The 142,260-nt window shown below is 40.9% G+C and overlaps 12 protein-coding genes, 1 long non-coding RNA gene and 2 pseudogenes across 15 annotated transcripts; 8 read left to right on the top strand and 7 right to left on the bottom strand.

The window, feature by feature from the left end:
- Nucleotides 1–16,726: 16,726 nt before the first annotated feature.
- LOC104424884 (protein EPIDERMAL PATTERNING FACTOR 1) lies at nucleotides 16,727–18,512 on the bottom strand. The gene is made up of 2 exons (XM_010037414.3): nucleotides 17,636–18,512; nucleotides 16,727–17,225 (listed from the first exon to the last, which is right to left on the bottom strand). The coding sequence occupies exons 1-2, from the start codon at nucleotides 17,733–17,735 to the stop codon at nucleotides 16,945–16,947; spliced, it is 381 nt and encodes a 126-aa protein (XP_010035716.1). The 5' UTR covers nucleotides 17,736–18,512; the 3' UTR covers nucleotides 16,727–16,944.
- A 6,370-nt stretch (nucleotides 18,513–24,882) lies between these two features.
- Nucleotides 24,883–25,830, bottom strand: LOC104424885. Its single transcript, XR_721551.3, has 2 exons — nucleotides 25,322–25,830; nucleotides 24,883–25,242 (listed from the first exon to the last, which is right to left on the bottom strand). It is a non-coding gene; the product is annotated as an uncharacterized LOC104424885 (long non-coding RNA).
- A 990-nt stretch (nucleotides 25,831–26,820) lies between these two features.
- On the top strand, nucleotides 26,821–30,300 carry LOC104424886. The gene is made up of 6 exons (XM_010037415.3): nucleotides 26,821–27,061; nucleotides 27,182–27,314; nucleotides 27,950–28,053; nucleotides 28,191–28,362; nucleotides 28,450–28,581; nucleotides 28,654–30,300. Exons 1-6 carry the CDS (start codon nucleotides 27,021–27,023, stop codon nucleotides 30,112–30,114), a joined length of 2,043 nt encoding a protein of 680 aa, XP_010035717.2. The 5' UTR covers nucleotides 26,821–27,020; the 3' UTR covers nucleotides 30,115–30,300.
- Nucleotides 30,301–41,129: 10,829 nt separating this feature from the next.
- LOC104424887 (ethylene-responsive transcription factor ERF054) lies at nucleotides 41,130–43,871 on the top strand. The gene has a single exon (XM_010037416.3). It carries the CDS (start codon nucleotides 41,668–41,670, stop codon nucleotides 43,096–43,098), a length of 1,431 nt encoding a protein of 476 aa, XP_010035718.2. The 5' UTR covers nucleotides 41,130–41,667; the 3' UTR covers nucleotides 43,099–43,871.
- A 1,437-nt stretch (nucleotides 43,872–45,308) lies between these two features.
- On the bottom strand, nucleotides 45,309–53,031 carry LOC104424888 (protein STABILIZED1). The gene is given in 4 exon segments (XM_010037417.3): nucleotides 45,309–45,944; nucleotides 49,873–52,654; nucleotides 52,657–52,860; nucleotides 52,863–53,031. Coding segments are annotated over 3 exon segments (3,093 nt in total). The 5' UTR covers nucleotides 52,975–53,031; the 3' UTR covers nucleotides 45,309–45,944; nucleotides 49,873–49,877.
- Nucleotides 53,032–59,302: 6,271 nt separating this feature from the next.
- Nucleotides 59,303–62,527, top strand: LOC104424890 (probable polyol transporter 4). Its single transcript, XM_010037418.3, has 2 exons — nucleotides 59,303–59,788; nucleotides 60,763–62,527. Exons 1-2 carry the CDS (start codon nucleotides 59,569–59,571, stop codon nucleotides 62,127–62,129), a joined length of 1,587 nt encoding a protein of 528 aa, XP_010035720.2. The 5' UTR covers nucleotides 59,303–59,568; the 3' UTR covers nucleotides 62,130–62,527.
- Nucleotides 62,528–63,349: 822 nt separating this feature from the next.
- Nucleotides 63,350–65,631, top strand: LOC104427220 (annotated as a pseudogene).
- Nucleotides 65,632–67,863: 2,232 nt separating this feature from the next.
- Nucleotides 67,864–70,542, top strand: LOC104424891 (probable polyol transporter 4). The gene is made up of 2 exons (XM_039301307.1): nucleotides 67,864–68,226; nucleotides 68,827–70,542. The coding sequence occupies exons 1-2, from the start codon at nucleotides 68,016–68,018 to the stop codon at nucleotides 70,194–70,196; spliced, it is 1,581 nt and encodes a 526-aa protein (XP_039157241.1). The 5' UTR covers nucleotides 67,864–68,015; the 3' UTR covers nucleotides 70,197–70,542.
- A 3,159-nt stretch (nucleotides 70,543–73,701) lies between these two features.
- Nucleotides 73,702–76,370, top strand: LOC104424892 (probable polyol transporter 4). The gene is made up of 2 exons (XM_010037419.3): nucleotides 73,702–74,012; nucleotides 74,577–76,370. Exons 1-2 carry the CDS (start codon nucleotides 73,802–73,804, stop codon nucleotides 75,944–75,946), a joined length of 1,581 nt encoding a protein of 526 aa, XP_010035721.2. The 5' UTR covers nucleotides 73,702–73,801; the 3' UTR covers nucleotides 75,947–76,370.
- A 2,459-nt stretch (nucleotides 76,371–78,829) lies between these two features.
- Nucleotides 78,830–81,389, bottom strand: LOC104424893 (probable polyol transporter 4). The gene is made up of 2 exons (XM_010037421.3): nucleotides 81,053–81,389; nucleotides 78,830–80,425 (listed from the first exon to the last, which is right to left on the bottom strand). Exons 1-2 carry the CDS (start codon nucleotides 81,261–81,263, stop codon nucleotides 79,059–79,061), a joined length of 1,578 nt encoding a protein of 525 aa, XP_010035723.2. The 5' UTR covers nucleotides 81,264–81,389; the 3' UTR covers nucleotides 78,830–79,058.
- A 3,186-nt stretch (nucleotides 81,390–84,575) lies between these two features.
- On the bottom strand, nucleotides 84,576–87,353 carry LOC104424894 (annotated as a pseudogene).
- A 2,328-nt stretch (nucleotides 87,354–89,681) lies between these two features.
- LOC104427221 (probable polyol transporter 4) lies at nucleotides 89,682–92,767 on the bottom strand. The gene is given in 3 exon segments (XM_010040342.3): nucleotides 89,682–89,749; nucleotides 89,752–91,059; nucleotides 92,602–92,767. Coding segments are annotated over 3 exon segments (1,542 nt in total).
- A 2,239-nt stretch (nucleotides 92,768–95,006) lies between these two features.
- LOC104427222 (clathrin light chain 1) lies at nucleotides 95,007–97,180 on the top strand. The gene is made up of 3 exons (XM_010040343.3): nucleotides 95,007–95,632; nucleotides 96,162–96,315; nucleotides 96,455–97,180. The coding sequence occupies exons 1-3, from the start codon at nucleotides 95,328–95,330 to the stop codon at nucleotides 96,968–96,970; spliced, it is 975 nt and encodes a 324-aa protein (XP_010038645.2). The 5' UTR covers nucleotides 95,007–95,327; the 3' UTR covers nucleotides 96,971–97,180.
- A 14,639-nt stretch (nucleotides 97,181–111,819) lies between these two features.
- Nucleotides 111,820–114,435, bottom strand: LOC104427223 (protein ACCELERATED CELL DEATH 6). The gene is made up of 3 exons (XM_010040344.3): nucleotides 113,445–114,435; nucleotides 112,626–113,221; nucleotides 111,820–112,533 (listed from the first exon to the last, which is right to left on the bottom strand). Exons 1-3 carry the CDS (start codon nucleotides 114,328–114,330, stop codon nucleotides 111,820–111,822), a joined length of 2,196 nt encoding a protein of 731 aa, XP_010038646.2. The 5' UTR covers nucleotides 114,331–114,435.
- A 12,391-nt stretch (nucleotides 114,436–126,826) lies between these two features.
- Nucleotides 126,827–128,106, top strand: LOC120288317 (kinesin-like protein KIN-14B). 3 transcript variants are annotated; one of them, XM_039302221.1, is made up of 3 exons: nucleotides 126,827–127,663; nucleotides 127,812–127,935; nucleotides 128,025–128,105. In XM_039302221.1, exons 1-3 carry the CDS (start codon nucleotides 127,394–127,396, stop codon nucleotides 128,087–128,089), a joined length of 459 nt encoding a protein of 152 aa, XP_039158155.1. In that variant the 5' UTR covers nucleotides 126,827–127,393; the 3' UTR covers nucleotides 128,090–128,105. The 3 variants fall into 3 exon arrangements, with proteins under 3 accessions (XP_039158155.1, XP_039158153.1, XP_039158154.1); XM_039302219.1 differs by having other exon boundaries at nucleotides 126,828–127,663; nucleotides 128,000–128,099; XM_039302220.1 differs by having other exon boundaries at nucleotides 126,831–127,663; nucleotides 128,019–128,106.
- Nucleotides 128,107–142,260: the final 14,154 nt, after the last annotated feature.

Here is a 142,260-nt window from a genome sequence, read left to right as displayed (position 1 = left end):
TGTGACCCATAAAACAATTAAGTAGTTAAAGCTATTTTTATGATAAGCTAGGATCCAAGCACACGTCGGGCACAAAAATATCAGGTGGTGAAGTTACAAGGTATTAGCTTAGTATGTTTCCATGGATTACAGATAACTTTATTACTTTACAAGGGAAAATTTGGAGAGAGAGATAGAGAAATGTCAAATAACTTGTTTAACTCGTTAGGTATAACAATATCATTTTATGAAGCAAATATTTTCTCTTTCATCATAATTCAGAAGCACAAGCTTGGAGACCTACCTACTTAGAAGCCCATGAAACATCTTCTCAGTCTCATGAACCAATTGAGTCTAAGTTTTTGCCATGTGCAGGTAGCCCTAAGGAAGAGCAATCTGCACATAATCAGTAGAACTAATATTAGCCTAACTATTATCTTTCTGTTAGTTACAAATATCATTACTTTTGAAGGGAAAATTTGGAGAAATAATAGATGTGTCAAAATCATTGTACATCAGTTTTTTTTTTGGGGGGAGCAAAACCGCAAAATGGAGGTTGAAGCATCGTCGGATCATGTGTTTTGCTTTTTCATTTGTGCTTAGTCTTAAATACAACAAATAAAGGGAAAGTTTTACATGAGGGTATAGATTTCATTGAAAAATTTCAATTTATAAGTAAAATTCACAGCCAATTATTGTAATTAATAGAAAGATATATGAACATATTCATAAGAAAATTGAAGATGATTTAACATGCACAAGTGTTTAAAGCTAAAGCAAGTTTGAGCATGCAGAGTACTCACGAAGCCGAGCTTAAGCTCAAGCTTAAGAATCAAATGTATCATAGGCTAATGTCACATCTTGATTCCTAAGTGCAATTTTGGGCAATGGATTTCATCAAATTAACTTAGCTTGATTGTACCCTCATATTCTAAAAAAGTGATTAAATGTTTTCGGAAATAAGTATGACCTTATCCATTTGATTGAATCTAATCATGCATTCAAAGTACCACTATTTTCTTCGCATGTGTCTTGATTTACGGGGTTGAAAAACCTAATTGGACCGATGCTAAGTCCACTAAACGATAAGATTCGATCATGTAAAATTAATAAAGAAGGGACTTTCTCCCTTCTAAGCACCCACAGAAAAGTAATTAAACGCAAAAGTCGAGATCAAAGGTCACATCTGATAAGCAGTAGAAATAATGTCGCATTAAGAGGAAAGCAAACATTCCTACCTAATCTTCATCGGAAAAAAAAAAAAAAAGGCATCCCTACCTAATTCTTAAAAAACGTTTAGACTTTTGACTTTCCCAACAAATTGCAATTATCATGATTCGATTGGAATATCCTCTCTTTTTTTATTAAAAAAACTCATCCATTTATCATAATCAAACAAGAAAGAATAGTAAGAAGCTACCGAGCAATGAAATTTTCAAAATCGCTGAAAAATACAACAAAACCTAAAAATTAAAAGAATATAATTTGTAATTTTAAGCACACTCTAATACCAAAAAATAATCGGTGTCCAATCATAAAAACCATTAATAATGGGCAAATGTCGAGATTTTCGAATCCAAAAACTCCTCTCGATTTTTACGCTTATATTTAATGATGATGCGGTGCAATCTCACTGAATGTATGAACAAGTTGAGTATCTCGGCTGCTTTGGATGGTTCTACATCTCCATGAGCATGAAATTGAAGAGACAAGCTTAAAAAATCAAAAACTGTAGTAAATAACGCTTGATTTCGTCATGCAGAAGTTGCTAATCATCTACGAATGTTCCCAAGTATCACGATATTAAGTAATTAACTAGACTAATTAACATTTTCCGCAATGTATGAGGTTAAGTGCTCGATGGTTTTTAACTTCGGCGAGTGAATATGGAGCTGATGCGCAGCTGACGTTGAAACCAATGGGACAGTATCCTTGTCTCGCGTGGTGTTGATGTCGAACTATTCATTAGGTGACATGTGGCACCGATGATCAACACGAAGCAGGCAAGGTGATGGCATGCGAAACAAGGCTGGGATCGCAGGTCGTTTGTGCTTCGAAGCGCAGTCGACGTCTCGATTGCTGGCGGATGGAGATTCGCTTGGGAACGCATGCTTGGCGGGGCTAGGGCTTGGATTGTCTCGACTAGGTAACCGGGTCGTGGTCGATGATGTTGCTTAGCTCATTTCTAAATTTGGTGGCCGACCCATTGCCATCGCCGTCGAGGGTCATTCGTGTCGTGAACGGAGCATTGTCGGCGGGTGGTGGGGCTCGAAGCACTTTAGGGGGGAAAGGTACCAAAATAGTCATAAACCTTTTGTATTGATACCAATTTAGTCCTAAACTTTTTAATTTGACCAATTTAGTCCTAAACATTTTCACATTGGTACCAATTCAGTACATCCAGCTAATTTAAGCCGGAAAATGCTGACGTAGCTGCCGACGGTCTTATGTGGCGCCATGTGAACAAAATTTTTATTTTTTTAATTTTTTTTCAGATTTTTTAAATTATTTTTTCTTTTTTTTTTTTTTTTTTCTTTTTTTTTTTTTTTCTCCTTACCTTTGGCCGGCGAGGTCGCCGGCCACAAGCTGGTCGGGCGAGGGGCCCCGCACCCTCGTCGGCCACTGGCGAGGGCCGCCGCGCCCTCGCTGGCCACAAGCGAGGGCACGGCAGCAGGGCGTCTCGTCTCCTCCAGTTGCGAAGCATCTCTTCCTTCTTCTCTCAATCAAGCTCAACGGTACTCTCTCTCTCTCTCCCGCCCACACGCACGCTTCCTTCCGCAAGCGGTTGCATCTTACACGAGACATGTTTGTGGGAATGCCGACACGAGCCCTGACCACCACCGCTTCCTTCGCTAATAGCTACAAGGCTTGAAACCGCAGAGGGCTGTGCCCTCGCCTGGATCTGGGTGAGGGCCGCCGCACCCTCACCCGCCACGAGCGAGGGCTGCCGCACCCTCACCTATGGCCGATGAGGGCGCATAGGCCCTCGCCGGCCAAGGGGCGAGAGTTTCAGCCTCGCCTGGATTTGGGCGGGGGCTGACGCTCGCCTATAGCTAGCAAGGGTGCGACGGCCCTTGCCAGTGGATGCTCCTTGGGAATTTGTTCTCCCAACTGTCAAATCTATGTTCGTTTAATTTATTTTGGTTGTCTCCATACGCTGATGGTGCAAAGGAAGTCAAAGTGCGCACCACTAACTGGCAACGCCCTATTTACTAGAGAATAAATTTTTGACATGTTTTCATGACTAACGAAGATACAAAATACGATGATCAACTGTCGATTATTTTGCTTGATAGATATGTTTTTATAGAATTAGCGAGTGCTCAACCTGCTAATGCCATGTGGATGCTCCTTGTTTTCTAGATTTAATTTCGTTTTGCAGTATCATGGGCTTGGTTATCCGTGAATATTCTTTGCTATGAACTTTATGTACTTCTCTTATATCCTTTTTGAGTAATGAATACAATTTTCTTTCGAAAAAAAAAATTACATATTCAAAAACAAAAGTGTTTAACCTCGAGATGAATATGTCCTTACCCAATTAACCTGATCTTGCATTCAAAGCAACATCATCAATTTGGAAAAATGAATCGTGACGTTCGATACTCGGTGATTGGCCTAGATGATTAGAAACGTCATGCTATTTGAAGATGTCGAGAAAAATTCTCAATCCTTTATCACACAAATGACCTTGTGAATCAAATATGTGCTAGCTCGAGAAAAGAACACCTAGAGTGCCAAAACTTGACATGGGATGACACTTAATTACTAAAAGTTACGAAAGTGACACTTAAGTATCAAAATCAAAACAAAATTGATCAGTTAATTGCCCAAGATAAGAAAATCTGACCAAAATGTTTATGTGACGATTTTTGGGCGAGACAAGTTCAAAACGACGTCGTTATGCTCGCTGATGTGGCTAGACAGGTGCAAAAACGTTGTTTTGGTGACGTGGCCAAATAATTAATATAAATATTAATTTAATTAAATTTAAAACCAAATGTATTTATATATTATTTTTATAAAAAAAAAAAAAAGGGAAGAAGACTAAGATTGCAGGCGGCTGAGGGCTGAGCCCTCGTCATCGCCTCCTTCTTTTCTTTTTCTTTTTAATTTTTTTGTAAATATAAATATTTTAATTTAATTAATATTTATATTAAAATTCATAAAAAGACAAAACAATATTGTTTTGATTTTTCGTCGCTGACTCAATTCTCCGATGTGTCACATAAGTGAGTTATATTATTAAAAAATTGTCACGTAAGATTTCTGCCCATCTTCACTAGACTTGATATTCACGTGTTCCATTTTCAAAAAAAAAAAAAAAAAGCATTTATGTGTTATTTACATAACTTTTAACACTTAAGTGTCTCACACTCGTGCTAGCTCCGTTAGTACAATGTCAAAAGCATACAGTGATGGGTCGCTTTTCCTATGCTTTCGCATCACGTCTTTTGGAATGTAAGGATGCGGAGTTGAATTAGTCGTGCATGTTGTCGGCTGTGAGGTTGATAAAGAAAGAAAGTGATTTCCCCCTCGCGGACGTAAATGGATGGACTAATCTGAAGATTTCGATATCGACAGCAAACCGGACATGGTCTCCTTTGCATTGTTTGCATAAGAACTTTGTCTGAATTCCGGAGCTTTATATTCACTAGTGACGTCATACATGACATGATTTCACTGAATTTATGAACAAATTAAGTATTTTGGTTGCATTAGCATTAGGTGGTTCTGCAGTTCCCGGGGGCATAAAATACAAGGGATAAAAATCAGCGGCTTAAAATTATAGTCGTGTAAAGATTACTACTAATTACAGATGCATCGAACAACTTCGTTATGCAAAAGCTATTAATCATGTGTAATTGTTGATAAATATCAAGTACTTAGTTATACTGATTTTAATATTTTCTCGATGTTATATTAACTTTTCATATTTGAAAAGTAATTACACACCAATCCTGCTAGGAAAAAAACTTTTCAACATCTAGAAATTGGTAAATTTATCCACATGGTTAATAACTTCTTATTTTTTACCTAATAGTAAGTGTAAAATATATGCTTATCAAATATTTTCATTAGTTTCTTCTCTTTTTGGGAATAACTGGAATTTTCTTTTTCGTGAAACTTCTAAACTTCCAGGAGACAACGTAAAATTTAAATTTTCTGGATATTAACAGTCTCTACAATTGATTAGTAAAGTATCACGTAGATTATAATTTTCCATGTAAAATTATCGAGTAACTTTTTTGACGTGCTTACTGAATTCTCATAGCAACGTAAGTGCTTTTTGATCGGTAGCAACGTTTACATGCTTATAATATCCATCAAAGTTATTTTTTGACATCTTATCAGTATATTGTAACTTTTCACGAAGCCCATTTAGAAAATCGCTCGTTGATTGGCAAAACCAGTAATTGAATTTTTTTTTTTTTTTTTGGCCTAATATGATTTATCGATGCATATTCCCTCATTCAAATCGAAGATCCCCAATGACCATGGATGGATTTTCATTTTTCGGCTTACTGGAGTATAGAAAGGAGAATTGCATGGAGATACACTAAGTTTTAGATCTAAGAAGTTGAACTCTCTTGATCTAGTTCAACATCATTGTTTTGCAGTTTTCTGGGTTTTGTTGTGCTTCAATATTCTTTATTATTAACACTATGTACTTGTCATGTATTCTTTTGAGTAATGAATATGATTTTCTTTCAACCAAAGAAAAAGAAAAAATTTCAACTGGATTGTATCCTTTATTTTTGTTTGACCCCTAAATCACATATCCTAAAACAAAAAGTGTTGAAATATTCTCCAAGACGAATTTGTCCTATGCATCTAATCTAATTCTGCATTCAAAGCAATGTTGTCATCAGTTTGGGAAAATGAATCGTGATATTCGATGCTAAGTGATTGGCCTGGATGAATGGAGAAGTCATCCTATTTGGAAACACCCAAAAATTTCTCAGTCCTTTGACGACCTTGTGAATTAGTACAGTGTCAAAAGAATATAGTAATGGGTCGCTTTTCCTATGCTTGCGCATCACGTCTTTTGAAATCTTGGATTCGAAGTTTAAAGTTATTGCGCATGTTGCTAATTGTGAGGTTAAGGAAATTAAGGAAACTTGCTATCGACGCTAAGTCTACCAAAAGATAAAATTTAATGAAGAAAGAAAGAGAGAGAGAAGAGAAGCGAAGAGATTTCCCCTCACTGACGTAAATGGATGGACTAATCCGAAGAGTTTGATATCGATAGCAGCCGGACATGATCTCCTTTTTCATTGGTTGCAAGAGAACTTTGTCCTTTGTATTCACTAATGATGTCATACGTGGCATGATTTCACTGAATTTATGAACAAATTAAATATTTTGGTTGCATTAGCATTAGGTGGTTCTACATTTCCATGGGCATGAAATACAAGGCGGCTTAGATTATAGTCGTGTAAAGATTACTAGTAACTACAAATGCACTGAGCAACTTTGTTATGCAGAAGCTATTAATCATGCATAAATTTCAACAAATATCAAGATATCAAGTAATTGGTTATACTGATTTTAATATTATCTCGATGGTTTATTAACTTTTCGTATTCAAAAAGTATATAAGTACCAATCCTGCGTGGAAAATTAACTTTTCAAAATTTTGAGAATTAGTAAATTTATCCACATGGCTAATAACTTCTTCTTTTAGTGTAAAATTTTTGAGTAGTTATATCTATATATTATTTTCAAATATTTTGATTAGTTTCTCCTCTTTTTGGGAATAACTAGAATTTTCTTTTTCACGTGACTTCCAAAATTCCATGAGAAAACATAAAATTTCAATTTACTGGAAATTAATAATTTGTGCGCTCGATTAGTAACATATCACATAGAATTATAAGTTTCCATGTAAGTATTTATACCGAGTAACTTTTTCAATGTGCTAACTAAATTTTCATAAGAACGCAATTGCTTTTTGATCGGTAGCGAATAATTTTTTTGTGCTCACAGTATCCATCTAAGTAATTTTCGTCATCTTATTAGTATATCGTAACCTTTTACGAAACCCATTTAGAAAATCACTCGTTGCTCGGCAAAACTAGTAATTGATTTATTTATTTTTTGGGCTATTACGATTTGCCAATGCATATTCTCTCATCAAAATCGAAGGGTCCCCAATGACCATGGATGGATTTTCATTTTTTGGCTCACTGGAGTATAGAAAGGAATGTTGCATGGAGATACCCTAATTTAGTTTTAGATCTAAGAAATTGGACTCTCTTAATCTAATTCTACATATAAGAGTTATTCTCTCCCGATCCAAATTTAAAAATTTAAATTTATCTTTGGAGATTTGATGCACCAATAGTTTGTCAATAGACAAGTCCTTCACCTTCAACTTCAATAGTAATCACAGGAGCTTCCCACTAAATTTGTTATCCTAAATGTCAACTTTATGTTTGTTCAACTTGTTTTAATTGTTTCTATATAGTGATGGTGCAAAGAAAGTCGAACTTAGACACACACAACCAACTGGCAACGTCCTAGAAATTTTCAGTGTATGCTCATAATTGATGAAGATATGAGATATAGTAATCGGTTACCAATAATATTGCTTGATAGATCCTTTTTTTGTTAAACTAGCGCTTGCTTAACCTTTGAAGATTTGTTGATATTTATTGTTTTTTAGATTTGACTTTGTTTTGCAGTATTTTGGACTTTGCTATGCTTCAATATTCTTTACTATGAACTCTATGTACTTCTTATGTATCTTTTTGATTAATGAATATGATTTTTCTGGACAAAAAAAAAATCAGCTGGATTGTATCGTTCGTTTTCGTTTGACCCCTTATCTGTGTATTCTAAGACAAAAGTATTTAAATATTCCTCCAAGACAATTATGTCACATCCATCTAATCTAATTATGCATTCAATGCCACATCATCAGTTGGGAAAAATGAATCATGACATTTGTGATTGACCTGAATGAACGGAGACGTGGTGAGTGCCCAAAAATTTCTCGATCCTTTGACCACCTTGTGAATTAGTATCATGTCTCAAACATACAGTGATGCATCGCTTTTCTTATGCTTGTGCATCACGTCTTTTGGAATGTAGGATACGATATTGAAGTAATTCTGCATGTCGTGATGTGCGAAGGTAAAAAAACTGAGGTAACTTGCGATCGACGCTAAGTCCACCAAAAGATTTTTTAAAAAAAAATCAATAAAGAAAGAAAGAAAGGGAGGGGATTTCCCCTCGCTGACATAAATGGAGAGACTAATCTAAAGAGTTTGGGATTGATAACAACCGGTCATGATCTCCTTTGTTATTCGTCGCAAGAGAACTTTGTCCTTTATATTCACTAGTGACGTCTTACGTGGCACGATTTCACTGAATTTATACACAAATTAAGTATTTGTTGAGGCAAGGGCAATCGCCCATTAAGATTGAGACGTCAGATCAATGGTGACCTCAGGTCGCGACGAAGGAGACTGTGAGGCAGAGAGAGAGAGAGAGAGAGAGAGAGAGACATTGATGGAGGGCTTTGAAGAGGAGTGTTGTTGGGACGTGACAGATTGATGGCGGGTGATTTGCTGATGCCATGCAAAGAAGAATGGGGGGGAAGAGCGAGAAGAGGGAGGAGATGTGGGCCAATTTGTAGGGCTTAGGGTCGCGTTTTTGACGTTTTTAAGGATTTTTTTATGCTAAGATTTTTTTTTGGTCGGAAAATAATTGGTATCATTCACTTAACCAAGTTCTGTGAATACACGTCAAAAGCATCATAACATAATAAATCGAAAAGAATAGGTGGGGAATTTGCAACCCAATTACAAGAATAGCAATTCATCCATTGAGCTTTGCCATCCAGTCTGTAATTTTATTTGTTTCCCTGCTGCAATGGATCAAAGTAAGGCCCGAAGATTTCCCCAACATGGTCTTGGCTCGGTCCACAAGCGGTTGTATTTCCCAACTCAGAAGTGAGAACACTCATCACAAGTACAGCGCAATCAGTTTCCACGTGCATCTATGGGCGTGGGAAAGCCTAGGGTTTCCACGAGTGCTATGGCCTCCGCTTGTGCCGCCGAGTTAACTTCCACCGATTTGGAAAATGCGTCGACCAATCTACCATAGGAGACTCAGCAGACACAAGCAATCGCTCCTGTCATCGTGGTGGTTGCAAAAGAGGTGTCGATGTTTATCTTCAACATCCCAGAGTCCGAAGGTATCCATTTTTGAGGTGAGGCTCCACATCCCGCTTTTCCCTTCGATTCCCAGTCCAAGCCGCAAAAAATTCATGCAAAGCAATAGCCCTGTTCACGGTTTGTTTCGGATCTAGGGGTTATTTTTTGAAGATGAAATGGTTGCGGGCTTTTCATATGCATCGAAGGGTCGTTGCAATAAATTCGAATCTTAGAAAGCTTTGTGGATCTTCTTTCAATTTAACCAGACACTCATCAAATCGAGTTAATCCCATTCTTTTTCTGCTGATTTGCAGAGTTTCCTCACGCCACATCTTGGATGTCCTAGCAACAAGGTGTGCTTGATCATTTCCGCTTCCTTTTTGTGTAATAAGCATACGTGTTCAGGTACTACCTCCCATATAGATTGTTCAGTGTAGACAGGGCATTTTGGCATGCACTCCATAAGAAAATTTTAATTTTGGGGGTTGTTTCGACTGCCAAATATTGCTCCATAAGAAAAGTTTCATTTTAGCCTATTTATTGGAATGTATTTTCTCCAACTAGTCTTTTGGTAGTTGGATTAAAAAAAGGACATCCCCACAACTATATTTAGGTAAGTTTGTCAGTATGTGAAATTAATGTTTGTAATCCATCAATTACAGCTCCAGTTTGAGGAACTTTTTTTTTTTTTTAGGTAAAGGGTAAGATATATAGCTTAAACCAACAATTACAAAAGATCCGGCACCACAAAACTTACACTCAACAAGACAACAGGTCAGTCAAAGTGGGTGGAAGGGGGCCGAATGCAAAAGAGGACCACAAGAGCGGGCCTGAGGAAGTAGAAATAGCCAAAACAAAGGCGAAAGGAAAAGGAAAGCAACGGGAGGCCACAGAAGGCCAGATGAACCACAATCTACACCCACATCAGCCAACGACAAAAGTGAAGAGCCATCAAGGAAGCACCCACGCAGAGGAAGAGTATCTAGACAACAAACACCAAGCTAGGGCCCTGCCGAAGTAGAAGACTCCCCAGCTGAAAAAATAATCAGATCAATACCCCAGCTACGCTGCAATCTCCAGTTTCTATAAGTATCATCCACACTCCTAAAGGTGGTGGCCTTGTCTCTGACGACCTTGATGAGTTGATTCTTCACCGCTGGAATGGATAAGCGCCGCTCTCTAAAGAGGATGCCGTTACTGTGCTTCCAAATGAAATAACAAAGAGCACCAAAAGAGAAGCGAGCAATGCACTTGTAAAAGTCTTTGCCCGCAAGGTAGGAGACGGCCCAGTTGGGGTTCTCGGCCCACAAGCCGTTCCGCCATGGCAGATTGCATCTGGAGGCCCAAAAGAAGGCGATGCTAGCAGAGATGCGGCATCAAAAAAATAGGTGGTCTATGGAATCCGATACCTCATTGCAGAAGGGACACAAGGCATTATCTAACCTACCATAAGATTATAATAGAGCTTGGGTAGGAAACTTGCCTTTGGCAATAAACCAAAGGTTTAGTTGGTACCTTGGAGTGATCGAGTTGTTCCATATGAGCGTGTGCCAGGAGACCCGAGTCTTCCTCCTCCTAGTCAAATCCCAAGCCAAGGCCACTGTGAACACGTGAGAAGTGTTTCCCTTCCAACCAAAACAATCGGAGAGGTGAGAAAGGGTGGGAAGAGATTCTGCCCAAGAGTCCAAGACTAACTTGGTCAAAGCTCCACGGTCAGTGAATAAGTCCGACACCATCACTTGCCTAGAGAGGCCAGATGTATAGATGGTTGAGTCCAGAAAATACAAGTTCAGAGGACCCTTGGGGTGCCAGTTATCATACCAGAGGGACACCAAGCAACCATCCCCGATTCTCTAATAAAAGGAGCTTCGAAACTCAATCCTAAGTTGGAGAATCTTCTTCCAAGCCCACGAACAACAGGTCAGCTTTTTGGGCACCCAGAAATTCGACCTTTTTAAGAAGGTCAAGTGAATCCATTTGCACCATAAAAATTCCTTACCGGCAAACAAGATCCATATATGTTTTAACATGGCAGCCTTGTTATACTCCCAAAGCCTACGGATGCCAAGGCCCCCCTCTTCTTTTGGACAACACACGTCCTCCCAGGGGACCTTTGCACCCCCTCTTCCCAACTCCGGGCCTTTCCATAGGAATTGTCTTTGAATTCTTTCAATTTGATTCAAGACCGTTGCAAGTAAAATAAATACACTAGCCCAGTATGCTTGGATGACATAAAGGACTGACCTGATCAATTGTAGCCGACCGGCGAAGGATAGGAAGTGATGAGTCCAAGATTGTACCTTCGTTGTGATACGGTTGACTAACACGCAACAATCCACCTTACTGATCCTGGAAGTGATGATGGGAACCCTGAGCTAGCGAGCCGATAGGCTTCCTTCATGGAAACTAAGGGTAAGGAGGATTTGGTTCCTTAAGGAGAGAATAGAAAAAAAAAAAAATTAACGCCGCTAAGTTTATATAGAAACTTTTGAGATCCCATCAATTAAAAGACTAATCAAACAAAATTCTCTCCGATTGGAAATGGAGAAAAATAATGACTTTTTTAATTGAAAAACAAGATAAGCTGCCCTACCAAACTTGTATGGCTTTTAAAAAGTGTAGTGCTAGTTTGAAGTTACACAACTTACTTACCGACGAAATAAATGATATATGAATAGTCATGAGATTCAAGATATATTTAACGAGTATATTTAGAACATGGCTAAAACTTCAGGATACCACAATATATATAATGTATTTTTACTTGATTGAACGGATAATGTTTTCCTATAAACTTGATTCCCCATGAATAAGACGAGAACGCCTATGAGACATCAGATTAGGTGTATTTTGGCCTGTCAGATAGATAAATGAGTAGTTACAAGTGACTAAACTCATTCTACATGATTGGTCAAATGCGAATTCAAAACAAAAAGGTGTGCATATCAAAATGAAAAAATACATATTGACCGGAAAAATTACTGTGTGGTTTATAAATCATGTGGATTGATTACATGAGTTTTATTATGAGACATATATGATTAAGAATCTAGATAGGCTTTGTTAGACACGGAAAACGCACAATCCCACTATCTACATAGCTAGAACAAGAATATATATAATCGAATATAAAGATATGCACATAATTTGGAATCCATTGTTCTTAATGCGGAAGTGCCAAAGTAGCATAAACGTTGAAAAAGAAAACGTTAGTACATAAATAAACTCGTGGAATGGATATTGCGTTCAACAATACTTGCTTCAGTAAGTTCCTATAGCATACAAGTAACAACTAGCCTTATCAATGTTACGAGGAAGCAAACACAGCTAGCTCTAGTCTAGCCTTGAATGACATTCAGCACTTCCATTAACGTGATTTTCCACAAAAAGTGTTTCAGCCAGCTGTAAAAGCAGAGTGAAGCGAGGGCTGCTAGTCCACTTGCCAGTATCAGAATGGTAGAAGGGTGTGGATCATTTAAAGGTGGTCAACTGACCAAAGTATTCCGGTTTCCTACTAGCTCAGGACAGAGCTACGGCATATGGAGGTATTCTTATTGCAATTGTCGATATGTTACAGAAATCGCGGGATCACGTACCAGACTCCGCTTAGAGACCAAGAAGTCCGATAGGTATAGCCACAACATTCTTATCAAGTCTATAGGGACTGGTTTATTTTCTGATAGAGCAACTGAAGCAACCTATTGGCATGAGACTGACAGAAGCAACCAGCTGTCGAAAAGGGCAATCTCCCTTGAGTTGACATACCATCTGCTGCAGTGGTCTAAAATTTCAAGGAGCTTTCCGTCAATTCTCCTATCTATCCAACAAGATGGAAGAGAAGTGCTTCTGTCTCCATTGAAGGCATGGTGACAAGTCAATCGGTCGAGAGAATTTACTACTCTGCCTTCACTGTCCTCAAAGCTTGAGATTGAGTACTTCAATTAGACCATTCAAATAATTTAACTTATGCTCAAAAACGACTTCACATGAAGTCAACGTACTCAAGACTAACTTGATTTAATTATCGTGAAGTTGCCACTTGCATTTGAGATCAAAGACCACATGACAGGACGCAAATTCACAATTTCAATCAAGCTCATCAGTAGCTCAAAACCACAACAGCAAAGCTCAATCTAACTGCAGACCGGTTTCTCAGATTATCTCCGCTGGAATTAGTATCGCCTTTCTCATGTAAAACCGGTTAGCAAAGCTAGAGGTTCTATTTCAAGAGCCTCGCTCATCCATCCAACACAAATTGAACGCGAGAAATACACCAGCAGCCAAAGTCCGAGGCAATCAATCACATCAAAACGATGCTCCCGAGTCCCAATCGCGATCTCCTCATCATCAATCTCCACCGCTCCAGATCCGAACATGATCAACCGACTCGCCAATCCATACGAACACCGACTTAAAACCGAAGTCAGCGCGTAACACAACTTCCACGAATCCAACAACGCAAGCTAAATTCTGCGCGATATTTACTCTCGGTATTGCGACTCTTATCAGGATTCAGACATCGGAGACAGAGGACATGAGATCGAATCGAATCGAACCAATTGATCGAGCGAGGAAAAAAACAGAAGGAGGAAACGAAGGAGGAGGGGGAGGAGAGGACCTTGAGGCCGTCGACGGAGAGGAGGCCAGAGAGGATGCACTCCTTGAGGACAAGGATTCCAAATTTAAATTCAGAAATTAAGCAAAACCTTAATTAAAATAAACAATCAATTAATTAAGGCTAAACATGCTGTATTAAACACAAACCACAATTAATTAAAAAAAGCAAGATTAAGCTAAGATAATCTTAACCATCTATCTAACCACCTATCTTAGGGCTAATACAACTTAATTAAACCCCTTAACTAGAATTAACTCTAACTAAACCAACCCTAAGCAAGTTTAGGCACTTAACGAAGGATTAGGGACTAAACTCACCCGTTAAGCGAGCCGGAGACACAGACACGGCGGTGATGACGAAGGCGACGCATGGGGACCTCAACCATGACGATCCAAGCCGGTCCCAAGGCTAAAACAGCAACAACAAACTCTGCCTCTCACTGCAACTCTGGAAATCGAACTGCAGAGGCAGAAAAGGAGCTAGGCCGACTGGCCGGAGCTCCGGCGAGCGGCTGGCCGGCGACCGGCGGCACTTGGGGGTCAAGGGGGACTTGCTGGTGGCTGGGCTGGGCAGAGATTGGGTCGAAATAGGAGGAAAAAGGCTGAAAAGGCAAAGCAGTGCAGGCTAGGTGGGATGCCCGACAGTGGCTTTTGGCCGACAGTGGCTTTTGGCCGGCTGGCAGGTCAGTCGGCGGCTCCGACCAGCGAGCGGCCACCACGATCCGTACGGACACGGTGGTGGGTGACACAGGCGGTGATTCTCACGGGAATGCAATAAATAACTCAGGTTTTTTGAGAAATGTCTGTAGGAGAAGAAAAAGAAGAAGGAAGAAGAGAAAACAAGGGGAGAGAGAGGGCTACGAATTCTTGGGCTAAAGAGGAAGAGAGAGAGTGATGTAAGGGCTGGCTGCACACCTCCATTAAGGCCATTCAATGCTTGGTTCAACTCCCCATGCAAGTGACACCATCTTCTCTATCTTCTTTTAACTTTTCCTCACAACAACTAAGAGCAAAATGGTCATTTCCACCTTGCACATTTCCCAATCTGCCCATGGGCTGAAAATGAGGGGCGGGCCTAAGAAATGGGCTAGGAAATGAATAGGAACGGGCTCGGAAATTGGTTGGGCTTGATACGGCTCAAAGTTAGATAATGGGCTCGAAAGGTAAAATGCCAATGGGCTCACTTGCTTGCTTTAGGCTCACCATGGTGGCTATCCCACCCTGGGCTTGAGGCCTACACTGGCATCGCTCAACCCACGTCCTCATAGGCTCGCTTCCTCAGTCTGTAAATCCTTTCTCCAAATACTTGGCTTAATGGCATTGTTGATTGTCGAAGTAGCATCGTCCAAAAGTCCGTCCCAGACACTCCCGAAAATTCGAAGTCCAATCTCGGATTCTCATATCATGTCAATTTCGCCCAAATGCCATTTTGATAAAACTCATACTGACAGGCGGCTTTGAGGATTCACGCGTAACCAACTCGTGTCAAACCACGTTCAGGACATCTCGACACATGGACATCCTTGATTATATGAAATTGCCAAGAATAGATTCTTATTTCAAAGTACACGATTACCGAGAATTGACATAGGGTCGTTCGCGGGCTCGATAACAATAAACGGAATCACCCGTCGTCCCATTATGTTCTGTCCGCGAATCAACTTCTAGTCATCCCTGAAATCAGCCTGCCTATCTACAAGATTGTCGTCACGCAAGTCTCACGGTTAAGTCATTTTCCCAGGTCAAGTTCTTTAGTCTCACAAACTCTGTTTTCATTAGTCTTTCCCCTTAAGATCAATATATTGGGAGTGATCAATTCCAAGTGAGTTCAACCAACAATGCATTGACGAAATTCACGTTCATTCATCCCTCAAAGGTTTCGAATTTCAGGACGTCACATCACTAGGCCACAACGAGGCTCGGCGTTGCCTAGATCTGCGAGATCGAGGTCGTGGTGGTCAAGCAAGCCTCTAGCAAGCTCATCGGATGTCACCAAGTTGGTCGTAAGAAGGAGGAAGAAGAAAAGAAAAGCAAAAAAAAAAAAAAAAAAAAAGAGAGAGAGAGAGAGAGAGAGAGAGAGAGAGAGAGAGAGAAATATAATAAAATTATTAAAAATTAAAAGAAAACAAAAAAAATTAATAGTCCCACCAAATATATTATTAGTTTGGGAATAAAAATTTTGAACAGTTATCAAGCGTTTTTAAAAACTCAAAAATTATTCTCAGAAACAAAATAATAATAAAAAAATCATTTCTGAGGTAAAATTATTCCTAAAAACGAAATGATTATCAAACGTGTCCTAAACTTCTATGGGAAAAGGTAAAATGCCAATTACTTGGAAATTAACAATTTTTACACTTGATTAGTAAGTTTTCACCTAGCATTGCAGATTTCCATATAAGTAATTGTACTGAGTGACTTTTTCAATGTCCTTACTTAATTCTCAGTAGCTATTTTTTTCATGTTTTTATAACTTTTTAGAAAAAAATTAATTTCGACATCTTATTTGTAGATCCTAAAAAGATTACTTTCCCAAAAACAAACTCGTACGCTGACCTGCAAAACAAATAATGACGACCTTGGGTGGATTTTCATTTTCTGCTAACCGGAGGATAGTTGCATGGAGAAACCCTAATTTAAGTTCTTAGTCAACCACTTTACTTATGGATCCTATTTCGACGGGATCTTGATGAGTTGATCTGCCTACACATCTTGCTTTCGCTGCTATCAATAAAATTTCTCCACATCCCCAAGGTTAGTTCCTGACAATTTGTGTGAGATTCTTGCTTTCTTTGAGCTCTTATTTTTTTTTCTTTTTTATTATTATTTGGCCGGCCTTTAAATTGGAAAGATACTAAGATAGGTAAAAGGTACGATGTCTCATGCGCACCATCGTTGGTTCAACTTGACACATGAAACGAGATCTTTCGCATGCTCTTTTCCATATGAAATTGAACGAATGCTAATGATGAGGCTCTCGAATGATCGACCAAAGAGAAGGACACCCACCCATTACAATCCAAAAACCGTGATGGCCTAACAAGACCTTCCTTTTATTCTTTGGATGCCTAGAAAAGAAAATTTTCTGGGAAAAAAGTGCCCAAAGAAAATGTCGTTGTCACAGGATCATTATGTTACATTGTCTTAGGAACAAGAAGGGTTGGTGATGTTGGTCGATCGAAGGTCATGGGACGGGATAAGACTTGTTGTTGCACATGCACTTGTAACCCATCGGGCACGTCTCTGCCTCCTGTACCGATGCGCACACAAAGCTGACCATGACCAGCCTACACGGCGAGCACGAGCCACAGGCGTGCGAACAGTCCGGCAAGCTCGACCCAGCAATTTGGACCGTGTCCGCCCTCCTCCCTGGTTTCGTCAGTGGCCTTCTCTCCCAGTAGACGTTCGGTTTTGCTTGGAGCTCAGCCTTCACCTTAGGCCGCATCAAGCGTCGGTGACCATGATCTGAAACGCCCATGTTATGGCTTTATAAGATGAAGACTGAGAGATAATTATCAGAGCTCTATCGAATGAATTAACCCCATATCATTTTCTTCTACGGTAACTGAAGCACACATGAGTATGTAGAAGCGGAGTAACTTAAATCCAGAAATAAGTCATGGTAAGATTTACACACATTTCTGTAGAAGCATAGTAATATTAGCCCTGCAAAAAAAATTGTATGAGACTCCACATATTATGACAAATGGTGCCATAAATTAAGTCTACCACCTTAGCAGTTTAAACAGTACTCAAAGTACTTTCGAAAACAAAAACAAAAGAACTCTCACCAAATACTTCTGTAAAATCAGTCTATAAATAATCTTTCCCCGAAAAACTTATAAAAGAAGTATCTGACACAGAAAGTCTCATACTCGAGCTCGGTCGGCCAATGCGCCTTGCGGAGACGGTAGAAAAAGGAACAAGAAGGAGAAGGATGAGGAGCGAAGCAACAAGAAGCGCAGAACCCTTCATCGCTTTTTGCAGAGTGCAGTATTCTGGCTCTTCTTTCTCTCAATCTCTTTTCTTGAATCTCTCTCCCTCGACAGTAATATCAAACCCGGAAAGACGTGAACCTTCGTCAGATTTACTCGCCGAAAGCGTGCCGCAAGATGGACGACTCAGGCCACGTTTATATATTCACGAGCGCAACAGCAGATCGGAAATTGAAGCAGATCACAGGCGAGAGTGCGTATGCAAAACCCCAGGAGGGAGGTCACATGAAAGACGATGCGCCCGCAGAGAGAGCTCACATGCAACAGCACCGGAAGCTTATTGTGATCGTCTGATGGAAGGAAGCTTCATGGGTTTGATGATGGTCGAAGAAAGTGCGGAAGTTGCTCTTCCTCCGTGAGTCCGGACAATAAATGAAACGCGAGCTCGTTGGCTTTGTGTTTTCCTCGCTTTCCCTATCCTCATGTGTTGAAGTTAAAGAAAGCTCGGGACATTGCAATGGGTGGTCAATTATGTGACCGCCATTAATGTCGGCCAACGACCTCCATTGATGAGCTTGAGCTTTTCCATTAACTCTTATTCCTCTGGACCACTCGCCACTCAAGGACACTCGAAATCGTCGACCGGGCTGGCGTCACTAGCTTTTGGGTTTGAGTTCCTCAAGGCCTATTCGCGGACGATTCAACGCTTGCACTTCGGTCAGCAGGTTCTTCAGCAGTGATCGAAAGCCTGAAAGCTCAGAGCATTGAAACCAAAACCATTACTGCTTTGATGTCACCGGACAGGTGCTCCCATCCGATTGGGAAGATACATGGTCTAAGTGCGATACGGTGTTCAGTTGAAACAGTGCCGCGTCGTTCAATAGGGAGATCTCAACCTGAGTACGGGCCGGCTCGGGCCAAACGGGCTTGAAGGCTATTTTGGGAGGGCTTGGAATAGGTCTTTCAGAGACAAAGCCCGTCAAGTTACGGAAATGGTGTAAACTTCTTGCGTAATTACCTTAAAAAAATCATAAACTGATACGCGTGTATTATATTTACCCAAAATTAATTTTCATGTCATGCAAAATCCCAACGCTGGACATATGCCACATTTATTCGATACTAATTTTTTATGTCACAAAAAATCTCAAGCTTGTACACAAGTCATATTTACCCAAACTAATCTTCATGTCACAACAAGTTATGCATTTTAATTGATTTTCCAAACTTGAGGGACCTCTTGGTAAAAATTTGGCAAGTTTTCCAATTTAAGATTTTTGTTTGGTGACACAATTAGATTTTGGAACATGTGGCACCAGTGTACTATTTTGAGATTTTGGTGACATGGAAATTAGTTCACGGTAAATGTGGCGTGAGTGTACTAATTTGAAATATGTTATATGACACAAAAATTAATTTGAGGTAAATGTAATAGGGGATAATTCATCAATTTAATTTTAAACCTTTTGACAATTTCTCTATTAAGTCCTTCCGGTCAATTATGATTGGAAACTGCTATATGGACATTAGCCGTATTACGTGACACGGTTAACATTAACGCGGATAGTTTTTATTTTTATTTTTATTTTTATTTTTATTTTTCATTTCTTTTTTTCTTTGTTTTTTCATCTTGAGGACAAGGCCCTCAAGGGCACGATAGCCTTGGCTACGGCCTTCACAGCCCTGCTAGCCATGGGTTGCTAGATTTGAGCGATGGCCACCTCGCTCACAATTAGCATCGATCGCTAATGAGGCATTCATGGCTGGTGAGGGCCTAGCGGGTGCCATAGGTGACCCTTGCTGGCCATAATGAAAGGAAAAGGCAAGGCCACAAAAGAAAAGAAAATTAAAAAATAATAATAATTTTTTAAATTGAAAAATTATCACATCAATATTTGTTATATCATATAGAACAATTGGCGTTCATATAAACATTTTGGCTAAAATTGGTCAAAAAGACTCAATTGACAAATTGTCTTAAATTAACCAAATTAAAATATTTATGACTAAATCGGTATCAATATAACAAGTTCAAAACTTCTTGGGTAATTTTGCACGAGTGTACTAGTGACATGAAATTAGTTTAAAGTAAATGTAGCACGCATTCACCAATTTGAGATTTTTGTATGGTATTATCCTAAACAATTTTACTATTGACGGGTAGGCCTAAGCGACATCTTACATTTTACCTGAAGATAGAAAAGCAAAGAATCAGTCCATTTGACAAACGTAAGACAAAACATCGTTAGGTTTGATGCAGGAAGCATTATCTTATGAAACCGTGTTTCACATGTCGTCGAATGGTTCTAGTAATTAACCATGCTATTCACATTAGAGAACGAACTAACTCGTGACGACGATGCTTGGCCGGATTCTGAAAGCTGCCATAAACGGAGCAGGACAGTCCCTCCCCAAGTTCTGCGATCTTTCCCCGGGGGGGCGGGAGTTGACCTGCACGTCTTAGTAGAGCTTTTCTCCCTCCATTCACCTTCCGTTGACTTGGCCTCTTCTCTGGTCAAACGTCAACTTTGTAGAGCCCAGGAAATATGGTTTATGTAAGATTGAAACGGCGAGGGATTATCCATCTGATCAACATTGACGCGGTTGGACTGTGCCCTTTTGGTTGTCAAGCTTTTTGCCTTTTTGTGTGGCGTTTTTCTTGAATTGACTTTGACCCCGTGAAGTCAATCGCGGTTCCAGAGACCGTACGCGCCCGCCAATGAGGGAACGTTTTTGGGCATCTGTTTAGACTACTAGATTCAATTCTTGTCACTATATAAGAACGGAATGAACTTGCCATGTTTACCAGATCATACCTTGGTGTTACAGTATAGTTTTCATCTCTTTCAGCCATGAGCGCTATGGTCAGAAACACCCCCTTCCGGTTGAGCCCAGCTAATTTCCTCTGGTCGAGCCCAGCTATATCCCATGACTACGAGCTCTTGAACCGCGATTCCGGAGCGACGGACGATGAGAGCAGTGATCCATGGAGTCGCATTACGCGCAATGAGAGGTCGAGGCACCGGCAAGTGTTCTTGAGAACGTACAAGCTGGCATCTGCGGACAGCTTAGGGAAGAGGAGGAAGGGAAGGACCATCAGGTATAAGAAGTTGAGGAAGATTGTGGTCAAGGTGAAGAGACTCGTGGTTGCGATGGTTTCATTTGCCCGGCCGAGGCCTTGCGATTGCAGGTCAGTGATGAATGTGTCCTGTCCGCGGCCGATAACAAGATGTTTCTGAGATGATTCTTTGGTTGAGTTTCAAGAACTGATCTGGTGAATCAAATTATATAGCTTGGGGCATAAGTTCATTCTTTTCTTTTGAGTCATTTGTATAAATTTTACGGTGAAGCTCTATGATTAATGGAAGATTTCATTCTACTTTGTGCTGAGTCATGACGTATTCTCTTTAGACGTACCAGATTTGTAGGTTGGATGAATCATTGGGATAGAAAGCAATCTGCAATTTGCTTATTTGGCACTGAACTATGTATCATTTATTAGATTTGCCCATCGAGAAGAACATTTTATCAACCAATTTCAACAAAGATTACGAAGTTCATTTCACATATTTGACAGGAAGAAAATGTCAGGTTCTAGAAAGAGGGGGGGAGAGAGGAATACAATAGAATGTCAGTTGAATCCCACAAAGTTCGGCAGTTACCAAAAAGCTCAGGCCATCCTTTAGAGCATCTCTACGTCCACACACATGTAACAATGCCCTTGATCAGTGGACGATCCTAAAACCATCCCAGTTTTCTCCATCCACCTCATGCCCTTGTTTTGGAATTGAGAAAGAAGGAAGAAGAAACTGAAAAGAAAAAATTAAAAAAACGATCTTTCTTCTTCTCCTCCTCCCAGAATTCTATGGACCATGCCCACAAAAGGGTCTATCCCGTGGACGCCAACCCCTCGACCGGCATGGAACCCCCACCGCCCTACCCACCAAAATACGTGATGCTCCAGGACAGCCAGGGTAGCATCCGCCCGCCCCCTTACCGCCGCAACATTCCCCGGTACCACTCGAACCACCACAAGTCCGGTGGCGGGAGTTGTTGCATGAGGTGCATTTGCTGCTTCTGTTGCTCCCTCTTCATCCTGATCTTCGTCGTCGCCACCCTTGCCTTCTATTTCTATGCCGTGTTCCAGCCGCGGGTCCCATCCTACACTGTTGACAGCTTTGCGACCAATGCATTCAACATGCAGCCGGACTTCAGCCTCTATACCGAGTTTGTGGTGACCGTGAAGGCCGACAATCCTAATTCGAACATAGGGTTTAATTATGGCAAGGACAGCTCGGTCATGGTCGCTTATCAGGATTCAACGCTGTGTAATGGCCAGCTCCCGGCTTTCCACCAAGGCCACAAGAACATAACCATGATAAAAGTCGTTTTGAAAGGAAAGAGTGAATTTGGGTCGGGACTTCAGGAAGCTTTGATGGAGAACCGGCACACCGGGAGGATTCCATTGAATGTAATTGTTAAGGTACCGGTTGGCATTGTTATCGGGACCTTCCCACTGCGGCGGTTCACAGTTCGCGTCATCTGCGCTTTGGTTGTGGATAACTTGTCGCCAAATAAGAAGACGCAAATTGTATCGAACTCCTGCGTCCCCTATATCCAACTATGAGATTGGCCAAAATGTATGGACAAGAATGGACAATCAGGAGCATTTAACGCGTTTGCATTTTTCCGAGAAATTGAATGATCAGAGGCTTTCGCCGAGCTTGTAGTACTGTAATCATTCAATTGTTTATCAAGGAAGTAACATATGTTACAGAGCTATATATCCACAGGTGTAGAGTGCATAGTACTGGCTTTTGTTGGACTTGGAACCAATTCGTTCTCACATTTTCTGTCCGAGAATGCTGACCCAAAATGCATTCCCTCAAGCCTCTAAAGGTGAAATGGAAGTGCTGAAGAACCGGAAGATCCGGTTGAAAGAGTCAACAATAATAAGCCAGAGGTACATTGTGTTCTTGTTTTTTCATGAATATGGATACTTGATTTGCCTGTTGAAAGGAGGATCCTAAATAACAATTAGAAGAAGAAATGATCTAAAACAGCGAAAACGTCTCCCTCTGTGAGAGAGATAGTGCTGAGATTCCTCTGTGTATTGCTTTCTAAACACGAGAAAGTATTTTGAAGTGATTTCCCTGTTCCATTAGCAATTGAGGTTATAGCAATTAAACATATGATAACGCATTACAAGGATAGATTTCTATATTTGAAATCTGGAATTCCCAACCAAGTCGACTTCTACTTCTGCCAAGCAATGGCTGTGGCCTGTGGGCACTGCCTGCATTCATAGTTCCATTGCCACAATGCCACTAGCAAAAGATAGGCTCAGAACATTAGAGATTGTGGCTATGGACTTCAAGGTGGGGGTTTTGAATCCATACTCATCCACAACCAGCCCAATCTTTTCTGTGGAATTTTTACCCAATATTGATGCGCATGGAGTGCCTGCTTTATTTCTTGCAACTTTGAATTAAAGACTAATAACTATCTGTCAGTTAGGTGATATCCTAAAAATGACGGAATGCTTGATGCAGAGTATACTAGGGACAGGTACGCAGAACCAAGCATACGTCTTGCCAAGTATTTGGTCATTTCCAGTTTTCTGCTCATATGTCACTGGTAGGAATTTGAAAAGAAAAGAAAAAATGAACACATAAACGTAACCGAGCAATAAAAAGAAGGAAACATAAATAGTTGAAAGGGTTGAAGATTCTAGTGAGGCTATGCCATTTCAGAAGTGACAACTCGATGGGTCTTCCATATTGTGGACTTGTTAAGCAAGACATTGTTTGATACACTTGTATACGCAGCAGTTTGAGAAGGGAACCCAATTTATACGTGCAAAGCAAATTTCAGTTCAGATACCCAAGAAGGCTCAGAAATTTTGTCATTCCTTTGCAGGGCTTCTTACTAGGAAGTCCGTATATGCAACATAATAAGGGAAAAATCATGAAAGCAACTTTTACTACGGGTTCACACAATGCTCCAAGCATCCTGAAACTGTTGCCCATAGGTCCAGCAGGTACCATGCAAATCTTCTAAAGTCCTCTCAAAATGCTTAAAACTTTGTAAGGCAGAAGTCCTCATAATATCCAAGCATCTTTCATTCTCAAGCAGACAAGTTCACAGTTTTATTTACTAGGCATGTCTATGCAGCAATAACATAACTTCCTCATCTACAACTTCAAATAAATTGCTGATGCTAACAGAATGGCATAAAAGTTACTGGAGTTCTGATTGATGAGTCAGTGAAGATGTCTTTGTGCTATAAATCATTCTCTTTAGGTACTCAAAAAAGTTTTGCCATGGGTTGTTGGTTCTTTTAGGCTTATAATTTAAAATCGCTTTGAGGTATGACGGGACAAATCTCAAGTTGGTAAATCATATATAAAAATATGAAATGTCAGGTATATCAGAATTTCTAAAGCTGAGAGAAGTATTCATTTCTTTTCTTTTCTTTCATGTTACAAAGTATTTCTCAGCTTGTGTGATAGATCTGTAAGTTCCTGTTCAATGTGAAGGCTTTGCTCTATAGAACAGAATCCATGATTCTTTTTTTCCTTTCATTTACTTGATCATGTGTGGAGACCAAGTATTAGGTAATCGTAAGCAAGACCTAACAGCAACTACAGACGCTATTGTTTTTCTGACACAGACATGTGATTAATCAAACAACTGACGTTTGGTTGGGCACCTAACCAAATCCACATAAACTTTGACAGCTCCTTATGCCAATGCCAAAGGGTTTGCTACAGACCCATCTTATTGGTCCTCCAAGGTCAAGCGTCAAAAGTTCAAATCCACAGTATCCTACTAGAAAAACCTCTACCTCGTGCATTTCTGATTACTGGCACTGCCAGTTTACCACATCTATCAATGCTCAATTTATCGCTTCTGCATAGATGCACCCATGGAATTTCGTGCACAGTTTCTTCAGACACAAAAGTGATGGTTTGACCATCACCCAATGATCATCCAAGCTCTTTCCTTGAATCGGAAAGAAACCACATGGACTGAAACCAACAAGTGAACTGACTTCTCCGCAAGAAAGAAAGAAGAAAAGTAAGAAACAAGAGGGTTTGGTTGGGCACCTAACCAAATCCATATGACTAGGAAACAGCACCATTTAACTGGACTACCTAATCTGAAAGACAATGCTATGAACCCACTTAACCAATCCTCGAAGCTAGAGGACTAGGAGAAATTCAACCACATAATAAGATACATTCCACAGAAAGTCACAATCAATGCACTCCTGTCAAGCATTACAACAAGCACCTGAGCTGCCATGTTCATCTCCATTTGTAGCTCAAGTCCCAATACATTTTCACATGTAGCATGCAAAGTCGGGTCATTTCGCTTAATGATTAAGCCATTCCAGTTTTTGTTAATCAAGAAAAAACTATATTGTAATGACCTGGCCCCTCGGAAGTGTGTCTCTGGTCGCAATCATGAGCAGCTCGAGCTCACCCTCCATGCGTAAGCAACGACCCCACTTCAGAGCCGCGCCGCACTTTACATGCCGTGCCCTAAAGTTTGGTCACCAGCCCAAACAGACATCACGTGAGCGCGTGACCCAGAGAGAGAGAGATGGGGTTAGATGATCACCTTTGACTGCGCTAACGAGCACGCAGCCTTTGGCCGGGGGGGCATAAAAGAATTCGTTCACATGGGGATGCGGTGTCGGAGCGTGTAGGTTAAGGATCCCAGGAATGTCTTCTTGCTTCTCTAAATGCATCATCACCACCATCATCATCATCCGCTGATGATGCTTTTCTTATTTCCAGCAAAATGTACAAGCTTTCGCAACCAGTCCGTTTTCTTTATCCAAACCCACCACACCACACCATGCCAGAGTACAGCAGAAAGTTCTAATCCTGCCCTGCTTGACTTCCGGTTAACCAATCCACAATCTTTGCTGAAAAAAAAAAGGGTTTAGCAGATTTACCAAATTTATTGGGGGGGAAACTATAGAAGCTTGCACGCTACTTTGTAGTTAGTAAATTCTCAGTGGTTGTGCGAAAAATAATATCTAATTCTCGCACTAAATCAATTCCTTAGTGCTATAGTTCTGTTTATCCGAGCCACTATGGAGCTCTTTAAGAAAAGTTGAGGAATCAAATTCTGGTCTTTATGCTTCAAGATCCGCTTTTTAATATGGATCTTTTTGAGCCAATCTTTGCTTTATCTAAACGAAGGAAGGTGGCCACGGTGATCTTTAGTGGATAGGAATCAATCCTATCTTTTCCTTTTCTTTTGTTAAAGTAATTTAATGAGGTGCTTTAGCATTGGACATCGATTTTTTTCTTTAATCTTTTTGGAATAATTAAGGAAAGACATGTTGGTTTTAACTTAATCCAACATGACCAATCGTCAAGAACATATCCATTAGATGTTGAGATTGAAAACTCCACAATCTTTTAAAAACAAAACGAAAGATAAATGTTAGGGTTAATATCATAAAAATACCTATACATTGGAACATGTGTGATAAATACACCTCAAATTAATTTTTTCAACACCAAAAATCATAACTACATATACTTGTAACAAATTTATTTTAAACTATTTTTTTATCATAAAAAATCTCAAACTAGTATTTTTGTGACAAATGACCTCTCTTTAATTTCCATTAAATTGGATTAATATCATAAAAATCACAAATTAGCACACATATGATAAATGGATGGTAAAATCTCAAATCGGTTTACTTGTCAACTTACGCAGCATTATCTAATTCAGCAATTTAATGATAAAATTTAATAAAAATTAATATATGATAAATTTATTACCAGCGCACTAGTTTGAGATTTTTCATGGTATTTATAATAAATGTTACAGCCTAAAGAAAAGAAAGAGGATGAGGATTAATATGAACCAGCAACAAGTGGGAAAGAAAATAGCTTGGTGGGTTCGTGACACGTGTCCCTCTATCGTAGTGGAGCGGTTTTCCGGAGCAAGCGAGAACCGTCTGTTTGTGTTTTTTCAAGCCCACTCTTCCTGAATATAACGCCCCATGACGCGACCGAGAACTGCAAATTTCACACTCAAAACTGGAAAAAAGAGAGAGAAATGGCAAGAAACTGTCATCGCTAGTTTCAGTTTGATCCTCTCTCTCTCCCACCAACCATACCTTCAGTTTTCAATCAGCTGGCAAGCTAACTTGTTTTCAGCTTCTATGCTTCGTCTCCCTATTTGGGTTTGCACTTTGCAGCTGACCGGCATGCTAGGCCTGCTGATTCAAGACTCGGTGTTCTCTTGAACCCTGCAAGGCTCGAGAAGAAGCTGCTTCGGAAACATCTCGGCCATGTTCGACATCCTGTTCGGGTGGCGAAAAGCTTCCAAATGGTAGTCTCGCGTGATGTTTTTTCCCGTCAATCATGTCTTTTGCATCGTTCCTTTTATCTTGAAGCCGATGGAGACGTCTCGGACATGGTAGTGATGGTAATATACGCCCTTGTGTTGCAGCAAGAGGGTGATCAGAAGAGTGCAGTGCCGGCTGAAGCTGCTGAAGAACAAGAGGAGTTCGATCGTGAGGCAGTTGCGCGAGGACGTCGCTCAGCTCATCAAGAATGGCCACGAAGACGTGGCGATCGAGCGGGTGCGTAGTGATCGCCTGAACCTTACCAATTCATGCTTTTAGTGTATGGTGCTGCTGGGGCTTAAGCCATTCCCCTGTTGCTTCCTCTGTTTTATGCTTCTTTCTTACAAGAATTGCTTGAGGGTGAAGGTCGTCTATTTCTTGCCGGTTTCGTTTTCTTGTTAAATGTTGACAGTCGACACATACTCATAGCAGTTTCGTCAATTGGAGTGTTCGAGCAACTCTTGGAAAATGTATTATCCAGTTTCTGGATAAAGAGAATCAATCCTCCCAATTTAGGAACCAAGCACAACTCCTTAATTTTGTCCTCTGAGATGCAAACTAGAAGAGAACTAGTTGAATCTTAGCTATATGATTGAAAAATTGCTTCATCATAGCCAAATAAGTTCTTATCGTCTTAAGAAGCTCGTTTGAAATATTTAGCTCTAGCTTCTTAGGAGTGTCAAAGCATTATATGCGCTTTGAGGAAAAAAGAGGAAAAATTTTAAGAGAGAAACAGGCAACAGTGATTCTCGGGGTAATTTTGGGGCTCAGATGAGTAACGATGAAGGATGTTTAACCAAGTTCATTGAGCTGTAGCACCTGCGAAAGGGAGATTCGATATCTGCTTAGTGACTGCCTGTCTATTTTCTCAGGCTGAGCAGCTATTCAAAGATGAAAGCATCATCGCTGTCTACAATTTGCTCGATCAATTCTGCGAATTTGTTATCTCCAACTTGTCGTACATTCGCAGGAACAGGTACTTAACGCTTCTGCTAGGTTTTCAGAAAGCATAATTTCTGCTAATATCAACCTTTGAATATTGTCACTTAGCAATTCTAGCCTGCGGCTTTTCTCATCTGCAAAGACTCTCCGCTTGTAAATTAATTGTCTCAGGGACTGTCCAAATGATATCAATGAAGCGGTTTCAAGCCTCATATTTGCCTCTGCGAGATGCGGGGACTTACCTGAGCTTCGCGTGATCCGGAAGCTGTTTGGAGAACGTTATGGCAATAGATTTGCTGCGACTGCCGTAGAATTATTCCCTGGAAATCTTGTGAACCGTCAGGTTGGAGTGATTACAACAGTCATTTGATGAGTATCAAATTATTTATACAAATTCATTGATGTAGTTAATGGCATTATAAAAATGCAGATTAGAGATCAACTCTCCATCAAATCAGTGCCCAATGATACGAAGCACAGATTAGTGGACGAAATTACCAGGGAATGCTGCCGTAAGCCCGAGATCTTGGCGATTGAATTTTCTTCAGAACTGCAAAGACAGGTAACACCATTGTATGGAAAGATGGGCATATCTTCTTTTGAAGCTGACGAGTTTTTTTCCTGGAAAATACAGGTGAAAGAAAATATGGAACAGAAACGGATGAATAAGGAATCTACAATTAGCCATGTAAGTATCGAAGAATCTAAAGTGCAAGTTTCGAGTACTAGAGAGATTGGAACTGAAGCCATAATACACGTCGACTCGGAAGCAGCTGCACATGAACTTCAGTCTACACCATCTCAATCTCATCCTAAACTACATCAAAATACAGCAGATACTTTGGTACTTTCTTCTATTGTTTCTTGGCCTTCCAACAATCTATCGGACTCCTCACTTTCGCCAAGCAATCTCACATTGACTGTTCCTGAAGAAATTGAGAACGCCACTTCCATTCAAGAAGCTTCAGAACCGAAGGAAGATATAATAATCACCTCATCCTCTTCAAGCAATTCACCTCAATTTCCTGAAGGAAAGGTAGTCTATCTCGACGATGTCGAGGAATTTCAGTCACTCCCCAAAGTGAATGAAAATGGCCAAGACCAGAGGCTATTCAAGTTCAAACCTTTGCTCGGCTTTCAAAAAGGTACACCTGAAGTAAAACTTGATCAGGGTTACATTGAAGAACATGAATCATCAGATGAGAAGAAGTCGACTCCAAGGAGCACCAGGAAAAGTGAGGCACCAGCTGGAAAGAGGTCAAGGAGGAGATCACTGTCCCGAGACAACCAAAGCGTCAGGGATTGTGAATTTGTGGTCTACTACAACAAGCCTGGAAAGAACTCAACTCACAGGCTCAGCCATAACCGCGAGGGGAAGCATCTGAAGATGAACCATGCCGAAGAAAATGATCAGCTCTTTTCTTTGAGGCAGAAAACAGGCCAAAGTTTCAGTCCAGACTTGGGGAGTCATTCTAGCTCGTGCAGGCTTAACTATGTTTCGGCGAAGTCATGCCGTGACTCCTGCTCTAACTGCAAAATAAATAAATGTAGTTTGGAAAATCCATGTTACCATTGTTCCCGTGACCAGAGCCATCTCACGCCACTTCAAACCCATCATTACAAAGAGGAGACTTCGATTGAAGGCTTTTGCAACTGTCCAGGTCATAGGAATGAGAAACTCGATGTCAAGTCTTCTCCAGTACCACTTCGACAAAAAGGAAACAGTTTTGAAAACGGCTCTGCTGTATATAACGTTTTCACCTACAGGAATCACAAGGTTGATGAGGAGAGCATGAACAAGGAAAGTATGGTCCAGGGATCCAATTCTTCGGGAAGTGATACTACTATTGTAATCGACAGTGTTGAGGATGCAGTTCTCTCCCCCTACTTGAGAGCCATGACAATGCCCCCAGAACGGCACAAAGATGGGTTCAAGGAGAAAGTCCCCCGCTCGAATTCATTTCCAATTCAATGCCCGACCCATGTCCATCCCAGGTTGCCCGACTATGATGATCTGACAGCCAAATTTGCGGCTCTCAAGCAAGAGTACTTGCAAAAAACCAGGCCTCCTGGTTGGAAACAAGAGGCGAGATAGAGCGCAGAGACTTGGCACGTCGGTAGCTTTTCCATTCAGAATATTTCCATTTGTTGACATATTTCGTGTGACTAGGTGTTCTTGATTATCCACTTCGTAGCGTCTTTCATTTGGAGAATCGATTCTTTGTACAGATTTGGGAAGTCCTGCATTATTAGATTGGTTTGCATTTTGTTTCTCTCTCAAGTTTGGTTAAGAGGGCAGACTTCTTGTCTCTTCTAATAAGCTCGAACGTTTGACTTCACAAATGACAATCTGCTCAACCAACGACCACGAGCAAGTCGCTCAGCACCTCATTGACATGAATCGAGAAGGGATGGACGGTGGAGCTTCCGACTTTAAAACGCAAGTGAAAGTGATGCGAAAGGTCGGCCCTCAAGTGGAAGAAAAACAAGGCAAATGATGGGCCTAGAGAAGATTTTGAACTTCTGTCTATTTTCTCATTTGGGCATGGGCAAATACTATTTTACGACTAGTCTCTTTCGAACACATATTGTGGATACTAGCTAGAAATAATTAGAGGTGGCAAAATGGTGGGTGGAGCCAAGTTCGGAGTAGGTGGACTCATGTTCCATTAGTTTCTCAACGTAGACGACCGCATTTTCTAGATTCTTGGATACATATAAGTTGGGTTCCTATCATTTCAATGTCGAATGGTTTCGCTTCATCCTAATATACGTCATTTGGGTTTTTGATAATATAGGATCAGTTCTTCCTTAGTTTTAACTCCGGTGTCAACCTCATATACTTCAGCTTGTCGAACCTTCTTTTTCGGCTTTTCACAATGTTAAATGTACTGATTTATCATTATGTAGTATCCTTTGATCTTTATGCTATAATTACCTTCTGGTAAGTGCTTGTACCAACTTAGAAATGGTGGCCCGAAAATGTATCAGAGAGAGAGGACCATATAGCACTCAAAATGTCTCCGGCCCAATTCATAAATACCGAAACGTTTGAGGGCTAAAATGGATAAATGCGACAAGTCCAGAGTCAAAATTGGTAATTTAAACCTCTAAGATTGAAGGTATAGTTCACGTGGTCACTCACAAGGGCATAAAACAGACTCAGCATGTAATATTTAGGCCTAATTAAGAAAATAAGAGCCCAAAGCTCTCAGCCCACAACACTCTCAGCCCAAATGAATCTGGGAATGCGGAGGGAGGGTGGGAGGGAGGCAGAGAGAATTTTCGATATTAGGGCATAAATACAGATGTATGTCAATTCTGAGTTGCCGCATTCAATTTAGGAATTGTTAAGCTGTAAAATTAAGAGGAAATGAAAGTTCAGGGTGTTACGGAATCGTGCGACTTGATGGAATTTTTTTGAAATTATGGATTGATCGAAATGAATTTTTGAAGTTCTGTGTGTTGCCGGATCTAATTACAAATTTCTATTTTCAACGACCATTTTGGCCTTTTTTTTGAGGTAGTGAAGCTTAGGACGTTTTAATGCTTCAAAAGGGGACAGTATCATCAATTTAATCGGAGTTTTATGGAAAAAGTTGTGGCACAAACTACACATAGTAAACAACAATGAGTGTCCGCTATGGGTGAGATTTTTATTGGTACATAGGAGTTGTTTAGTCAATGAATTAGCATAGTTTAGTCAAATTGCTAGTCAAAATAATGTCTTACTTGGTTTTGATATCATTTCTTGCTTTATTGATAAAATTATGAGTTTGTCAGCTCGAGTAGCTTACATTGTCTGATTTTGCAACTTAGGTGAGTAGTCTTATTTCTTTTTTTGGTTTTGTAAAACTCACATCTCATAGGAACTAGATATATCATGAGTATAAGAGGCATCGCATGGTTCGATATTCCTTAAAAAGGAAAAAGTGATGCTTAGTATATGGTGAATGTTTAAAATTGGACTGGGCATTTACTACCGTTTTCTTTATTGCAAATGGCAAAGTATTTTTACAACTTTTTTGGTAACTTTTTCCATGGGCATATACCATCTTTCTCACAGTTGGAGGTCCAAAGACAAATGGTGAGAGCTTTAAAGGCAACAATGACGGCTTGGCGAGGTCGGCAGAAGTGCGAGATTGGACATCGTTGGGGGTGGCAATGTCATGGACAGATAGAGATTATGTTATATTTTAATTGTACTATGTTTTGGTGAAAGTTTTTTGGTTTAAAACCTCTAGAGAAAATTCACCCGTCAAGCCTCGGTGATGGAAGAAAACATAGCCTATGTTGCAATTACACTTTGATTTTGAATGAAATGTCGCATCAACTTGTCTATACCCATTACCTTACCAAAAAAAAAAAAAAAAAAACTTTGTCTATACCCATTCCAACGTAATGCCCCTTAAAGAAATGTAATGGGCAAAAATATTTTATCCATATGGATAAGAAAATGTGCTTCAAATCAAGATATCTCTGATTTGATCGTGGATCTGACCCAAAACTTATTATATTTTGCAAACTATGCTTCACGTGATTTCTATAAGTCCATGCTATAAAAATAAGTCACGATTATTTTTCGGATCTTATTTCGCAGTTCAATAGTTCCACATTCTCAATTTCACAAATATGAAGCGGATAGAATTGCCTTTAAAGGCGGCTAAATTCTCTTTTCTTGCGCTTATCACCTGACAGAAACGTGTGGACCTTAACTCCACATGAAACCTTTGACAAAACTACATACCCGAAAGGCTGTTCCTAAATTTAACAATATCATCAAAATGGGGCAATGCGGATGAGTGAAGATAATCATGTTGTCATCCCACTCTAAAACCTTATTATATTCACATTATATTTCGTATCTTTCCAATGCTCTATCCTGATTGGATTTTGAAGAAACCTATGTTTGCTAAGCCAATGGGGGGTCGATACATCACAGCTTTCTCAATCAATGGCAATTGACGAGAACCTTCGTAATCCATAGATTAGTGGAGTGACTAATGACGAAATCGCACCGACGAATTAAAGTCGCATTTTGACTTTGGTTTATAATAATAATTTTTGGAAAAAGATTTCAAGGCACGAAAGGAGAATTGCTTTCCGGGGTCTCCTTCTGAGTTCCAAGCTAATCGTATCTTGCCACAAGGCGTGAATTCCAAGCAATGTTTTCTTCGGATTCAACACTGAATTTTTTATTCTTTTTTCCTTTTAAATATATTTTATCACTTTCTTTATTGACTTTTTTTAGTGCAAAAAGTTGTAAAATAGAACACCCACAAATACCACAAAAATCTCACATTATATCCACTACGACACAAATATCCTAAACTTCCTAACTTGCTTGCATTTTATTTCAGTTACATCCATGGTATATTTGTCACACTCATATAAGTTCGGGTCTTTTTATAATACAAAGAAAAAAGGTGTCTTATTTATGTCACAATAGACAAGTTTAGAGTTTTTATCAACATAACAAAAAATTTAAAATATTTATATAATAGTGGACATAATTTGAATTTTTTTTTTTTTGTGATATTAACCTTAAAATAAATCATCTTTATGGTTTGTCAATGGCTCATCTTTATTTAAAGATTCTCCAGTACTACACTACTAAATTTTATTGCATTATACATCACGAATTTATATGAAACAAGTAGAAGATACCAATGCTTCAACGTGCTTATACCCATATGAACTCTAGAGATCTTCCAACAATTGATGCCACATTTTCCTCCAACAATCTAACTTTTTTTTTATTGAATTCAATATGAACTCTAGAAATCTTTTATATCATTTGTATAGTTAGCAGTGGACTCATCAAATCTCATACAATAACATAGTCAATGATATTCCTTTCTCGAATGTGGTTCTCACCTCATTTATCAAAATTTTACATTTCGCGATCAAAATTTCACCGACTGCTCATAATTTTGTCTGCACATGAAAAGGGGTATTAAAATATTGTCTCACATCACTTGATAATGTGTCATAAATGCTTAGGGTCACCTTAAACTTTTAGAATAGTTAAGTTAGCAGTAGTCCTACTAAATCTTACACCTCCATCATATAGCTTCACCTTGACATACTAGGTATTTAGGGTCACCTTTCACTCGCCTAATCGTCATTTGCTTTCAAGGCTAGGTCCATTCAAGATTCAAACAAAGTTTGAGATCATTTAGGTCTAGCTCAAGAAGTGAACCAAGTGAAATTCTTGATTTTGAGACTTCACATTTATTGTATGCATTGAAACACCTATACTTAGGCTTTTGGGCTTACTTTATACTCAAGATTAAATTCATCATCGACTTATCTATCCATGCTAGTTTTACACATATCTTGTATGGCATGTGGTTAAAAAATGAGAAACTATTCGGTGCAACTCTAGTGTCACGTCACTTTTACAATAATTCATAGATGGAGGCGTGGTACATTGGACTAGAGTGAGTAGAGTTAGGTCATGAGTCGGGAAGGGCGCGGAGAGAGAAAGAGAGAGAGAGAGAAGAGCAGACCGTCGTCAGGGAGAAAGAGAGCAGAGTGTCATCACTTGGTAGACGACACGCATCGCTCAGTCAATGGACTATTGCAAATGTGATGCGTTCTGCACACAATGTTTTCTCCTTAAAAATGACTCACAAAGAACCATTTAACCATAAGAGTTCATGCCACATGGTAACTCAATCTGCCAATCAATCTAGAAAACTATAAACGAGAGACTGAGATCCAAAGAACCTTGCATGGCATTGGCTCTCCAGTTGAAGGTCATGCATGAGCTACCTTTCTCCTTCTAACCTATCCACTCTCGGTGATGTGAGTTCTCGACTCAAATATTTTACCCCTAATCATACAGAAAACATCATCTCAAGATAACCGACTTTGGACGCTACATGACAACTTATGCAGTACTAATCAGATATTTAAATTAAGCAGCTGATTAATCTAAGCAATCAGGGTGTATTATGCGAATTCGACAGGGGTAGAAAGGTCTTGATCATGCGAGACTTAACTTTCTTAAATTACAGCTAACTCGTCGTCGTCCTAAAGTCATTAGAATATGGAATCGGACGGCTGAAAGGGATGCTTCAAAGCCTGCTTTAACTGACAGATGGGTGGATTTCAATCGAGACGGATACTAAAATAATCATTTGAAATCATGCGTGCGACATATTCCCATGAAATCTTCACTTTCAAGCTTGCAAATGAATTTCCTCATAGATGCGCATGCCAGATATGGCATGCTTGGCCGGTTGCCCAAACTTTCTTTCCCCTCGCCCACGAAGAAGGTAAAGAATTATAGACTACAAGATTAAACTATTAAGTCGAAGAGAGTATACATATGATTTTGATGTCTCTTCTATCTGAAGTTCATAGCGTACGAGAAAATTTTGATTTTTATTGCATGTGTTGACGTCATATATGCAGAATTATGATCCATGTTAGACTTGGTTATTAAATGGGATCCTGTCGCATGGTGATTCCTGTCATTGGATCATTAGATGATATCTTAGTACTCGCTAAGAAAAGGGGTTAGTAACTATGTCGCGAGGATATTAGCATCGACTCCACTATTAAAAGTGAAGAGTGGACCAGGTTTAGAGCTCTGAACCCATCAAGTCAAAACTTTCTACATCATCCCAATAGATGGTAGGAGACCCGGGATCCTACCATTTATATAAAGTTAACTTTGTAGAGATCGCACACCGACCAGGCCATCGCCATATGAGCTTTCCAAGCATGCCCTGAAATCAATCCGTAGATGTAAACCTCTGCAGACGAACTTGGGCATATATATGATAAATTATTATAGAGTGTTCATGCATAAATATCTTGCTTATCTCTGGTTAGAAATTCGAGCTTTATAGACGCACGCATGTCGTTTCTAAAGCTACTTTGTCCATGGGTTCAGAAGGGAAAGCAGCGCCTCTTTCTGCTGCTCCTTCGAACTCATCGACAAAAAAGCAAAATGATAATAATTTTCTATCATTGATGGGAGAAGATATTTCTGGAAAATGCATATAATATAATCCTCTTTTTCGGCAGGATGGATTGAACGCCCTAAAGTTGTCAAAGACGATAAACATGCGTGGCAGCATCATAAATCATAGCATCGATGGATCTTACGATTCACGTGATATCAGATTCAATGTCGAGCACATGAACCAATCGGACCAAATGATTTAAGGACAGACGTGGTTGCCTCCTTGTCAGAGCGAAACAAGAGTAAACTTTCATTTTTCTCGCCGTATTATTTAACTACATCCTTGTCTTATGCAATTAGTCCGTTTAAACACCCAATTGATAGTATGATCTTGCATTTTTATAAATTGTAGATGATTAGATAGTCTGAGACCATGAACTTACGCTTGTATAAGAGAGGTATAAGTTCTTGTGGACGTCTATCTTAATATCACTCGGCTTTTCAAGTAAATGAGCAAAACACACACAAATTATTAATACTCATTTGTATTTACACTAAGTAGGGCAATCGGTTTCAAGGAGGATAAGTTCCCATTTGAAATTGGGAACCTGCCAGTTAAGGTCGATTCCCGCTTTTGGGAATCAGGACCTGATCCTGTGGATCATGAAACCAACCTTGCCGGTTCTAGGGTAAATTGAAGAACTTGTTTTTTTTTTAATGGGTTTCATTTTAATTTTAATTTTTTGGTTCATCTATTGAAAGATATCAAAAATTTCTCTTTTTCTTCCAACCTAGCATAAAGATGAGACCATCATAGTGTAACTCTTTGAATCAACAAAATAACCATAACAACCCAAGAAAAAGAGAGAACTTGGGGTTAGTCTCGATTCAATACCGGTTCAATCTTGATTTAAACAAAGCCCGTTTTAGGGTAGAACCCAGGTTTAAGACCCTGAATGGACTGATTTCACACCCTTAACACTAAGTGCATCTAGCTAGGTTTTAATTTTATCCATATCACAAATCGTAATAGACGTCATCAATAACTCAAGATCCATAAGAAAAACAGTTTTTTCTATACAACTTTTCTATCAGAAACCCTAAGTTTTTCCAATTATAAAATCAAAGTATACAGATTGTTACCAAGTGTGGATCAATCTAATACCCATCCATGATCCGTCGCATTGATTTCGCACATCAATCTTAATAAATCTAACCGTGCCATTACTAAAATATCTTTGGGGAGATGGTAAGCATTGGGTCCCCCCAAACGAGAGAGAGAGAGAGAGAGAGGGACTCCAACATTTTTCTTCTTTTTTATGGGTCAGAAGGGACTCCGACTTTGTCCCTATGTTATTGAATGGTTCTAAAAGTTCAAATCTTAGAGAGAGAGAAGCGGGATGGCGACCGGCGCGTCCCCCACTGGTCAAAGAAAACAATCGAATAGTCTCCAAGAAATAGATCCTCCCTCTCTCTCTCTCTCTCTCTCTCTCGGACAGATATTTGTTGCGAACTACGAAGCATAAGGTGGCGACACGTGCCCCCCCGGTCCCGTCAACCCTTGCCCAGGCTTCGAAGCAAAGAATGGGAGCTTTGATTTTTTTATTTCTTTTTTATGGCACATTTTCTCCTTTGTTTAATACGGACAGAGGGGAATCCCGCAAGAAAACAAATGATTAGGAGGGAAGCAAATGATGTTCGGACCACCGACACGTGCCGATTCCCACCGACTTTTTTGTGGGACACCGTTATGGTTGTTGACTTTTTTTCTTTTCTTTTTTTCTCTCTCTCCTTTTGGGGTTGCTCGACCATTTTTTCAGCGTCCATGCACCGAAAGTGAAGCCTCCCCCTCCCCCCTTGTGGATCCACTTATCTCAGCACCAAAGCCCTATTGACAAGACCCCCCCCTTTCAATTAGAATTGAAAGATTTCTGCATCTTAAGAATCGAGAGAGGTCTCAAATTTTACTTTTCACTCAACCCCCCAATTTTCCTTAGAGCCGAGACGAATTGGAAAGACGTTTGTGCCCTTAAACGAGGCGACTTTGATGTGACCTTTTTGATTGGAGTAAAGTAAAATTGATCGAAACATTTTTCACGTGAATCTAAAGATTATACATGATATGCTGATAGTGATAGAAATGAGTGATTGACAACTTTTATTGCTTAAAAGATCAATTTTACTCATTGATAGATCGATTTTCTTTGTCCATATCGAGAAACGTCAAAGACGATATAATTAAGATTGACGGTACGATCTTTTATCCGTTCTACGTACACACTATGACATTCTCGATCTGACTTGATAATTCCGAAGCGAATCATATAACACGTTGCTCTCTCGACCTTTCTTGACGATTCAACGAAAATAAAAATCACTTTTGACTCTGTTCATAGGCAACACTTTTCAACCTTGGAGTTCATCAAACCTCCTATGATAATCCTTTCCTTAAATAGGCTTCTTTATTGAAAAAGGGCTAGGAAGAGAAGATCGCCCATGGCACTTTTGAAAGAACAGGTGCTATTATTGGAGAGCAACCAAACCGACCTCCTTCATCATTTGGGACACCTCACCACGAATGGGAATCGCATTCCCGGTCGAGCGGGCGAGATGCCCGTTTCAGGAATCTTTTGATGGTCTCTAGGTGCCTACCGCCACGAATGCTAAGCCTTCAGCACGTTTACAGTATCTAAAAACTCGATTCGTGATGATCTGTACTGTCGTTCCTGTCGTCGTCGTTTGTTGTTGTGCCCACGAAATGGTCTCGAAGTGGAGGAGAGGCCTCTTCCCTCCCCCCCCCTCTTCGAATTTGACCAGAGGCACCGGCCATTTGACGAGTCGGATCCTGCCAGATGGTCGTACATTTTGCACAGACCAGCCGATCTTTTCCTTTTTTCCCCTCCTCTTTTTCTCGAGCCCTTTTGCCGTACCGTGCGTTGGCGCGATGTCATCCGTTTATTGAGGGATTTAGACACGTGCGAGAAGACCTTCCAAGCAAAGCCAAAAGCCGTGTGATATGTGCTGTTGAAAGGGTGTTAGAAAGAAAAGGAAAAGAAGAAGGAGAAAACCAGATGTCGGAAGGGTTTATGGTCTTCGAAAAGCTTTTTGGCGCTCTTTCAAGAAATAGTCCGAGTAATGCTAACTATATTGAAAAGAGACTTATCCATAAAGTCGGTTTATCAGGTGATTAATTCTTTCCTAAGTGAATACTTAATAATCCATCTGATTAATTAATATACAAACTCTATAGAATGCATTTTTTAATATATAATCGGGATTGCTTGTATATTTCAAGTACTTTGAGCCTAATTCAATAATATGAATAAGTAGAAGATATATCATATTATGATGCGTGACGTGCAAATATGATATTATCATATAAATCCCATTTTATAAGCTTCTAGAGTATATGCCTTGTCAATATTTGATATATGTAATAGACAAGGATATATTATCAAGTAAGGGCATATAACATGATTGTTATACAATATGTATTATATAATATGTCGAAAAGGAGCTTATATTGCTCAAATATTTTTGGTGCTTTAAAATCTATCATGATCATTCATGTCATTGTTCTTATGAGTATCGTACTTTTTTGGACTTTAACTGGCGTCTTGCTTAATTTGTAAGATTAGCAGGTTAGTTCAGGAGCAAACTTACCTAACTGAGGCAGATTTATTTGTCATAAGAGGTATTTAATTATTCAAGCGTAAGTTCATAATTTGCTTGGGAGATAAAGGAAGAGACAGGGACGAAGGGAGAAGAGGCTAATTATGGTCTGTTTGGTTCGGGATAATATTTTTAATTTCAGTTTTCTGTGAAAGTATAAATGAAATCTACTTCCTGCTTTCTAACTTCTTGGTGTTTTCTGAAATAAAGGATGTTGAAGTTGTTCTGCTTTAATGTCTTTTTTGGTTTTTTTTTTCGAACATTCTTTGTGGTAGATGAAGAGAGTTTCTCGAGAAAACGAAAAATTATGGCGGATGTTTTAATTATTAATGTATGGATTAATTATCTGTTGTCCATTAAAATAATTTATGTAAATCAACATCACTGATTTAGAAAAAGTGACAAACATCTCAACAATAATATATACCAGAACAAAATTATGTCTTGATCTAAAAAGATATAATGCTAATACCATTTCTTTCATTTGGAAATTACTTCTTAAATACATTGAAGTTGGATTTTTCCCTTTTATTTCTCGAATTATTTACTTTCCCTTTTCACTATTTCTTCTCTTTTTTGCTTTGGCAAACTCATCACCTAAAAGAATCCCAATTTTAGATTTAGGCCCAATTTTACTCCAAAGTTTTTTATCTCAAAAAACCCCAAAATTTAGATCAAGTCCTAAATCTACACCAATTTTTTTTTTATTGTCTTAGAGAAAATCGCCAATTTGTACTCTAATCCCAAATCCGTCCCATTAGACCTACGTCCAAAAATCGTTGTTAGTCATCCATAATTTTCATATCCTAGAATAGTTTTATTTGAAGATAATTTTCCATATCATCTTGCTAATGTGGATTCGTTATCGATATAGAACATGAGATAGATTTGATAATAAATTGAAAGTTTGTGAATCTTTATAGACAAAACAAAGTTCATGGTAGATTTGGGATTGAATATAAAATTAAGGGTTTTTTTTTAGATAATAATTATAAAAAAATTCAGGACAAATTTGAGACGAGACTTCAAATTGAAGATTTTTTCCAAAATAAAAATTAGGGTTTAATTGAGACTAGTGTTAATGTTAAGGGTTTTTTATAATGAATTAGGCATAACCTGCCATTCAGACTCTTTTTGCCTATTGCCTATGCTATCTATTTTGGTTTCCTTGTCAAGGTCAAACCTTTGTATCGACTACCGGCAACTTGCAGTTATCGCCCATCCTCGACCTGACATCCCCACGGATGGCGGCCGCCGGTTTAAGCTCAGAACTATTAACTAGAACTTATTTTTTATAGCTCAAATTATTGAAGAAACACTCTAATTTCACGTGGTTTTCCCGATTGAGAAAGAGAAACCCCCAAAACGGGGCCGCTTAAAGTCGAAGTAACGAAAAGGAAAGACTGTTGCGCGTGGGGCCCGAACCATCGCCAACCAACCAGAAGATATTTTGGGCACACCCCTCTGCTCTCCAAATCCTATAAACCCCCCTCCCTCCCTCCCCTGCTTTTCCGCATCACACTCCAAAGCCTCCCCTGTTTTTTCCAGGCTCCCTCTCGCCCACCGTCTCCCAAGAAACTCCGTCTTCCCACGCCATCGCTCGCACGCCTGCACGCCCGCAGCATCAGCGCCCGATCTCGTTGCTCTTCTTCCGCCAGCCTTCGCCGCTCTCTCTCTCTCTCTCTCTCTCTCTCTCTCTCTCTCTCTCTCTGTGTCTTTGGAATTTGTGATGGGTCATTGTTATTCTAGAAGCGACGCTCATGGAATCCGATTCTGTTTTTTGGGTTGATCGGATTTGCCACTGAAATCCAATCCAAGATTCCGAATTTCGGTCTCCGTTTTTGTTCTTGACCAAATTTCGGATCTGGGTTTCGGTTTCCTCTCGATTCTCTTCCCCGCTCTGATTTCGACGTACATTTGATCCGAATCTTTCTTCTTTTCACCTTTTCTCGACCCGTCTGTACAAAGGAGGAATCCTTTTGCCTTTTTTTCCAAGCTTTACTTCGTTTCCTTAAGCTCGAGAGAGAGAGCGGAGCTGGTGATTCGATCGGGTTAGCGATGGCTGCGGCGAAGAACACCGGGAAATCGAGAAGGGGCGTTGATGAGAGCCAGAAGATGACGGAGTTGGAGACGGGCAAGGGAGACTATGAGTTCAGCTTGGAGAACCAGCAGTGGAGGCCTGTGTTTGGAGAAGCTTCCATGTCGGGTAGGCCTCTCAAGAAGATCCGGAGCCCGGAGAGGCAAGCGAGCTTCCAGTTATCATCGTCTTCTTCCACGCATCAGAATCAAACACCTTTCGCCATGCCTTCCTCTGTTCCTCCTACCTCAGCCTCGTCGGTCGGTCACTCTCCCATGGCTCCTTCGTCTTCGCACAACTCTCCGAGATTGATCTTTCCTTTTGCTCTGGAGGGAGCCCAACATCACGGGCAGTTCCAGCAACAGCTCGGGACCGTGCCGTATCACGCGTTTCGGCCGGCGCTCCAGCTCCAACCTCCGCAAAACCAGGGGCAGCAGCAGCAGCAGCAGCAGATGATATCTTTCACCTCGCAACAGCAGCAGCAGCAGCAGCAGCAGCTAAGCCTTAATCAGCCGCTGTATAATTTCGCAGGTGACTTGTCCCCATTGCAGCACCCCCAGCAGAGGCTGCTGCAGTACTGGAGTGACGCGCTGAATCTCAGCCCGAGGGGGAGGATGATGATGATGAATCGGTTGGGGCCCGACGGCAGGCCGATCTTCCGGCCTCCGCAGCCGATAAACACCACGAAGCTCTATCGTGGAGTGAGGCAGCGGCATTGGGGCAAGTGGGTTGCAGAGATTCGCTTGCCGAGGAACCGAACCCGACTCTGGCTCGGAACCTTCGACACAGCCGAGGATGCAGCCCTGGCCTATGACCGCGAGGCGTTCAAGCTACGAGGGGAGAATGCCAGGCTCAATTTCCCCGAGCTTTTCCTCAACAAGGACAAGGCTGAGGAATCCGCTGGTCCAAGCTCGTCATCTTCGTCACCCCCCAAGGATGAAAACGTGATCACTCGCCAATACATGAAGACTTCTCCGCAAGCTTCAGAAGATCCCACCCAGCAGGACTCGTCCATGGAGCTGATGACCTCGCCGCCTCAGGAAACCAATCCCGATGGGGATTCGGGAATAGGATCGAGCGAGGCCACGGCAAGTGAAGCGGTTCAAGGGGTGGCAGGAAGTAGCATTGCAGGGGAAGGAGGCTCGGTCTCGCAGGAGATGGTGTGGAGGGAAATGGCGGAGGCTTGGTGCAATGCGATGCCGGCCGGCTGGGGACCGGGCAGTCCAGTATGGGATGATTTGGATGCAAGCAGCAATATTCTGCTGCCATCACACCTTCCTTTCGGCCATGGGAACGAGCAGGAGTTCGACGAGAATAATGTCCGGAGGCAGCAGGAAAATTTCTGTGCCGCTTCATCATCGTCGTCAAGCTCTTGCCCTATGAAACCCTTCTTTTGGAAGGATCAAGATTGAGGTTTCATCAGCATTTCCACAAGAATCTCTGTCTCTGTCTCTGTCTCTGTCTCTCTCTCTCTCTCTCTGAAAAGTTCTTCCTTGGGTCCATTTCGCAAAATCACCTCATTTTGCTCAAAGGGTTGAAGATTTTTCTGAAACCAACCTTCTGATTTTTCAAAAATTCCTGTCTTTTTTAATCATCCACACAATTTGGTCCCAAAAGACATTGTCCTCAGGCTCAGAAACTCTTCTTGCTGGTTGCAGATATTCCAAAAAGCAACCCAGCACATTTTTCTTTTTTTCAAGAAAACTTCCGAAGCTTCCTCATTTCATCATCTCCCTTTTTATCCCTTTCCCTGGTTTAGATGCTGAGAACCTTCCAGATTCGTCTCCATCTACGGATGTGACCCTCCTTGAATTCCCAGATGAACAGGGGCTGCATATTTTTTACAAGCCTTGCCTTTCTACTGAGAGGAGTGGGACAAAAAAGAAGGCCATTCGATCCCCGGTAGTTGTCACAGCAGTTTGTCCATGTGGGGGGTTGTGACTTGTGGATTTTACATGCTATTTGTCTTTTAGTCTGTATCTGGTACCTAGCCTTATGATATTCGGGTTGGTAGTAGCTGTAGCCTGTAAATCACAATTTCCATGGTGGGCCTGCATTGAAGGAGACGGTTTTGTGATCTCCTTCTCAATTGGTCCGTCCATCACCAGCGATGTTTTTGTGCTGTGATGGAGTCATTGTAGCCTTTTGTGATTATATCTCATATCATTGATAGACAATTGATGGATCGATTGTATCAGAACACCGTCATTGTTTGTTGCTCCATTCTGCTACCTCTAACGAGCAATGCTTATTATCGCCATGGTGCTTCTAAGGGATGTCGTTTATAATCGGACATTGCGTTCAAATTCCTACTAATAGTACAGAGCCTAAAAAACGAGCAGCATAATACTTTCACATGCTTATAATCATTGTCGCTCTAGGACATTCATTTAGAACGAAGAAATGTTACTGTTAGATACATTAAGACTGATCTACAAATGACACAATTATGTGAAGGAGACTTAGCATTGTCTAGATAGGTTGCAGTAAGGCCCACCTAATATGCAATAATCTCCTAGTAGTATCTTACAGCCATTTCTTCTATCTACTGCTGAATTTCCCAAAAGAACATTAGATTCTTCATAATGTTCTAGGAGGATTACTCTGATTGCGTAGAATTTTGCCATGTTGTAAGATACGTCATCGTGGCAGCATATCCCGTGAGATTTAAAGCAGTGCGAAGATAACCCCGCTTTATGCTCCATGCAATAGCCATGGAAATTGCCAACACCTTACTCTAGGAATCTGGCAGTGGTGGTGAGCTGAAACTGAAAGTTTCCCACTTTTCTTTCCCCTTCCAAGAAGAGAGATCTCCACTAAAGAAACCCACCAATTCAGGAATATTCTGTGACATCTGCGACCTGAGAATTCTATAAAACCGAGGGAGCCTAACGTAACAACCACCGGAAAGAGTATGAATTAAGTACTGTATAGAGACCTTGGAGATAGGTCACTGACAGGGAAGTGATAGAGAAAGGTGGGACCGGAGGCCGCCGGCCCATGACATCATGCACATTTCTTATTTGTGACGGCACGATAACGATGAACTCCCCATAGAAAATGATATTGCTACAAAATGATGAAGAGAGTCGATTAGAATAAGCCGAATAAAGTAAGGTTATGCGTAGGGGATGGATTCAATAAAAAAAACTGGAAATATCTTGGAATGATGGCGGGGCAACTCCGGATTAGCGTGTGTGCAAGTGATGCTTCAGTTTAAAATAAATCCTACACAGAAGTCAGAATGTGGTTTCCTTCTTGGTTTATGCTTTGTTAGTTGACAATGAACAAAAAGAAAGTTGACTAGATGGGCCAATACAGTCTGCCTTCACAATCAAATTGCCTAGTAATGGACAACTCCCGACTTGGTGGAGGGTCATTAACTCAAACTGAACACATCAGCACACATCACGCGAATAATATATTCTCCTGCGAATTTTGGCTTCGCTCATGGAGAATCCAACAATACAATCATGGGGGAAGAACCAGGAAACTCCACACCTAGACGAGGTTGAATATTTAGTATAGTTTGATGCATACTGGGAAATTAAAAGAGTAGAGGATAGGCGATTTTTTCCACGCCGAGTGCGAATATGTACCCCACAAATTGTCCAAAAAACAATCACAGCAGAACACCCAAGTGGGACTAGTTAATCTTTGGACATATCCAACATCACCTAAGGGCTTCGTCATGACCTACAAGTGTTTCAGATAGTTTTGATCAATAACAAGTATTGTTCAATCATTGGGTGCGAACTTACTATTAAACAGCAGCAGCATGATATGTTTCAGATAGTTTTGATCTAACTAGTATTGTTCAATCATTGGGTGCGAACTTACTATTAAACAGCAGCACCATAATAATTTTCATTTTCCGAGCCAGACTTTCCTCGTTCACCCTCAAAGAGTTGATCTACCTAATGGCTTTGACAAAGATGGAAGAGATTTTTGAGTTGGAAAGAAGTGAAGTTCTTGTGTCTTCACGTGATTGAGTAATTCCACCAAGATCACCCACTCCATTATCTGTATTACTGTGCAAGATTGTGTCATTGTGAATATAACAGCACATCATACAGCCTGCTCTAGCATTAGCATTCGCCCAATCTCCAACTGCTACACCACAGAAACTTGAATCTCCATCCTGAAGCGTCATAATGCCAAAAACACTCCCTGAAGCCACCCTCATTCAACTCTTGCCTACCCAACATCCCTCCTCTATAAGCCTCGTCTTCGTTTGGTTCTCTCAATGAAATTGGGCCTACATGAGCATCACAAAGTATACCAAATACAAAATTAAGCTCAGTCGATCATTGCAAATCTACTTTCGTTACAGATGCAGCCATTCAGTCATTCCGATCTATTTAAGTTGTTCTATTCAAGTCATACTCTGCAATGATGGAAGACCAATCATTTCAAGTTTTCAAGGAGGTAAAAAAGCAACAGTTTACACTACGAATCTGGGTTAAGAAAAAGAAACGGAAAAAGAAGAAGACATCAAAACCAGTAGATGACCTTGGTGAACGCACAATAAGCAAGAGCGAATGTCCTTAAATTCTCTGGGCATTATTTTGAATAAACAAGGCGACATGTTACAATCTTCCAAGAAAAAATGTATCTCAAATAATGTAAAACTAGCAACTCAGCAGTTACTTGATAAAAGCTGAATCTACCACAAGGCACAACCGAGGCTAATTATCTCTCACGACTTATCTCACGACTTACTCATAAAGGCCAAATCTACCACATGGCTATCAACATGTCTCAGTTGGGATTCAAGTTCAACCACAAAAACTTGAGCTTGAGCAGCTCATTTGGTTTTGCTAATAAAAAAATTCTTTAATGCAATAGAGCCGTAATATCTATTAAACTGGTTGGTTTAAGTAATGTATTACCTATTGCACACTGTTGGGTTCTATGAGTGACATATCTAACGGGGAGGGAATACCATTAGAATTTCCAAATGGCCCCTAAAATCAATGTAGAAGTAATATAATAATTATCATTTTAATCATCAGTAATAATTTATGAATTTAATACCCCATATATATAATTATTTATAGAATACATCATATTAATTGTTCATCTAAATTTTAACAACTCATTCATGATTCTAATAAAAAGTTAAGCACATAACATGTGATAATATAAAATAAATGCCATACCTTCGACAGCTATTCATGAGCTTATTTCTCCATATATATTATCAGGATATCCTATTTAACATTTAAATTATCATTTATTATTTAATGACTAATTTACAATTATAATTTAAGTTTAATCATTTAAACTACAATAATAGTTAGATGAATTTTTTTGTCACATAATTAACAGTATGATTGAAAAAATATTATATAACAGTTTGAGCAATAGATTAACATAGTTTTTTGGTTATGAAAATTTAGATAGTCATATAGAATAGTAACCCTAGAAGCAACTGCGAATTATTACATAATGGATTTTTCAAGGCAACAAAAATTATGTATAGTCAAGATGGCTAAAATATTGCTACATTGATTATTTACTTATAACCTATTAATCATATGATATGTGAATTGTAAGTCATGTCATCAGCATATACACAATATAAATTATGAATGATAATCTAACATTAATAGAGAGTGGAAAAACAGTGACTATGATATTTTAGTAATAGCTATTACAGGACGTAATAGCCATTCAGCAAAATGTGCCAAAGTTCTCTGCTGCAATACATGGCTTTACTGCCAAATTCTTTTTCTCCCTGTTGTCCCCAAGAGTTTCCATCTAAACCCCCTCTACTCCACCCTCGCTCAACAGGCAAGCCATCGCCTCGTCCACCCATGTATGTAGAACAGTAATATATACAGAGGTAGCCAACATATATCCCCCTCTTGGCTTATTCAAACGGCATAGATGAAATCACCACCTTTAATTACTCTCTGCCAAAATCCCTTCAACAGCTACTTCCACACACATGGCAATCAATATAAGCCATCTTTGTACTTGTTCCTGACATCCTCAGTCTCTCAACAGTCAGATTTACACGAGAAGAGTATTACCATTAATATATAATTATAAATAAACAGAACGCAAGGCAGCATTCATTTCATGTGCATAGAATAGATATTCCAGGCCTGGTGGTTCCTACCATAAAGTATCATAAAAGACCAAGAATCCCCGATTTATCTCTTTGCCATTCTATTCAACAACTACCCACAAAGGTCAGCAAACAATAAAAATCAACATGATCTACATCTTTCTTTGTTTTTCCTGTCACTTGAATCCAAGATTATTGTTCCTAACAGGCTTGTGCACTTCCATGTGACCCTATCCTCCCCCAATATCCTAAAACCTAATGGAAAATACATAGATATAAGACAATAGAGATATTCTATCAGTAAAGGTGCCATGATCCAATTTCCATATTGCAGCAGCAGGAATAGAGGCCAAATTAGTTTAAGATGGATGAGATCATGGAGATGTCAAAACAGAAGCATGAGCAGAGAAGAGGCGGTACCTAGAAGCACTTTATGCCTTGACATTAGATTTCATAGTGAGCAAGTTTCTGACTACAGGGAAAAATTCTCCTCCTTATGGTGCGGATCTACTTTCAAGAATAAAACCAGTGATGAAAAGATATCTGTAAACTAAGGCAATGTGAGCTGAAGATGACCTAACCTCTAAATTGTCTTTAAAATTCATTAAGTAGAAATTTAACTAAAGATTGATTTGGTTGATGAATCTTCAATGGAATAAAGTTGCATACAAACCTGTCTAATTTATTGTGCTACAGGTACTTCTTTCTTTTTTGTTTTACATTAGCTCTGTACAATATCTCAAATCAATCCCTAAAACAGACTGCTTATCCTCACTTTTTCCAGGAAAAATTAATCAGCGAGTTGAGAATGATAGTTCCAGTCAGATGGGTCCAAAATTTCAACCTAGTCAAAAAGATGCTCAGTTGCTCACTATGTTTCCTAAAGCAAAAAACTGATGACCAGCATGAAGAACATACAGCTGGTAAAAAGAAATTGTATAGGTAAAATCCATCTCTTCACAGCCATAAGTCTACATCTAATACATCAAATTATCTTGTCTCACTTTAGTGAAGCCTGTCCAGCTTCATCAGCACACCAAGAGTCCACACAAGCAAGATGGGGCTCATATTAACCTAAAGAGATTTAAGTCAGGAGAAGTCATGGGCAAATCTTGGCTATGAAGATATCATTTTACTTTTTTCACTTAAAAGAAGAGGAGGTTCCCAGGCAAACTTCCGACCAAAAAAAAAAAAAAAAACTATGCCTTTTCCTTCATAAGAAGACACGGGCACAAGTGTGTGATGGCATTACAGCTGAACTTTTTCTCACTAAGCGGATCAGCTATAAAAATCATAGAGTGCCCTCGTGCCTTGTTGTACAGTGTCATATTCTCTTCGGGATCTCTTATCTCCATAACCCTTTGAAAAGTAGCATCTTTAAGGAATGTGATGAAGGCTGTCAGATAGTGCTAACTTAGGGTGTACGATGTCATATTCAAGATCTCGATCTCCATAACCCTTTGAAAAGTAGCGTCTTAAGGAATGTAATGAAGGGTGTCAGAGAGTGCTAACTTAGGTCTCCTCTACATCTATTATGCATTCATTCTGATATATGAAAATCCTTCGGCAATAACCTGAAAGTCCAACCAAACTTCAAGTTAAAAATTCAAACGTGGCATGTATGATTTTCCCTCTGCCAAAATTGTCGCTTAGATTCTTTTCATACAAAGAAAAGCCTCTAAATGTCTTCCTTTGCTCCTCTGCTGTAGTCTATTAAGGTAAGAGTTTTCCAAGAACAGAGCTCATATCCAACATAAACATAAGTAGTTAAATTTAAAATGCAAATTCACACGAAATAAGTTTCTCAGCCAATTTCCATTCGATGCAGCTCTCCGAGAGAGCAATTATTGAAAATGACAATAAAAGATCATAGAAATGTCACAGACAACAAACCAACATATAGTTGGCAACACATGACAATTAAACTATGAAATCTAACATGTCTTGTCATTCAACGGATCCAGATTCCAGACAACATTCGCTTACAATTTCTAATAAATAGGATTAGAAAAGGAGCAAAACAGCAAGTTTCTGACTAAGTAAGTGCTTAATGTACCAGCAGAGTTCAATACAATACAACTAGAGGAGCAAGGCAACATGACAATCTTACAGGAACTACTGTTTGCTATTCTCAGCCTCCTCTTTCCCAAGAGCTACCACCACTTTCTTCAAGATGGCTTCAGTTGGTTGGTGAGAATTCTCCACTGCCTTTGAAATTACTTGCCATTTCTCACCATATTTGGGTTCCGCAGCAACACATCTCATCAATACGTCTTTCTGGGTATCCTCTGTCCCATGTTGAAGTTCAAACTTGTAATACAATGCCCAAAAATCCCCAACATCAGGCTTAAGGGTTACAGCCCTATTCAGCCAGGTTCTAGCTTTGTCCACTTTCCTATCATGCCAGAACAATTTTGCAAGCGCAACAAAAACATGCGGGTCATTATTACATTTCTTAAAAGCATCCGCAGTCTTGGTTTTGCGTTGGGGACGAGGAGCCATCTCAATTGATGCGGCCCAGAGAATGCCACTGGTGGGACACTCTTGCAATGCCTTTGCCATCAATATATCAGCTTCCTTCTTATTTCCATGTCTAGATTCAGCACGAATGGCAGCGAGCCAGAGCTCATCCTTTGCAGGATTCTTCTTCCTGGCTAATGTAAGAACTGCACGAGCTTTGCTTAGCCCATTTGTCATCTCCTCTAGTTTAGCTAGAGAAATCCACAGAGGTATACAACTAGAACAGTGCTTCAATCCTGATTCATAAACTTCCTTAGCCTGTTCTAAGTGACCAAGTCGTTCTTCAAGCTGGCCTAGCATCAGCCACAGCTTAAAGAATGAGGGGAAGCGCTTCAACCCTTCATCTAGCAACCTCCTCTCTTCTTCAGTGTTGCCCATTTCTCTTTCAACGATGGCAGACTTCATCCACACTCTCTCTGTCCCTCCCCTTTCTCGTGCCTTAGCAAGTAGCATTCTTGCTCGCTCAGGCTCATGGTTCTCAAATTCAAGCTTGAAGGCCGCTAACCAGATCTCTTCAGAATTAGGAATAGCAGCATAAGCTTCTTGAAGAATTGCTCGGGCAGCTGGCACATCTCCGGCAAGCCACTTCTCCTTAGCACCCATGAGCCACAAAACTTCAGCCTGTGGCCTGTATGTGACAGCTTTGCGGAGTAAAGCATCCAGAGATTCTTTCGTTCCATGACTCTTTTCAAGCTGTGCTGCTTTGAGCCAAATGCTCTTCTTCGTCAAGAACACTGTGAGAGCATGAGCATATATAGCTCTAGCAGTCTCAATGGAACCTCTTTTCTTGCACTCCTCAGCATCAGCGACCCATGTCCTCTTCCTATCCTCTTCTTCCACCCCAATCCCAATTGTATTGTGAATAATTGCCTGGCATGTCGTGACAGACCCAGCCCTCTCGGCAGCCTCAGCCTCCTTCATCCAAAGCTCCCTATCAATCACCACACCCTCCCTCTGTAAAGCCCTAATACCTCTCTCAATGATCTTTCCAACCATGGAAGTATTGCCATTAGCTTCTTCCAACTTTGCTGCAGTGATCCAAATCGCAGGCTCTTTGGACAACCTTTCTCTTGCCCTATTAAGCACCTTCTTTGCATTATCATAAGTCTCCAACCTAGCCAGCGCAAGCCACAGCTCAACGTGCAATGGGCAAGACTCCACTGCCCTGTGAAGCAATATCCTCGCATTTTCCTCGTTTGAGAGTTCTACAAGGGCCTTCCACAACCTAACTGAGTCAGGGATATGTTCTAACCCTTTCCTCAACACCCTACTCTTATTCAGTTCATCATGCTCCAATTTCGCAGCCTGCATCCACAACTTAACAGAAGTCGGAATTGACTTAACTCCTTTAGCAATCACTGCCTTCGCCTCATCAGGGCTCGAAAGCCGGCACGCCTCAATCCACACATCCTCATTTTTGGGACATTCCTCACACCCTTTCTGTATCAATTGCCTGGCAGCCTGAATCTTCCCCGCCACCTCCTCTAGCCTCGCAGCCGCAATCCAACCCGGTGGGTGTTTCGGGTTTGTCTGCGTAACACTCTTGAGCAATAACCTCGCCTTCTTTATATCAGATATCTCAGCATCACTAGTAATCTTCATGCTCTTTAAATCAGTCAAGTACCCCTTCGGATCGACAACAGTTAAACCCGACACAGAATCAGACAACCTATCTAGCTTTAAAGACAGAACGGTACCTCTTCCTTCACCCACTGCGGTCAAATCAGTTACTGGCGTCTGAGACCAAGGTGTCTCAGTCCCTCCTGCCGCTCTACTCTTAGGGTCCAAAGCCGTAACATGCTCCTGCTCTTGTCTGGCCTTCTCCAACAAAGTGTCGGGCACAGGTACGAAGCTCTCAAACCGCTTCTTCTTGTTCCTCAACGAATAATCCCCAATTTCGGGTATGCTGTCCCACTCCTGAGTAGACATGGTATGCAACTTCCTCTTCAAATCCGCAAATTGCTCGGTAATCTTCGGATTCGAGGCGCGATACTTCTCAATCTCCTGCTTCAACCTCGCCTCCCTCCTATCCTTCCTCCGCGAATCCATCCGCTTGTCGATCGCTTCCCAAACCGCATCCGCCTCCTTGTCGTCCTCATCATACTCCGCGGAAGCGAAAAGCCCCACATCATTTCCTTCGAACTCATCAAACTTCTGGTTCTCGTCGTACCCCTTATCCTCCCCCTCATCATCCTCCTCATCCTCCCCAGGCTTCCCCCTCCCGCGGCCGGCCCCGGGAGCGCCCCCGGCCGCGGCCCCGCCGATGGTGGTGGTGGACCGGTCGGGCAGGTCGGGGGCGGCGCGGGCGGGCCCGATGTCGGACCGGGTGGTGAACCCGGTGGCGCCACGGCCGAGGCCGGCGACGTAGTTGGGGGCGGCTTCGAGTTGAGGAAGTCGAGGCGGGGGCGGGTGGGGGACGCCGGGGCCTGCATGCCGCCGAGCAAGGGGACGTGGAGGGCGAGGGTGGAGCCCGGCGCGACGCCGAACCGGCAGAGCGGGAGGGAGTCGTCGGCGGCGGCGGCGGCGGCGCCGACTGGGAGGAGGCGGGGGCTGGAGGAGGAGATGAGGCGCTGGAGGGGGCGGGGATGCGGGACTTCTCGTGGATCGACTGCTTGAGATCGCGGAGGGTGGCGGTGCTAGGGTTCAGGTCGAGGCACAGGGTCTTGCCGTCGGGGGTGAGGACGAACACCATCGTCGGAGCTCCTTGAAGCTAGAGAGAGAGAGAGAGAGAGGAGGGAGGTGACGATAGTCGCGGCTTTCGTCGGAGCGGTCTGAGAAGTAGGACTCGACTTCCTGGCGTCGAGGCGGTGGGTCTTGATGGGCTTGGGCCTACTAGGCCCGTATTTCCATTTGGGCCGGTTTGAGTGGGCTTGTAACGGCTCTCCATTAATTTGCCCTTACGACTATTGTACTTAATCACTCTGTTTGGTAACCATCCAAATAAGGCCAAATTCTGATTTTTTTTTTTTCCAGAATCAGTTTAGGTCCAGAATTGCGTTTGGTAAAAATTTTTATCCCGGGAACAGATTGAGACTAGACTCAAGAATAAAAAAAATGTGATTTTTGTTCGAGAATCAAAATTGAGAATCAAAACTCTTCTTCTTCTCTTTCTTCTTCTTCATCGATCGCTATCTCACGATCGCCGCCTGCCGCCGCCTGCATGCCGCCACCGATCACCAACAATCGGTCCGGCGAGCTCACTGGACCTCGCCTTGGGCGAGCTCGCCGAGGTAAGCCCAACCACCGGCGACTCGCCCTCGCCGCCGATCCGCGAGGCCGCTCAGCCACCGGGCGAGGCTCGGCCGCTAAGAGCTCGGCAACGCTCTAGTGAGGTCGCAGGCCTGAAGAAGAAGAATAGGAGAAAAAAAGAAAAAAAAAAAAAGGAAAAAAAGAGAAGGAAAAATTATAAAAATTATAAGAAATTGATTTGAAATAGAATCAATGAACACGGTATTAAACGCAATTCTATTCCCGAATCGAAATTTTGTATAGTTACTAAGGCACTGTTTGGTAACCATCCAAATAGTGCCTAATTCTAATTTTTTGTTCCCATAATCAGTTTGGGACGAGAATCGCGTTCGGTAAAATTTTTGTTCCCGAAAACAATTTTAGATAAAAATTGAGAATAAAAAAAAATGTGATTCTTCATCTAAGAATAAAAAAAAAAGAATCAAAATAATGAAAGTCTCATTCTTTCCTTTCGTCATCTCACGACTACCGTCCCCACCACCCGCCGTCCATTGCCACCACCCGCCGTCCGCCTTCCGCCGGACCGGCGAGCTCCCGGAGGCAAGCCTAGCCATCGGCAAGGCCAAGCCTCACCGGGCGAGGTGAGGCCGGCCTGGCCACAAGGCCACCCGGCGGGGCTAGGCGAGCCTCGCCGACGGTGGGCAAGGCTTGCTCGGCCCCGCCAAGGCTTAGTCTCACCAAATCGAGTGAGGCCGAGCCTCGCCAGTGGGCCGGCGGGCCTCGCCTAGCCCCGCCAAGGCTCGCCCTCAGCCACCGGCGAGGCTCGATCAATGAGAGTTGGCCTCGTCGAGGGCCGGCGACACTGCGGTGAGCATCACCGCCCTCGCCGGCGACCGGCCACATGAAGAAGAAGAAGAAGAATAGGAGAAAAGGGAAAAAGAAGAAGAAAAAGTAAAAAATATATATATATTTAAAAATTAAAAGAAATTCATTTGGAACATAATTAATTAGCACCGTACGAAACACAATTCTATTTTAGAATAAAAAAATTTGAACAGTTACCAAACGCGTTTTTTTTTTACTTAGAATCAGTTATCGGGAACAAAATAAAAAATAATCATTTCTGGTTAGAATCAGTTCTCGGAAAGAATCGTTACCAAACGTGCCATAAACGCGTTTTTTTACTCAAAATCAGTTCCCGGAAACAAAATAAAAAATAATCATTTCTGATCAAAATTTGTTCCCAGGAACAAAATTGTTACTAAACGCGCCCTTAATCACCCCAACAAATTCCAACTCTAAATCACACCTCCACAGCTATGGAGATATGGCCCGATTCTTAAGGGCTTTTTAAAATGGATGGATTTGTATTGCAAAGTATGTTTAATAGGACTTAACAAGTGCCCTAAAGGTGGTCTCTAGTATTTTTCGTTGTAAAAATATATGATTTTTCGTGACGATTAACTATTTTTGATCTTTACGAGTAGTTCTTTTTTAATAGCCATGTTGTGCTGATCTATGAAGTATGCTGATGAAACTAGATGTAAAGAAGGGGATAGGCTATGAGGGTGTATATCAATCGAACTCTTCTCTCGTTTAGATTATGGTAAACATGGCAGATAATATAGTAAAAAGATAAAGTTTTTAAGTATGCTCCCAATTTTATGGATCCGCAAAATTCGGATAGGATGAGAAAAAACCATTCCCCCGGGAAATATTAAGGCCTGGACTTTTGTTGTTTAGAACAACAGTTCTCCCTAATCAAGTAAGGTTTTAATTTGAATGAGAAAGGAGGGAGGCTAAGGACTTGGGAGGAATTGCTAAGCTTCTCTCGAAGTGCCTTAGCAGCAGCGCAGTCTCTTGAGTACACACGTTATGACGTTTCGCCTCCTGTATCGCAGAGAACACGGAAGCATCGTCCAGCAGGTGTGCCTCTTTGTGCAGAAATCTCCATTACTGAAAAGTTCCCCTGTCGATGAACACAGCTTCAATGGCCATCTTAACGCCGTTTGGCTGGACAGCGATAACTTGGTCAAAAATTCTGCCGACCGCCAAACCCGCTGGCCCGCCCGGCCATCATCATGGAGTGAAAGGAATCGTGAATTTGATCTCGAGTTGAAGAGGATATCCTATACGGTGAACGTAAACTAAAAGGAGAGTTTCGGGTGCACTCGGTTATTGAAATTTTTCAGTCTTAGAAGCCGTTGTTGCAGACAATACTCAAGACGGAGTCAGAGGATAGAGTGCATCAGTAGCATCTCTTGCTCCCGGATTTGCTGAACTATGAAAACCATTTTCAGGAAAAAAAAAAATAGAAAACGAAAAACTGTAGTTTAGACCTTATTTATACAATTGCGGCAATGAGAGAACGGAAATTTATGAAAGGTTATATATATATATATATAAATATGATTATTTCATATATCATAAAAATTGATGTCAAAGCCCTGATTATTCAAGTATCATAAAAAAGGATCCAATGACGTACTGAATAAGTTTCTAGCAAACTGAAAAATCAATTATTAGAGTTGACCTTTGAATTTTTCAAAGTGAAGATAAGTCTAAAATATCATATGGAACCAAAACGCACGTTAGTAATATCTTAACAAGAAATTTCTTTATACTCCGGGTGCTTTTCCACTATCTTTACCCGACTATTACACAGTCGATTATTAATAAAAGGGAGGGAGTGGAATTAGAGGAGTAACTATAATTCCCACGACTAATCCACTAGATCAAACAAATGACATATTGTAAAGGAAAACAAAAAGAGATATACACATTTAAAGTCTTAAAACTTATTATGAAAGTGCGATTGAATTATAAAATTTTTAAAAAGTACAATTAAGTCCTAAAACTTGTCAAAATGATTAAATCAAGTAATTCCATTAATTGAATATTTTGAAAGTTTTAGAAATAAATTATATTTTTGTGATGAGTTTGATATTCAATTACACTTATATGACATAATTTATGATTTGATTGCATTTTTTGAAAATTTTAGGACTTAATTACATTTTTTCGACAATTTTTAGAACTCTAATGAATTTATCTAAAAGAAAGGAGAGTGATTAACCCTGATTTCTTTTCTTTTTCTTTTTACTTCATTTGTTTTATAAAAAATAACTTCCGGAAAAATATTTTCCGAATTTTTTGTGTTCGTTTCATGGCCAATGAATTGCTTGGGGAAAACATTTTCCATGATGGGAAAAAAAGTCTTCTAAACTAATGAAAAATTTTTCACTTTTGAAAAATGAAAAATATTTTCCTCATTTGATCTCACACCCTATAAGCCCTCACTTCCTCCCCTTTTTTTCTTTGTTTTCCCTCTTCCTCTTTATTTTTATGTTTTCTTTTTTTCTTTTTCTTTTTAAAATTGAGTTTTTAATTCTTTTTCTTTGCCGTGGCCGTCGACCAACCACAAGCCAACTCTAGTCTCGCCCAAGGCCAGATTTGGCGGGGTGAGGCTTGAGCTTGTCGACCACGGTGGAGCTTGGGCTCGCTTGAATTGGGTGAGTGCGAGCTCGCCAACTTTGGCGGAGCTCGAGCTCATTGCATTTAGCGAGCCCAAGCTCCACCGAGGCCGACGAGCTCGAGGCTTGATCGATCCAAGCAAGCCACATCCGTTGGCCGGCAAGCTCGCAACTCGGCCAAGCTCGCGGCTCACTAGATCTGGCGATTGCATCTTGGTCGGCCCACCGGGCAGCCGTTCATGTTGAGGCACGCGGCGGTGGAGAAAGGAGGACGAAAGGAGTGAGGAAAAGGAAAAAGAAAAATAAAGAAAAATAAATATATGAATTTAAAAATAATAATTAAAATTCATTTTTAAAAATATGTATAAAAATTAAAATGAAGTTTTTTTGGTCAATTAAAAATATTGTAATTTAATTTTTAAATAATTTTCCCAAAAAATCAAATTATATAACGAATAATTAAAAAATTTCCACTCAAATTTCAAGTTTCAGCTAAACATTAGAAAATATAGTTATTTTCTTGGAAAGTGACTTTTAGAAAATATTTTCTAGAAACGTGATATTTTTGCATAGTGAACCCAATTTATATCAATCTTACTCTACTCCTATTCTAAATCTTATTCTCAAATATTTGTTTTACCTTATTACAGGACATATGAATTGAAATCTATACTTGAAACTAAATCATCCGCATGCCAACCTCTTGAAGATGAGGATTTAAATCTCCTACCTCACTCTTTTCATGTAGGAAGAGTGGCCACTGAAACAAACTTAATGATTGCCTTGATTTTATTAAAAGCATAACTTTTAGTAAATTCCTTGCCTTATAATAATCAACTCTTTCCGGTGCCCACAATATCATTACATTTTGCACTTTCTTTTGACTTAAAGATGAAAATAACAATGAAAATCCATTAAATTCTATTTGCTCAGTAAATCCTCCATTAACGTTGGAAAGTGGAGTTCCAATGGACACCATGGGAGCTAGCTCATCCTGTCTAGTCCCGGGATGGACTCTTTCTAATCCCACTTCAGTTACGTTCCACCATTCTCTTCTTCGATATATAGGATCTATTTAATAACTATCATAGTTTTTGGGAAAAATTCCATCTATTTAGTAATTATTATAATTTTTTCAAAAAATTCCAAATAAACGCTTAAAGTGCTCTCATTTTCTCAGATAAGAGTTCGAAGTGAATTTTATTTTAAATAAGAGCCCGAAGTGGCCAAATCGTCTCAAATAAGAGTCTTTGGATGACCGGTGACTATTCTAGTCATTGGAGAAATGGTATTTCAATAAAAAAAAATTATATATATATTTTATGTTTTTATGTTTTTTCTTTTTCTTTCTTTTCTCTTCTTACCCCTTCCCTCCCCTCGGCCATGGCGGAGGTGGCCGAACTCAAGCGAGGGCCACCCTCACCGGCGACAGGCAAAAGTCACCCTCATATGAGTTGGCGAGGACCACAATTGCTTGCATCAGACGAGGGTCACCTTGCTTGGGATAGGTGGGTCAAGGGTCACCCAAGCTAGATTTGGTGAGGGCGACCCTCGTCCTCTCCGACGTCAAGCGAGGGTCGCCCTCGCCTACGGCCCTCGCATGACGTTGGCAGGGGTTGCCCTTGCTAGCCTAGGCAAGGTCGACCTTCGCCTAATGTCGACAAGGGTGGCCCTCGCTTGAGTCTAGTGACTTCCACCATGGCTTGCAGAGCGAAGGGGAAAGAAGAAAAAAAAGAAGGAAAATGAAAGAAAAAGAAAAAATAGAAAAAAATGAAAACACGGAAATGCCTTTGATCTAAGAGAGTTAGGCCTTTTTTTTGAAATTATTATAGTCACTGCAAGCCATTATTTGGAATAAAGTCCACTCCAAGTAAGGACTTGAGAAAATGAGAATTCTTAGTTTTTTCATATATCTATTCTTTTATTTCTTGGGAAAAAAATAACAAAAAATCATAAAATAAATTTGAAATAGAAATAAGTAAAAACAACCTATTTCTTTATTTTCAAAAATAGATATGGACAAAACTATTTCTAAACGAAAATCACTTTCGATAATAGAAAAATTACTGAAGGCACTCTCACGGTTTTTGATTTCAGCTCCGTGAACGAACGAGGATACCCATGGTCAACTTCAGCAACCGGAAAGATTTCGGCCTTCGGGTTTCACCAACGTTGCCCGAAAAAGCCCGGTTTCAACTCTGCCGTTAATGCGTTTCCCGTCTTCTCCTTCACTTTACTGTCGAAACAGAGACTTTTTCCACGGTATTTTGATATTCCAAGGCCGTGCTGTTGCATCGAAAGCTCCATCTTAGCTTATGTTCAAGTAAGCAGTCCATTTCCTGAATGTTAACGCGTTCTGTCTGCCCAATTAAGTTTAAAGGATCGTTCTTTAATTGCGAAAAAAAAGGAGATATTTGATTCTGAGTTGCTTCCCACGACAAAAGGCAGAGCGACCCCACTTGCCAAGCCTTTGTTCTCTTCTTCTATTTACAGATCTGAAATCCTAATACTTCCCGAGATCCTTAAACGGCCGCTTCTGGGTATGTTTCAAGAAGGCTTGCTCTAACTGCTGATTGATGAACAGGAACTGAAACGGCAGAAGAAGAAGAAGAAGAAGAAGGAAGATGGGATTGGTGGGAGAAGAAAATGGGGTTGCAGATTCACTGGGAATTGGCAAGAACAACAAGTACAAGAGGATGGGTTCGGAGGTCGACGATGGCCACGACGACTTTGACGACGACTTGATTCATTACCAGCGTCAGCTGGAGAAGGGGAAGAGCACCAGGAGATATGTTATTGCCTGCGCGGTCTTTGCATCCCTCAACAACGTTCTTCTCGGCTACGGTAATGACGTGATCTCTGTCTCTCTGTTCGTTTCTTAGCAGCAGCTGGGCTTTTTGATGCTCGAGACCAGTTCTTACCCATGTATATTAGTCTCTACCTGTTGTCTTCAAGATTTGATCTGCTGTTTTCTTCCGTCTCTATAAGCCATTTGACTTGGCTCTTTTGCCTGATTGTCGGCAGGGTAAAGAAAAAGTTTCCCAGCTTGTTAATCTGTATAATCAGTTTGAAATCTAAAACGGTTTTTATCTGTCAGATGGAAGCCATACCCACGCCGGCGTGTCTTGATCTTTGAGATCGCTTATGAAAAAAAAAAAAAAATCCATTTTGGTGTAGGTAGTATTAATCTATATTGTTTCAGTATATCTTAGGACACTTTTCTGTGAAAATTATTGGTCTTTTCTCGAACCGGTTCTCGTCCTTTGTTAATTGAGGATAATTCCTCTGCTTTTCGTATGTTAAGAACTTTTATTTTCAGGGTGTGATGATATGGTCATGAGGAGCATCATCAGAATGCTGTATTGAATCTGTTAGATTCACATCTTTTTGGTATGGTCATGAGGAGCATCATCAGAATGCTATATTGAATCTGCTAGATTCACATCTTTTTGCTTAGATGCTAACAACTTAATCAATTTCACCTACTTTCCTGAGCTTTTGGGAAGAATATGATGATATCCAAGACCTATTGCAAACTATTATGATAATTCAACACCCTTACTTTCTTTTCAAGCCCAGAAAAGCACAAGGCTTCTTCAAGCCTGAGAAATTTTGGCTGTGGTCATGGTCCTTGTTCTAAAGATTGGTCAGTCTTAATTTGAGCATTTTCTGACTTTAAACGTAAGATTGATTAGATTTCTCTGATCCTCACTTCTCTCATACTAGATCCTGAGCAGTTTCTAGTGTGGAATTTTGTTGCAATGCTTGTCAGCTAACTTCAATTCTTGACCTTAATTTTTGTCCTTACCGATCTGCAGATGTCGGAGTCATGAGTGGGGCAATTTTGTTTATTCAGGAAGATCTAAAAATAACCGAGGTTCAAGAAGAAGTTCTCATTGGTTGTTTGAGCATCATCTCTCTTTTCGGTAGCTTAGCTGGGGGCAGAACATCAGATGTTATTGGTAGAAAATGGACCATGGGTTTAGCAGCTGTTGTCTTTCAAGCCGGTGCTGCTGTTATGACGTTTGCTCCTTCTTTTGAAGTGTTAATGGTCGGAAGATTCTTGGCCGGGGTTGGGATCGGACTTGGAGTCATGATTGCTCCTGTTTACATTGCTGAGATTTCCCCCACTGTCAGTCGGGGCTCCCTCACTTCGTTTCCAGAGATCTTCATAAACCTTGGGATTTTACTGGGCTACATCTCGAACTATGCATTTTCGGGCCTCTCGGCACACATCAGTTGGAGGGTTATGCTCGCTGTTGGGATTTTGCCCTCTGTCTTCATTGGTGCTGCCCTTTTCATAATCCCTGAGTCACCGAGATGGTTGGTCATGCAGAACCGGGTTGATGAAGCAAGGTCGGTGCTGCTAAAAACAAATGAAATTGAGAGTGAGGTGGAAGAGAGACTAGCAGAAATACTATTAGCTGCTGGAATTGGTAATAATGCAGAGAAGTACGAAGAGAAACCTGTGTGGCGTGAACTGCTGAGCCCTTCTCCTGCCCTGCGACGGATGCTCATCACGGGATTTGGGATCCAGTGTTTCCAGCAGATCACTGGCATTGATGCCACTGTTTATTACAGCCCTGCAATCTTCAAACAGGCTGGAATAAAGGGCAATTCCAATCTCCTAGCGGCAACTGTCGCTGTCGGGGTCACGAAGACTGTATTTATACTAGTAGCTATAATTCTCATCGACAGACTTGGAAGAAAGCCTTTGCTGTATATTAGCACGATTGGTATGACTGTTTGCTTATTCAGCGTGGGCACGACTCTTGCTTTTCTGAAAGAAGGACAAGCCTCTATCACGATGGCAATCCTTTCAGTTTGTGGTAACGTGGCTTTCTTCTCCGTGGGCATTGGACCTGTATGTTGGGTATTGACATCGGAGATTTTCCCTTTGAGGCTGCGTGCTCAAGCGGCAGCACTCGGGGCTGTGGGTAACAGGGTGTGCAGCGGGCTCGTGGCAATGTCATTCCTCTCAGTTTCCCGGGCAATCACAGTGGCCGGCGTATTTTACACCTTTTCAGCAATTTCTGCACTGTCTGTCGTGTTTGTTTACACCCTTGTTCCAGAAACAAAAGGGAAATCCTTGGAGCAGATCGCATCCCTATTCGAAGACCAAAGCGTTTGGAAAGGAGACGAAGTCGAGATGGGAGATGTCGAGCACCTCATGCAGAAAAAGTAGGCCAGTTATCGGTACAGGACGAGCAACAATACCCTACGCTGTTGGGGAAGGAAATATAATCAGTCGTTTGCCAGATTATCATGCTGTCGATTATGTAACTGATATCCATGTAGACGTGTGGTTCAAAAAAGTGAAGTATCGGCTTTCAGGATGAAAGTTGAGAGTTACAAATTCTTGTTGGGAGAGAAAAGATCTTCGGCGCTGCAAGAATCGGCATTCTTTGGGTTGGTATTTATACAAGAAGCGCCACGAAAAATTAGCCCTTCAAGAAATAGATAGCAAGCGAGATCTAGTGGTGCAAATCCAGTTTTTTAACTGGATAAACTACTCCTGAAGTTGAATGTGTATTAATTTGAGCTGTATTCGTCAATTCTTAATCTCATATTCGTTCAAACACAGATTGTGTGGAAGGTCTAAGTAGGCGAACTGTTTCGTGATAGCCTCAGACAAGTAATTACCTCGAGAGTAGAAACGCCTTCTATTTTAAATGTTTCAAAATGACACTGGAGATTAGTTAAATAATTTTCTTCAGAAACTGAGCCCAAATATGATATGTGAAAGAGAGAGATGATAAAATTAATTTTATCGAGAGATATCGATAATGTTAATAGTAAATATAGGACAAAATATTGTGATTTGCGAAGGAAATGACACCTACGCCGTCTGTTACAATGGAAGAATATCGTAGTGGCTCACCATTCTCAAAATCATCATCCAGCCCGGGTCGGTCCATCGTGCCCTCGGACCCCCGATGCCGAGAAATTCCAAGAAACGGGAGGAAACATCATCTTCCTCTGTTTCATTTTTTGGGGTGGTAACTGATTCCTAGATTGTAGTCCTCTGGATCTGTAGCCGACCCCTGACCTCAGAATCGACATTTTGAACTCCTTTACAATGAAACGAGGAATCTTACTAACTACAATGCCAAGAGATTCCAAGAAACGGGAGACAAACATCAATTTTCACTCTGTTTAATTTTTGGGGGCGTGTACTGATTCCTATATTTTAGTCCTCTGGTTCTGGAGCTGTTCCCTGACCTCAGAAATCAACATTTTGAACTTATTTCAAAGTGGAAAAACGAATCTTACTGATGCATACATGATACCATTGGCAAGAAGACAGACAATGTAATTGGTTATATCGTTCTCTTACCGACATATACGATAAAGGTCACTGGTTAACATTGATAGAAAGGCATAGAGACACAGAGGAGGAGGAAAATGGGATCAGTTGGGGCTGACGAAAATGGGAGAGCTGGTTCAATGAGCAGTGAGATGAGCATGGGATCAGTTGGGGGTGAAGAAGATGGGAGTGCTGGTTCGATGAGGAATGAAAGGAACGAGTTAAAGGAGTCCGATGTTCTCGGCGACCATTCGTCTCATGGTCAGCATCTGTTGGGGATGAGGAGGAAGAGCAGCAGAAGATTCTATGTCTTCGCTTGTGCAGTCCTCTCTTCTCTCAACAGTGTCGTCAGTAGGCTATAGGAACGAACTCAGAGTCTCTTCTCTGTTTTCTGAGTGTTTGACTGCTATAGTCCCAGCTGATGGGCTTCACTACATTAGCATTGTTATTTTCTTAATTGTCACTTTAGATATAAAAAGAGAATATGGAGAGTACTTTTTATTAGATGACTACCTAGGAAATCAAATCAGATATGCATAATCAAAATATATATAGAAAATAAGAGGAAATATCCTAAAGACCTCTAGAAGATACCTAAATATCTCTAACAGTCACCAAGAACAAAATCTGAACCACATTAGTTTGTATTGCTTCAGACATTATTTTCTAGGGAGGGATGAGCAATTCCAGATTTTGTTCAAGTTCCATTTAAAATTTGGAATCTACTCCTTAGAACAAGTCCCCTAATATTTGGAACTTAAAACCTACCTATATTTTTCCGTATCTTGTTGCCTAAAGCAGGCTGTTTCATGCGAAAATTTTATGTCATTATAAGATTTTCTGACAGGCCGGAGTGGATGGGATTGCTTGTTAAACATTAAACTTGTCGATTTGCATGTCTCACAAGTTACAGCTTTCCGTAGATCTTGAACTGTTCAGCAGATGTCACAGAAAAGTTGACGCGTCTTTCTGCTTGGCAGGTGTTGGTGTTATGAGTGGAGCAATTATGTATATCCAGGAAGATCTTAAAATAACTGAGGTTCAGGCAGAAGTCCTTGTTGGTTGCTTGAGCATAGTTTCGCTGTTCGGTAGCTTAACCAGTGGCAGAACTTCAGACACTATCGAGAGAACATGGGCGATGCTGTAGGTTCTATCGTAATCCAAGTGGGCACGGCTGCCATGACTTCTAATGATTCATTTTTAGTACTGCTATTAGGAACACTTCTGAACGGGGTTGGATTTGGCATTGCAATCATGATAACTTCGGTCTAAATTGCTGAGATTTCACCATCCATCAATAGGGGAAGCCTGACCTCATTTCCAGAGATCTTTGCGAGCATAGGAATTCTACTTGGTTACATCTCGAACTATGCATTTTCAGGCCTCTCGGTACACATTAATTGGAGCTTCATGCTTGGAGTTGGGATTTTGCCCTCTGTTTTAATCGGTTTTGCACTTTTTGTAATCCCCGAGTCACCGAGGTGGTTGGTCATGCAGAACTGAGTCGACGAAGCAAGGTCAGTGCTCTTAAAGACGAATGGAGACGAGAGTGAGGTGGAAGAGAGGCTTGCAGAAATACAATTAGCAGCTGGAGCCAATAACAGTGCGGAGGAGCAAGGACAGAAAGCCTGTGGTGTGAACTGCTGAGCCCTTCTCCTTCTCTACCTCGGATGCTAATCACCGGCATTGGACTCCAGTGCTTCCAACAGTTAACTGGTACAGAAGCTGTGGTGTATTACAACTCGGAGATTTTCAAAGCCGCCGGCATAAATGGTAAATCGAATCTACAAGCAGCTGCTGTTGTTGTGGGTTTTACCAAGACTTCATTTATAATTGTCGCTACGGTTCTGATTGACAAGCTTGGAAGAAAGCCTTTGCTTTATATTAGCAGTAATGGCATGACCGTTTGTCTGTGCAGCGTGGGGTTCTCTCTTTGCTTAAGGAAGGAATAGCCAGCGTTGCTGCGCCATTGGCGATACTATCTGTTTGCAGTACTCTAGCATTCTTCTCGGCAGGAATCTCCCCCATTTGTTGGGTGGTGACCTCGGAGATTTTCCCTTTGAGGTATCGTGCTCAAGCAGCTGCGCTCGGGGCTGCTGCTAATAGGCTGTGCAGCGGGCTTGTCAGCATGTCCTTCCTCTCAGTTTCTCGCTCGATCACGGTGGCCGGCACATTCTTCGCATTTGCTGCAATGTTGTCTCTTTCGGTTGCGTTCGTTCACTTTGTCGTTCCGGAAACCAAAGGAAGATCTCTAGAGCAGATCGAGTCGCTATTTCAGGATCGCTCTAGCCGCTGAAGAGGCAGCTATGCCAAGATTGAAGATGTCGGGCATCGCGTGCAAGAATCATCACCTAATTACCAACATCTCTGGTCTACATCCGGAGCTTCAATCAATAAGATGAAGGTCCTAGCATCTAGGATAACAGTAATCGACCTCTTGGGCAAGAGAAAGCAGAATCTATCAAGTTATAATGTTATTGTCGGAATTACTTTTTTTAATCTTGCGTGTTCATAAGATTGGAAATGTCAAAAAATTTAAATATAAATTTTACTTTCTCTATAAAGACTTTCGATGGGTTATTCCTCCTTTCAAAAGGATAAATAAAATTTTCTTTTGCTCTGAGTTCAAAGAATACAAAAGGAAAATTCTTTGTTGTATATTAATATATGAAAATGACAATCAATCATCTATGAATATGCACTAGAAAAGCAACTTACATATAGTAATTCATGCTTGATTTAAGTGATGTTTAGACGGTGATTTGGTTAGTTAACTAAAAGATGTCTGTTTTGGCTATAAAAATAGCGTAAAAATAGCGCCACCCTTTAGAAAATAATGTTTGTCCTCTCTATTATAATTTGATTAGGTAATTAGGTTTATCGGTGAGACTATAAATACCGATGCTATATATTCTTTTGTTAGCCCTGATTATGAATCGATATTGATATCATCGAGTTATTATCAAGACTTGGTGTCTATTTCCCTTTCCTCCACCTTTTTCTCCCAACTTCCTTCCCTTTTGCTATTTATTATTTGAGAATATGGAGTCATCGCCAAATTTTTGTGTAGTTTCTCTCTACTTTTCCCCAGAATATGATTAATTGGTTTAGGTGGCCATGGAAACGAGTAAGTTGGTTTAGAAATCACTTGGCCATGCGAAACTAGTAAGGTGTGTAAACCCATTTAGGGGTGAATGTAGATAATATATATATGCTTTGAAGTTGTACTACTTATCAAAAGATTTCGACATAGTTCACTTGAATCAACACATCCATCGACTATAATTCAAATGATATTTTCAAGTACACACTTGCTCTTTCAATAATGCTCTTGCACAATGTCCTGTCGTCGAATCTTCTTTAGCCTCGTTGATGTCAACCTCCGCAGGAATCAATACATCCCCTAGTTGTTGAGTGAATCTCAGCGAAGAACAAGCCGAGCAATACAATGAAACTATGGCACAGTTACTTACCCCATATTGCGGTCTAAATGAAATTGACAAGTCTTGCACTAGTTCCAAATGAAACTCGCAATTTATAGTGTTTCTTAGGAGAGGGTTGCATCTAGTGTCTCTTGGGAGAGGGTTGCAGTAATCTCTCATGGAAGACATTGATCCCATTTGTGGGCATTGAAACTGGATGCCTTTCTTGTGTTGGTGGACGAAGTCTAAGATAATACTTGTAAAGATTGGAGACAAATTCTGTGGACCCATTTGGGAACCGGATTGGATTGGTAGTCCGGTTCCCTGGTAGATCCATAAAATTAACGAGCAATTGTTAGTTCTAATTTTTTGAAATCAATTTTTAATGAGTGGTTTTTGATTTTAAGGTGGAAATTGCCTATTTGGATCATGCTCACTAGAAGAAAAGACTTGTCTCTCGCATGAAGCCATTTCGTCTCTTTGAAAACATCCTATAGAATTGAAATGACAACGTTAAGCCATTGCCTTTACTTCTTTCTTTCATTAAGATAAAAATGAAGGCGATAAGGAGAATTCCCTAAAGGCCATTAAAAAACGAAAATAGTCCATCTATTTTCAACGTGCCGGAATTTATCCGCAATCCCCGAAGTACCATCGCTTGCCGTACCTAAGGCTGCAATTGTCTTTTTGTCCACGTGGGGAAACCGTAACCTGAGAATAAGGCACATTTTCTTGATTAGGAAAAAGAAAGAGAACAGGGCACCTTTTGACATCCAAAAAGTTTTTTCTACTTTCTGGGTGATGGGAACGTAGGAGCCACGCTCATCGTCACCATGAATCCAAACACCAAGCAGGCCGCTCCCGTCAAACCGTGCCTGAAATTGGAACCCTCAATAATCAGGAACAGTTGTAGCAGCTCACCGTGCTCAAAATCGTTGTCCCGGCTGGTCAGTCTACTTTGCCGTGACCTCGAGCTGCCAGGCCCTTCCTGGCACTCCAAGGCCATGAGATTCCACCTATTGGTACCGACTGCCAAGAAGCGAAAAGGAATACAACCACTTCCTTGTGTTTTTCTTCTTGTGGGGTCGAATTATTTCTTATATCCTATCTTCCGTCCCTGTCACGTGACCTAGGGAAGCAGGCATTTAATGCTTATTTTAGAGCGAAGAGAAATATCTTGCTTCTACGTTCTGCCTAGGCAACGTTATTGGTGGGACATTAAACAATGTGTGGTTGCATTGTTCTCTCACTTACCCTTCAAGAACCTCAAGCAACGTCTCCAGGGTACGTCGAAGGTAGCATTGATTGAAGACAGGCGGAGGCACGTAGGAGGAGAAGGAACATGGGATCGGTTGGAGCTGGAGATAATGGGAGTGCAGGTTCAGTGAGGATTACGAACAGGACAGTGGAGTCTGAGGTCAACGATGATGGTTTTGACGACGACCCGACGGGTTATCAGCAGCTGTCGGAGATCCCGAGGAAGAGTAACGGAAGATTCTATGTGTTTGCTTGTGCAGTTCTTGCTTCTCTCAACACTGTTCTCCTGGGCTACGGTAACAAACTCAGACTTGCTCTCTGTTTCGTGAGCGTTTGACTGCTGTTGTCCCAGTTGCTGGGTTACAGCACATTAGCATTGAGCTTCCAATAGTTTCAGTCGGTTTCCTAATCATTATCCAGAACAAATTCCCTACCGTTTTGGCCTAGATCAACCTTTGTATACACTATTGTTCATGGAATCTTCTGTTTTTCAGAAACACGTTGTGCAAGGTGTGAAAAGTCAAAGCTTTGTGAATTCTGCCCTTGTTGAGTAGTCTTTAGAATTGAACCTTTTGTAGTCTCAATTCGCTTTTCTCAAGCACTCTTGACATAAATGTTGCTAGTACATGTGCTGTTCGAGTCTGAAGCACATCCAAATGTGGATAACCCAGTGAGATTTTCTGTGTCTTCTTGTTGTTGGCTAAAGGAAGCTGCTACTATGTGAACCTTTTGTTGTATCATATGATTTTCTGTTATGTGGGATTGGATCGGGTTTGCTTGTTAATAAAAGTTAGAACTGCCAATTTGAATGTCTCACAAGTTTCTTCACCTTTCCTTAGATTTTGAACAGTTTAGTGATGTCCCAAATGAGTTGATGTGCCTTTGCTACTCTGCAGATATTGGTGTCATGAGTGGAGCAATTATTTTCATTCAGGAAGATTTAAAAATCACTGAGGTGCAGACAGAAGTCCTTGTTGGTTGTTTAAGTGTAGTTTCGCTCTTCGGTAGCTTAGTTGGTGGCAGAACATCAGACATTATTGGCCGAAAATGGACAATGGCTTCAGGTGCTATGGTCTTCCAAGTGGGTGTCGCTGTTATGACTTTCGCAGATTCATTTCAAGTGCTGATGATAGGGAGATTGCTGACTGGGGTTGGGATTGGCATCGGAGGAGTGATAATATCGGTTTACATTGCTGAGATTTCGCCATCCATCAGTAGGGGAAGCCTGACCTCTTTTCCGGAGATCTTTGTGAACATAGGAATTCTACTTGGTTATGTCTCAAACTACGCATTTTCAGGCCTCTCGGTACACATTAATTGGAGGGTCATGCTTGGAATTGGGATTTTGCCCTCCGCTTTAATCGGTTTTTCACTTTTTGTGATCCCCGAGTCACCAAGGTGGTTGGTCATGCAGAACCGAGTCGATGAAGCAAGATTGGTGCTTTTTAAGACAAATGGAGACGAGAGTAAAGTGGAAGAGAGGCTTGCAGAAATACAATTAGCAGCTGGAGCTAGTAACAATCCACAGAAGCAAGGAGAGAAAGCCGTGTGGCGTGAACTGTTGAGCCCTTCTCCTTCTCTACGCTGGATGCTAATCACAGGTGTAGGACTCCAGTGTTTCCAACAGTTAACGGGCACGGACGCTTTAGTGTACTACAGCCCGGAGATTTTCAAAGATGCTGGAACAAAGGGTAATTCGAATTTACTAGCGGCTACTGTTGCTGTGGGCGTTACCAAGACTATATTTGTACTGGTTGCTACATTTCTGATAGACAAGCTTGGAAGGAAGCCTTTGCTTTATATCAGCACGATTGGCATGACAGTTTGCCTGTTCAGTGTGGGAGTCTCTCTCTCTGTGCTTAAGGAAGGAGTTGCCGGGGCTGCGCCTGCATTGGCAGTACTATCTGTTTGTGGTACTCTAGCTTTCTTCTCGATAGGAATCGCCCCCACTTGTTGGGTGCTAACCTCAGAAATTTTCCCTTTGAGGTATCGTGCTCAAGCAGTGGCACTTGGCGTGGCTGCTAATAGGGTGTGCAGTGGGCTTGTTGGCATGTCTTTCTTATCAGTTTCTCACACAATCACAGTAGCCGGCATGTTTTTTGTGTTTGCTGCAATGTCAGCTCTTTCGGTTGCGTTTGTTCACTTGGTCGTTCCAGAAACCAGAGGAAAATCACTGGAGCAGATTGAGTCACTATTTCAGGATCAACGTAGTTGGAAAGGAGGCTATGTCAAGATTGAAGATGTCGAGGATAACATGCACGAATAGTCACTGACCTATCAACATCTTCAGTCGACATGTGAAGCTTCAGTTCAATAAAAGGAAGTCCAGCATTAAGAATAAGAAACAGTTATTAACCTCTCGAGCAAGCGAAAGCAGAATCTATCAAGTTGAAGTCATTGTTGGAATTACTTTCACTCTCTTTTGGATGGCTGCGTAGCCTGACAAGTCTAATAAATGCCAGCACACTTCAACGTAGAAATCATAGCTTGCGTTATTGAGGAATCCTAATGTATCCAACTTTCATGATTAAAATGCTCTTACTATATCCTAGAGAAGTTTGCCTTCAATGAGACATTGAAAGGTTTTCCTGATTCAGAATTCCTACTTTTAACTGGAAAGTGCTCTTTTCTTCTGGCCAAATACTTAGAAAAAACTACTCTTGATTTTAGAGTATATAGGTTGCGTGCTCAGAGCCTCAAGCTTGAAAGGAGTGTAATATAATTCTCCTAGCGTCATAGTGTGCTATACTTGTAAAGGGTGTGAAAAATCCCTCACTTTGTTTAGCCTTTTCTGATACACAAACCGGTCGACATGAGTACTTCATTTATGATTCCACTGACCAGTGTTTTTAATGGAGTTCTCTCTGTTGGCGAGGAACATTACGCAGTGAGAAATTGAAGCGAACAATCAATATAAAAAACCATCTGATTATACAGAAAGGGCCACAATTTACAAAAAATACAAGAGCAATACGAGGGAAAGAGTTTTTGTTAGATTTATGCTCAATCTACAATTGTGGCCAGCACCTCCTGACAGCGATGTCTTAAGATTTTGAAGAAAAAATTTGTCTTAACATGTACCAGAACTTCCTGGCATTCCCTGTCGTTATCCTTATGTCTGCTTAAGACATTATGTTAGGATTCACGATTGCCATGCCAATGGTTTTCTATCGAAAAGCTTATATCAGGCTCATAACAAATGTTGGGGATATAAGATTGATAATATGTCCTTCAACCACGTAAGTTTAATTCATTTTTAATTATATGTTATTAACAACACTTGCTTATATTGCAAGCAATTCTAGTAATGTATTGATAGGTCCCGTTTTCTCTTGCTTTAAAGGGTTGATAAATGTTGTTCTTTTCCTGTAGATGATGGACCTTCTTCAATACATGCATATAAGCAAGAAGAACAACTGAAATCTGATGAAGCTTTCCCCTGTAGTCAGCTTTCTGGTAAAGAAAAGTTGGGCGACTACTGAAGATGCCAATACTAAAGCGACTGGTCCTGCACAAGATGCTCAATCTTCCAGCCTTTCCAATCGTGTCTCTTCTGAAACAGCGACTCAATCTGCGCCAGTGATATTCCTTTAGTATGCGGGACAAACGCAATGCAACAAAAATACCTGGCATTGCAGCAAACACTAAAAGCTTTCCGGCCACCACAATTGCTTGAGAAATTGAGAGGAAGGACATGGAGACATGACTGCTGCACATGCTACTACCAGCCGCCCTGAGTGCCGCTGCTTGAACACGGTACCTCAAAGGGAAAATCTACGGTGACAATGTCCTTCAAATGGGGTCGATTCCCATAGAGAACAAAGGTACGTTACCATAAGGAAGAAAAAGAGGCAACATAGGTGCTGTCCCATCTCCTACTTCCTTTATCAAAGAGAGAGACCCCCACGCTGAACAGGCAAACAGTCTTGCCGATAGTGCTAATATAAAGCAAAGGCTTCCTCCCGAGCTTGTTGATCAGAATTATAGGTACCAGTATCAGTGTAGTTTTCATAATCACCACAGCAATTGTACCTGCAAGAATACAAAAGGAAAATTCTTTATAGTGAATTAACATATGAATATGACAATCAATCATTTATGAATATGCACTTGAAAAGCAACTTACATATAGTAATTCATCCTTTATTTAATTGATGTTTAGAGGGAGATTAGGTTAGTCAACTAAAAAAATGTCTGTTTAAGCCAAAAAATGTCTGTTTTAGAAAATAATGTTCTGGACATAAAAAACTAGTTCCGTCTAGTTAGAAACAGCCCATGGACGTAAAATGTGAGCAATATTAACCGCGCCCTTTGCAGATCCCCAGGCTCAAATTCCGCGATCTAATGTTGGGTTTTACCTCTGTTTTTTACCTTTTCTCCAAACTTCCTTCCTTCTTGCTATTTGTTGTTCAAGATTTGTTGGGAGCGAACAATGCAATCCGATAATTACACCCGGGAGATCGACGAGGGAGAGCCTAAGTTTGAGCCTGTCAATATATCCAGTTAAACGCATATTCACTAAAAAATTTAAGTTAATGAGCTATGAGTTAAGTATGATATATTAATTGTTCATAAACTATGCATAGCAACCAACCAACATCAACTCTACTAACTTCGATTGTATCACCCATGGTCTTTATTCGAGCACAACAAAAATCCAATACTTACGACTAGAGAAATTGCCAAGAGGAGAGCTCAATTTTGAGCCTGTCAACATATCCAATTTGATCTATCTTCACTCAAAAGTTTAATTCAATGAGTTATTGATTTCAATGTGTGACTTCTTCTAACACAACTCACACAAACATTTTAACAATTTTTGAGTTATTTGCCAAAATTTTGTGTAGTTTCTCAAGAAACTCTACTTCACCCTAGAATATGATTTAATTGGTTTAGGGTGGCCATGGAAATGAGTCACCTCTCGTGTTAAGCCATTCCGTCTCTTTGAAGATATCCGATAGAGTTGAAACGACACGTTAAGCCAGCCATCGCTTCTTACCTTCATTCTTTCATTAAAGATCAAAATTGAGGCGACAAGAAGAACTCCCTGAAGACCGTTAGAAAGCGGAAATAGTCCATCTATTTTCAACGTGCCGAAATTTATCCGCAATCCCCAAAGTACCCTCGCTTTCCGTACCTAATAAGGCTGCGATTATCTTTTGTCCAGCGTGGGGAAACCGTAGCCCGAAAATAAGGCACATTTTCTTGATTAGGAAAAAGAAAGAGAACGAGGCACTTTTGACATCCAAAGAGCTTCTTCAACTTTCCTGGTGGCAGGAACGTAGGACCAATGCTCGTCGTCATCAGGAATCCAAACTCCAAGCAGGCCACTCCCTGTCAAACCGTGCTTGAAATTGGAACCCTCAATAATCAGGAACATATGCTTATAACTGAAAGAAATTCGCCGTTTCAAAGAAGGAACCGACTCGCCTAGGACGAACAAGTTGCAGTGGCTCACCGTGCTCAAAATCATCGTCCAGGCCAGTCAGTCTACCGTGCCGTGACCTCGAGCCGCCAGGCCCTTCCTGGCACTCCAAGGCCATGAGATTCCACCCTTTGGTGCCAACTGCCAAGAAGCGAACAGGAGTAAAATCACTTCCTTGTGTTTTTCTCCTTGTGGGTCGAATTATTTCCTATATCCTCGTCCTCCGTCTCTGTCACGTGGCCTAAGAAGCAATATTTAATGCTTATTTTAGCGTGAAGAAAAATATCTTTGCTTGTACGCACCGCATACCCAACGTCATTGGTGGAAAAATGGACAATGCGTGGTGGCATTGTTCTCTCACTTATTCTATAAGAAACTCAGGCAACATTTCCAGGGTAGGTAGCAGCGATTGAAGACAGGCGGAGACACGTAGGAGGAGGAGGAACATGGGATCGGTTGGAGCTGGAGAAAATGGGAGTGCAGGTTCAGTTAGGAATAAGAACAGGGCGGTGGAGTCTGAGGTCAACGATGATGGCTTCAATGACAGCCCGACGGGTTATCAGTATCCGTCGGAGATCCGAGGGAAGAGTAACAGAAGATTCTATGTGTTTGCTTGTGCAGTTCTTGCTTCTCTCAACACTGTTCTCCTCGGCTATGGTAAAAACTCAAATCCCAGTTTATGGGTTCCAGCACATTAGCATTAAGCTTCTAATAGTTTCAGTCAGTTTCCCAATCATTATCCAGAACAAAATATGCACTGTTTTGGCCTAGATCAACCTTCGTCCACATTATTGTTCATGGAATCTTCTGTTTTTCCAGAAACATATTGTGGAAGGTGTGGAAAGTCAAAGCTTTGTGAATTCTGCCCTTGTTGAGTAGTCTTTAGAATTGCCCCTTTTGTAGTCTCAGTTCACTTTTCTCAAGCACTATTGACATAAATATAGCTAGTACATGTGCTGTTCAAGTCTGAAGCACATCCAAATGCGGATAACCTAGTGAGATTTTCCGTAGCTTCTTGTTGTTGGCTAAAGGAGGCTGCTACTACGTGAACCTTTTGTTGTATCATAGGATTTTCTGTTAGGTGGGACTGGACCGGGGTTGCTTGTTAATAAAAGTTAGAACTGCCAATTTGAATGTCTCGCAAGTTTCTTCACCTTTCCTTAGATTTTGAACAGGTTAGTGATGTCACGAATGAGTTGATGTGTCTTTGCTGCTCTGCAGATGTTGGTGTCATGAGTGGAGCAATTATTTTCATTCAGGAAGATTTAAAAATAACTGAGGTTCAGACAGAAGTCCTTGTTGGATGTTTAAGTGTAGTTTCGCTCTTCGGTAGCTTAGTTGGTGGCAGAACATCAGACATTATCGGCCGAAAATGGACAATGGCTTCAGGTTCTATTGTCTTCCAAGTGGGGGTCACTGTTATGACTTTCGCAGATTCATTTCAAGCACTGATGATAGGGAGATTGCTGACTGGTGTTGGGATGGGCATCGGGGCTGTGATAACGTCGGTTTACATTGCCGAGATTTCGCCATCCATCAGTAGGGGAAGCCTGACCTCATTTCCGGAGATCTTTGTGAACATAGGAATTCTACTTGGTTATGTCTCAAACTATGCATTTTCAGGCCTATCCGTACACATTAATTGGAGGGTCATGCTTGGAATTGGGATTTTGCCCTCCGCTTTTATCGGTTTTGCACTTTTTGTGATCCCCGAGTCACCAAGGTGGTTGGTCATGCAGAACCGAGTCAATGAAGCAAGAGTGGTGCTTTTTAGGACAAGTGGAGATGAGAGTAAAGTGGAAGAGAGGCTCGCAGTAATACAATTAGCGGCTGGGGCTAGTAACAATCCACAGAAGCAAGGAGAGAAAGCTGTGTGGCGTGAACTGTTGAGCCCTTCTCCTTCTCTACGCTGGATGCTAATCACAGGCGTAGGACTCCAGTGTTTCCAACAGTTAACGGGCACGGATGCTTTAGTGTACTACAGCCCGGAGATTTTTAAAGATGCCGGAATAAAGGGTAATTCGAATCTACTAGCGGCTACTGTTGCTGTGGGCATTGCGAAGACTATATTTGTACTGGTTGCTACATTTCTGTTAGACAAACTTGGAAGGAAACCTTTGCTTTATATTAGCACGATCGGCATGACAATTTGCCTGTTCAGTGTGGGAGTCTCTCTCTCTCTACTTAAGGGAGGAGTGGCTGGCGCTGCACCTGGATTGGCAGTACTATCTGTTTGTGGTACTCTAGCTTTCTTCTCGATAGGAATCGCCCCTATTTGCTGGGTGCTAACCTCGGAGATTTTCCCTTTGAGGTATCGTGCTCAAGCAGTGGCGCTTGGGGCGGCTGCTAATAGGATGTGCAGTGGGCTTGTCAGTATGTCCTTCCTCTCAGTTTCTCACACAATCACGGTAGCTGGCACGTTTTTTGTGTTTGCTGTGATGTCAGCTCTTTCAGTTGCGTTTGTTCACTTGGTCGTTCCAGAAACCAAAGGAAAATCGCTGGAGCAGATTGAGTCACTATTTCAGGATCGCTGTAGTTGGAAAGGAGGCTATGTCGAGATTGAAGATGTCGAGGAACATGTGCACCACTAGTCACTTACCTATCGACATCTTCAGTCCGACATGTGGAGCTTCAGTTCAATAAGAGAAGGTCCAGCATCAAGAAAAAGGAACAGTTATCAACCTCTCAAGCAAGCGAAGGCAGAATCTATCAAGTCAGTGATTGTTGGAATTACCATCACTCTCTTCTTGGATGGCTGCTTAGCCTGACAAGTCAGATAAATGGCAGTACACTTTAATGAAGAAATCATAGCTTGAATTACTGAGCAATCCTAGAGAAGTTTGCTTTACTGAGAAATTCTACTGTATTAAACTTTCATGCTTAAAATGCTCTGTACTCTATCCTAGAGAAGTTTGCCTCCAATGAAACATTGAAAGCATTTCTGATTCAGAATTCCTACTTTTACCTGGAGAAGTGCTCCTTTCTTTTGGCCACATACGTGGAAAAAAGGTAAAACTACTCTTGATTTTATTGTATATATGGTTGCGTGCTTAGATGCCTCAAGCTTCAAAGGAGGGTGATATAATTCTCCTTGTCTCATAATGTGCTATACTTGTAAAGGGTGTGAAAAGTCCTTCACTTTGTTTAGCCTTTTCTGATACACAAATCGGTCGACGTGAGGACTTCACCTATGATTCCGTTGCCTAGTGTTTTCAAAGGAGTTCTCTCTGTTGACAAATTGAAATGAACTATCAATAAAAAAAATCATCTGATTATACAGAAAGGGTCACAATTTACAAATAATGCAGAGCAATGTGAGGGACAGAGTTCAAAGTTGTTAGATATATGCTCAATCTTCAATTGTGGGCAACATCTCCTGACAGTGATGCCTTAAGATTTTGGAGAAACAATTGTTACCAGAACTTCTTCGCATTCCCTATTGTTATCCTCGTGTCTGCTTCAGACATTATGGTAGGATTCACGATGACGTGCCAATGGTTTTCGGTCAAAAAGCTTATATCAGGCTCATAACATATGTTGGGGATATACAAATAATAATGTGACCTTCAACCACCCAAATTTAGTTCATTTTTTATTATTATATGTTATTAACAACACTTGTTTATATTGCAAGCAACTCGAATAATGTATTAAGAGGTCCCGTTTTCCCTTGCTTTAAAGTATTGATAAATTTTGTTCTTTTCCTGTAGATGATGAACCTTATTCAATACATGAATATCAGCAAGAATAACTGAAATTTCATGAAGTTTTCCCTTATAATCAGCTTTCTGGTAAACAAAAGTTGGCCGACCACTGAAGAAGCCAATAATTAAGCGACTGATCCTGCACAAGTTGCTCAATGCTCCAGCCTTTCCAAATTCCAATTGTGTCTGTTCTGAAACAGCGACTCAATCTGCTCCAGTGATATTCCTTTAGTATGTGGGCAAACGCAATGCAACAAAAATACCTGGCATTGCAGCAAATACTAAAAACGTTCTGGCCACCATAATTGCTTGAGAAATTGAGAGGAAGGACATGGAGACAAGACTGATACACACACTATTACCAGCTGTCCTGAGCACTGCTGCTTGCACACAATACCTCAAAGGGAAAATCTCCGATGACAATGTCCTATAAATGGGGTCAATCCCCATAGAGAACAAAGTTATGTTACCACAAAGAAGAAGAATGGGCAACATAGGTGCTGCCCCAGCTCCTACTTTATCTCAGAGAGAGACCCCCACACTGAACAAGCAATCAGTCATGCCGATAGTGCCAATGTAAAGCAAAGGCTTCCTCCCAAGCTCGTTGATCAGAAAAATAGGTACCAGCATCAGTGTATTTTTCATATCCACCACAGCAATTGTACCTGCAAGAAGATTCAAATTACCTTTCATTCCCGCATATATGAAAATCTTTGCTGTAAATAACGGCAGCAACAATATGCCTGTAATATGTCTGAAGCACAAAATTTCAATTCGCACTACTAGCATCCGTTGCAGAGGAGAGAATGGCTCAGCAGTTCACGCCGCATGACTTCGTCTGTGTACTTCTCTGCATTATTGCCAACTCCAACAGCTAATTTTATTTCAGCAGGCCTCTCATCCACCCTCTCGTGAAATTGATGGTTGAGACTACAGCCTGCTGCTGTAGTACAAAAAAATTTACTCCGATAGTACCTTATAGTTGCTTGCAATGCACATTGTGACATCTATTTAGGCAGATCGATTAGATCTCAACTGTACAGATGTACATATTTTAAACCACCTGCCAAAAATGATTCTTTTCCAGTAGTTGTGGAAAAATTAGTTGCTGTGAATGAATTTTTCTTCCTAATATGTGCAACTGATAGTGCATTAAATTGAATGGGACCATTGCAGCAACATTAGTAAAGAATTTTGTTTTTGTAAAACTGGAACATTGAGTGCAAAAGGTAACACAGTTTTCATTTTTTGAGTCAGTTCGTGAGGTAAAGGGAAACTTCGGAAACTTTTACCTTAAAAATCTGAGGACAGACATTATTTAGACAAATTTTCTTGATAATATGTGGAAACTTCATTCATAGTATAAAAGTTAAGAATGAATATAAAATTATTAGTGCAAAATGAGTTATGAAGAATAATTCGATAGACTTCCAATATTGTTCTTGATGGCAAGTGCCATGTTGGGACATGCGGTGGAGATGCGATACCTAGTAAATATGGATACCTACAGCTAAATTGCTGGACAAATGCTAGAAGGGGCCAAGAAGTATTAGTTTTTCTCATAAAAATGGTATAAGGAAGGCAAATTCTTCGTATGTTCCCTGGAGGCTAGATTCTTTTGATTGTTGATATTCTGTCAGACCATTTCGGGCATGAATTAAGGCAAAATCCTCAGATTTCCTAATAACGCAAGCTACACTTCTTATACGTCCAATGTACTGACGTGTATCAATCTGTCACGACGAATCAGTCATGTTAGAAGAGAGAAAGTAAATTCTGCCAAACACTAATTTGATAGGTCCTGTTTTCTCTTGCTTGGGAGAATGACAACTTCAGATTTTCTCTACTGGATAATGAACCTGACATTTTACAATGCATGCATATCCACAATGTAAGACAACAAATCGTGACGAAATATGGTTTTTTCTGCCGTAACCAGCTTCTTGTAAAGAAATTTTAGTCATTTGCTTGTCTACCGAAGATGCTGGTACTTAAGTGACTATTTCTGCACAAGATGCTCAACATCTTCCATCTCGAGGTGGCTTCCTTTCCAATCATGTGGGTTCTGAAACAGTGACTCGATCTGCTCCAATGATCTCCCTTTTGTTTCTGGGACAAGCGCGTAAACAAATGCAACAGAAGCAGCTGACATTGCAGCAAATAAAAAGAAGGTTCCTGCCACTGTGATTGCTCGAGAAACAGAGAGGAAGGACATGGAGATGAGCCCACTGCACACCCTATTGCCAGCCGCCCCGAGCGCTGATGCTTGAGCACGATACCTCAAAGGGAATATTTCTGAGGACAATACCCAAGAAATAGGGCCGATTCCAACAGAAAAGAAAGCTACACTACTGCAAACAGAAAGAATCGCCAGCAAAGGCACTACCCCAGCCGCTCCTTCCTTTAGCAAAGAGAGAGAGACACCGACACTGAACAAGCAAACAGTCATGCCTATTGTGCAAATATAAAGCAACGGCTTCCTCCCAAGCTTGTCAATCAGAAATATTGCGACCAGTACAAAAGCAGTCTTGGTAACGCCCACAGCAACAGTCGCTGCAAGAAGACTTGAATTACCTTTCATTCCAGCATCTTTAAAAATCTCTGGGCTGTAATACACAATAGCATCTATGCCCGTTATCTGCTGGAAGCACTGGATTCCAACACCTGTGATTAGCATCCGTCGTAGAAGAGGAGAAGGGCACAGCAGTTCACGCCACACAGCTTTCTCTCCATATTTCGCATTATTACTGGCTCCAGCAGCCAATTGAATTTCTGCGAGCCTTTCTTCAGCCTCTTTCTCATCTTCATGTGTCTTTAAAAGAACCAATCTTGCTTCATCAACTCGGTTCTGCATGACCAACCATCTTGGTGATTCAGGGATAACAAAGAGTGCAAAACCGATGATGACTGATGGTAAAATTCCAACTCCAAGCATGACCCTCCAGTTTATGTGCACCGAAAGGCCTGCAAATACATAGTTTGATATATAACCGAGTAGGATTCCTAAATTCACGAAGATCTCTGGAAAAGAGGTTAGTGTGCCCCGACTGATGGCTGGTGAAATCTCGGCAATGTACAGTGAAGTTATCATGCCTCCGAAACCCATTCCAACCCCAGCCAGCAATCTTCCTATCATTAGTACTCGAAATGAATCAGCAAAGGTCATAACAGCCATGCCCACTTGGAAGACAACAGCAGCTAATGCCATCGTCCATTTTCTACCTATAATATCCGATGTCCGGCCACCAGCTATGCTACCGAAGAGTGAAATTACGCTCAAACAACCAATGAGGACTTCTATCTGAACATCACTTATTCTGAGATCTTCCTGAATGAATATAATTGCTCCACTCATGACACCTCCATCTGCAAGTAGTCAAGCATATTGATTCATTTGTTACTTAACAAAGTGTGGATGGATTTAACTGAAACTCGAGCAGCTAGTGACACATGAATCTACCGCAACTAATTCTTTTAACTAACAAGCAAAATCCATCCACCTACCTAAAAGAGAACCAGAGATGGACAAAATTCTGACGTCCCTGGTCAATGCAAAAGACATATCACTGAAGCAAATGTTTACACAGAAGTGGACATTAGGCAATAAAAACTTAGCAACTTACAGCATAATGCTTAGCATTCAATTCCATTCTGACCATCAAATGAGATGTGCATAACCTGTCTTCCTCTCTCTTTGTAACACAGGATCTTCAAGTTCTGTCGGTGCTTTAAACAATTTTCTCTTCTCCATATTAATATATCACTCAGAGTCTACAATTTTATAGGACCCACTGAAGAAATCAATTTCTAGATCTGATCGAGAAACGAGTTGGTATTTATCATCTTCATGGAAACTTCTATACCAGAAACATTGTAGCCCCTCCGGGACCAGGACTTTTGCAGTCAAAACATTCACAAACAACTATGCAACTATTAATAACCCAAAAAAAAAAAAAAAAAGAGGGAAGAGAAAAGACGCTGTCGCCAACATACCATAACCTAGGACGGCGGTGTTGAGAGAAACGAAGACTGCACAGGCAAAAACATATCTCCTGGTACTTTTCCTCCTCTCCAACTGCTGCTGGTAATGAACCAAATCGTCCTCAAAATCACCGTCCTCGATCTCGGAACCCATTTTCTTGTACTCGTTCACACCCTTCTGTGAATCTGCCCTCCCATTTTCTCCGGTTCCCGCCGATCCCATCTCCTCTTCTCTTCACCGCCTGAGTTCTATCGAACATAACAAGAGACTTCCGGTTCTCCCATAGACAAGGACTTGGCAGGTGGGGGGTCAGACTTTTTTTTTTTTTTTGGTCAGGTCAAGTTCTTGAGTTTTGGGGTGAGTATACTATGGACGATCGCATCTTTTGGTAGCATTTTGTCCTTTACATGTGAAGAAATACTCTAAAAAACATCAAGTGGGTGCTCTGGAGGTGTCAACACAGCATGTTTTCATGGATGAGTAAAAGATATCTAATATTTAAAAATTATATTAAAAGGATTATAGATCGCAAAACTCTTTTTGGTACCTTTTAGTTTGTTGTCCATCTCAGTCATTCTAGTGCTATTGATTTTCAAAAAATAAAAATGCTAAACTCAACATTTGGTTTCCAGAGGTTGAAGGCTAAGAAGGAGTGCAAAGAAAGGCAACTCAAACACACGGAGCAGCACCCCGTGCACAAATTATCCATGGAAAGCTAGGCAATCGCCAATGGTGGATCTCAATCCCCTTGTGAGTTTTTAAAAGTGTCTCCTCTGGTGACGATGAGGATTTCCATTGGAGCATGACAGAATCTTCTCCAAGAAAGATGGGGTCGCCCGTACAGATGAGACCCACTTGGATTGATTAGATCTCAGCTGTACACACGAATAGATGTTAACAACGCGTGTGAAAACGTTTCATTACGGTTGTGGCAAATATATACTTTTCACTAATTGCCATTTGTCATTTCTTTTCCATCTAGACTTAAGAATGGATCCGAGATGAAATAGGAAACTGGACATGAGGAGTACATTGGATTGATTTTTCGATATTGTTTGTTGAAGGCATGTCCTATGTTGGGGTGGTCAATAAAAACCCAATACCTCATTTTACGCAAGTTAATGTTGCCCGGTAAATTTTAGATAAATTGATAAAACAATTATTTTATTTGGAAAGAATTTAATGAACATTATTTTTTTAAATTTTTTTTAATAAAATATTAAAAGTAATAGAGAAATCAATTGAGAAAAGTTAACGGAAGACACTCCAATCAATTAAACCAAATTGCAATGCAAGTGCATTTTCAAATAATCTTGGAAAAAATGCACCAAATGGTGTCCTAATGGTGATTAGACACAAACCACCGTATCTTCACCATGATTCGATTGATCCAGTATCATTGTTGCCCTCTTGTTCATACAAGGCGCATTCTTATGAAGTTAATTCTTACGATAACAAAATATGACTACGAGGTCCATTTCTAATTTTTTCACTGACAAGCTAGACCTATTATCTTCTAAGTTCTGTCCGCTAGAACATAGATTCTGAATGTAACATAGATGCCAATAGGCCAATGGGATGAATAAGTTATGAGCCATGGTGGAGAGAATCAAGAAAGTGATGGGTCACCTCTTTCGATATTATAGAATGTCGATGTTATTTTCACCAACTCTATCAATATTGGGCCCATTATAAACACTCAACTGAGCCCAACCTTAAAAAGGGACACACTCCAAAGCCAATGCCTGGCACGGCTTGCCGTTCCGGGCCATGCCGGTCACGGGCCCAATCATGCCGGGCCTAGGGTGGGCATGGTGGGCATGGCTCTAGTCTTTCCTTCATGTAGCGGTTTTCACTTATCGAAGGCATGTGCGATGACGAGTGAGATTCATTGGTCGATGTAGTCACTAAATAGGCCAACACTAATACATTCAGCGTTACAATCTACACATCGACTTTAATCCCATCTATGGGGATGTCTAACGGAGTAGGAAGCCAAGTGTGGACCTGCACTCCTTGGAAAGCTTATCTATCGATTCATGAACCGATTAAATTTAAAATTTGTTTCATTCCCTAACGATTATCCTATGTGAGATTCTTAAAAGGCTGAAAACATCCGCATATGATTCTTTCCAGAAGTGGTGGAAAAATTAATCTTCCCAATATGTGCTACTGATAGTGACCATTAGGAAATAATTTTACTTTATATTTTTTGTAAAACTGGAATCTTGAGTGCAGATAGTAACAAAATTTTGATTTCTATATCAGATTTGTGAGCTAAAGAGAAACTTTGAGATTTTTCACATTAAAAATCTGAGGAAAAATATCATTTAGACTCATTTTCTTGATAATATGGTGGAGGTTTCATTCATAGTACAGAACATAGAAAATGTGCGGCCATTTTCAATTTGTCTTATTTTTCTTCTGGCTAAAGTTAAGAATCGACACAAGATGATTGTTGCGAAATGAGATATGAAGAGCAATTCGAAAGACTTAATATCGTTCTAGAAGACCGGCCAATATGTCGGATGTGCGGGGGAATAGCTATACAAAGTAAATATGGATAGACGCAGCTAAATTGCTGGACAAATGCTAGAAGGTGCTAACAAGTCCTAGTTTTCCGCACGTAAAAATGGTATAAGGCCGTCGAATCCTTCCCACGTTCCCTGGAGGAAAGATTCTGTCGATTGTTGATATTCTGTCGGAGCATTTTGGGCATGAATGAAGGGAAAATCCTCAGATTTCCTTACAACTCAAAGCTGCATGTCATAAATCGTCCAATGTACTGACATACATACATCCGATTTGTCACGGGGAAGCAGTCATTTTAGAAGAGACCGACAGTAAGAGCGCGTTTGATAACGTTTACGTTAAAAATTGTTAGGAGAACGAAATAGAAAAAAGTGTTTCGGCTCTGGGGAACAATTTTTGACCAGAAAGATGCGTTTGGTAAACTTGTTCCGTGAATAAAACATGAATAAAAATACGTTTGGTAAATATATATATATATATATATATATTTGTTTGTTTCTTTTAATTTTATTTTTCCTTTCTTTTTATTTTTTCTTCTTTCGGCCGGTCGCCGGCCGACGGGGCCGGCAGCCTCGCCCAGCCATGGCAAGGCTCACCGTGGTTGGGCGAGGCTCGGCGTCGCCGGGCGCGGGCGAGGCCAAGCCTCGCCTTGGTCGGGCGAGCTCGAGCTTGCCCAGATCCGGCGAGGCCGAGCCTCGCCGGGGCCGGCAACACTCGGTCTTGCGGGCGCGCGCTCCGGCGAGGTCACCGACCCTCGACGGCGGTCGCCCGGCCATGGTCGAGGCCGACGACCAGACCAAAGAAGAAAAGAAGAAGAAAAGAGAAGAGAAGAAAAAATGTTTTTCAAAATCGTTTTGGAACAAAGAAACAATTTTTTTGTTTCTCATTTCTGTTCTTTTTGTGTTAAGGAGCAAAAAATCTGATTTTGAACAAAAACGTAAACAAATCGTTTATTCTTTTTTTTTTCGGAAAAAAAAGAAAATTTCTAAAAAGAATGAAAGCATGAAGGCCCTACATATTCCCAAAGATTGATTTGAAAGGTCTTGTTTTCTCTTACTTGGAAGGTTGACAACTTCAGATATTCTCCATTAAATGCATGCACATCTGCAATGTAAATCAATGAATCGCGATGAAATATGGTATCTCCGCTGCGATCAGCTTCTTCTAGAGAGTGTATTTGCTTGGCTACTGAAGATGTCAGTACTGAAGGGACTACTGCACAAGATGCTCAACATCTTCCATCTCGACTTGGCTTCCTTTCCGATCATGTGGATTCTGAAACAGCGTCTCGATTTGCTCCAGTGATTTCCCTCTCGTTTCTGGGACATGTACGTAAACAAATGCAACTGAAGCAGCCGACAATGCAGCAAATATGAAAAACGTTCCGGCCACCGTGATTGCTCTAGAAACCGAGAGGAAGGACATGGTGATGAGCCCGCTGCACACCCGATTACCAGCCGCCCCGAGCGCTGCTGCTTGAGCACGATACCTCAGAGGAAAATTTCAGAGGACAATACCCAACAAATAGGGCCGATTCCAACTGAAAAGAATGCTACATAACCACAGACAGAAAGAATCGCCAACAAAGGTGCTGCCCCAGCTACTCCCTCCTTTAGCAAAGAGAGAGAGACCCCAACAATGATCAAGCAAACAGTCATGCCGATTGTGCTGATATAAAGCAACGGCTTCCTCCCGACCTTGTCAATCAGAAATATAGCGACCAGTATAAAAGAAGTCTTTGTAACCCCAACAGCTACTGTAGCCGCGAGAAGATTTGAATTACCTTTTGTTCCAGCACTTTTGAAAATCGCCGGGCTGTAAACAACGGCAGCATCTATGCCCGTTATCTGTTGGAAGCACTGGATTCCAATGCCCGTAATTAGCATCCGCCGCAGAGGAGGAGAAGGGCACAACAGTTCACGCCACACGGCTTTATCTCCGTGCTTCCTTGCATCATTACCGGCTCCAGCAGCTAATTGAATTTCGGCAAGCCTTTCTTCAGCCTCTCTCTCGTCCTCGTGTGTCTTTAAAAGAACCAATCTTGCTTCGTCGACTCGTTTCTGCATGACCAACCATCTTGGTGATTCAGGGATTACAAAGAGTGCGAAACCAATGAAGACTGAGGGCAAAATCCCAACTCCAAGCATGACCCTCCAATTTATGTGCACTGACAGGCCTGCAAATATGTAGTTCGAGATATAACCGAGGAGGATTCCAAAATTCACGAAGATCTCTGGAAAAGAGGTGAGCGTGCCGCGACTGATGGTTGGTGAAATTTCCGCAATGTACAGCGAAGTTATCATGCCTCCAAAACCCATTCCTACCCCAGCCAGCAATCTTCCTATCATGAGTGCTCGAAATGAACCAGCAAAGGTCATAACAGCTGCGCCCACTTGGAAGACGACAGCAGCTAACCCCATCGTCCATTTTCTACCGATAATGTCCGATGTTCGGCCACCAGCTATGCTACCGAAGAGCGAAATTATGTTCAAACAACCAACAAGGACTTCTATCTGAACCTCAGTTATTCCGAGATCTTCCTGAATGAATATAATTGCTCCACTCATGGCACCTCCATCTGCAAGTAATCAAGCATATCGATTCATCTGCGACTTAAAGTGTCGATGGATCTAACTATTAGAAATTGAGCTACCCTTGCCTTAGTCTGGTCATGCTATCTAACAAGCCGTTGAGCAGTTTGTGACACATTAATCTACTGCAACTAATTTTTTTTCAGTAACTAGTAAAATTCATTCACCCACATAATAGAAAACTGTAGATGGCCGAAAATCTCATGGCCATGGCCAGTGCAAAAACCATGTCTAAAGCAAATTTACATAGAAGTGGACATAAGGCAATAAGAACTTAGCTACTTACTGCATATTTTTGACTTTGGTAAATTCATCATGATGCTGGTAACTTACTAACTTTATCAGCAACTCCATAAATCTACAGACAAAAAAATTTCATTTTCTTGCCCTACAGAATCCTGGAAATTTCACATCGACAAATATTTGGATGTACTTCAGACCTGAACAGCATACATATGAAGAATATTATGTAATAGTTCTAGAGAAAAGCAAATGAGGTTAACAAATGAAATTACATTGATATTTGGACATATTTCCTGATGAATCTTCTGAATCACCAATGCAGCACAATCCTTAGCATTCAATTCATTACTGACCATCAAATGAAACTGAATAACTGGGCCTCTCTCTCTTTGAAACAAAAGATGTTCCAGTTTTATCGGTGCTTAATCTTCTCCCAACTACTATCTCTGTCGGAGCCTCCAATTTTATAGGAACTACTGAAGAAAACAATTTCTAGATATCACGGAGAAACGAAATTGTACTTTCAAACATTGATATCTCCAACCCTAGCCCCTCCGGCACTGGGACTTTGGTAGTCAAACATTCACGAATAACTATGCAAGTACTGATATGGAAAAGAAAGAACAGAGACGAGGAAAGATGCTGTCACCACCATACCATAGCCTAGGAGGAGACTGTTGAGAGAAACAAAGACCGCAGAGGCGAAAACATATCTTCTGGTACTTTTCCTCCTCTCCAGCTGACGCTGGTAATGAACCAAATCATCCTCAAAATCATGGTCCTCGACCTCGGAACCCATTCTCTTGTACTCGTTCATGCCCTTCAGGGAATCCGCCCTCTCCTTTTCTCCAGTTCCCACCAATCCCATCTTCCTCTTCTCTGCAGATCCTGAGTTCGATCGCAGACATAAGGAGAGAGTTCCACTTTTCACATAAAAAAAAGCCTAGGCAGGTGGGGGGGTCATACTTTCTGTTTTTTTTTTCCTTGGTCAGGTCAAGTTCTTAGGTTCTTCCCGTGTGGACAATCACTTTTAAAATAATATCAAGTGGGTGCTTTGGAGGTATCAACACAGTCCGCGGGATGACTATATTATAAGAGAATCACATCGTTTGGCACAAGTCTTGCCCTGTACTTCAGCCGCTCTGGCTCAGCTCTCTCTCGTTTCCAAAGGTTGAAGGCTAAGAGGGAGTGCAGAGAAAGGCAACTTTAACACACACAGCAGTACCGCATGCACAATTCTTTTACAGAAAGCTAGGCAATCACCAATGGAGAATCTTAATCCTCCAGTAAGTTTTTAAGTGTCTCCTTTGGTCTTGAGATGATGGTGATTGCTCTGGGAGTATAAAAGAATTTACTCGGAGAAAGATCTGGTCATATGTACAGATAGAACTATTTGAATCGATAAGTTCTCGAATCTAAAGATGGATAGAGGGCAACAACGCCTGTGAAAATGTTTCATTACAGTTGTGGATTGTCATCTCTTTTTCATCCTAAACTAGAATGGATACGAGATGAAGTGGGAAACTGGACATGAGAAGTACAGTGGATTGGTTTTTAATATTTCGTGTCCCATGTTGGGGTGGTCAATAAAAAACACGATACCTCAATTTGCGCAAATTACCGTTGCCCGGTAAATTTTAAACAAATTGGTAAAACAAAAAAATTATTTTGTCCAGAAACATTTAAGAATTTTTTTATAGTTTTTAATTTTTTGAAAATATAAAAAATAATAAAGAATTTAATTGAGAATAGTTAATGGAAGACACCCGTTCAATAAAACCAAATTGCAATACATGTGCATTTTCAAATAATTTGGGAAAAAAGTACACTTAGTGCCGTCCTAATGTTGACTAGACACAAAAGACGATATCCTTCTACACGACTCAGATGATCCAATGTCATTGTTACCTCTTGTTCACGTAAGGCACGTTTTTATGGAGTTAATTCTTTCGAAAACCAAATATAACTACGATAGTCATTTCTAATTTTTGTGTTGACAAGCTGGACCTATTGTCTTTCAAGATCTATCCACTAGTATTGAACATAAATTTCGAATGTACCATAAATACCAATGGGGTAAGTAAGTCACAAGCTATGGCGAAATGAATCAAGAAAGTGATGGTTTATCTTTTTTAATATTACATAATGTTGATGTTATCCTTGCCAACTCTATCAAAATTGGGCCCATTAGGCACATCGAGCCCATGGCCCAAAGCCAAATGGGCTCATAAGTGACACGGCATGTCCGTCTGATGGGTTGTGCCTGGTCAAGTGCACAATCATGGGGTTGGCATGGCCCTTTGCTCTACCCTAGTCTTTCCTTCATGAGGGGTACTTTTCACTGAACGGGCATGTGCGATGACAAGCAAGATTCGTCGGTCAATATGGTCACCAAATAGGCCAACACTGGTACATTCAACACTACATCAACACGTCGGCTCTAATTCCATTTATGCGGACGTGCAACAGAGTAGGAAGCCAAACATGAACTTGCAATCTTTCGAAAGCTTAACAACTGATTTATGGACTGACTAGATTCATAATTGTTTCATTCTCCGTCGATTAGCCTATGTGAGATTCCTGAAAGGCTAAGAACACCTGCATACAATTCTTTTCCAGTAGTGGTGGAAAAATTAATCCTCTCAATGAGGGCCACTGATAGTGTATTAAATGAATGAATGATTGCAGTACCATTAGCAAACAATTTTTTTTTTTTTCATAAAATCGGAATCTTGGGTGTAAGTAGTAAAAGATTTTGATTCCCGAGTCTGATTAGTGAGCTAGGAAACTTCAAAACTTTTTTACCTCAAATATCTGAGGAAAAATGCCATTTAGATTCATTTTCTTATTAATATGGTGGAAGAGGCTCTTTCCCACCGTCTTTTTTTCTACCTGCTAAAGTCAAGAACGGATACAAGATAATTATTGTTAAATGAGACATGAAGAGTAACTTGAAAGATTTTCAATATCGTTCTTGAAATCGTGCCATCTCGGGACGTGCCGTGGAACAGCAATACCTAGTAAATATAAAAACATACATCCACTCGTCACGCGAATCATTTGTGTTGAAAATAAGTAGATAATCTTGATATATTTTGTTTTCTCTTTGCTTGGGAGGTTGACAACTTCCGATTTTCTTTACTAGATAATGCACTCGACATGTTACAATTCATGCATATCTGCAATGTGAATCAAGGGATCGTGATGAAATATATATATAGCTTCTTGTAAAGAAAAGTTGGGATATTTGCTTGTCTACTGAAGATGACAGTACTCAAGTGACTTTCTCCACAAGACGCTCAGTGTCTTCCATCTTGACGTGGCTTCCTTCACAATCGCGGGGTTCTGAAACAGCGACTCGATCTGCTCCAATGATTTCCCTCTTGTTTCTGGAACAAGCACGTAAACAAATGCAACAGAAACAGCCGACATTGCGGCAAATGCAAAGAACGTTCCCGCTACCGTGATTGCTCGAGATACCGAGAGGAAGGACATGGAGATGAGCCCGCTGCACACCCTATTGCCAGCCGCCCCGAGCGCTGCTGCTTGAGCACGATACCTCAATGGGAAAATTTCTGAGGACACCACCCAACAGATAGGGCCGATTCCAACGGAAAAGAAAGCTACGTAACCACAAACAAAAAGAATCGCCAACAGAGGTGCTGCTGCTCCAGCTCCTCCTTCCTTTAGCAAATAGAGAGAGACCCCGACGCCGAACAAGCAAACGGTCGTGCCGATCGTGCTAACATAAAGCAACGGCTTCCTCCCGACCTTGTCGATCAGAAATATAGCGACCAGTATAAAAGAAGTCTTTGTAACACCCACAGCAACTGTAGCCGCGAGAAGATTTGAATTACCTTTCATTCCCGCATTTTTGAAAATCTCCGGGCTGTAAATGACGGCAGCATCTATGCCCGTTATCTGTTGGAAGCACTGGATTCCAATACCCGTGATTAGCATCCGTCGTAGAGGAGGAGAAGGGCACAGCAGCTCTTGCCACACGGCTTTGCCTCCATATTTCCTCGCATTATTTCCAGTTCCAGCAGCTAATTGTATTTCTGCAAGCCTCTCTTCAGCCTCTCTCTCATCTTCGTGCGTCTTCAAAAGAACCAATCTTGCTTCGTCCACACGGTTCTTCATGACCAACCATCTTGGAGACTCAGGGATCACAAAGAGTGCGAAACCGATGAAGACTGAGGGCAATATCCCAATTCCAAGCATGACCCTCCAGTTTATGTGCACTGAAAGGTCTGCAAATATGTAGTTCGAGACATAACCTAGGAGGATTCCTAGATTCACGAAGATCTCTGGAAAGGAAGAGAGCGTGCCCCGACTGATGGTTGGTGAAATTTCGGCAATGTAAAGTGGAGTTATCATGCCTCCAAAACCCATTCCAACCCCCGCCAGCAATCTTCCTATCATTAGTGCTCGAAATGAACCAGCAAAGGTCATAACAGCCACGCCCACTTGGAAGACAACAGCAGCCAACGCCATCGTCCATTTTCTACCGATAATGTCTGATGTTCGGCCTCCAGCTATGCTACCGAAGAGCGAAATTATGCTCAAACAACCGACAAGGACTTCTATCTGAACCTCAGTTATTCTGAGATCTTCCTGAATGAATATAATTGCTCCACTCATGACACCTCCATCTGCAAGTTCGAGCATGTCAATTTATTTCCGACTTAACAAAGTGTTGATGGATCTAACTGAAAGGCGAACAGGTTGTGACGCATTAATCTACTGCAATTACAAATAAAATCCACCCACCCACCTACTGGAAAACCATAGATGCACTTAAATATCATGATCATGGTCACTGAAGCAAATGTTTACATGGAAGTGGATAGTAGGCGATAAGAATCGAGCAACTTAGCAATTAATTTTGACAATGGTAAATTCAATACGACGCTTGTAACTTGCTAATATCATTGGCAACTGAAGAAAATTATCAACACCAAAAAATTTCATTATTTTGCCCTACGGAACCCTAGCATTTCACATCAACATATGTTTGGAGGGAAAATTGTTCAAAAAGTCTTAAACCAATTGTATTTTTGCCAATTCAGTCGTAAACCTTTCACTTTTGTCAATTCGATCTTAAACATTTTCACTTTTTACCAATTGAGTCCATTTGACCAATTTTGGTTAAAAATGACTGATATGACTGCGTTGATACAATAGTTTTTAATAATTTCTTAACAATTTTTTTTTGAATTTTTAATGTTTTTTATTTTTTATTTTGGGTTTGGGGTTGAGCTGGTTTGGGGTTAGGGCTGACGGCCCTCGCTAGCCACAAGGAGGGTCGGTCAACTCTCGTTGGCCTTGGGTGAGGGCGTCGCCACTCTTGCCGGCCCTACGCAAGGGCCGCAATGCCCTTGTTAGATTTAGCCAAGTGAGGGTGACGATCTTGCTTGGGCCTCTTGCCTAGGGGGAGGCGAGGGTCAACCGGCAACCTTTGCTAGCCCCAACCCCAACCCCCTAAAGGAGCAAAATAAAAAAAAAATAAAAAATTTAAAGAAATTATTAGAAAGTGCTACATTAGTGCCAACGGCCAAGTTAATAATTTTCGGCTAAAATTGGCAAATGGACTCAATTGGCAAGAAGTAAAAATATTTAAGACTGAATTGACAAAAGTATAATATGTTTAGAACTTTTGGACAATTTTCCATTTGTCTGTTGGGATGTATTTCAGACCCAATGGTATGCACATAAAAGACATACATAAGAAAAGCAAAATTGAGGTTACCGGATGAAATTACATTGATACATCTCTATTTTCTACTTGAGAAATCTTGTGAATTACCAATTCCCACACACAATACATAGCATTTAATTTGTTTCCGACAATCAAATGGAATGTGAACAATCCGTCTTCCACTCTTTTCGAAACAAAGAATCTTCGAGTTTCATCGGTTCTTGAAACGATATTCTCTTCTCCATGATGCTCTTTATCTATGGGAGTCTACAATTTTATTGGAGGACCTAACAAAAAAATCACTTTTTCAAATCACACTCAAATTGGGGGCGCTTCCCATTTTCGTGGAAACTTCTATACCAGAAACATCCACATCTTCAACAGTACTGGGACTTTGGCAGTCAAACATTCACAGACAACCGTGCATCTACTGATAAGGAAAGAAAAGGGGAAAAAAAGAAAAGGGAAGAGGGAAACGATGCTGTCGCCAACATACCATAGCCTAGGAGGACGGTGTTGAGAGAAACAAAGACCGCACAGGCAAAAACATATCTTCTGGTACTTTTCCTCCTCTTCAACCGACGCTGGTATCGAACCAAATCGTCGTCAAAATCATCGTCCTCGACCTCGGAGCCCATTCTCTTGTACCCGCTCATACCCATCGGTGAATCTGCCCTCTCCTTTTCTCCGGTTCCCACCAATCCCGTCTTCCTCTTCTCTTCAGCTCCCGAGCTCGATCAATGACATAACAAGAGACTTCCGGTTTTCACATAGCAAAAAACTTGGCAGCTAGCGGGTCATACTTTCTGTTATTTTTTACTGTCAGGTCAACTTCTTAAGTTCTTCACATGTGGACATTCACTTATAAAATAAAATCAAGTGGGTGCGTTGGAGGTATCGACACAGCATGTGGAGTGAGTATATTACGGAGAAAATCATATTGCTTGGCACAGTTCTTGCGCTTTACTCCAGTCATTCTTCTTGGTCAGCTCTCTCTGGTTTCCAGAGGTTGAAGGCTAAGAAGGAGTGCACAGAAAGGCAACTTAAACACGCACGGCAGCACCACATGCACAACCTTTTTTATACAGAAAGCTAGGCAATCACCAATGGAGATTTTTTTATTCTCTAGTGAGTTTTCAAGTGTCTCCTTTGGTCTTGATATGGATGATGGCGATTGCCGTTGGAGTATAGAAGAATGTACTTCATGAAAGATTGGTCATATGTTTAGATGAACCTATTTGAATTCATTAGATCTCAACTAAACAGGTAGGCAGATGTTTACAATGCCCGTGATAGTGTTTCATTCCAGTCGTGGAGAGTTTCAACTAATTTCAATTGTCATTCTTTTTATAAGGATGTAAATGTGGTGTAATATATTATGATTGACCCATGACTCATTGACTTAAGTTCTTCTTTGACTCATAACTCATTGATTTAAGCTCTAATTTGACTAATTACTCATTGACTTAAACTCTCATTGACTTAAAATTTTAAGTGAACACGATATCTTCATATAAAAGGTATCAGGTTTTTATTGCACATTCCTAACAATCCTAAAACTAAGAATAGATGCAAGATGTAACTTTGAAATTGAATACGAGGAGTACATTGGATTGACGTTCAATATTGTCTATCGAAGGCATGTTCTGTGTTGGGGTAATAGAAACTAAATACCTCATTTTGCCCAAATTGCCTTGTCCGACCAGTAATATTTAAAAATTGATGAATGAAAGTCATTTATAGAATTTTTTTTTTGAAAAAAAAATATCTTTTTTTTGCAAATATTGAAATAACAGATAAATCAATTGAGGTGAGTTAATGGAAAACACTCATCCATTAAATTAAATTGCCATACAAGTTAATCTTCAAATAATTTAGAAAAAAAATTAACTTAGTGACACCCTAATAGTGATCACACAAAAACAGCTGTAACCCTCCTTGTGATTCGGATGATACAGTATTGTCATCGTTCTCTTATTTATGTTGGACACGTTCTTATGGAGTCAATTCGTACAAAAACCACCACGATAGCTGTTTTTTTTTTTTTTTTAAATTGCAGACAAGGTGGACGTTTTCTCGTAAAGGTTCTAACCATAGACTCCGGAAGGCACCATAGATGGCGGTGAGATAAGCCACAAAAAGTACGGAATGAATTGAAAAAGTGGTGATCGGTCTCTGGTCTCTTTCAGTGTTTCAGAATGTCATCGTTGTCTTCATTAATTCTACAACTTTGGGCCTATCAGGTCCGTGGGCCTGATCATTCAAGCGTAAAACGAAGCATGGCCCTAGACATGGACTCGATCGTGCCGGGCCCGGGCCAGTACGGCCCGTTGCTCTGCCCCAGTCCTTCCTTCACGTGAGGTACTATTCACTTATCCGAAGCATGTGCCATGATGCCCGAGATTCCTTGGTCGGTATTGTCACCACATAAGGCAAATACCGATACATTCGGTGCTCCAATCAATACATTTGACTTTGATTCCATTTATGGGGATGTGCAACAGAACCGAAAGCCAAGCATGAACCTGCACAAAGATTAACTATTAATAGAAGACACATAATTGATTTCGTTTCTTATTAATTATCCGACGTGAGATTCTTAAAAAGCTGAATACTTATATGTGTAATCTTAGCATGTCCTTTACACGTGCTATGGGCCTAATGTTTTAGGCTCGGTCCTAGCTTTATTTTGACATAGATCTTCCTACCGTTCGATGTCTGAGAAGAAGTAATAATCCATTAGCCGGAGATTATTTTTCTGAGACAAACTAAAAGAATATCAACCCACGTGTTACGAAAGCGGCTGGAAAACGACGACGTCGCTACTGCGCTTTTCCTCCCATATCGCATGGAAATTCAACACGTTCCCATGGAAGCTCCACCTGTGCGTCACCTCTTCAAAGCAGGAAGAGCGAGCGAGAGAGAAAAGAGAGCATTGACTTTTGCTGCAGCTTCACACCCACACAGGTCCCCACGCACATTCTCGATCCGAACTCGGCGTTCTTCCCCAACGGCAGAGGCTCGAACGTGAAACAAACCCAGAACAAAGTCGAAGAAAATCGAGAGAGAGACCTCGCCTTCACGCCGTTGTGTTGTTTGGAGCTGCAGGGAATCTGAGAAAATGGAGTCATTCGACGCCGGGGACGCCGAAGCCGAAGAGCACCCCACGTCCCCGACTCGCAGGCACCCCACCACCCGAGCCCTTTCCAGGACGACGCCTTCATGGGCTACGAACCCGCCTTCGCCCCCTCCGACGACGTCTCCGCCGACGCTGCCCCTCCCTCCGCCGAGGAGGCAGACATCTTCGGGGACGCCGGCGGTGCCGGGTACGGCGACAGCCAGGCGTCGCCCGAGGTCTATGGGTTCGGCGTAACGACCCCGGACCCGGATTTCGTCTCGCCCTTCGAGTCGGCGGTGAACGGAGTAGAGGAGGAGGGCGGTGGAGGTGGTTTCGTGTCGGATGGGCCTCTGCTGCCCCCGCCGAGCGAGATGGTCGAGGAAGGTGCCGCTCGACGTGAGTGGAGACGGTGAGGTTTTCTTCTATTTATTTTCTCCCCTTTTTCCAGTCATATTGTTGGGTTTGGTGCAAATGCAATCTGATCATTTGTGTTTTGATGATTGAATATTGGTCAATCTGTCTTATTCCAAGTAAATTTTTATCCATCAATAGCAGCATACGAAGGGCTTCTTGAGTCCTTGACAACTTCTACATGGTATTAAGTCTTCATGCATATAGTTCTGCGTAACTTTTGAATAGGAACTTCTCGATAGCTTCTATTCATAAGCGTTGATTTTCATTTGTACCAATTTGCAGCTGCCGTTCGTAATAAACCAGGAAGGATTTGACTTTTTAGTTACTTTGGATTTTTCTGTGGGTGTTTAGTTTGGCTGCTCTTATTCTCTGAAAAGCATTATCTGATCTTTCTGCTTAGAGATTGCATTGTAGCCCCCCGTGACAACAGTTGCACTACCGGGCACTTTTCTGTTTTCCATTAATTTTGGTAGAAAATGAGTTCAGATTCGATAGGAGAAACCGTAACCACCTCCCGAATGCAGTCAGAACGCCATTCAACTCGAGGAAAAGGAGAAGAGGGAGAAGGAGATGCGGGAGCAGATAATTGCTGAGGCTGAGGAGTATAAACAAGCTTTCTACGAGAAGAGGAAGCTCAACTGCGAAACAAACAAGGCCGATAACAGAGAAAGAGAGAAGGTAAAACTTCTATTGAGTAGAAACGGAATCACTCTTTTCGCGACTTTCACTTACTATACATCTCGATCCTCGTATTTTCAAACGCCAAAGAAGATTTCGTTAGGTCACCTCAAGAGCATTACCTGTTCTCTTATGTCAGCTGTACTTGGCCAACCAAGAGAAGTTCCACAAGGAAGCTGACAAGCATTACTGGAAAGCCATAGCTGAGATCATCCCTCGAGAAGTTCCAAACATAGAGAAGAGAGGGAAGAGGGACGCCGAGAAAAAGCCCTCAGTGGTGCTCGTTCAGGGGCCAAAGCCAGGAAAGCCAACGGATCTTTCGAGAATGAGGCAAGTTTTGTTCAAGCTGAAACAGCACCCTCCGCCTCACATGATGCCTCCCCCATCGCCACCGTCCACGAAAGATGGGAAGGAGACGAAAGATGGGAACGAGAAGGACACAAAGGAAGGGAGCAAGGACGAAAAGAGTGGGAAAATTCCTGCGGTTGCCACATCTTGTGATGTTCCTGGGAGCGCCGCAGAAAAACCTGCCGCAGAGAAGCTGGCAACCCCTCCCAAAGTCACCCCCGACGGTGGTGACTCTGGGAAAGCAGAGGTTCCTGAAGCTCCTGAGGGAGAAAAAGCTGCAGAATCGGGGGCAGCCGCTGCCGAGTGATGCACTCTTCCATTCTCTTTCTTATTCGATTAACTTTCTTTCTCTTCTTTTGGTTAATTGAATGCTTACAAGCTGCCTCTGGCAAAAAATAAGCACAACTTCTTGTATGTGCCTCAGAGCAGAGTCAAGTGCAGAGCTTTTAATCCTAACTTGCTCTAGGCTTTCTGAGGTTTCGGTGGGAAATAACTTCGACTGCTTTCTTTACATGATATATTCTTAGTCGTTAACTTAATAGATTTATCCCTTTATGTTAATGGTATAAATGCGCGAGCAGAATACAATTTGATTCAATAGACCGGGTAGTAGCTCTGGCTTGCCTTTTGCCCGTCCTTGTCGTGGCCTTTTTGTTAAATATGGAAGCACCAATCTTGCCTTCTTGACGTTGGCCGTTCACCAAGCGAACATTACTAAGTGATGCTGGATTGGAAAAAGAAAGGTCCTTTCAGCTAGCTTGAGTTCTGTCTTTCGAACTATGGTAGCTATAGCTAGTTGTAATGCTATCAAACTTGTCCTTCCCTGGGACAAGTTTTCCAGTTGAGATTTATCGTGCCCTTGATCACTAAACCCCACTCCGAACCACTAGGCTGGGTATATATCTCAGCCCCCACGAGTCTTCACATTGAGATCCCCTCCTCTCTTCATTGTCAGTGTCAGCACAGTTCCGATCGAAACTTCCTGTCCTGTAAAGAAAGATCAAGATTAGGTAGTAGGAGACATGGCGAAGGTAAGTTTGATCCAATCTGAGCGGAACAAAGAACATAGCTTGAAGAGTGAAGATGATGCTTAAGTAAGTGACCTCCATAACCAAAGTAGCATTCGCAAGCCAGCTGAGTTTGCTGAAGATGACGTACGAGCCTGCCGTGAATGTGGGGACATTCGAGAGCTACCAGCAGTGGCAACACTGCGATTGCATATGCAAATAGCGCTGCTTGAGGGTCGTTGATTTGTGCGGAGAGAAGCATGACGACCACGACCATCTAGTTGAACATGAAGAATGTATTGCATGCGGAGAATACATGGAGCATAGTCTTCTTAAATACTGTGGCAATGCCGTGGTCTTGTCCTGTGCGAGAACCATTATACCCTCCCGGAACTGCCAGACCAATGGCTAAAGTGACGTGGCCATGAGTACTGCCAAGAGCAAGCGGGTGTTTACCTGTCCTTCACAAAGTCTCCTCTTGGAGTCTGGATTCATCCCACTACAATGTCGTGCTTTCACTCTGGCATAAACATGATCTAATCTCTACTTGTGTGTGTTCCAGCAAACAGTAATCTCTATCACGGGAGCAAAGGAAAAGACATTGTGCTATTGTCTATGTATATACAGCACATATTATTTACTAGTGGTATTCGTTGCCATAAATGACTTTGAATCAGACTTCGGTTGCATACATTGCTAGCTCCTACGTCTCCAATGGAAAGAGTGTGTTTTACACTGGCCACAGATATTCGTACCTATTGGTAGGAATAGCCCCTTTTCAAGCGTTCTTGGGCAATGTCAAGTGCTGTGGAGCATGTCTTTAGTCACCACCTTGAGATTGACTCTTGTATTCCTTGTGGGAAGGAACAAAATCACTGATTGTCAGTGCACTGTGGCCAAATGGAGTGGTTTATTCCCATCACTGTCCTTTTCATTCACAAGCTTCTCTGCTACATGATTTCCGAGAATGTATTCCATGGCCGAGTATATGCCATACTTTGCTGAAACATGCAGAATGTTTTGTCCGTCTGTTTAGATACTCTCTCTGACACAGCAAAAACAGATCCTTAACTGTCCCAAACTGATTCATCTTGCAAGCCCCGTGAATCGAAAGATTACCATCTCTGTCATAATTGAGAGCATTGTTGTGAATTTTCTCAGCATAAACTGGACTCCGTCACTGTAATCGAGGTATGCTGCTGAATGTAGCTGAGGGCCGTTTGCGGCATCTCTCAAATGGAAAAGCTCCTCCTTCCTTTCTGCCATCTCTTTCAGCAGACTTACATTAAAGGCGCTGAGGATCCCAAGGACCAGGACTCATGGTTTACTTGCTTAGGTGATAATGAATATGCTGGAACTTATGCTAAAAATCTTCTCATGCAGTCATAGCCTAAGTTTTTTCTTATCCCTGGATCAGTGAATGGAAAGATAATATCTCATTTCGGAACTTCAAACTGAAGTTACCGCGGCACTAACAGGGGACATGCCCTAAATCCTTGATGGACCAAATGGAACAGCAAGCAAAAGTGTGAGGATCTCCGAGTCCTCAGATTCGAATGCCAAATACAATGGGGAGCTTTCCTTCCTTGTTTGCCTAGTGCAACGGTGCCGAGTCTGTGGGTACCAAACAGGAACCACTTTAGAGAGACCATTCGTCAAAACTTGTAGGGGTGAGCCATGTGAGCAGTTCCAAGGTTGATTTAATCTGGAACTTACCCTGCGTATTCTGAAACACACAACTATCTAAAAAAAATGTGCTCTTAAAAAAATAATTCATTCCATAACAAAAAACACAGTGGAAATCATTTTTCAACTCGTTTTTGAATTTTAGCCATACATAAGAAGACATAGCCATTTTCTGAAAAATGACTCATTATAAAATGTTTTTCCATTTCATCATATCTTTCTTAAAACAAATGGAGTTTTTATACTGTTCGCACGTCGACATTGATGCTTCACTCATATATGTGCTAATCAGTATTAAGGACACTAAATGACCTACAAAATCTCTCTTTTACAGTTATATCATGATTAATTAATTTCAAATAAGAAGAAAGTAAAAGTTATGAATCGGATGGATTTCCTATTAATTCGTTTAACTTAGACAATGTAATGTCCTTGGGGAATGTGTCTAACCCACAAAATAAAAGTCTTGACATCAAAATGAAACAGCTGAGCACAAAAGTAACATAATTAAATACCGTCTTCCAAATCGCTATGGGAATAGAAATTAACTACGAGTTTACAATATAGTCAACTAATATATCCACCATTTAAAGATTGATATAGCTAGTACAAGTACCTAGAGGGGGGTGAATAGGTGTATAAAAGATTTTTCTTGATAGTTTCTTGATGATTGCGCAATACTTAGACAGTTGATGAATTTGCAATAAGTAATAATCAACGTAAGACTAAGTAAAAGAAAGAGAGAATTGAACATGTGGTTTATAGTGGTTCGGCTTGATTCAAGCCTACGTCCACTCTTCTGCACTGACAGCCAATTGGCTGGATTCCACTATGAACAAAGAGATGTTACAGTGTTGATCTTCCTTGATTTTTAGGTGTAGATGATCTACCACGCTCACTCAAGGTATCACCAAGTACAAACACTCTCTGTGTATACAATTTCGCTCAGACTGTATCGACTAGTAATCAAGGTGCTTCAGACTCTAGAATTTCTCTATCGATCACGCACTTTCACAACTAGAACGTCTTCCCTTTTTATACTCCTTTATGCCATCAAACCGTTGGCACTTACCAAAGGAATTCCTCCAATCTACCCGTTGGACGGAATCAATCAAGAAGATCACTCGAGCTATAAAAGGAACCTGACGATAGCCCATCAATCCTGTTCGCCCATACAATCAGGATCTTGGTTTCCAAGAATAGAACATTCCAAGAATACTTTGTCGACCATCGGATCTTCAATTGATCTTGATAAGAACAAAAGAATCCGTTATATTTATCCAGCCAAAAAGATCTTCTCCAGAGAATAGGATTAAATCCCCAACCATATACTTCGGCTCTGGATTTCCTTCTTCACTGGATCAGAAAGACTGTCAATAAGAATAGTCTTGAGTCTTGAGTCTTGAGTATTGAAACTTGAGTCTGGTGATCAGAAAGTCTTCAGACTTTAAACTAGACGATCTGCAGATATCCAGACTAGACTGATAGAAACGTTTTGTCAGCTTCAAAATATTCTGGAAAGATTTCTCCAACAATCTCCCCCTTTTTGATGGTGACAAAACTTTCCTGTAGATTTGAACCACTTTGACCTGCAAAAACATTTCTCAAGTAATATGGCTATCTCATAAAGATTTAACAAAACAACCAGACTCTACATCCACAGAAAATTGGTTAGACTTTCATGAGTAATACCATATAACAACACTTGATATAAATACAAACAGTCAAGCATTAAAATCCACAGCCAATTCAGTCAAATTCAAGTTCACACCCAAGTTCACTCAAGTCATACTCAAAAACAAACATATTCAACCACAAAAATAAATTTAAAGTCAAAGAAAGTTGGTTGGTTCAAATTGCTTCTCCCCCTTTTTGTCATCATTAAAAAGGTGAGAAAGGAGTCAGGTCTGCTTGGGAATGCGCACGATCTGGAAATCTCCCATGGATTGGACTACGCCTTCTAGCCTCTTCAAGTCTTCCCTTAGTTGAGCTACCTCCTCTCCTTTGACATTAGCTTGAAGTTGTAGAGCGAGGTCTTTCATTTTGTCTTCCAGGGTAACCGAAGATGCTTGTCCAACATTCTTAATGGCTTGAATCTCACAGTCCAAAGCATAGATTTGGCCATGCATTTCCAGAAGAACATCCATAATATGACGAAAATCTGCAGAATTGTCCGTCTGTGTACTTGCATTTGCTTTCTCAGATGGAGTGAATGCAGACGATGGCGCTTCTGTATAGTCTTGCAGATTTAATGTTGACATATCGTGTCCTTCTTCAGGCAATTGAGAAGCCTGAAACTCTTCTAGGTCTGCTGGAGATTGTCTTAGACCTTCACTATCGGCAACATGAGGTGTGGACCTTTGCTCGCCAACTCCCCCTGTCTCTAGGACATCAAAAGGGGAAGAGTGATGATCATGCTCTTCTGTATCTTGATTCCCCTTCTCTCCAGATTCAGCTGCAGACTTTTCTTGCTCTTCTTCTTCTCTGTTCTTGGCTTGCTCCTCTTCTTCTCTATGTTTCTTCTGATGTTCTATCGATTGGAGAACAGAACGTCTGGTCCTTATCAAGGCAGTGATTGTAGGATCTTCCTCCTCATCTTCATCCTCCAAGATGAGAGTTCTCTTCTTTTTGGATGGGGCACCAATGGCCTCATTCCCTTTTCTCTTTGAAGCAGATGGAACTGGAGTCTTCACTCTGAATTTCTCCATTGCCTTGGAAAGTTCTTGCAGACGCATCTTCGTTAACATCTTCAAACCTACCACCATCTTATCGCATGGTTGAACACAAAGTGTATGTGGCGGTTCAATATTCATGTGTTTGAAGATCTTGGTCACCAGACCTGGATAAGGCAATTGTCCCTTATCCTTCGACATTGCTCTGTACATGTGAAAGAGAATAGTGTGAGGAAGAGAGAACTTCATCCCTGAGTTGATTGCGTACATCAATTTTGCCTCTGAATTAGACACATCAGTCTTTGATGTAGACTTGGGCCTGATGCAATTGATCACAATTTTGTGCAGCACAATATTGATGGCACGCATCCTTGAATAGATGATTTTTCCTTCTACATTTCTATCCTTGACAAGTTCCAATGAGGCACAAGCAACTGAGACTTTGATTGGTTGATAACGTCCTCGTTCAACTCCAATGATGTCCGCCAACATGTCCACGTCTACCACATAATCGTGATCTCGAACACTGAATGATATTCTATTCGCATCTATAAAGCTGAGATTCGAATAGAAGTACGCAGTCAGTTGTGCATAACCGTATGTGGTATCAGTGCAGAATTGCTCAAGTTGAAGCAATTTGAATTTCTCCCGTAAGTTCACGTTAACGACATCCAAGAAATCAAAATCGACACTCCTAGGGTTTATCACCCATCGTTTCAACAATCTGAAAAACAAATTCTCCTGTTCCTTTGATTTGAATAACTCCATCCTCTTTCCCTTCACCTTTGCAGCAATACCCATTCTAGGTTGAAAATCACTGAACATTTTATCATCGTCGTTCCCATCAGTCAGATTCGGTCCCGACATGCGAGGGTCACTGGGAATATTCGCAAGTGCTTCATTTGCTTTACCTTTGGGAGCAACTCCCAAATCCTCCATTTTCTTTAGAAAGATATACTTATTCCCATAATTCTTATCTTTGAGAAAATCATCCACGTATTTCAATGGAGTCCCAGTACTTTTCAATGCACAGTAAAGTTTGTAAATAAACGAGGGTCTTTGGACTCTTACTGGGTCTGCGTCCTCGATTATCTCTTCCTCCTGTTGTTGACCCGCATCATGTGGGGTAGATGGCGTTGAGTGACGTGGTGGAGAGTGAGTTGGGCTCTGTTGCTAACTCGATAATAATTCTTCTTCGGTGAGATCGAAGTGGGTAGGTCCCTCCTTCATCCTCTGTGGTCCCTTGTTCGCGATTCTTGAAGACTTCCTCGAAGACGACATCCTTCCTAGTCGCTGAAAGATTCCTTTACTTGCTTTCCCAAAAAGAGATGACAACTTTCTCGAGGATGAACACGAAGTAGAAGCCGGATTGGGAGGAGAATGCTTTTAGGGTTTTGAAGATTGAAAATGAAAACCGTATATATATAACTCAGTTTTGAAAAGGGAAGTTTAATCGGCACAAGGAAAGTGTACGAATACCTCTTTTCGAAATCAATAATTGCCAAAATTAATCCTTTTGAAAAGACAAGTTTTCGAAGACTACAAAATAACTGAACGAAAGATTATACCTTTTCGAGTTTAGATAAAATAACAACTTACAATCTATAGTCATCAAAGTCTGAGTCTGAGAGATTTAGAGTCTGACGATCATCAACTTTCTGAGTCTGAAGGTTGGAGAGTCTCTAGACTTTAACTTCTTCGAGCTTCAAAATGTTGAGTCTGGAGTGAATAAAATCGAATTAATTTTTCTCCGAAGGCTTTGTGAATATATCTACTAGTTGACTTTTTGAATCAACAAATTGAATCGAGATTTCTCCGTTTTGAATATGATCTCTAATGAAGTGATGTCGAATCTCTATATGCTTTGCTCTTGAATGAAGAATTAGATTTTTTGTGAGATTGATTGCGCTGGTGTTGTCACATTTGATTTTTGTGCATGAGTCTTCAATCCCAAAGTCTTGTAGCTGTTGTTTTATCCATAGAATTTGTGAACAGCAGCTTCCAAGAGCTATATACTCTGCTTCTATTGTTGAGAGAGCTACAGTGCTTTGTTTCCTTGAAAACCAAGACACTGTCCTGCTTCCAAGCAACTGGCAAAGTTCCTGAAGTACTCTTTCTATCGACTTTGCAGCCGGCCGATCTACGTCCGAGTATCCCCGGAAGATTAAAGTCTCACTTTTTAGGATACCAAAGACCGATGCTTGAAGATGAAGCAACGTATTTAATAATACGTTTTGCAGCACTGAGATTGAATTCTCTAGGATCTGATTGAAACTTAGCACATATGCAAACACTCAACAAAATGTCAGGTTTAGAGGCAGTAAGATAAAGAAGTGAACCGATAATGCTCCTGTACAGCTTTTGATCAACTTTCTTCCCTTCTTCATCTTTGTCTATCTTCAAAGAGCTTGACATTGGTATGTCAGTCTTCTTGCAATTTTCCAATCCAAACCTTTTGACAAGATCATTAGCATATTTTCTTGGTAAATGAAAGTTCCTTCCTTCAATTGCTTTATTTGAAGACCAAGAAAGAATGTTAATTCTCCCATCATACTCATTTCAAACTCATCCTGCATAGACTTAGAAAATTTCTTGCATAGACTTTAATTAGAAGATCCAAAAATAATATCATCCACATATATTTGAACAAGTAAAAAGCTTTTGTTTTCCTTTTTGATAAATAAAGTAGTATCTACTTTACCTTTGACAAAACCATTATGTAATAAGAACTTACTCAGTCTGTCGTACCAAGCTCGAGGTGCTTGCTTTAAACCATACAAGGCATTTTTCAGTTTGAAGACTGAGTCTGGTTTCTTTGGGTCTTCAAACCCAGGCGGTTATTCCACATAAACTTCCTCTTGGATAAATCCATTTAGGAAAGCACTTTTGACGTCTATTTGGAATAACCTGAAATTTTTGTAACAAGTAAACGCAAGTAATAGACGAATAGCTTCTAACCTTGCTACAGGAGCGTAAGTCTCATCATAGTCTATTCCTTCTTCTTGCGTGTATCCTTTGGCTATGAGTCTTGCTTTATTTCGTACGACTTTTCCTTTTTCATTCATCTTGTTTCTGAACACCCATTTGGCTCCAATAACAGTTTTACCTTTTGGTTTAGATGTCAATTCCCAGACATCATTAATGTTGAACTGTCTGAGCTCCTCTTGCATAGCTTCGATCCAGCTTTCATCAGATAAAGCTTCTTCTATGCTTTTTGGTTCAATTTCATAGATGAGAGCCACAGCACTAGACTCTTCACGACTTTTGGATCTGGTTCGAATTCCTTCATTAATTTCGCCGATAATGAGATCTTTGGGATGACTGGACTTATGCTTTCAGTTACTGGTTGATTTGTCTGGATGATGATCTCTTTCTTTATTTGAATCTTTATGAACATCTTGATGCTGGTCTTCCAGAGTCTGAGACATTTCTTGAGTTGTCAGCTTTGGAAAGTCTGGAGCAGATTCAGACTCTTCATACTGAGTCTGACTGGATTCATCTTGCGTAGAGTTTTGAAATTTGACATTCATTGACTCCTCCACCGACTGGCTCTTCTTGTTGTAGACTATGTAGGCTTTGCTTGATGTAGAATATCCAAGGAAGATGCCTTTATCTGATCTTTCTTCAAACTTACCAACTCGATCTTTTGCATTTTTCAATATAAAGCATTTGCAACCGAACACATGAAAGTATGAAACAATAGGCTTCTTACCTTTGAATAATTCATAAGGGGTTTTCTCTAGAATAGGTCTTAGGAAGACTCTATTGATGATATAGCAGGTTGTTGAAATAGCTTCAGCCCAAAATTGTGAAGAAATTTTACTTTCAATTAAAAGAGTTCTAGTCATTTCTTGAAGAGATTTATTCTTTCTTTCCACAACTCCATTTTGCTGAGGAGTGTATGGAGAGGAAAACACATGCTTAAATCCAGATTCATCACACAATTTTGTGAAATCTTGATTTTCAAATTCACCTCCATGATCTGTTTTTATACTTGAGATAACACATCCTTTTTCATTTTGAATCTTTTTAGCAAATTTTTCAAAATACGAAATGGTTTCTGACTTACTTGCAAGGAAATATATCCAAGTAAAGCGGGAGTAATCATCCACAATAGGCAATATTTCTTACCTCCAATACTCTGGGTTCTGGTTGGTCCGAAGAGATCCATATGCAACAACTGTAGTACATGATTAGTAGAGACATGATTTATTGGCTTAAAAGAATTTCTTACCTGCTTTCCCAGAATACATGGTGTGCATGGATCGGTCTTTTGAAATGGTAATTTAGGTAGACCTCGAACAAGCTGCTTTGATGAGATTTTGGCTAATTGCTTCATATTGACATGACCAAGCTTTCTGTGCCATAAGCTTGCTTCATCTTGAATTGATATTAGGCATTGTGATTCATTTGGTTTCACGTCTAAAAGGTATATATTTCCATGTCTTCGACCCATGAAAGACTGAGTAAAGTCTTTACTGATTCCAGAACATATTCCTTCTTGAAAGGAGATCTTGAAACCGGTATCACACAATTGACTAATGCTGAGAAGGTTATAGTTGAGTCCTTCCACTAGAGAAACATTGCTTATTGTGAGATTTCCAATTTTCACAGTTCCAAATCCCACAATGCTTCATTTGCCGTTTCCTCCAAATGAAACATTTCCACCGTTTACTTGAACAAACTTTATGAAGCACTTTGAGTCTCCTGTCATGTGTCTTGAACATCCGCTGTCAAGATACCACTTTACCCTTTTCTTGACGGAGACCTGCATTTAAAATAGAGTCTCAAGCTTTCTTTGGTACCCAAATTTTCTTGGGTCCTTTGGTGTTAGTAGGATAAACATTATTAGGCCATACTTTCTTAACAGGCTTCCAAACCATAGGACACTCTTTTTCAAAGTGATCCTTACTGTTACATTTTGAACACCTTAGAGCATTTCGTCCTACAGACTTTACAAAAACTTTCTTGAAATGATTTTTGTAAGCCTCTCTCGACGGTCTTTTCTTAATTCTTTCTTTTACTTTAGGAAAATCAATCAAGGGAATTGTTTATGCTGTCATGCCTAGACCAGACTTATTGAAGTAAGGTCTTTGAACTGAAAGAACTTTTTTAAGCTTTTCGGATCCTATCGAAAATTTCTTTGAAATATTTGATAAGTCCGTTTTTAAGAAAACATTTTCTTTCAAAAGATTATCTTCTTTTTCTTTAAGAGTAGAAACATTCAAGTCTAAACTTTTAACTCTTTCTTCTAAAATGGTTTCCTTTTGTTTTAGGGCTGAGTTTTCCTTTTTAAGTTTGGAAATCCTTTTGAGAGAAGTCTTAAGACTAAAACAAAGTTCATCAATGTATTTAGAAACTTTGACAGGAATTTTAAAATTACTTACCTCAAATTCACTGTTCGAGTTTGATCCGAAATCTGAGTCTCGAGTCCAATGTGCCATCGGACATATGTTGGCATATTCATTATCACTTTCTTCATATTCTCAGTATCACTCCGTTTTCGGCTTTGAGAGCTTTTCGAAACTTCTCAGCTTTTCCTCTTTTCTTCTTCAGAAGAGGACAGTTGGGTCTGATGTGTCCCTTTTTCTTACACTCGAAGCAGACTACATCTTTGTTTGGTTCCTCATCATCAACAGACTTGGTATGCTGTCTCTGGAAACTTTGTTTCTTTGAGTTGAACCTTCTTCCTTTTCTATTCAGTTTTCTGAATCTTTTTATCATGAGAGCAAGCTCCTCGTCGTCCATATCATCTCCTGAATCGTATCATCGAGAATCATCATTTGATTTTAATGCAATAGATTTCTTACCTCTTGGATCTTCGTCCTCATTAATTCGTTCCACTTCATAAGACTGAAGAGTTCCAATCAGCTTGTCGACAGATAGAGGCATAATTCTTTGCGTCTCTCTTATTGAAGTCTTTATATGATTCCAATCCTTGGAGAGTCCACGCAGTAGCTTGTTCACCTTCATGGGATCATAAATTTTTTGTCATTGGTTCTCAAGACCATTGATAATATCTGTAAAACGACTAAACATGTCAGTTATAGATTCTCCTGGTTTCATTTTGAAGGCTTCATATTGACCGAGGAGAATGTTGATTCTGGTCTCCTTCACTCGATCTATTCCTTCATAGGTGATATGTAATCTGTCCCATACTTCTTTTGCTGTAACACAAGAAGATATTCTGTTATATTCAGTTGGAGACAAGGCACAATATAAAGAGTAAATTGCTTTTGCATCGAGTGCTTGTCTTTTGTTTATCTCTTCCTGAGTCATTCCGCCGGTATCAATAGTTTCTTTCCCTCTTTCAGAGATTGATGCAGCAGCAGGAGTGATTCCTCTTTCCACAACGTCCCATTCCAGAGGATCCTTTGATCGTAGGAAAGCTTTCATCTTGTTCTTCCAGATGTTGTAATCATTTCCATCAAAGTAGGGTGGTCTAGTATTGCTTTGCCCTTCCACCAGCCCTGGTGCTAGCATACTAGCCATGGATCTTTTACTCTGAAGTAAAACACTTCAAATAAAGTAAGAACACGAGCTCTGATACCAATTGATATAGCTAGTACAAGTACCTAGAGGGGGGTGAATAGGTGTATAAAAGATTTTTCTTGATAGTTTCTTGATGATTGCGCAATACTTAGACAGTTGATGAATTTGCAATAAGTAATAATCAACGTAAGACTAAGTAAAAGAAAGAGAGAATTGAACACGCGGTTTATAGTGGTTCGGCTTAATTCAAGCCTACGTCCACTCTTCTGCACTGACAGCCAATTGGCTGGATTCCACTATGAACAAAGAGATGTTACAGTGTTGATCTTCCTTGATTTCTAGGTGTAGATGATCTACCACACTCACTCAAGGTATCACCAAGTATGAACACTCTCTGTGTATACAATTTCGCTCAGAATGAATCGACTAATAATCAAGATGCTTCAGACTCTGGAATTTCTCTATCGATCACGCACTTTCACAACTAGAACGTCTTCCTTTTTATACTCCTTTATGACATCATACCGTTGGCACTTACCAAAGGAATTCCTCCAATCTACCCGTTGGACGGAATCAATTAAGGAGATCATTCGAGCTATAAAAGGAACCTGACGATAGCCCATTAATCCTGTTCGCCCATACAATCAGGATCTTGGTTTCCAAGAATAGAACATTCCAAGAATACTTTGTCGACCATCGGATCTTCAATTGATCTTGATAAGAACAAAAGAATCCATTATATTTATCCAGCCAAAAAGATCTTCTCCAGAGAATAGGATCAAATCCTCAACCATATACTTCGGCTCTGGATTTCCTTCTTCATTGGATCAGAAAGACTATCAATGAGAATAGTATTGAGTCTTGAGTCTTGAGTCTTGAGTATTGAAACTTGAGTCTGGTGATCAGAAAGTCTTCAGACTTTAAACTAGACGATCTGTAGATATCCAGACTAGACTGATAGAAACGTTTTGTCAGCTTCAAAATATTCTGGAAAGATTTCGCCAACAAAGATAACAAAGAAAATGAATAATATAATCGTTTTTGAAATATCACACATAGAAATATCACACATAGCATGGAATATGGGTTATACACTTTTTATATGTATGCAATTTCTCTCCACTTATTGACATAAGATTTTGAATCGGATATTCTAACATAGTATTAGAGTCAGATTCTGCTCTAGTTTGCATGTGTGTCTGTTGTCAAATTGCATAGTATTACATACTTTTATAGACACGTGATTTTTGCTTTTATGTTGGAATTTCTAACAATCTCCAAGATAACTCGCATCGTATATACTATGAAACTTTATTGACTATTAAAGCTAGAGTATACAATTTTTCAGTCTATTATCGTGTTAGGAAAACAGCTGTACATATCCAAATTAATATTGAGAAAATACCGATTCTAGTAGCTGCAAAGTGAAAATTGAAAATTTGAATTTTCCCATCAATACATAAATTTGTTATTCAAAATTTCATCAAATACAACCTTTGGGAGAATTATTAGAACAACGAAAAAGACTAATAACTCTGAAATTTGTAAACTGGAATATAAACGATAATCGCCCCTTAACTTGAAATATGAATTTGAACACATTACTCAATCATTAATAAACTTGTAGATAACCATAGAAAGTAAATTGCAAGGTCCTCAATTCTTCAAAATTACAAAGGTTATTCTTGTTCAACAAGCTCAAAACCTAATTCCATAAAAACAACATTCCAAAATGAAATGCACCAAAAGTAAAATAATTATTAACAGAATACAATATAAAGAAAAAGAAAGAAAGAAATAATAAACGGCATAATAATAGGTTGACGTGAAAATATGGAAGAATTTTTTTTTTGGTCAAAAAATATAGAAGAATTTAAAAGTACACTTAAATGCCTGTACAATATTTTTTTCCTTTAATTAGATTTAAAAATAAAATATATAGAGGAAAAAGGAAAAACTCAACTTCATAAAATTCTTACGTTTATTTGGCAAATGAAGGGCAAGAACATCTTTGCGAAAATGACAAAAATAAAAAGAAAACTAAAAGTTAGAGGAGCAGGCCGGCAGCTCGATTGATACGTGACATTTTACGGTGGATGTTTGCAAGTTTCTGTCTTGGCGTCCCGTGTTAATGCATTAGAAGATATATAAATATATGGATGTATTAATAGGGAAACTGAGGAGAAAAGGAAAGAAAGAAAGAAAGGAAAAGAGTGGGAACTCCTATTTCATTAAAAGGAAATATGGAAGATTGTGAAGAGTTTCTAATGAAAAGAGCCATTACTCACATAAAATAGAAGGTTCGCATTGAGTTTTTTATTAGTACATAATCCCGATCAGTACAAAGTCCGATCAAGTTCTTAGAAGAACTCTTGGAACAGGGATACCCGGATATGCACTTGTGGACTTTGACAAAGGTTTTATAGCTATAACATTATCTAGAGGGGATGAATAGGTGATTTTGTAGAAATGAAACAATTTGAATAAATATTGCAACAAGACAACTTTTGATGAAGTGGTTGGATGTTACTAGTACACAATTTTACCACAAAAATTAAAATAGTAAGGGATAGAGAATTGCACACTCAAGATTATAATGGTTTGGCTTTTGCAAGCTTATGTCCACTCTCCCGCGCTACAGCCAATTGACTAGAATCCACTGATAAGAACCGATCAGAGGTTACAAGATTTAAGCTCCGAACACTCAAGCTCGTTTGTATAACTAAAAAGTTACACAATTTTGCTCACAAAGACTAATGTATATGATCATCAACATTCTTCAGACTTTGGAATTAAAAGTTTTAATTCTCGTGTATGCGAATTCTATCTCTTCTGCTTGGAGACCACCTCTTATATTCCTCCTAGTCCAAGTTGACCATTGGACATACACCCGTTGGTCTTGGATCTGGTTGAGAAGATCTGAAGGCTTCGAGATCACCAAGGTTTATGCTTCCCATCAGATTTGCTGCCCATACAGCAAATCGGGTTTCCAAAATTCGAGCGTTCATGTGTAAGAAGAACAACTCGCCTTTTATAAGAAGTTTGAGGAAGTTTAGAATCTATAAGAATTTTATGAAAACTTTCCTTTTGAAACTCTTCCAAAATATAGCAAGTAATCCAATCAATTTCCCCCTAGCCGTTCCATGAGAAATTTACTCATTCCTAGCCGTTTGATAAAATATCCGAATAAGGATGTATCATCCACAACTGTGATTCTAACTGTAAATGTCTGATTATATTCCATTAGACTTTCCTTCTGAAAAATACTTTTAATAAAAATACAAAGTCCGAAGGTTTTGTCAGAAACTAGCGAGGAAATCTTTTCCCATCAGTAGGTAACAGAGAAAGTATGACAATACAGATCCTATAAACATAATAAAGCCAAAAGACCAAACACAAGATTTGACAAATCTCCTGACTTTAGATACTGCCATATAGTAAAGGACCACAATACGCATAGCAGACTTGGAGGATGGGAATATCAAGGCTGATAAAACCACCACGACCTTCGCGAGGTAAAGGACTCCAACGGACAGAACAAGGTTCCTGAGCCAAGTAAGTTTGCTCACTGCAACAGTTACCGCTGCCAAAAAAGCCACTGACATGCCGATGAGAGCCATCAACAACAATGGCCCTGCTGAGTGGTAAGCTAGTTCTGCAACGTAGAAATCTCTACTGAGACCCCAGAGGAGGACTACGACTGCAAGAATGGAGCTGCACATGGCTAACATGTTGGAAATTACAAAAAGTTGAAACATTCCCTTATGCAACATGGTCGCCGTTCCTGGGTGGGGATCACTAGATGCGTTATATCCACCGGGCAAGGTGACGCCCGCAGTGAACGTGACAGAGGCCACAAGCGTGGCCACTAGCAATAAAGTATTAACCCGGTCCTTGATCCATTCCGCTGGAGATGATTTGCTCTCTCCACAACCTTGTTCTCTTAGCGACAGAATGTCTCGATCCTCGCTTTGCAAAATACCAGCAACAATCAAAATAGCACGTCCTAGTAACTGCAAATGTCAAATCAGAGAATTAGCCATCATTCCCGAGCGCATGAGATTCAGTTAAGAGTAAACACAGCCTGCAACGAAAATTACGCTACCACTGGATTTTCCGTTGACAAGCTTCTAGATTTCATGGCCACATCCAGGGCGGTCAACCCATCATTGTTGCAATGCTCCGAGCAAATCCCTTTGACCTTGGTCAAAGAGCGCATAACTTCGCAATGGTTGTGCATCGATGCCAAATGGAGGGGTGTGTTCCCATCGACATCTTTGGAATTCACCAGCTTCTCGATGATGACGGGCTCACTGCTTAACTCGAGTATGCATTGGACTGCATCGTCACTCCCGGCCTTGGCTGCAACGTGAAGAATATTCTGACCCTTTTTGTTTTTGATCTCTGCCAGGTCGGGCCACGTCTCTTTTATTAAAAGGCCGATTGTTCCAGACAGCGGATGTAGTTTCACTAGAGTTACCTTCATCACTACCAATGCCTCGATCTTGCGTTCGCAAGCAATGTGAATTGGGTAGGAGCCGTTTTTGTCCGTTTGAAGGGCGAGATAAGGGCATTTACTCAGCAGGATCTCCATTGCTTCAACATTTCCATCCCATGCTGCTGCGTGCAGTGGTGTCCACCCGTTTTCATCGCGCACGTGAAGTAACTTCGGAAGCTGATCTATAATTTCTTTCAATATATCTGACATTGTAGGTCATGGTACATTTTAGGTTGGGTGCAATTAACTCATTAAATAATTATTGCTGTTACCTCCTGTAGAGTCATTTGTTTTTTGACCAAATGCTATCATCAAGCGTTTCTCCAAATTGGACGAATATGAATGTTGAAAAAGAGTAGAAAGCAGTGCAGTTTACTTACATCTATGCTTTTTTGGACTAGAATTACACATAAAAGTATTTGTTACCTTTATTACTCTTCTTGAGCGCGGCCAAAACTGGTGACATGCCCTGTATCTTGACAGCATAAGCTTCATCTCGAGCGGATTCTTGCAAGAGAAGCTGAAGAATCTTCCAACGCTCCCCCTCGCACAGTTTCTCTCCAGAAGACTCGCACTTCTCGATTGCCAGATACAATGGAGATATACTATCCTTGTTCTTCCGGTATATGATTTCCGAGTCTGTTCCCAAACGAATTAGCTTTTCTATTGCATTGAACCTCCCATCTTGAATGGCAACATGGAGTGCAGTATCCTCTGAGGAGTTTTTCTGGGTCACCGTGTTAGGAAAATGAATGAGAATGAGCTCCATGACATCAATTTTTCCAAAGCTTGCTGCTACATGAAGCAACGAATTTCCAGAGGGGGTGACTTGGTCGATGATTAGCGACAAAGCTAGTTTCCTCAACTCAGACACTTTTTCTAATGCATTGATGAATTTCTCGACATCCCCTTCTTTCGTGGCTTCATATAGGTCACGATCCATAATTTTGTTTAGATCACCATCTCCGAGCTGGTGTTGGTTATCTGGAGTCGGGACGTATCTTGCCTTCAAATCTTCAAGCCTTGCTGCTGCATGAAGCACTGAATTCCTGGAGGGGGTGACTTGGTCAAAGATTAGCGACAAAGCTAGTTTCCTTGACTCAGACAACTTTTCTAATTCATCGATGAATTTCTCGATGTCCCGTTTCTTTGTGGCTTCATGTAGGCGACGATCCGTAATTTTGTTTAGATCGCCATCTCCATGCTCCTGTTGGCTATCTGGAGTCGGGACGAATCTCCTCTTCAGAGCTTCAAGCCTTTCGTTTTGCGTTGTGCATATTGCACTCCTGTCGATGCTCACAGCATGCTCCATTTCGGACAGCGGGAGTGGTTTGTTTTTTTTTTGTGAACTCTTCCCCCCTTGTGTAGTAAGAATGCAGAGGGAAGAGAGCACTCAAACCCTTAAAATGGTCGAAGTTTTCACATGAACCCAACACCCGAGGAGACTCACCCCTGCCATTATCATTGACTTTAGACCCAACGGCCAATTAGGGTGCGCATGGATTTATTTCTGTGCTTTTTTTGTTCCTGGGAACAGAAACAAAAAAAGTGTTTGTTCCGGAACAATTTTTGAACAAAAGAACGCGTTTGGTAACGTTTGGTCCGGAAATAAAAATGAACGAAAACACGTTTGGTTAAATTTTATTATTTTTTTGTTTCTTTTAATTTTTTAAACATTTTTATTATTTTTATTTTTTCCTTTCTTTTTATTTTTCTTTTTCCGGCCGGTCACCGCCTCCCGGCGACCGGCCGACGGGGCCGGCAGCCTCGCCCGGCCACGGCGAGGCTCGCCGCCCACGGCGAGGCCGAGCCTGGCCGTGGTCGGGCGAGGCTCGGCCTCGCCTTGGCCGGGCGAGCTCGGCCTCGCCCGATCCGGCGAGGCCGAGCGTCGCCCCCCGGCGAGGCTCGGCTCGCCGGATCTGGGCGAGGTCGAGCTCGCCCAGCCATGGCGAGGCCGAGCCTCGCCGGATCTGGGCGAGCCCGAGCTCGCCCACCAAGGCGAGGCTCGGCCTCGCCGCGCGGCCACGCCGAGCCTCGCCTTGGGCGGGCGAGCTCGGGCTCGCCATCCGGCGAGCCCGAGCCTCGCCATGGCCGGGCGAGCTCGAGCTCGCCTGATCCGGCGAGCCCGAGCCTCGCCGGGGGCCGGCGACGCTCGGCCTCGCCCGCGCCGGCGACGCCGAGCCTCGCCGGGGCCGGCGACGCTCGGCCTCGCCGGATCTGGGCGAGGCCGAGCCTCGACGGCCGGCCGTCGCCATGGCCGAGCCGGCGACCGCCAAAGAAAAAAAGAAGAAAAAAATAAGAAAAGAAGAAGAGAAGAAGAAGAGAGAGAGAAGAGTCGTTTTGTTTCTTCTGAGAAGTGTTTTTCTCGAGAAACAACTTTTTTTGTTTCTTTTTCTGTTCCTATTTCGTTTGAGAACAAAAAAAAAAGGAACAAAACGCAACCAAACGCGTTTCTGTTCCTTTTTTTGTTCCCGCACACTTTCCGTACAGAAGTGTGCGGAAACACTTTTTTGGAGTGTTTCCATGCACGCCCTTTTGATCAGCCCAAGAAGTTGTGAAGTCTTTGTCCAGAAACCATGTCAATTACCCTGTCCAAAAATAATGAGACTTATATTGTTCAAAGAACACAAGTTTAAATATAATTTCTACGTTATGATTGACGTTACACTATTGATAAAACAAGTCTGGTCGTTACTAATTGATCAAGGACGAACTTCTTTTGGTATTCTATTGAGTGCACCAAGTAACTTATAGTATTTCCTTGAATGCAAAAATAAGGGACCGTTGATCAGGATCAAGAAAATGCCTAAATCTGTAAGTTTAATTAAAGACCAAACTTCCCATTAGACGATTCAGTTTTATATATACTAGTTTATTAAAAAATTTCATTTGCTTTATATCAGTGGCAGCCTTGATTTTTTGTCCTTTCATGTACCTTTTCTGTTTCATTTGAATGGATTTATTACAAAAGGGATTTTTTCATGGAAGTGAGACAAACATACCTCACCCAAAATAAAAAATTTAAAGCGGGGATATGCAATCCTTCAAAATACATATAAGGATAGAAAGATTGGAAACTTAAATGTACCTAATCACAAGAATTTAGGCCTTTGTTTGGTTTAAATACAAGTAATCCCCTCAATATCTCAAATTCTGTTGATTTTGGTTCTCAAAGTTGCATTTGATCGGATAACATATGGAAAATGAGTTTTTACCTTTGATTGACATCACTACTCCTGAGAGAAAGACAAGAATTACACTTGCCAATTATGTAAAAAGCAAACCTACTCCCTATAAGATGCTTATCTGGCCCGATCTTTGTAGTCATGACCGAAGTGATGCCTTTTTTCGAGTTATTAACTTACATTATTACATTATCATTAGACAGAAGCAACTGCAAAAAAAAATTAAAAAAATTGGCCGGGGGACTAATTTCTTTTTTTTTTTTTTTTGGTCTGACCGGGGACTAATTTGAGAACTCCTTTTTCATGTTTTTTTTTTTTTTTCTGGGGAGACCTCTGACCTGGCTCAAGATAATTTAGCAAAAATATCTTCCGAAAGAGGTGGGCCGTGCTGAAAACCGATCGGGCTGATCTCTGCATTGACCTTTCTTTCTGGTGAGACCCCACATCCTATTTTCTCTCTAATCTTGCATTCGTTGTCAGAGTACAGTTGCTGAACTTTGATTGAGCGAAGCCTCTGCATCAAGTTTAGATCGTTGCCTAGGTCCTTTCATGAATAGAAGAAATGTATCTTCCAAAATGTATCTTCCAAATTTGGTAGGCCTTGATTGAGACTAATCGGATCCGGTCCCAGGCGCCCCCTCTAGTGAGGCTTGGAGAATAAGAAAAAAATAAAAAAATTAATCTTACCCAATTTATATATTTTTTTTCTATGTATCATTATTGCTTATTATACTAATACTTGACAACACGGCGCATGTGACATGAATTGCCACATCTTTTAGTAAAAATTTCCTATTAGACTCTTAATACACTTATTACTACTCATATTACTTTGCTTGAAATTAACTATAACTTAGTGCTCATTATAGTTTTCTACAACTTAATAATCTAGGGATATGAATATAGATGTCTCGCTATCTGGGCATTTACCGAACACCCTGCAAATTCCAAAATCTGGAGGGAAAAAGGTTACTTTTTAGGGAAAATGACCTTCCGAAGCAAAAGAGAAGGAACAAGAAAAGTACAGAAAAAGAAATATAATTGAGATTCAGTCCTCACATGTTGTGCTATGATTAAAGAGATTAAAAAGAAAAATAAAAACTCGTTTTGCTTTCACTTTCTATATTGGAAACATGCCAAAAACCATTTCAGTCGTAAAGAAATAAGAATTGTGGTTGTTGTAGTATAAATTTGACGGTGAACTTGCCAATGAAAAAGAGATTCTCGTTGTGGAAAAAAAAAATGATCCCGCGGCGTTTGGCATCATATCCTACGGTTTGTAAATATTTGTAATTTAAGTATTAAATTTATTGAATGATTTCTAAAGGGGGGACGCCCCAATGTCTCCTCCCCATGATGTTGTATGTATATAAATGTAGCGAGGGGGGATTATGGCATTCAAGAAAAGTCCAGACAGGGTCCTATCGCATGGTTCATATTATACCTCTTAGCAGTACCCTTCTTTTCTCTCCTCAAGTGGGCCGCGCAACTCCTTTTTCTTTAGCGAGACCCCCACACCCTGCATTCTCTCTCTCTTGAATATCATGTTAGAGTACAGATGATGGACTTTGATTGAGCAGAGGCATCTGCAACAAATTGAGCTCGTTGCCTAGGTCTCTTCCCTGAATGAAAATTACCTTCCGAGTGAGGTGGGGCTAGATCGGGACTAATCGGGTCCGGTCCCCACAACTTTCTTTCCTAATTATGCTAAGGTCTTTCCATGCATAAGATATCCTCGTGCCATAGGAGCCCTTCTCACCAATTTTACTAGCTGGGCACAAAAGAGGCATTCGAGCGATGCAACTTAATCATACTCTGTCCGCCTCTAATTCTACTTCCGGTAGAGTAAGTGAAGCTTGGGAATTTTCATTTATTTATATTTTTGGAAAAAGAAACCGTTTTTTATCTTGCCCAATTTGTACTTTACTTCATTCTTTGGTATGCATTATTATTGCTTTACTTACCGAAGTGGCATAAGACACGTGAGTTGCCACTTCATTTAGTAAAAAATTTCTTAACAAACTCTTAGCATGTATAGCATTACTCATTTTACTTTTCTTGAAATTAGCTATAACTCAATGCTTATATTAGTTTTCAGCTATCTCCTCTAACCGTCGAGGACCCACGGTCATTACTGAATATTCAGCTTGACCCATAATTATTCAGTCCACTTGCATGAGCCTCACGACATAGCTTGAATTTGCAGCCTCACGGAAGATATTGTTATCCTTTTTACCGCTAGGTTATTATACACTCGATGCATTTGCAAGCCTTTCTGGTATAAATAAAGTTTGCTTGAGTTTGGACACAATGACTTCATCCGTATTTTTTTTCTTTGGGATGGTAAAAGGGTAACAACATTATTTCATGGAGTCTACAAAGGAATATCCGAAACGATCAAGTGCGTTATCAACGGGAAGAGTTCTGGAAGTGGAAGGAGACCAATAGGCAACAAATGAGATATTTACTAAATGAATGGGTTGATCGTTTTCCACGTCTCTGTCCCTTGCTTTCACTGACTCTTTCGTTTTCCATTTCTTAGGAAACTTTTCTCCAATTATTCTTCTATCCCTTTTACTTTCTCTAGTGTTTTAAACATGTTTTCCTTTCTTAGATCGGGTGCTCATAAGTTGATGAACCATAACTTAGCATCATGAGAAAGATGCAAATTATTAGCTTAAATTGGCTCTGGACAAATGGGATTGTGTAGAATTTTGTTTTAATGTGTAATCAATTTATTGAAAATTGAAATATTTTCTTATTAAGCACTGTTAACAAATATCTAAGAGATATTCCTTGATAAGGCCTTAATGAACACGAGAATTTTTATTTGTCATAGGCGTGGACAGAGGCCAAAAATTTCCCTCTAGCTAACGGTGGACTTGTATTTCTATTTATTTGTCTTTTTGCTCTCTAGTAGCAGACTTCTCTTACTTTTCGATAGCTTAAAATGATGTGCTATCATATGGATAGTGAATGTCTTTTAGCTCTCTAGTAGCAGACTTCTCTTACTTTTCGACAACTTACAATGATGCCGCTATCAAAGGGATAGTGAAAGGGATCAATATGTAATGTGGTTCATAAATTTTTAATTTATTCAATGTAGTTCTTGAACTTTTCATACATGTTCATTATAGGTCCTGACTACATTGAACATTTTAATACAGTTCAAGGACTATATTGAATATATATAAAAAGTTTAAGACTTACATTGAACAAATTAAACATTCAAGGATCACATTACATATTGAGCTAAAATTCAAAAATTACAATTAATAAATTAAAAATTTATGAATATTGTGTAAAACTTCAGGAATTATTTATATCTTTATGTCTGATTGTATCTTTTGATGGGGTGTGGTCCCCCATCTTCTTTTTGTCCCAACTATACGTGGTCTTTAACTGCATATAGAAATATCTCTTAGCTGCATCCTACTTTTCTCTTCTCAAGTGGGCCCCGCATCTCCCTTCTCTTTAGTACCACCCCCACATCCTTCGTATTCTTTCTTGAATATAATGTCAGAGTACACGTGCTGGACTTTGGACTTTGATTGAGTCGCGAGGCGTCTGCATCGACTTGAGCTTGTTGCCTAGGTCTTTTCATGAACAAAAATTATCTTCCGAATGAGGTGGGCCTAGATCGAGACTAATCGGGTCCGGTCCCCTCAAGTTTCTTTCCCAATTATGCTAAGGTCTTTCCATGCATAAAATATATACTTGTGCCACAGGAGCCCTCCTCACCAATTTTACTAGCTACGTACAAAAGAGGCATTCGTGTGATGCAACTTAATCATACTCTGTCCCCCTTTAATTCTAATTCCGTGAAGCTTGAGAATTTTCATTTATTTATTTTTTTGAGAAAAGAAACCATTTTTTATCTTGCCCAATATGTAATTTACTTCCTTCTTTGTCATGCATCATTATTGCTTTACTTATAGAAATGGCATAAGACACGTGAGTTGCCACTTCATTTAGTAAAAAATTTCTTAGCGAACTCTCTTAGCATGTATAGCATTGCTCATTTTACTTTTCTTGAAATTAGCTATAACTCAATTCTCTAACCGCGGAGGACCCATGCTCATTACTAAATATTCGATCTGACCCATAATTATTTTGTCCACTTGTAAGTGCATTAGCCTCACGACATAACTTGAATTCGCAACCTCATGGAAGATATTGTTATCCTTTTTATCACTGGGTTATTACACACTCGATGCATTTGCAAGCCTTTTTGGTATGAATGAAGTTTGCTCGAGTTTGGACACAATGACTTCATCCTTGTTTTTTTCTCCTTTGGGATGGTAAAAGGGTAACTACATTATTTCACGGAGTCTATAGAGGAGTCTCCGAAACAATCAACTGCGTCATCAACACGAGGAGTTCTGGAAGTGGAAGGGGACCAATAGGCAACAAATGAGATATTTACTAAATGAATGGGTTGATGATTTTCCACGTCTCTGTCCCGTGCTTTCACTGACTCTTTCGTTGTCCATTTCTCATGACACTTTTATCCAATCGTTCTTCTGTCCCTCTTACTTTATCTAGTGTTTTAAACATGTTTTTCCTTTCTTAGATCAGGTGCTCATAAGTTGGTGAACCATAACTTAGCATCATGAGGAAGATGCAAATTATTAGATTAAAATGGCTCTGGACAAATGGGATTGTGTAGAATTTTGTATTTTATGTGTAGTCGGTATATTGAAAATTGAAATGTTTTTTTATTAAGCTTTGTTAACAGATATCTAAGAGGTATTTCCTGATAAGGCCTTAATAAACACAAGAATATATATTTGTCAGAGACGTGGACAGACGCCAAAGGTTCCCTATAGCTAACGGTGGACTTGTATTTATGTTTGTTTGTCTTTTTGCTCTCTAGTACTTTTCAATCACTTACAATGATGCCACTATCATATGGATAGTGAATGTCTATTACCTCTAGTAGCAGACTTCTCTGACTTTTTGATAACTTACAATGATGCCGCTATCATATGGACATTGAAAGGGACTAATAAACTCTTGGACTCAAAGAGAGAACGAAACCTGATAAATTATTCAAGATAATAAAAATAAGTATTGAGTAAAGGGAAAATATCATCTAAAACTCTAAACAATATTATTATGACATTACTAGTCTAAACTTTATATTATATCATCAATACCTTCAAAATTATACCAATGTGATAACAATACATTTATTTCCATTCTATCCAAGACGACCGTTAAAAATCTTACATAGCAGCTTGTAGGCAAATGGTAGTTAAATGATCTGAAAATTTCTAGAAAAAAAATTAATTTGTGCCTGCTTTGATATCAATACACAATTTTTTTTCCTCTTGTAACAAATACCCCAAAATTTACACTTTGGAAAATGGGGAAGAATTTGGAAAATGACTTTGTTATCTTCGACTTCCTCAATGTACCTTTCTTGCTACATAATTTGCCGAGCGTTGCTTTTGATGGGGTATGCCCCACTGCTATGAATGTTTTTGTTGAGGATTATGCTTTTGTTTGATGAAAGTATCTTTCTACCGAGAAAGATCTTCTCAACCTGGTTATCACCTTTTCATGCAGAAAATTCAAAATTAACTTACCAATGATTTTTTTTTTGGAGCAAACTTACCAATGATTAAAGTACGTAATTTTCCTATTGTTTTAGTAGATTCCCACACTGCAAAGCTGAATATAAGGATATGAACAACTAATAATTTTCCTTTTTCTTTTAATTCATTTATGCTTTTTTCTTTTGAATTTTCAAGATTTTTTTTTTGAGGCACCACATCAAGATCATGTGTCTTAAGGAAAGTTAAAAAAAAAGAGAGTTACATCAGTATTTTTCGTTAGTTAAATTGAACATAGTTTAATAGAGGGATTTTATTGTATCAATTTGACAAGTCACAAGACTTGATTACACTATGTGAAAATTATTGGACTCGATTAATACTTTAGGCATATTTGTGCTGGAACGGTACTTTGCTTCAGACTACTCCTTTGTATTTAAAACACTTTGTCACCTGTGCTAACTCAATTATAACACCTTGTACCGAATATTTCTTGAATATAGTCGCTCCTCAAGCAAATGATACAGAAAGAGGGTGTACACCAATATAAGGATTACTACGACTTATGCCTATGCACTTATTGTAGGTACGCTTCATACAACCAAAGCCCACACACGGCCTCTGTATGGTTAATGATGGGCACATGAGCAGGATTACGGGTTTACGCTCTCTAATTTGGGTTATAATAAAGAGTTTTGATATGGGGGATAAGGAGCCGGCTCATTAGGGAATGTTTAATATAATCTAGAAAGTTGGGTCTGTTTGTTTGAGGGAAAATACTTTATCGGGATTGGTTTTCTGAATTTTTATCCATTTGATTCGCCGAAAATAATTAATTAACTAACCCAAAACACTTTTTGGTCAAGGAAAATATTCATACATAAAATCAGGAAAGTGGATTTTTAAATCTAAGAATGTGAAAACACTTGATAGAATTGCTTCTCTTGAATTTTTTAATAGTTTACTTTTTTTTTTCTTTTCCTTCTTCCTTTGCCTAAGGCCAGTGAGACTCGACCTCGCCCAAGACTAGCCAAATCAACTCTCGACGGCCCTCATTGAGGCCCGATGACCAATGGAGGAGGAATAGGGAAAAAGAAAATAAAGAAAATAACCAAATTATTCAAATTTTTTTATTTTTTGGGCTTGAGATAAGGTCATGAGAATGAAATAATTTTCCAAATGATAAATCTCTTATCGGCTTTGATGTATATAATTTTAAAGAAATCAGTAATGATTTTTACTGTACCAGTAGATTTGGGATTAGAGCAAGAGTTAAGAATTTTTTTTAGCAAGCCAAAAATTTAGAGCAAGACGGAGATGTTTTTAGGAAATTAACCCACACTTTTCCTGATTGCCTTTTGGCAAAAGGCAAAGTAAGTCTGATAGGAAAGAGAGAGAGAAGATGACACATCAACTGAAGGATAATAATATTGCCCGCCACTTGTAAAGAGAGAAGGCAAAATAGATGAGGGTTTGTCTTGGTAGATTTTTATATTTTGCCTTTGTTTAATTTAATATCGTGCAAATGATCCTCTTGTGACCCCAGAGCTTCTTTAAGGTTGGGCCCATGTGACCGGCAGTTGGATTCGGCCTATCCAAAAACATATTGGGCCTCGATCAGAACACTAGGACCCATGGACCTGACCTGGCCCAGGCTCAAAATGGGGCTCGACCTGTAGTCTAGTGGGCCATGCCTGGCCTAGCCAATATGAGCCATTACATTGCCATCACTTATTCAAAGCTTAACTATTGGTTCGTGAACTAAATGGGTTTATAAATGTTTCGATCCTCATCAGTCATCTTTCGGGAGATTCTTGGAAGGATGAAAATGCTCACATTTGTATCTTAACATTTTATTTGCATGTGCAATAGGCGTAATGTTTTGGTCTTAGTCTTAGTTTTATTTGGACATCGATTTTCCTGCCATTCAATGTCTAAGAAACTAATAGTCCACAATTAGCCGGAAATTATTTTTTGGAGACGAGCTGAATTGAAAAATCCCTCCCTTTCACTTATACAAATAGCTTGTAATGCTGCGTCTTTTCCAAAATCGGGAACCTTTCTCATGATTTCTGCTCCTTGCATACCCTTTAATCTTGAAGTGAGACTTTTGAAGCAAAGCATTCGAAATATTCGTAGTAGAAATAGCGTATATATTGAAGTTTGGGTGCGCTTTATTTATTCTCTTTTTTCTTTAAGGAACTCCTATTTCTCTCCCGTCAGACGCATTTAAACAAACAAAAGGTTGCTATTCTTCATATCCTATTAGTATTCCTCTATTGTTCTTTTTAAATAAAGAAACTATCGTAGGAGAACTTCTTTCACCAATTCCATCATGTATACACCTTATCCCCTTCTAAGATTTTCATCGGTTTAAGTTGCCTTAGGAAGCTTCTCATGCAAAACTGGCCACCATTTTGGGGTTCTGAAAACGAACGGCTGATAGCCATGGAAATGAATTCTAAACATCACGGGATAACAGAACGGCTGAAAACGACATCGTGGGTTGCGTCTTTATTCTAATTTCCGAATCGCAATGGAAAATCAACACGTTCCCACTGAAACTGCACCGGCGCGTCACCTCTTCAAAGCAGGAAGAGCGAGCGAGCGCGCGAGAGAGAGAGACGGCATTCTTCACAACGGCAGAGACACGAACATCAGAAAAACCCAGAACAAAGTCGGAAAAAATCAAGAGAAGTAGATAACCAGAAACACCTCCTCCTCCTCTCTCGAGAGGCGCGACTGTCATGTTGTTTGGAGCTACAGAGAATCTGAGAAAATGGAGTCGTTCAACGCCGTGGCAACCGAAGCCGAAGAGCACCCCCAATGACCCCGACTAGCAAGGCCCACCACTCGAGTCCTTTCCATGGCGACGCCTTCATGGGCTACGAACCTCGCCTCCGCCCCCACCGACTGACTTCTCCGCCAACGCTCCCCCTCTGTCTGCTGCGGCAGGCGACATCTTCGGGGAAGGGCCCCTACCCTAGTCCTAACTTCATGCGGGGCACTTATCAACGAACCGAAGCATGTGTGAGGCTCGTTGGTTGACATATTCACCAATCATCAAGCGTTCACTTCTATCCCAGTGGAAGCACAGACAGCCTTGTGGAACGAAGACACCAAGAGGTGATTCCCAATCCACAGATTCACGGCCTCCGGCAAGGATCCCATTTCGCTCGCCTCGTCGCGATTCACTCTGTCCTACGCTAAGTAACTTTCCATCCACCAATAGGAGCATATCAATGCTTCATGAGAGTGATAAAGATGTCGAATTTTATGTCATTCAACGACTTCTACATGGGAATAAAGATGTGTTTGGTAATATTTCTATTCTTGAAAATAATTTCTATTCAGAAATATTATTTATTTATTTATTTCTATTCTTAGGAACAAAAAGGTAATTTTTCTTATTTATGGTTTCTATTCTAAATCCATCTTACAGCTACTTTTCTATTTCGGGGAATAGAAAAATTAATAGACGTTAGCAAACTAATATCTATTCATTTTCTATTCCAGAGAATAAAAAACAGAAAAATAGGAAAATAAGTGATTACCAAACAAACCCTAAGTCTTCACGCGTATAGTTCTATGTAACTTTGAGAGGAATTATATGGTTTCTATTCATATCCGTTGATTTCCATTTGCATTGGTTTAGCAGTAAAAGTTCGTAATAAACCAGGAATGATTTGGTTTCTTGTCTATTTTGACATTTCTGAGGGAGTTTAATTTCAATGCTCTTGTTTTCTGAAAGCATTATTTGATCTTTCTCCTTAGATAGAGATTGCATTTGTAGTACCTTGTGACGATAGTTGCACTTTTTCCATGGATTTAGTAGATACAAAAACCGCAACCACTTCCCAAATGCAGTCGAAATGCCATAAACCTCGAGGAAGAGGAGGAGGAGGAGGAGATGTGGCATCAGATCATAGCGCTGAAGCCGAAGAATTCGAACAAGTTTTCTATGGGATATGAAGCTCAACTGGAGGAGAAAGTACTCAGCATTTAGAATGCACCACATTATAGGCTGACATGGCATGCTTTTTTTTTTGTTGAGGTCCAATCACAAAATGCCACATGTCGATGACGTGGGATAAATAAATAAAATTAAAAATCTCACTCTCTTGTTTTTTCTCTCTTCTACGTCGTCCCCAGCCATCTGTAGCCATGGTCCTCCGATTTCCAGATCTCCGCGAGCGCCGGCGACTCCGCCGGTGGCCAAAGACCTTGGATTTCCACCGTGAGCTCCGATGACTCCCGCCGGCAGCCATGGACCACGGATTTCCAGGTTTCCTCCGGCCACCATGGACCTGGGATTTTCATGTTTTCGCGAGCACCCAGAATTCCAGATCCGAAAGAACGACATCGACAATGGCCATGGACGAGCGTCGGCATCACTTGCTGCTTTCATCTAATCATAAAAAGAGTTGTTGGATGGATTTGGAGCAGCGCGCACATCCAAATCTGTACAGAGATAATTGATGGCCTTTCAAGATCTCAACTTTGTATTTTTAAGTGATGGACCTTCACTCCAGTGTCGTATGCTTCGATGGCTACACCATTGATAGTCTCAAAGTGAGATTGACTTGAAAGTCTCTACCTTTGCTTGACCGGTTGCGGAAGTAAATGGACGAGCTGCAAGTTATTGTGGGGTTTGTTCATTCACGAAGGGGTGGCCGCGAGTGACGACGAAGTGGGTTGCTCGCTCGACCATGGACGGGCAACGAATGCGAGTCGCCACGACGACAGGGAGTGGCTCGACCACGGACGACTGGCCAGGATGTGGCTCTGGCGAAACTGCCAGTGACTGCGGATGGAGGAGCTGGCTGTGGACGACGGAGGGAGGGGAGAGAGAGAGAAAGAAAGTGAGAATTTAGATTTTTTATTTATGTTCGCATCATTGACACGTGTCATTTTATTGGACTTCAAATAAAATGCATGCCACGTAAGCCTACATGGTCATGTATTATGAGAAAAGCCACTCCTCATTGGGAAGCGAACATGACCGATAACGATAACAGGGAAAGAGAGAAGATAAAACTTGAGAAAATATTATCGAGAAAATATTAGGTGCGCCGGGCGCTCCACGTCACCGTGCGCCCCTCCCAATCAGGATACGACACATGTCGACACGTGGAGCCGGGTCCCACTTTTATTTTTAGTCAAATTTTTGCCGCATCCTTCTCTCTCTTCATTAATGGCCGCGTCCTTCTCCCGCCCTTCGCATTTGAAGTGCCCTTTCTCTTCTGTCTTCTCCCGCACGAAGTCTCTCTCACAAAAATCTTTCTCCGCCTCCTTCGACACCGACGATCAGCACCGGCCGAGCGCCCTCCTCGTCCGGCGTTACTCGATCTCCGCCGCCGCCACCGCCACCGCCACCGCCGCCTCCTCGCCGCCCTCGCAGCTCCCGCTGGCCTCCAAGATCCAGAGCGGCTTCGAGCCGCGGAAGTCGTTGTCGACCTCCGCCTCCTTCGACGCCAACGACCAGCACCGGCCGAGCGCCCCCTCATCCGGCGGTACTTGATCTCCGCCGCCGCCGCCTCCTCGCCGCCCTTGCAGCTCTCGCTGGCCTCCAAGGTCCAGAGCGGCTTCGAGCCGCGGAAGTCGTCGTCGACCTCCGCCTCCTTCGACGCCGATGACCAGCACCGGCCGAGGGCTCCCTCGTCCGGCGGTACTCGATCTCCGCCGCCTCCTCGCCGCCCTCGCAGCTCCCGCTGGCCTCCAAGGTCCAGAGCGGCTTCGACCCGCGGAAGTCGTCGTCGACCTCCGCCTCCTTCGACGCCGACGACCAGCACCGGCCGAGCGCCCCCTCATCTGGCGGTACTCGATCTCCGCCGCCGCCTCCTCGTCGCCCTCGCAGCTCCCGCTGGCCTCCAAGGTCCAGCGGCTCGTGGACAATGTCCAGGTTTTTCCGAAACTCTTCGATCGTCTCTCGCGCTCTGTTTTGGCTCCCGATTAAGTTGGGGGATTTGCCTGTTTCGAATTTTTGCTTCTCGCTTCGATCGATTCCTTCTCTGTGGCCGAACTCTGAGAAGAGCGATTTCCGGATGCAGCTTGCGAGGCAGGATTACTTGGAGCTGAGACAAGAGGCGAGCGAAGTGCAGGAGTATTCCAACGTGAAGCTCGATCGAGTCACGCGCTACCTCAGCGTTCTCGCAGACAAGATGCGGAAACTAGGTGAGGCGGTGCGGCGTCTGTTGTGCCTCAACGCACGTTTGCTTTCTCATTTCGGTTTTGACAGGTTCTGTGCTTTGTGTCAGATCAAGTCGCCCTTGAAGGTGAGGCTAGGATAGCACCGCTCGTCAGTGAGAAAGAGGAAGTTGTTCAATGAGTTGTTGAAATCCAAAAATCAGTCTTTGGTTTCTTAATTGAGTTCTCCCACTTTCCACACGAAGCACGTGGAGCGGAAGTACTTGGATATGAGCTGATAATTCAGAAAATTTATTGTTTGAATTGCAATTCATTTTCGGGATGATGTTCCTGTCGGATGGATGGGTAGAGATAGCTTGCTTGTATGGCAATTTTGCAGTGTGTAGTAGGAGAACAAAACTTGAGTTTAATGAGTAAGATCGAGTTGGAATATGACTGATAGAGTTTTAGCGAAGAAGTGTAGATTAACTTGAGATAACAGCTGCCAGTTTGTGATGCATTTCTGATCGTTGTTAGTCTGAAAAATTGCTGTTTGTTAGTTAAGGACTTTATGCCTCAGAGATTCGTTAATCTGTAAATGGAGACCAGATATCAAGAACGAAAATGATTTTTTACTCTCTGTATGTTCTTCCTCCTTCGTTAGGATCAGTCTGATACTTTGATTGCTGGTTACATAGAAATTGAATCTCTTGGATTAAACTTATGGAAGAACTCCCAAGAAATATGATTTTCAGACAAGAGTCCAGTCACCCATGATATAATTTCCATTTGGACTCTTTTCATATCATCAATTCATCATTGACTGCCCAATCACTTGATTGGTCGACCTAAGTTATACTAATAGTGTTTTAAGTGAGAAGGACGGATCATCTTCAAGCCATTTGGTTGGCTATGAGTGCAGGAGGTGCACACACGTTAATTAACTGTTTGGTTTAGAAGTTGGGCTATTTGTTAGTTAGTTGCTGAGGGACTATAGTTCAATTGGTTACTCTCTAATGGAAGCACAGAAATCGATCAAGATAGGGAATTCCTCTGTTCTTTGTGTGCTCTCTTCTCTTACTATAATAATTTGTTTCAACAGCTCTTCTCTTCAATTTCCAGTCCTCCCTTTTTGAGGCTGTACGAAGTTTTTTGGTCAGAAATTTATGGGTATTTTCCTTTCCTATGATGATTTGAAGATGCTTTTAATTTCAGGGAACATAAAGGTATTCTGTTGTTCAAGACCATTATTTGAAGACGAAGGTCCCTCTGCTGTAGAATTCCTTGATTACTATCCGTGTCGACACTAGTGATGAGACCAGTACCAATCCTAAGAAAGATTATGAATTCGATAGGGTGTATGGACCTCATGTTGGACAGGGTGAGCTAGAAAATGATTAATTTTGTTACATAGCAGGCAGCATTTGAAAATTTTTTGGTATATACTAGCTACATGGCTGGTGGTTTGCATGGAGGTTTGTTATCTTACAGTAGGATTGGTGCATGTGCAGCTGATATATTTAATGATGTTCAACTGTTGGTTCAATCAGCTTTGGATGGATTTAATGTGTCAATATTTGCTTATGGACAAAGTAACTCAGGAAAGATGCACACTATGGTCTCTCTCTCTCAAACATGCTCCCATTGAATATTATCTCCTTATGAGCTAAATATCCAAATATTTGGGTATGGCTTTTTAAATAAAGTATTTTGTTTTTTATTCTTATTGCATTCAAAAGGGTACTGATCTGGAATGAGGACGTGTTTTGTGAATTATGCATGTATGGCTGCCATTGTCATGCTTCTACACAAGATAAAACATGTTGGATTTTTTTCTTTCTCGGAATTTGCAAACATGTGTCCTATTAGCTTAGTAGTTGAAGTATGAATTGTAAACATTAGAAGGATGAAATATTCATTTGTTAATGTAAGTAAATTTCATCTTGGTTTCTTTACTTTGTGTAACGAGAGATTCATTTGTCAATTGCAATATGAGGAGAATTTTGATATTTAATTTATGAATGTGGTATCTCCATGAAGACTTTTCATGGAGGAGAGAATTCAATAGTTCAAGAGAATAAATTATAAATTCAAAGTGCAATTTCAAGAGTTGATCTCCGTCGTATGTTATTCAACCCGTTTCTCACATTAACTCATCTTTCATTTGGGGAAAATGTCAAATTTGCACAAAGAAGTGAGTGGCATCAATGTGATTCAAAATTCAAAGTGCCAAGTTTCAACTGGAGTTAATAATCACATTATGAACGAAATTGTTCATTACATCAAGTCTTGTGTATTGATTTAACAAGGGAATTGATATCAGGTTAAACACTTCATAAATCTGCAAGAGTAACTCCACATTTAGAAGCTCAACCACGAGTTCTGGCAAATCTATGCCACATTGGCAGGACAAATGAAACCGGGAGCTTGAAGATAATGACCATGGAAGTAGAGAAGAAGCGGGACATCGGGAACACCATGTCTCCTAATTGATTATCCTTGGTTGATCACTTTCTTCTTTATTAGTGACGAGCACTATTCTCTAATAACAAAGTTAATTGAATAAGCATTGAACCAACATGAAAAAGCCATTTCATATTTATCCAAGGCTCGATGTCACCAAAACAAGGATCGCTTGCAAATTCGGATGCCGGAATATCCTCCAAACCCATTTTCGTGCTGTCTTTCGGAATAGCACAAGAGGATTTTTCAAACCAATGGACTTGCAAAATCAGTTGACTAGCTCCACAAGTGTTGTTTTGTCCCTCCCAATCTCCCTGATCGAGTTATAGTAGCCAAAGCCAAGCATGATATGCTGCTTCTTTAAAACTAGTATCAACTTTTGCCATTAAAGTCCTCCATCAGCAGTAGAGAGAACATTAAGCATGACAAAAAGGAAAGGCAAGCCAAACTGTCAAAAGCCAGAAGAGAAGCATCAACGGAATTGCTCTTTCGATAATGAGTAAAACCATCATATTGCTCATCCCGAGAAAAAGGAAGAAACTGAAGTTACTCCAATCAGGTTCCATGAGCAAAATTTACATAAGCATACAATTAGCAAAAAGAAGATTGAGGCGGATGAAAACCATGACTTTGACATCTGGATGCACAAAGTTGTACAGGATTCTATTGATGTTCAGATCTTTCGCTTCATCCAACAAATATACTATCAATGGTATAGCTAGAATGGGATTCTGGCTTTGATTCCCAAAGCTTGTCATATATGCGAGTTCGGTAAAGTTGAGGCTTCCTAGAATGCATCTCTCTAACACATCCTCATTTTGCGAAGAAGTAAATATACACCACAATAAATAACCAAGAAGAGATTCTAGAGCTTAGATCTGCCAACTATTATACACTCAACATACAAGTTCACCGGCCAAAATAACACTATACAGGACAGGGGCATAAGTACTTTACCAAAAGCATGACCATAGCCATTTGAAAAGTGGTTATCATCTATCTCACAAAGAAACATCCGGCCATCTATCCTTTAAACCCATTTTCAGTGCTGTCCTTCGGAATAGCACAGAGGATTTTTGACCCAATGGACTCACGGAAGTGGTTGGCTAGCTCCACAGGTGTTGTTTTGTCCATTCCAATCTCTTGATCAAGTTATAGTAGCCAAAGCCAAGCATGGTATGCTGCTTCTTTAAAACTAGTAAAAACAGTAAAACCTATGCCAATCAAAGCAACTGCACCATCGTGCGTGTGAATGAACATAAGTGACTTGAGTTTGCATTAAAACTTGCCACATGCTTATTGTAGAACGAAGAAAATATACAAAGAAGCTTCTTAAAACAGCATATTGTCATATTCAACTAGATAATTGATGCGTTTAGACAATGGGAACTTGTTTGGTGCCCCATCAACAATCAAGCAAAACACCAACCAAAAAAAAAAATGACAATAGGTAAAAACATCATCTAACCGTAGTCCACCTCATAAGTAGTAAGAAATTGAAACATTGATTCTTTGCTTTTCATTAACACAAAAGATGCAGCTGAAAATCTTACCAAAAAAAAAGATGCAGCTGAAAAAAAAATCATCTCATAGCAATACTTACCGTCCATCATGGCCATCAAAATGCTCGATCCAATCAGGCAAATGCTTTCTAGCACTTTTCTTTCGTGGCTTGTTCAAATTGAGGCGGCTCATCTAGATAGTCACAACGTTACATATATGAACTATATGAATGAACCTTTTTAGGAATCCGGCAACAATAAGAAAATCAACAACTTCGTTTAGGTTGTGCGAAGTCCGCATAGTATTGACCTTACCATTAGAATTAAGCTTCCTAGTAACAGGATGGCCTCAAAAGTATTGCTACAAGTCTTGGATGACCAACACCCTATCGGTGCTAGGGTGTTGGTCATCTCTTGAATATGCCATTTAAATAAACCATGCCCTTCTCACTGAGCTGAAACTCCTTCCTCATCTGCTCAACTTGCTGATCAATCCCCTGAACAACGATCTCCGATAGCGTCTAGTCTTCCGCCACTATCATCTTTACCTTAATTAGCTCCTTCCTCATTGCTCACCTCCATATCAAGGGTTTAGCCTATTCACACATGACTTCCACTCTTCCAAGATGAGGAACACTAGAACTCAAACTCTTCAATGGAAAACAATCTTCAATTACGCTAAGGGCCTCAATGCGTGATCCAAAACCAGTTTTTACGAATGTCCGTAAAAGCTTATTGTAGGAATCGAGCCAACGCTAGCAAGGCCAATGCAGGAGCAAAATGTCAGCAATGCTGCTTGCCGTTGGCTTAGAGTCATGATCCCTTCAAACCTTTAAACAAGAACATGAAGCAAATTAAATAGCAGCCCTTTTAGAACAGAGCATCATGCGTGGTTTGCTTTCATTTGCAGTAACAATGGTGGCAAAAACTCATAAGCAGACACGCTCCCCCCTCCCGGCAGCCCCCGAAGAGCATTTTGTACCAAACCCATCACCACCAAAGAGAAAAGAAAAATACCAATGTTCATGAATCAAAGCAAGTAAGGTATAGTGAATTGGTCGATGCGGATAAGGAAAAACAAATGAAGGATGATAACATCAAATTCAAACGTAAATATTCTCTTGTCATAGGTTGCTTGGCCTCATAATCTGTTGATCACATTTTCTCCCCTTTTTAGTTTGCTGCATAGCTTTCATTACCATGTGGCAACATCCATATTACGAAGTTACTCAATGTCTAAGGAAGTTATTTAACCTGGACACAAGATGTAAGGTGATCATTCTACCCATTTTCTATCCCTCCCAGAAAAAAACAGACAGACACTCTCATTTCAAATTTTACATACTAGGCGATGTCATAAACTATAAGTGCTCCAGCGACTCCTCTATATTAAGATCTAATGATGGATCTGAAAGAATTCCTGTCCTACTTGTAATTAAAAAAAAACATTCAAACGAGTCATGAGCAATGCTTGTGTAACCATACGGACATTTATATAGTGCATTATCTCAAATTCAAGCGTTACTGAATTCTTTCACAAACTCCGTACGTATAAAAGTAAATCACTGGAAATGTGGAGAAATGGGTTCCATCTCAAGCACTCTCTGCTAGCCAAAATGGAGAGGGAGTAGGTGTCACTGGCTTCTCTCTGTCTTTGACGTGCTTAATGGCACATGTAATATCAATCAAGTTCAAAATTTTCCTATTGACTGCAAGTAAAAGGTACATCATGTCCCTAAACTAGGATTGAGTTTCCCACAATGACATATGTCCTACCATGATAAATCTAAACATAGGCCACAGACAACGGGTTTGAATTGCTAAAAAATACAGGTTCAACTTTGCAGGTTCATCCCACTTAAATTTGCTCAGATACTTGATATTCCAGAGATCATAATAAAATGAGGATCCAACCTCATTGAAATTGAACCTCATCACAACCATAGGGAAATGGGTGGCTCCATACCTATCGATGGCCTTAACCTCCATGTTGGGATCAAACCTCCTCATCACAACCACAGCGTACACCCTAACGACAACAGTCCCAAGACAGAGACGGGCCATATATGTGAAAAATTGGCGGGACAACCAAATATACATTCTTGGAGTTCGGGTACTGTACTAAGAAACTTCGAACCTTGCAAAGAGCTCGCACATGGCGATGAAATTACCATGTGTGAGCACAACCCATTTGCTCACGGCCATAGTGTTGGATGAGTACACTATAGACCCAGCACAGAAGCACCAACGATGAATGCGGGGCGGGATGAGGAAGCACCAGAAACACCAGTGATGTGCTGGAGGCGGTGGATCTGAGCTCGGCTGCGACGAGCGAGCTCTTGGGAGGGAGAGATTTTCGAAAGAGGGCTTCATGCGGCTTGAGGGAGTGGCGATAGCGGAGGCGGAGGCGGGGACGGAGGCGATGTGCCAAAGGCGGCGGATCTAAGCTCGGGTGCAACAAGCGGGCTTCTAGGAGGGAGAGATTTTTTAAAGAGGGCTTTGTGCGGCTTGAGGGAGTGGCGATGGCGGAACTCGAGATGCGACGGGCGGGCTCCTGAGAGATATTTGAAAGAGGGCCTCGTGCAGCCTGAGGGAATGTCTCCAGGACAGCGGAGGTGTCGTGCCAGAGGCGGCGGAGGCGTCGTGCGGGATGCGATCGGTGGGCTATTGGGAAGGAGAGATTTTTGAGAGAGAGAGACTTCGTGCGGCTTGATGGAGAAGAAGAGAGAGGGCATTTCAAATTCGAAGGGCGGGAGAAGACAGAAAAGGACGCAGGGATTAATGAAGAGAGTGAAGGAGAAGGCAAAAATTTGGCTAAAAAAAAACCGGGACCCAGGCTCCAGGTGGCGACACGTTTCGCATCCTGATTGGGCGGGCACACGGTGACGTGGAGCGCTCGGCGCACCTAATATTTTCTCGATAAAAGAGACTTCTCTCAGGTAGTCATGATCACTCTTTTCACGTGACTTCATTCTTTACAAAACGCCATGAGAAAATCTTCGGTAGGTTATCTCGTGAGCATTACTTTATTCTCCGTCAATTGTACGTGGCCGACCGAGAGAAGTTCCGCAAGGAAGCCGACAAGCGTTGCTGGAAAGCCGTAGCTGAGAGCCTGAGATCATCCCTCAAGAAGTTCCAAACATAGAGAAGGGAGGGAAGAGGGACGCCGAGAAGAAGCCCTCAGTGAGTCAGTGGTGGTCGTTCAGGGGCCGAAGCCAGGAAAGCCAACTGATCTTTCGAGAATGAGGCAGGTTTTGTTCAAGCTGAAACAGCACCCTCCGCCTCACACGATGCCTCCCCCATCACCACCGCCCACGAAAGATGAGAAGGAGATGAAAGCTGGGAAGGAGAAGGACTTAAAAGGAAGGGAGCAAGGACGAAAAGAGTGGGATAATTCCTGCAGTTGCCCCATCTAGTGATGTTCCTGGCAGTGCTGCAGAGAAACTGGCCGCAGAAAAGCTGGTGAACCCTCCCAAAGTCACGCCTGATGGTGGTGACCCTGAGAAAGCAGGGGTTCATGAAGCCCCTGAGGGAGAAAAAGCTGCTGAATCGGGGGCAGTCACTGCCGAGTGATGCAACTTTTCCATTCTCTTTCTTATTTGATTGACTTTCTTTCTCTTCTTTTGGTTAATTTGAGTGCTTACTAGCTGCCTCCGGTGAAGAATAAGCACAACTTCTCGTAGATGCCTCAGAGCAGAGTGAAGGGCAAAGCTTTTAATCCAAACACGCTACAGGTTTTCTGATGTTTAGGTGGGAAATAACCTTGACTGCTTTCTTCACACGATCTATTCTTATTCACTAGCTTAGATGATTTATCCCTTTATGTTACCGGTATAACTCTGTGAGCAGAAGATAATTTAATTTAATAGACCAGATTGTCGCTCTGGGATGCCTTTTGCCCGTCCTTGTCATGGCCCCTTTTGTTAAATATGGAAACACCAATCTTGCCTTCTTGACGTTGGCCTTCCACCAAGCGAACATTACTAAATGATGCTGGATTGGAAAAAGAAAAATCCTTTCAACTAGCTTGAATTCGTCTTTCGAACTATGGTAGCTATAGCTAGTCGTAATGCTATCAAAGTTATCCTTCCCTTGGCCCAATTTTCCAGTGAAGATATTTTGTGCCCTTGACCACTAAGGCCCTATTTGGCAACATGCCAAACAAAGGATGACGATTCTCGATTTTTGTTCCCGCACCGCCGGTTTGAGACGAGAATCGCGTTTGGTAAAATTTTGTTCCGGGAACAAATTTGTTCCCTGCACCGGTTGGGAGTAGATTTGAGAATAAAAAAGTTGATTCTGCGTCCGAGAATCAAAAAGAATCAACACAATAAAACTCTTCTTCTTTCCTTCCGCCATCCCGCGACCATCGCCCACCGCCGTCCGCTGCCGCTCGCCGGTCGCCGGCCGCCGGTTCGACGAGCTCGCCGGAGGCTCGTTTGGCCAGGGCGAGGTCTGGCGAGCTCGCCTGGCCAAGGCGAGGTCCGGCAAGCTTGCCGGAGGCTCACCCAGCCACCGGCGAGCCTCGCCGGGCCGGGTGAGGCCCACCCGGCCACCGACCGGGCTCGCCTAGCCTGTCCACCGGCGAGGCGAGGCTCGCCTAGCCACCGATCGGGCTCGCCTAGCTTGACCGGTGGCGGGCGGGCCTCGCCCGCCCCGGCGAGCCTCGCCCGGCCCCAACGAGGCATGCCCGTCCACCGCGACGCTCGACCTCGCCGATCTGGGAGGCCAAGCCTTGGCGGGCGGGCGAGCCTCGCCCGAGCCGCCGGCGAGGCTCGATCGACGAGGGCCGGCCTCGCCAAGGGCGGCGATGCTCAGTGAGGTCACCGGCCCTCGTTCGGCCGGTCGCCCCGGCGACCGGCCACAAGAAGAAGAAGAAAAATAGGAGAAAAGAAAAGAAAAATGAAAAAAGAAAAGGAAAAAAGGAACAAAGGTAAAAAAAGAAAAGAAAAAAAAAAGTAAAAAAGTAGAAAAATTATTTAAAAATAAAAAATAATAATTTGGAAAGAATCAATGAACACATTATTAAACGCAATTCTATTCTAGAATAAAAAAATTTTAGACAGTTACCAAACACGTTCTTTTACTCAGAATCAGTTCCCGGGAACAGAATCGTTGTCAAACGCGCCCTAAGCCAACTCCAAGCCACTAGGCTGAGTGTACATCTCGGCCCCCTCGAGTCTTCACATTGAGATATCCTCCTCTCTTCGTCAGTGTCAGCACAGTTTCGATCAAAACTTCCTATCCCATTAAGAGCAGTCAAGATTAGGTAGTATGAGATATGGCGAAGGTAAGTTAGATTCAATCTGAGTGGCACATAGAACATAGCTTGAAGAGTGAAGATGATGCTTACGTAAATGACACTCATAACCAAAGTAGCATTCACGAGCCGGCTGAGTTTGCTGACGATCATGTACAAGCCTGCTGTGAATGTGGGGACATTCGGGAGCTGCCAACATTGGCAATACCATGGTTCCATATGTAAATGGCGCCGCTTGAGGGTCATTGATTTGTGCATAGAGGAGCATGACGACCATGACCATCAAGTTGAACATGGAGAGGGTAGTGCATGCAGAGAATACATGGAACGCGGTCTTCTTCAATGCTGTGGCAATGCCATGGTCTTTTTTTGCGCTAGAACCTTTATAACCTCCTGGAACTGCCAGACCAGTGGTGAAAGTCACAGTGGACATGAGTTGCCAAGAGCAAGCAGGCGTTTACTGGTCCTCCATGAAGTCTCCTCTTGGAGTCTGGATTTGTCCCACTACAATGTAATGCTCTCGCTCAGGCATAAACATGACCAAATCTCTACTTTCGGGTGTTAAGAGTCTATCATGGCAGTGAAGGAAAAGACATTGTGCTATGTCTATGTGTGTACAGCTCATAATATTATTTACTAGTGGTATTCGTTGCTAATTGCCATATATGACTTTGAATCAGATTTCAGTTGCATATATCGCTAGATCATACGTCGCCTAAGAAAAGCGTGTGTTTTGCACTGGCTGCGGATATTGTAGAGACGATCATACCTTTTGGTAGGGATAGCCCGTTTTCAAGTTCTCCTGGGCAATGTCCAGTGCTGTGAAGCTTGTCTTAGTCACCACCTTGAGATTAGCTCTTGTATCCCTCGAGAGAAGGAACAAAATCTTAGATTGCCAATGCATTGTGGCCCCAATGGAGTGATGTATTCCCATCACTGTCCCTTTAAATCACAAGCTTCTCTGCTTTGGGACTTCTGAGTATGTATTCCATGGTTGAGTATATGCCATACTTTGCTGTAACATGCAGAATGTTGCAAGTGACGTGAATCGGAAGATTGCCATCTCTGTCATCCTTGATAGCGCTAGTGGTGGATTTTCTCAGCATAAACTGAACTCCGTCACCGTGATCAAGATAATGCTGCTAAATGTAGCTGATGGCGTTTGTAATTTGCGTAATCTCTCGAATGGAAAAGCTCCTCCTTCCTTTCTGCCATCTCTTTCAGCAGACTGGCGTTAAAGGCGCTGAGGATCCCAATGACCATGACTGATGGTTTACTTTCTTAGGTGATAATGAATATGCAGGAACTTACGCTAAATTCTTTTTCATGCAGATACAGCCTGAGTTTTTTCTTAACCTTGGACCAGTGCTTGCTACGACAACATCTCATTTCGGAACTTGAAACTGAAGTTAACCAGTGGCACAGCAGGGGACATGCCCTGAATCCTTGATGGACCAAATGGAACGGCGAAAGAAGGTGTGAGGATCTCCAGGTGCTCGGCTTCGACTGCCAAATACAACCGGGAACTTTCCTTCCTTGTTTGCCCAATGCAGAGCACCAAACGACAGAGAGACCATTCGCCACAGCTTTAGGGGTGAGTGGTTCTGACCCAACGTAGAACTTGCTCTGTCAGGACCGGTTTCGGTTTTTAGGACATAAAATCTATCTTACATATCCTGAAACACAACCATCTGAAAAAAAAAGTTGCTACTAAAAAGATAATTCATCCCATTCCATAATGAAAATCACATCACAAAACAATTTTCTATTCCAATAGCAGGAATTGTTTTCAACTCATTTTTTTAATCTTCACCAAACATAAAATGACGTTGCTATTTTTCTGAATAATGACTTATTAGAAAATGTTTTTCAATATCATCATGTTTGCACATCAACATCGATGCTTCACTCAACTATATGCTCAACGCTGATAACCCACAAGATCTCTCTTTTATAGTCATTAAAATGATTACTGAATGAATTGAAATAAGAAGGTGGTGAAAGTAAAGGATCGGATGGATTTCTTAGTAAGTTCTTCAACTAGACATGTGATGTCCTTCGGGAATGCGTCTAACGTACCAATTAAAAGTCTTGATATCAAAATGAAATAGCCAAGCACGAAATAGAATTAACATAATTAAATACCATATTCCAAATCGCTATGGGAATAGAAGTGAACTACAAGCTTACTAAAACCATCAACAAATATATTTACCATTAAAAGAGAATAAAAATAATTGGATAATACAATAGCTATTGAAGTATCCCACATTGCATGTTATGTAGGTTATATACTCTTTATATACAAGTGATTTTTTTTTTTCCACCTATTGACTTAAGATTTTGAGTCAAATATTCTAATATGGTATCAAAATCAAGTTTTGCTCTAGTTTACATGTGTGCCCATTGTCAAATTCCACGTGTTACATAATCTTTATACATGTGGTTTTCACTGTAAATTGGACTTTCTAACAATCTCCAAGATAATTTGGATCTAATATACTCTGAAAAATTATTGACTATTGAAGGTAGAATTTACAGTTTTTCACTGTATTCCCGTGTTCAGAAAACAGCTATACATATCCAACTTAATATTGAGAAAATATCGATTCCAATAGTTGCAAAGTAAAAATCGAGAATTTGAATTATCCATACTGTGAGGACATGAATGCAAAAGTTTGTTATTTAAAATTTCAATTGATACAACTTTGGGGAGGATTATTAGAACAACGAAAAAGACAAATAACTCAGAAATTTGTGAACTGGAGTACAAACGATGATCGCCCTTAACTGGAAATTCGAAATTTGAACCCGTTACTCAATCATTAATTAACATATAGATAGCCATAGAAAGTAAATTGCAAGGGCCTCAATTCTTCAAAATTACAAAGGTTATTCTTGTTCAACAAGCTCAAAATCTAATTCCATAAAAATAGGCATTCCAAAATGACACGTACCAAAAGGAAGAAAGAATTATTAAAATAATACAACAAATAAAATAAAATAAAATAATGAACGGCACATTAATAGGTTGACGTGAAAATATATAAGAATTTAAAAGTAACACTTAAATGCTTATAAATAATTTTTTTCTTTATTTAAAAATAAAATAATATAGAGGAAAGAGGAAAAACTCAACTCCGTAAAATTCTTATGTTTGCTTGGCAAATGAAGGCCGAGAACATATTTGCGAAAGCAACACCAAAAAAAAAAAAAAAAAAATGGAGGGGGAAGAGCGGGCGACTTGATTGACACGTGGCATTCTTACGTGGATGTTCGCAGGCTTCTCTCTTGATGTCCCGTGTTAATGCATTAGAAGATATATAAATATAAGGATGGAATAGTGAGAGTGCTAGTATGAACAAAATAAAGGAGTTAGGGAAGAGAATAAGAACACAAGATTTATAGTGGTTCGGCTTAATCCAAGCCTACGTCCACTCTCCCACGATAACAGCCTTCTTGGCTGGATTCCACTATACAATCAACAAGAGATTACAACTTCGAGTGCAAACACTTAGTAGATCACACTATCTCACTAAGTCACTCTCTTTGTATTTCTCTCACGATTACAAACGTTTAAGCTCTCAAGAGACAAGTATATGATCTAAAGTCGCTTAGACTTTGGAATTATAAATTCTACGCTCCGTCTCTTACTTGCTCATCGGTCCATGATCTCCTTAAATACTCCTCCACTTCCAAAACTACCCGTTGGACAGTATCCCGGAGAATCGTCTTCCAATATACCCATTGGACAGCTCTGTATCTTAGAAGATTTGGTAGCCGTTGAGTGACAAAGGTAGAATCCCAAATTGATTCGATCGCCCATACAAACGAAATCTTGGTTTCCATAAGTAAAGCTTCTTCGTGTAGAAAGTTCTTGTCTTCAATCAAATCGCCTTGATGTGGAATCCAAACCGGATCACTAGCCGTTGTATGATTGGGCTTGAGTTACGATTCATCGAATCTGGATGTAAAGTCTCGAGTCTTTAGACTTTACGATATGAGTCTTGAGACTTTACAATGCTGGGTGCTGTAGACTTTACAATATGAGTCTTGAGTCGACGGTCTTGGGACTTTGACACGTAAGTCTGGAAATCTTCGAATATACTGGACATATGTTACGTTCGGTCTTACTCGTCTTCGACTTTGATAAAATCCTTTACATGTTCTATCATCTGCATGGTCTATTACTCAACCATCAAACATATTAGTAGCCTTTGATTTATTTTGTCATCTTCAAAACATCATAAGGGATTTCCTTAACAAATAGAAGATTCCCAGGAGAAAAGGAAGGGAAAAAAGGAAATTTATTGAAGGGAATATAGAAGATTGTGAAGAATTTCTATTGAAAAGAATCATTAATCAGATGGAATAGAAGATTTCCATTGAATTGATGATAAGTACAGAGTCCGACGAAGTTCTTAGGAGGATTCTTGTAAACGGAATACACGTTTGCAAACTCTGACTACTGTTTGGAAACAGAAAGTGAATAGCAATGCAGGTACTACAAACATATTTAAGTAAAAAACCTTAACACAGAATTTGACATATCTTTTGACTGTATATACTGCTATATAAAAGACCACAATGAACATAGTAGTCTTGGAGGAGGGGAATATCAAGGTTGCTAAAACCACCACGACCATCGCGATGTAAAGGACTCCAACGGACAATACAAGGCTCCCTAGCCAAGTAAGTCTGCTCACTACTGCAGTTATGGCCGCAAAAAAAGCCACTGACATGTCGGTGAGAGCCATCAATAATAATGGCCCTGCTGAGTGGTAAGCTAGTTCTGCAACGTAAAAATCTCTATTGAGACCCCAGAGGAGGACTACGACTGCAAGAATGGTGCAAGAATGGAGCTGTACATGGCGAACATGTTGGCAATTATGAAAACTCGAAACATTATGTGGTGCAACATGGTCGCTGTTCCCGGGTGCGGATCACCGGAAGCATTATATCCACCGGGCAAGGTTAAGCTCACAGTGAACGTGACGGAGGCCACAAGCGTCACCACTAGCAATAATGTGTTGACCTGGTCCTTGATCCATTCGGCGGGGGATGATTTGCTCGGTCCAGAACCTTGTTCTCCTGGCAACAGAGCGTCTCGACTTTCTCTTCGCGGCACACCAATCAAAATCGCACGTC

Source organism: Eucalyptus grandis, chromosome 9, assembly GCF_016545825.1.
Source record: "Eucalyptus grandis isolate ANBG69807.140 chromosome 9, ASM1654582v1, whole genome shotgun sequence".
NCBI lineage: Eukaryota > Viridiplantae > Streptophyta > Magnoliopsida > Myrtales > Myrtaceae > Eucalyptus > Eucalyptus grandis.
Note: the sequence above shows the minus strand (reverse complement) of the source record. Positions and strands in the feature narration are given on the sequence as shown.

Coding starts and splice junctions, on each gene's coding strand:
- LOC104424884 (XM_010037414.3), bottom strand. CDS start 17,735: ATGAAGGGTTCTGCGCTTCTTGTTGCTTCGCTCCTCATCCTTCTCCTT. Junction 17,226..17,635: donor CATTGGCCGACCGAGCTCGA/GTATGAGACTTT, acceptor TGGGCGTTTCAG/ATCATGGTCACCGACGCTTG.
- LOC104424886 (XM_010037415.3), top strand. CDS start 27,021: ATGTTCGACATCCTGTTCGGGTGGCGAAAAGCTTCCAAATG. Junction 28,054..28,190: donor TCGTACATTCGCAGGAACAG/GTACTTAACGCT, acceptor TAATTGTCTCAG/GGACTGTCCAAATGATATCA. Junction 28,582..28,653: donor CTTCAGAACTGCAAAGACAG/GTAACACCATTG, acceptor TGGAAAATACAG/GTGAAAGAAAATATGGAACA.
- LOC104424887 (XM_010037416.3), top strand. CDS start 41,668: ATGGCTGCGGCGAAGAACACCGGGAAATCGAGAAGGGGCGTTGATGAG.
- LOC104424890 (XM_010037418.3), top strand. CDS start 59,569: ATGGGATTGGTGGGAGAAGAAAATGGGGTTGCAGATTCACTGGGAATT. Junction 59,789..60,762: donor CAACGTTCTTCTCGGCTACG/GTAATGACGTGA, acceptor ACCGATCTGCAG/ATGTCGGAGTCATGAGTGGG.
- LOC104424891 (XM_039301307.1), top strand. CDS start 68,016: ATGGGATCGGTTGGAGCTGGAGATAATGGGAGTGCAGGTTCAGTGAGG. Junction 68,227..68,826: donor CACTGTTCTCCTGGGCTACG/GTAACAAACTCA, acceptor GCTACTCTGCAG/ATATTGGTGTCATGAGTGGA.
- LOC104424892 (XM_010037419.3), top strand. CDS start 73,802: ATGGGATCGGTTGGAGCTGGAGAAAATGGGAGTGCAGGTTCAGTTAGG. Junction 74,013..74,576: donor CACTGTTCTCCTCGGCTATG/GTAAAAACTCAA, acceptor GCTGCTCTGCAG/ATGTTGGTGTCATGAGTGGA.
- LOC104424893 (XM_010037421.3), bottom strand. CDS start 81,263: ATGGGATCGGCGGGAACCGGAGAAAATGGGAGGGCAGATTCACAGAAG. Junction 80,426..81,052: donor CACCGCCGTCCTAGGTTATG/GTATGTTGGCGA, acceptor GACTACTTGCAG/ATGGAGGTGTCATGAGTGGA.
- LOC104427222 (XM_010040343.3), top strand. CDS start 95,328: ATGGGCTACGAACCCGCCTTCGCCCCCTCCGACGACGTCTCCGCCGAC. Junction 95,633..96,161: donor GCTCGACGTGAGTGGAGACG/GTGAGGTTTTCT, acceptor TCCCGAATGCAG/TCAGAACGCCATTCAACTCG. Junction 96,316..96,454: donor ATAACAGAGAAAGAGAGAAG/GTAAAACTTCTA, acceptor CTCTTATGTCAG/CTGTACTTGGCCAACCAAGA.
- LOC104427223 (XM_010040344.3), bottom strand. CDS start 114,330: ATGGAGCATGCTGTGAGCATCGACAGGAGTGCAATATGCACAACGCAA. Junction 113,222..113,444: donor GCTCAAGAAGAGTAATAAAG/GTAACAAATACT, acceptor CTACAATGTCAG/ATATATTGAAAGAAATTATA. Junction 112,534..112,625: donor TGTCAACGGAAAATCCAGTG/GTAGCGTAATTT, acceptor TGACATTTGCAG/TTACTAGGACGTGCTATTTT.
- LOC120288317 (XM_039302220.1), top strand. CDS start 127,394: ATGACCAGCACCGGCCGAGGGCTCCCTCGTCCGGCGGTACTCGATCTC. Junction 127,664..127,811: donor GGCTCGTGGACAATGTCCAG/GTTTTTCCGAAA, acceptor TTCCGGATGCAG/CTTGCGAGGCAGGATTACTT. Junction 127,936..128,018: donor AGACAAGATGCGGAAACTAG/GTGAGGCGGTGC, acceptor GCTTTGTGTCAG/ATCAAGTCGCCCTTGAAGGT.